Source organism: Trichomycterus rosablanca, chromosome 12 (genome assembly GCF_030014385.1).
Source record: "Trichomycterus rosablanca isolate fTriRos1 chromosome 12, fTriRos1.hap1, whole genome shotgun sequence".
Lineage (NCBI taxonomy): Eukaryota > Metazoa > Chordata > Actinopteri > Siluriformes > Trichomycteridae > Trichomycterus > Trichomycterus rosablanca.
Window position 1 is genome coordinate 3,549,947 of NC_085999.1, and position 115,101 is coordinate 3,665,047.

The 115,101-nt window shown below is 39.9% G+C and overlaps 4 protein-coding genes and 1 non-coding gene across 8 annotated transcripts; 2 read left to right on the plus strand and 3 right to left on the minus strand.

Moving 5' to 3' along the window:
* The first annotated feature begins 572 nt into the window (after positions 1–572).
* ptprna (protein tyrosine phosphatase receptor type Na) lies at positions 573–51,896 on the plus strand. 2 transcript variants are annotated; one of them, XM_063005359.1, is made up of 23 exons: positions 573–887; positions 9,826–9,876; positions 17,250–17,360; positions 18,140–18,233; positions 18,365–18,518; positions 20,499–20,814; positions 21,058–21,189; positions 21,296–21,327; positions 21,738–21,994; positions 24,316–24,402; positions 24,602–24,681; positions 25,822–25,886; positions 37,534–37,743; positions 40,993–41,205; positions 42,387–42,534; positions 43,002–43,075; positions 43,977–44,054; positions 44,203–44,322; positions 45,832–45,998; positions 46,607–46,660; positions 46,765–46,829; positions 48,929–49,002; positions 51,182–51,896. In XM_063005359.1, the coding sequence occupies exons 1-23, from the start codon at positions 812–814 to the stop codon at positions 51,251–51,253; spliced, it is 2,730 nt and encodes a 909-aa protein (XP_062861429.1). In that variant the 5' UTR covers positions 573–811; the 3' UTR covers positions 51,254–51,896. The 2 variants fall into 2 exon arrangements, with proteins under 2 accessions (XP_062861429.1, XP_062861430.1); XM_063005360.1 differs by lacking the exon at positions 573–887 and adding an exon at positions 3,174–3,249.
* Positions 51,897–52,821: 925 nt separating this feature from the next.
* dnajb2 (DnaJ heat shock protein family (Hsp40) member B2) lies at positions 52,822–69,962 on the minus strand. Of its 3 annotated transcripts, XM_063005363.1 has the most exons (11): positions 69,659–69,949; positions 66,718–66,820; positions 63,877–63,986; positions 63,727–63,780; positions 63,525–63,641; positions 63,283–63,396; positions 62,299–62,410; positions 61,992–62,062; positions 59,644–59,913; positions 54,320–54,387; positions 52,822–52,918 (listed from the first exon to the last, which is right to left on the minus strand). In XM_063005363.1, the coding sequence occupies exons 2-10, from the start codon at positions 66,780–66,782 to the stop codon at positions 54,359–54,361; spliced, it is 942 nt and encodes a 313-aa protein (XP_062861433.1). In that variant the 5' UTR covers positions 66,783–66,820; positions 69,659–69,949; the 3' UTR covers positions 52,822–52,918; positions 54,320–54,358. The 3 variants fall into 3 exon arrangements, with proteins under 3 accessions (XP_062861433.1, XP_062861432.1, XP_062861431.1); XM_063005362.1 differs by lacking the exons at positions 52,822–52,918; positions 54,320–54,387 and having other exon boundaries at positions 59,216–59,913; positions 66,718–66,817; positions 69,659–69,962; XM_063005361.1 differs by lacking the exons at positions 52,822–52,918; positions 54,320–54,387 and having other exon boundaries at positions 59,222–59,913; positions 69,659–69,962.
* trnay-gua (transfer RNA tyrosine (anticodon GUA)) lies at positions 55,952–56,038 on the minus strand. Its single transcript is given in 2 exon segments — positions 55,952–55,987; positions 56,002–56,038. It is a non-coding gene; the product is annotated as a tRNA-Tyr (tRNA).
* Positions 69,963–72,798: 2,836 nt separating the features above from the next.
* Positions 72,799–79,819, minus strand: LOC134323883 (tubulin alpha chain). Its single transcript, XM_063005442.1, has 4 exons — positions 79,758–79,819; positions 74,858–75,080; positions 74,586–74,734; positions 72,799–73,923 (listed from the first exon to the last, which is right to left on the minus strand). Exons 1-4 carry the CDS (start codon positions 79,758–79,760, stop codon positions 72,946–72,948), a joined length of 1,353 nt encoding a protein of 450 aa, XP_062861512.1. The 5' UTR covers positions 79,761–79,819; the 3' UTR covers positions 72,799–72,945.
* Positions 79,820–107,921: 28,102 nt separating this feature from the next.
* Positions 107,922–110,872, plus strand: mnx2a (motor neuron and pancreas homeobox 2a). The gene is made up of 3 exons (XM_063006526.1): positions 107,922–108,342; positions 110,112–110,272; positions 110,473–110,872. The coding sequence occupies exons 1-3, from the start codon at positions 107,922–107,924 to the stop codon at positions 110,818–110,820; spliced, it is 930 nt and encodes a 309-aa protein (XP_062862596.1). The 3' UTR covers positions 110,821–110,872.
* Positions 110,873–115,101: the final 4,229 nt, after the last annotated feature.

Below are 115,101 nucleotides of genomic sequence, written 5' to 3' on the forward strand. Positions count from 1 at the left end.
CATTTTGGGCCCCTAAGCAAGGCCCTAAGCAAGGCCCTGCCTCACTGTGTGGTATGCTGGCTGCACCATGACAGAGAAGGAGGCGCTGCAGAGAGTGGTAAAGTCTGCACCATCGGATGCAGCTTACCACCCATTAGTGACATTTACACAACCAGATGTAGGGTAAGAGCCACCTGCATCCTCCGTGACCCCACCCACCCTGCACATGGACTTTTTACCCCCCTTCCCTCTGGAAGGAGGCTGTGCTGCATCCAGGTAAAAACATCTAGACTGAAAAACAGCTTCTATCCGGATGGAGTCAGACTGCTGAACCGTTCCACCCCCCCATATACTGTCTATGCACCTTATATAAACATACATCCTAACAACCTACATATATATTAAACACTTTAACAACCATTTATAAACACATTCTATTCATAGAATTGGGGGGAATCTTTTCATGTAAACACAGATCATGTCAGACAGCCTCCTTGTGAGGTGTTGATGACGTCAGTGCGGGTTCCCGCCACAGCAGGAGGAGGAAGAAGGAGGACGAACGCGGGTGCGGCCGTGCGCTCCTGATCCTCCCGATCCTGATCCGCTCCATACATTCCAATTTTCCTCCATCATCTCCCTGTTCCTCTGCCCCTCTGTATGTGATCAACTGTAACCAAAATCCCGTTTGGTTTAGCTTTGACCTCCTCGCTTCTGAGCCGTGCTAAAAGCTTTGGCACCACCCGAACCGAACCGGTTCCACGATGCGGAGTTAAACGCGCCCTGATACGCGCCGCTCCCCGGATTTGACTCTCGGATCCTCGGATCGTTGGGTATGATGAGTCCGCGCTTATGGAGAGTCCTGCTCTGCACGACCGTTCTCCTCCAGCTGGTCACGGCTGGCAAATACGGTGAGTGGATGCAAGGTTGGAAAGGTGGCACAGAAAAGGTCTGTCTGCATGAAAATACCCGAATAAAAGATGTGCTTTATGGTTTTATTAATATTTTACGCATAAGTCTTTATGCGTCTATATGAGTGTTTTAGAGAGGGCAGTGATTAAGAGTGGCACAGCGTACAGTGGTAAATTCACGGTTAATAACATGGCAGGTCTTGTACAATAGAATTAGACTGTTAAATAGAATTATGTCGAATAGAAGTGTTTATGAAGGCGCGCCTGTATAGAAAGCGGTCCGACTTTTCTTAGACACGTACATACAAGGGTCAGTTTTTAGAAACAATCACAGATCATGGACATCATACTGGGAAACCAGAATTCATATTTTCCCTTCCAGATGATGGAGCAACTGGTAAAAAACATCTGCTTCCAGCACTTAGTACCACGGACAGCAGCCCATTATTACAGGCTCTTTATTATCCCCAGTAATTGAATAGAGGAGAGCGGGGTTGGTTGTGCGCTCCTCTCTCATCAGTCTTATCTTTAAAGCACGGTGTCAGACTTTGCATCACAAACTGTACTTTGCTGTAAGCCAAGGCATGAAAGAACAGCAGGACAGACTCATAAATAAGACGCCACGTTTAGAATGTGATCAGCATGCTGTAATAACAATGCTGTTAGAATGCATTGCTCAGGATTAGTTGGAACTCTTTTATTAAAAATGCAATATAATCGCCGCTTAGTTGGTGCAGCGGTAAAAACACACACTGGAACCAGAGCTGGGATCTCGAATACATCGTGTTGAATCTCGGGTCTGCCTGCCGGCTGGGCTGAGTGACCACGTGAACAATGATTGGCCTGTTGTTCAGATATGGGTGGGATTAAGCCGGATGGGGTCTCTCTCTCATGTCTGGTGCGGTTGTGACCTCTGCTGGCTGATTGATGGCGCCTGCGCAGAGATGAGAAAAGGATGCTCTCGGGGTGTGTCTCTCTGTACACAACGATGAGCTGCACTGCACTCGTCAAAGTGTAGGTGATAAGATGCATACGGCTGCTGCCCACGTGTCGGAGGGGGCATGGGTTAGCTTCGTACTCCTCAATCAGAGCGGGGATCGGCATTGGTGGAGAGGAAGCGTGACGCAATCGGGCAATTGGACGGGAGAAAAAGGGAGAAAAAGGGGAGAAAATGCACAAATAATATATATATATATATATATATATATATATATATATATATATATATATATATATATATATATATATATATATGCAATACAATCAAATATAACATACATTTATCACTCAGCCCAGCCATGTAATGCTAATAATCCCAATTTTCACTATTTTACAATTTCAGTTCCAAATGCATCCCATAATTATAAGAATGTTTTGCTATACATAACATTATTTACCGTCAACAAGCAATCAAGCTGCTAACAGACCAAGGGGATGTGTCAAATGTAAAAATGTCCTTTTTTTCTACTGCTATCCCTATCTTATCGGTGCAGGTTTACCTCAGCTCAGAAAATGTAACACGCTGATGATGATTCTGTCCATGGTGCCACAGATAACAGTGTACAGAATTACCAAGGCAGTTCTGTTCTTAATTTGATGCCCATGTGTACCAGGGCTTAAGCACAAGCATTTCCAATCTGTTTTCCCACTCTGTCTGCCGATAGTTTGTGTTACTGATGCCCACTAACCATTATTTGCATTTTCAGTCAGGATTTGTATCTGATGTGCATGATTTTGTTAATCTAGCTTCGAGATGCTGTCATATTGGTCATATTGGTCCCTGCCATCATAACACAATGATTCATCAAAAACATACAAAACTGTTAAGAAGATCATTTTTGTGATAATGTGTTGGTAAAGATGACACTATACTGTACAGCAGTCATGTCGGCCCGCATCTTCTGTCTTAAATTGCATTACTTGTGGCCCGCCAGCATAGTCAAACAGGGAAAAAAAACTATCCACTTATCTCCACTTTTAGCGCTTTTCACTTTCTTTTTTTTTTACATTTATTGATTGTGGGTATAAATAAATCTCTGTCTGTCCATAGCAGCTAATATCAAAATGACCAATGAAAAGATGAATTAAATCACGCGTTCTCTTTAACGAGTATTTCCATTGGCTGCTAGACCTGTCCATCAAACCGCTTATCTCCTCCTCCTTCCCCTTCGGTACTGTTTGAGAACATTTACATTTTCGGCATTTAGCAGACGCTCTTATCCAGAGCAACTTACAGAAGTGCTTCCATAGCAAACATTTCATTACTCTAGTTTAAGTAGAACAACAGTTCAAGAACACAAATCTGCTAAAACCCTGTTTTTTGTTTGTTTGTTTTTTTTCAAAGAAATGAAAAAGAGCGTTAGTAAGTAAATACAAGTCAGCTTAAGTGTTTAGTAAAAAGGTGGGTTTTTAATCGTTTTTTAGGTTTAAAGCTCGTTCCACCATTTGGGTGACAGAACAGAGAAGATCCTTGATGCTCATCTTCCACTAGTCCTGGGTGGAGGATCAAGTCGAGCGAGACTAGTGGCTCGGAGGTTGTGCGGTACAGAGCAGGGTTTGATTAGACCACGAAGGTAGATTGGGGCTGGTCCATGTTTGGCTTTGTAGGCGAGTATCAGTGTTTTAAACTGAATGCGTGCAGCAAGAAAGAAGTGAAACTCGTTTGCTGCGTGATGTTTTATCTCTACAGTTTATTCAGCTTATTCAATCACATGGTTGTAAACATGATTTATATTTGTGATGTTTGTGTCTGATATTTATATGGACTAAGCGTTTACATGGACTGTATTTATTAACACCACTGAACTTTTTTATAGCTACAGTAAATAACTTGATTACAAAGTAAAGCTATTGTCTGGATCCTTGACTGTTTCAGGTATTTATATGTATTTAAATGGTAATTTAGAACAGTATTTCCCAGTCATGTTTCTGCACAACACAGTATTAAAAGGTTTTCTTAATAGATCTATGAAATAATCGTATCTGTGTTTTGATGCTTTATTGATGCACAATATTACATCAAAATATTTTGAAAAGCATGATTTCTGAGCTAGCCAGATAACTTAAGCACAGTGTCAAGGATTGTTCAATATGAACGTCTTATGGTTATGTATGCCAGGAAATACTCCAAAGGTAGCCATACATTGTTATAGTTTAAACCCAAACCATGTTTGGCACCTGAATGCTTACATTTGGTTGTTGTTTGCTGTGTGAAAATAGAATGATTAAATAACAGCGTATTATATGCATATTTTATTGTTTAAAATAATCTCATCGGGGACTGTTGGCCCTCGGGCACTTTCACATTATCAAATCTGGCCCTCCTAGAAAAAAGTTTGGACACCACTGCTGTAAGCCTCTGCCATCTTTCAAGAATAAACAAAGCAGTGCAATGCAGTTTGTGAAATGTACAACCAGTTACAGTTTTGAATGGAATGTTTATTTAGCGAGTGACTAGCTGATCACAAATATGTTACTGTTTTTATTTCTTAGACAAAAACATCTTGATGTCAGTGATTGCATTTCCATGCACGGAATATAATCCGATTAAGCTCATGTTCTGGCAGTAATCTGATTACCCAAATAGTCATGTAGACATCATTTAAATGTTCGTTGTAATCTGATTAAGACATATTCTAATTAGCAGTGATCTGAATAAGATAGCTAGATTTCTGCCTGGCAGTGAGTCAGTGCAGCTCATGTAACTGCAGGTAACATAAATACTATCATTTTTTATGGAAGTTTGAAACACATCTGGCTCACATTCAGCTGCATTTGAGGTTGTATGATGTTTTAGTAGAGCAATAGAAGTATTGTTTATTAGAAGTTTATCTGTTTATTAGGATTTTAACGTAATGTTTTACACTCTTTGGTTACATTCATGACAGAAATGGTAGTTACTCATTACACAAGATTCATCAGTTCACAAGGTTAAATCGAAAAGTCATGGACAATTTTGTATCTTCAATTCACCTCACTTGCACGTCTTTGGACTGTGGGAGGAAACCGGAGCACCCGGAGGAAACCCACGCAGACACGAGGAGAACATGCAAACTCCACACAGAAAGGACCCGGACCGCCCCACCTGGGGATCGAATCCAGGACCTTCTTGCTGTGAGGAGACAGTGCTACCCACTTAGCCATCGTGCCGCCCACGTAGTGAAGTAGTCTGTTGTTCAGGATGCTGGTGATCTGTTTTGAAACAGGAAGTTATTGTGTGCTGTTTTTAGAAATGATGGTTTTCAAACAGCAGAGCAATCTGAGAATGGATTTGCTGCACACTATTAACCTGAAGATTATTGGGCTTATACCCAAACAGCATGAAATAAACATATTAAATTCTAGAATTAGAAAACACTGTGGTGTTTATCGGTGCACTACTGCGATTGTTATTAAATTATACCTTGTTAAATTAAAAGTAAACAGCTTCTCTATAGGCTGTTAGAATTAGAAATGAGTTTTCTGACAGACTCGTGTAAACTGAGAGGCTTCCCACAATGTGCAAACAAGGTGCATGTAAACCTAGTATTTAAATTACTGTCATGATCTGGTTTCTTGCAGTAATCTGATTGGTGTGTGCATGTAAACACACTCAGTGTGCATGCTAAGGCTGGATGACAGTTTTAGATTTTATTTATTTATTATTATTATTATTTATTTTTGTCTATCTATCTATCTATCTATCTATCTATCTATCTATCTATCTATCTATCTATCTATCTATCTATCTATCTATCTATCTATCTATCTATCTATCTATCTATCTATCTATCTATCTATCTATCTATCTATCTAATCTATCTATCTATCCCACCCGACAGACGTAGCCAGTTGTGTCTGTATAGGTGCCCTGTTGGTTGATTTCACCATTAGATTTGTTCTGTCTGTCTGCCTGTCTAGTATCTATATATATATCTGTCTGACTATCTATCTATCTATCTATCTGTCTGTCTGTCTGTCTGTCTGTCTGTCTGTCTGTCTGTCTGTCTGTCTGTCTGTCTATCTATCTATCTATCTATCTATCTATCTATCTATCTATCTATCTGACTGTCTATCTATCTATCTATCTATCTATCTATCTATCTATCTATCTATCTATCTATCTATCTATCTATCTATCTATCTATCTATCTCTATCTATCTATCTATCTATCTATCTGACTGTCTGTCTGTCTGTCTATCTGTCTATCTATCTATCTATCTATCTATCTATCTATCTATCTATCTATCTATCTATCTATCTATCTATCTGACTGTCTGTCTATCTATCTATCTATCTATCTATCTATCTATCTATCTATCTATCTATCTATCTATCTATCTATCTATCTATCTATCTATCTGACTGTCTGTCTATCTATCTATCTATCTATCTATCTATCTATCTATCTATCTATCTATCTATCTATCTATCTATCTATCTATCTATCTATCTTTCAGTCTGTCTGTCTGTCTGTCTGTCTATCTATATATTTGTCTGTCTATCTATCTATCCTTCCATCCCTCCATCTATCTATGTGTGCCAACACCATCACAGGCTCACTGGTGTTTGGAGATGTGTAGTTCAGATGAGCTCCTTGTTTTAAACACTGAGGTAGGAACTGTAGACGAAGGACTTGTGTAAGTTTAGCACACATACGTGCTTCTTATTTTGGATGTTTGTTATCTTCTCATGATGTGTTACATATCGTTGGGTCCTGTTTGACTGATGCATGACTGAAAACTGCCTGTCTGAAAACGATGTGTGTGAGTGTCGCTGGTGTGAGTAAAAAGCTGTCAGATCAGAGACCGTCTTTTATATCCAGCATTGAGATTCCGTCCTCCTTTCCTCTCCTGCACCCTCCATTTTCCCATGAATCACTCATGTTTTCACACAGCTTAGATCACCACCTGTTAGCGTTTGGAGGATACGAGATTGACAAGCACATCTCATCCTATTTATATTTCTCATTAATAATTCATGTGGATTGTGCTCATCGGGGTGGGCGAACGCACTGGCACATCTGTCTGATTCATGCTCATTAATAAGAAATCAGGATTTTTTTTGGGGTGAAAAATCAATATTTATTTTTCATTCATAAACATCCTGCTATCATTTATTGTTGAGCTTCATTTATTATATTCTTATGGAGTTTAAGTAATGTCATTTTAATTATTTAGTAGAAGAAAATCTGTGCTTGATTGCCAATCAAACAAAGATGCTACATAATCACATGGTTGTTATAATTAAATCTCAGTTACGTTGCTATTATTATTATTATTATTATTAGTATAATTATTCGTTTTTCTAGAACATCTTTTGTTTGGGTCTTCATGCTTTTCAATGGCTTGTTTTTTATTCCTCTGATTGTATACATCTATCTACTTACTGGCAATCCTCTTCCTCTTTTATCTTTAACTCACTCTCTCACTCACTCAATTTTTTAACCGCTTATCCAATTAGGGTCCTGGGGGGGGGGCTGTAGCCTATCACAGCTTTTCAATGGGCGCAAGGCACACAGTAAAACCCTGAACGGGGCGCCAGTCCATCGCAGGGCAGACACACATACACACACCCATTCACCTATAGGGCAATTCAGTGTCTCCAATTAACCTGACTGCATGTTTTTGGACTGTGGGAGGAAACCCACACAGACACGGGGAAAACATGCAAACTCCGCACAGAAAGAACCCAGACCGTCCAGCCTGGGGATCGAACCCAGGACCTTCTTGCTGTGAGACGACAGTGCTACCCACCGAGCCCTGTGCCGCCCTTTAGAATTGGTTCTTCTCATAATATGCCTGAGATAAGACAGTAAGACTATTGCTTGTCTTCATTGCCATCCAAAGTCTTTGCCAACACCAAAATGTAAAGGCATTTATATTCTTCATGTCCTGCATTTTAATTCTCTAGCTTTCACATTCATAAAGAACCATGGAGAAAATCATGGTCTGGATAGTTCTGTTCTTTTCCAGTTCATTTTTCATTCTTGTCTTGATAAATGTCAGATTGTGTCGTATTTCCTGACTGGTACTGTGGTGAATATCTGTGATTGTATGATTATTTGTGATTATCAGCATTAGTTTCCACAATCCGCTATTAAAGACGTTTTGCCAGCGACATCATTAAGCTGTGTATTTTTTCACCACTTCTGGTTGTACTTTACCCGTGGCTTTTTATCTCTGTTTGTTTCGCTGCACTCTTTTAACAGAATCTGATTCCCACACTCGCACAAACACATATTCGGATTGCCGAGTGGTCATTACCCGACTGGCTGCCCTGCTGCCTCTGTGTTTGATTAGTCGTGGCCAGTGCAGTAAATAAAGCTGCTTCGGCTCTGTGAAGCTCCACGCAGCGTCGGTGCTGCTGGGTGAAACGGGCCATCAGCCGCTGGTTCGGAGCTCTATGTAATGAAACGCTGCTGATTATTAGAGTTTAATGTGATTTTGTTGTTGCTGAGGGACCGTAGCTCGCTGCTGATCTTGCATATGAAGCAGACAGAAAGAGAGACAGGTGGAGACCATTTCATGTCTGTTTACCAGCTGCTCACTGATGCAGAGCTGAATATGGGTGTAGGGGAGAGGTCAGCACGAATCTGAGTCCCTGCCACCAATGCGTATATACAGGTGGTGGACAAAACAAAAACAGCACAAGGAACAGAGGATTTGTTTTATGTGAGTTTTTTTAGAGCAAGTGTAATATAACAGTGTGTATTTGATAGATAAATAGTTTTGCAACACTTTCATATGTGGGAAAGGATTAAAGGTCCACTGTGTGATTTGCATGGGTATACACTGATCAGCCATAACATTAAAACCACCTACTTGTTTCTACACTCACTGTCCATTTTATCAGCTCCACTTACCATATAGAAGCACTTTGTAGTTCTACAATTACTGACTGTAGTCCATCTGTTTCTCTACATGCCTTTTTCAGCCTGCTTTCACCCTGTTCTTCAATGGTCAGGACCCCCACAGCACCACTACAGAGCGGGTGTTATTTAGGTAGTGGATCATTCTCAGCACTGCAGTGACACTGACATGGTGGTGGTGTGTTAGTGTGTGTTGTGCTGGTATGAGTGGATCAGACACAGCAGCTCTGATGGAGTTTTTTTTTTCTGTCCACTCTATTAGACACTCCTACCTAGTTGGTCCACCTTGTAGATGTAAAGTCAGAGACGATCGCTCATCTATTGCTGCTGTTTGAGTCGGTCATCTTCTAGACCTTCATCAGTGGTCACAGGTTGCTGCCCACGGGGCGCTGTTGGCTGGATGTTTTTGGTTGGTGGACTATTCTCAGTCCATCAGTGACAGTGAGGTGTTTAAAAACTCCATCAGTGCTGCTGTGTCTTATCCACTCATACCAGCACAACACACACTAACACACCACCACCATGTCAGTGTCACAGCAGTGCTGAGAATGATCCACCACCTAAATAATACCTACTCTGTGGTGGTCCTGTGGGGGTCCTGACCATTGAAGAACAGGGTGAAAGGGGGCTAACAAAGCATGCAGAGATACAGATGGACTACAGTCAGTAATTGTAGAACTACAAAGTGCTTCTATATGGTAAGTGGAGCTGATAAAATGGACAGTGAGTGTAGAAACAAGGAGGTGGTTTTAATGTTATCTCTGGTCGATGTATAACGTCCAACGTTTACAGGACCAGGTGCACCCTGTGGTGCAAAGCGCTTTACATTCTCTTTCCAATCACTAGATTTAAATGCTGTCAAACATTTATGGGAGGTTCCAGTGTACAGGCTGTGGGTAAATCTCTACCACCTTTATCTGACCACAAGATTTCCTTCTTAAAATATTTGTCAATCTATATTGGTCAGTATTTTGACCAATTACTGCTTGTCTTCTTTTATCTTGAACAATATATTCTAACAAAGCCATTGTTTTTATAGAGGACTAATCCCTTATTAACTCTTTTTATTCTTGCTCTCTTTTTCTCAGGCTGTCTGTTTGAGAAGAGGCTTTGCTCCAGAGAGCAGTTCTGCTCTGACGGTGAGTGAATAAGAGTCAGAAATTAATCTCTGCTGTTTGACTGCTGCACAATAACGATTAAAAATGATCCAAGGTGATAATGGATATTAATAAAATATTAGTCAGTAGTTAATACACTGATGATTTGTTTAATACAGGGAATGTTTTTTTTTACTCTTTTGATTTATAGAGAAATACATTTTAAATGCATTTCCCCCCTTTTTTTATCCCAATGTAGTTGTATCCTATTGCCCAGTTTTGTATTTCTGCCTCTACTGCTGCAGACCTCCACTCCTAAAACTTAACACACCCCTTCTGAGACGTGTGCAGAAGTTGACCACTTATATTCACCAGCATGAGGCGTGTTCAGATGGAGATCTCTATTGTGCACAGGCACCAACAAACAGCCAACAGAGGTCCAGCAGTTATGAGGACATCCTATGGCCTCCCTCCCTCCCTCCTTTTGACTAGCCAATCATTGTCTGTGAAGGTGCCTGGCCTGCCGTTAGCAGAGCTGAGGTTTGAGATATCAGCACTGGTGTCAATAAAGTTATTCAGCAATCTTTTCATTTTCAGTTCCTCCTTGCCTGCTTTACTAGCCATGAATGGCAAGGTAGAAAGACATGATTCTGTAACCCTGCCCCGCTTCCTTGTGTCCACTTGGGTTTAGTTGTGGTACTCCACTTTTCTCGTCACCCTCTAAAACATGCCAGTTAGTAGATTGTTTTTTTTTGGGATTTTTTTATATCCCAAGATGTGAGAAAGAATATAAGACAGTGCACATGTGGTCTGTTGCTGTGCAGTGGTGATGAAGAAACATAATTTTTTGATAAACACAAAGAGCTCCTGGGTTTTTGTGGGTTAGCTCAGGTTAATCTGGTTTTCTTCTGCCTCAGAAAGTAAATTGGGTGGTTTAAACTGCAGATGTGTGAGTAAATAATTGAACGGATGAGTGTGGGAGGTTGGGTCCCAGTCCAGGGTGTGGTTCCGTCTTTGCACATGTAGTTTTTATGAGCCTAAGCTGATCACAAGCCTGAATAAGATGAAGAGGCTGTTCAAGATAAATGAATAAAAATAAGCTCTGATTTTGTGGTCAGTTATCAAGTCAGGAAGCTGAATTTATCGTGCAGCCCTTGTTTGCACTGGACTCTACGACAGCGTATTAGAGCCACTTTAAAGAAAAATATTTTTTGAAATTTCGATTTTGAGAATAAAGTCATATAAGTTTTGATTTCGAGATTAAAGTCATATAAATTTTTATTTCAAGATTAAAGTCAAAATATTACGAGATTAAAGTCGAAATAATTACGAGATTAAAGTCGAAATAATTACGAGATTAAAGTCAAAATAATTATGAGATTAAAATCAAAATAATTACGAGATTAAAGTCAAAATAATTACGAGATTAAAGTCGAAATGATTAGGAGATTAAAGTGAAAATATTATGGCCATAGCAACCTCCTTGTGTTAAAATGAGGGATGTTCATGATGTGTTATACTTTTATATCGGTTTCACAAATAAAGAAATCCCCAATCTCCTGCACATCAGCACCAGTTTGTTATTACTGTAAGGACGCTGACACGGCTTTGCAATTAACTGTGTTTATTTAGAACAACGTGCGCCACCAGTGCATCAAATCAAATCAAAACTTAAAAATATTTTTTACAGTGGCACTAATACGCCGTCGTAGGACTCCTTGCCTAACCTCTGATTTTTGTGGTTGCACTTCCTGCACATAATGAGTGAATGGAAAGCTTTATGATGCAGGTACACTATATCCAGCCTGTCTGTTCACAACAGCTTGACACACTTTAATGTATTCATAGACACGCGTCGTTGCAAACATGGCATGGTGCATATAGACTCTGTTGAATAATTTATACTGGCATTTCCACTTCACCTGATTCTGCTCAGCTTATTCATGATCTGTCTGTATGTGTAGGCAGGTATGTGGGATTGAGTCTGGAAATAGATCCAGCTGATTTGTGATTATATTTAGGATATGGGGATGGACGAAATGTCATATCACAATAACGTAATGCAAAAATTGGACGTCATATTTTGATTGATATGTGTCGCACATGTTAGGAACTAGACTAGTGAACAGAATGTTGCCAGTTCAAGCTCCACCACCAAGTTGGGTCCCTGCGGATGGCTTTTAACCTTCAATTGTTTAGACCATATATAATCATAATTGAATAAAAGCATCCGCTTAATGCTGTAATCATGAACATTTTAATGCATTGTTAATGATCATCAGTTTATTATTAATTTTCCAGGTTTAACTTAACATTTATGCTACGTTACATGATCATGCTTCATGTTTCTAGCCAGCAGCAAGTGAATAATGCAGGTAAAAAGAAGTGGTCAACTTCTGCACACGTCTCAGAAGGGGCATGTTAGTTTTAGGAGTGGAAACAGAAATACAAAGTGGGCAATTAGATACAACTAGATTGGGATAAAAATGGGAGGAAATGCATTTAAAAATATCGCATCAGTAATCAGAAGGTTGCCAGTCCAATCCCTACCACCATGTTGGGTCTTTGAGGAAGGCTATTAACCTTTAATTGTTTAAACTTGGAGAAAAGCGTTTGCTAATTGCTGTAAATCTGAAAATTTTAATTATTGCTGGGCGGTATGGGGGTACATTCGGTATACTGTCTTTGATTCCTCATACTGTATGGATTTTTTAAATACCACCATACCGTAGCATAGTTAATACAACAGCTGTAGGCTTCAGTAGGCAGCAAATCATATAATATTGTTCACCGCTAAAAGTGCTATGGAGAGTCGTGCAGATAAGATACGGCTCACCAGTTTGCCAGGTAGCGTTAGCATGACAGTGTTAACAGATGAGAGAGGCTTCCTCGATATGGTAAAAAAAATCAACAAAAACAGATGGAGGATAAAGAGTGGAAGGGGCGTAACTACCGGGGTGGCAGGTGCACTGGGGCCCATGGCTGGGGGGGGGGCCCTCCACGACATGAACTCAACCCCCCACCGCACTGCCCCTTCCCCCCATTGGCTGCATTCGCCAAGTCGTTATTATTATATTGTAGCGGCGATATGTGAGTGACATATCAATGTGCCAGTCAGAATGCAGCACCCGGTTTATACATGTGCGTTCGGACGTTCTGCAGTTAGTTCGTTTATGAGACTAGCCGGAAGAACCTGCCAAAGAAATAAGGCGAGTCAGCACTTTAGAAGAGACTACATACTGAACGGTTTGTTGAGCCACGGCTGTTGCAAACAGTGACATTAGGAACGCAGTAACAATCCACATGTGCAAGGACACGATTCCTCTATACACGGTCGAGAAAGAAGCTTTCAGAGCGATAATTAAAACACTGGATTCCAGGTTAAACCAACGTTATAAGCGAACTGGAATCAGAGATATTTAAAATCGTTCACTTTTCTACAACAGACCTGTGGTCAAGTCATACGGTGGAGTTTGCAAACGTCGTTTTTATTGTTTATTTATTAAAGAAATGATAAAAATTTTATTTATTGCAACTGTACTGATTCACGCGTACTGATTCCATCATATTTTGAGTCCTTTTGTGGGGCCAAGCAAAGCTTATAGTCCTCAAAACCTTCATTATATACATGCTGAAGTTAAAGCTTTTTATTTTCTATGTACTTATGACAGTAGAATCAGCCACTGACTTCAGAATCTTAAAAAATACCATGATACAAATTTTTGGTCATACCGCCCAGCCCTAATTTTAATGCATTGCCAAACATCATAAGTTTATCATTAATTCCCCCAGTTTTAACTTCACATTTGTGCTTTTGCATCTACGTTACATACTCATGCTGCATGTTTCCAGCCAGCAGCAAGTGAATCAGAGTCGAGGCGCTGGCTTTCACCTGCTTCTCTCTCTAATACCCCATTCTGTCATTTTATTCTCTATCTCTTGTTTTTCCTGCAACCTTTACCACCCCCCCTTTCTGCCCTCTGTCTCCATGGCAACCCTGACATCATCAAGCCCATTGCAACCCGGCGCCCGCCTCCATAATCAGTGATGAGTCAGAACTGTACGCTTACGCACAGACTCTGCGTTTCTGATGCACGCAGAGACTCTCTGACTGCCTCGCACGTAACCGATGTATTTAAAAGCGTTCTTGAAAAGAGAATAATGGCCGAGGTTCTCTGTTTCCTGTCTCATAAAACAGGATGAGGGCTGGGTAGAACAAGTCCTGTTTACCAGTCCACCATGATACATCTAGTTCAAATAATGAATGATAATACTGACTAGGCATAACATTATGACCACTGACAGGTGAAGTGATTATCACTGATTATCTCTTCATCACGGCACCTGTTAGTGGGTGGGATATATTAAACATTTGTGATGGCTAGACGACTGGGTCAGAGCATCTCCAAAACTGCAGCTCTTGTGTGGTGTTCCCGGTCTGCAGTGGTCAGTATCTATCAAAAGTGCAAAGTAGGAACAGTGGTAAACCGGTCATGGGCGGCCAAGGCTCATTGATGCACGTGGGGAGCGAAGGCTGGCCAGGATCCTTTTTGTCTGATTTGTCTCTCCAAACAGATCACAATTGTTCAGACTATGGTCTTCTCTGTGGTTCTTTATGGATGTGAAAGCCTGACAATAAAAAAAGAACAATTAATGATAAACTTATGATGACTGGCAATGCATTAAAATTAGGACAGGGCGGTATGACCAAAAATTTGTATCATGCCACTGGTGTGCTAGCGGAATATCCCAGTGACCTTTTTAATATTCTGATTGTGCTTACTGAAGTTTAAACATGATTTCACTCTACCACAAATTTGAAAAACCTAAACTATACATTAAATCAGAACCAGGTTTATTACATGTATAATAATAATAATAATAATAATTATTATTATTATAATAATTATATTTATATATATACACACACCTTTTATACAGCAGTAGTTTAAAGTGCTTTAGAGGACAAAAAAAGGCACAAATACAATAATCCAAATAAAATAATACAAAGACAAGAATCAAACGAAAAATAAAGCTTGATTACATTATTGTCTAGAGACGTAATGCTGTATGACTTAAACAGTCGTCTACTGTCTGTCTATAACATTATGGTTCATATTCCTGTATCTACCCCTCATAAAGTGCTTCACTCGCTTCCACCTGCCTTATAAATAGCAGTGAGTCATATCATCTTGGGACGGAGACACAGGCTCGACACAGGCTCGGGTTCTGGCTGATAGCTCTCCTGCTCTCAGGGAATTGCCCGTGGTGTGTTTTTTTAACATCACAATGTTTCAGTCAGGAATGACTCAGTGGTTTGTGCGCACTGAGTGGGAGTGTGTGCGCGTTCATGTGTATTTTAGTAATGGAAGGGTCCGGGTATGTCAAAGTAAAAACTGTTTAAAATGACTTTATCTGATAGTTGTACTATAGGGCTTCATTACAACGACTCTCAACAAAAAGCGTGCATTTGTATGTACTGCCTAATAAACTGGGCATACGGTCAGTGAGTGTGTTGTGGGGGTTGTAACTAAAAATGATAAAGAATTACAACATAGATGAGGATTTTATGTGCTAGTAGTTTTCAATAACCAAGATAAGTGAGTTAGCAAGTTCTTTCTTCCTAAAGTGATACATTTTAATGTTTTGTAGTGCATAAATGTGTGTGTGAGTGTACGTGTATAAATAATGCAGCAGCTCGATCACAGGCACAACTAAAATGGAATGTGCTGTTTCTTTGTGTAATGTGTTTTTAACCTATAGCGCTGTGTCAAATACACCGATCAGACATAACATGTCCTTGTTTCAACACTCACTGTCCATTTTATCAGCTCCACTTACCGTTTAGGAGCACTTTGTAGTTCTACAATTACTGATTGTAGTCCATCTGTTTCTCTGCATGCTTTGTTAGCCCCCTTTCATGTTGTTCTTCAATGGTCAGGACCCCCACAGGACCACCACAGAGCAGGTATTATTTAGGTGGTGGATCATTCTCAGCACTGCAGTGACACTGACATGGTGGTGGTGTGTTAGTGTGTGTTGTGCTGGTATGAGTGGATAAGACACAGCAGCGCCGCTGGAGTTTTTAAACACCTCACTGTCACTGCTGGACTGAGAATGGTCCACCAACCAAAAACATCCAGCCAACAGCACCCTGTGGGCAACGATCTGTGACCACTAATGGAGGTCTAGAAGATGACCGACTCAAACAGCAGCAATAGATGAGCGATCGTCTCTGACTTTACATCTACAAGGTGGACCAACTAGGTAGGAGTGCCTGATAGAGTGGACACGGTATTTAAAAACTCCAGCAGCGCTGCTGTGTCTAATCCACTCATACCAGCACAACACACACTTACACACCACCACCATGTCAGTGTCACTGCAGTGCTGAGAATGAGTATGTAGAGAAACAGATGGACTACAGTCAGTAATTGTAGAACTACAAAGTGCTTCTATATGGTAAGTGGAGCTGATAAAATGGACAGTGAGTTTAGAAACAAGGAGGTGGTTTTAATGTTATGGCTGATCAGTGTAAATTATAATGATTGCATGTGTGCACATGAATTTATCTTAATGATTTTTACACCCTGAACTTTCCTTCTAATGACAATAACTAATGATACAATTGCACATTAAACCAGTAGCTGTTTTTCATTATATTATTCACACATGCAGCAGTGGACCACATGACATTTACATTTAGTGACCCTGCTGGTGTTAAATGAATCATTTTGTACTGAGAGCTTCTTATATTTTACACAATTAATTAATTTCACAGACAGCACAATCGATTAAGAAAACTTGCTAAACAGACAGATGTGCTGCTTTGCTAAATACAAATACATTTTTCCTCCCGATTTAACGCAGTCAATTTGTCTTCCGCTGCTGAGAGATACCCGATTGCACCCGAGGAGAGCATGTCGCTGTACACGCCTCTTCCGACACGTGCACAGCCCTCCTCTTCTCGCCCCTGCATTCTGCAGAAGCATCTTTTCCGCCAATCAGGGTCCTTACACAGCGTATGAAGATCCCACCCATGCACACATAGTCCGGTCCCCATGCTGCAGATACAGTGGCCAATTAGTTCCTCATAACCTCTGCAGTTATGATCTCTGCTGGCTGATCGATGGCATCTACACATGTGATGGATGTGTGATTCTCCACGCGCAATATGGATCCCCATATGATCCTGCCTCGTGTCCGGAAAAAGAAGCAGTCGGCTACTGCACACATGTTGGAGGGGGCGTGTGTTAGTCACGGCCATTCTCCATCAGGAGTCAGCAGCAGTAGAGGAAGCTAAATGTGTTTGGGAGGGAAATTGGGGACAAATGCATAAAAGTAGACCAAGCCAAAGTACTTTAACTTGTGTGTGTATGTTTTGTGTAATCGTATGTGTATGAATTGTGTTCCAGACAAGCTGTTTGGCCAGTGTGTGAGATCCAGGCAGGATGAGGTTCAGTACCAGGCGTCTGTGGCCGTACTTCAGAGACTGCAGGAAGTACTCAAGCAGCTGATGATGCAAGGTGTTACACACAACTGCCTGAAACGCATGAATTCGTAACACATGCACACAGAGATTTCTGTCACAGCAAAAGAAACTTTATGGCTGGGAACTGATGCTAGTCAGGAAAGCCTCAGTTGATGTTCCAGTTCATTACGTAGCTGGTCAGCGGGGCTGAAGTTAGGGCTCTGTGCAGGACACTGGAGCTGCATTAAATCGACCATTTCTTTATGTCTTTATAGAGCTTACTTTGTGCACAGGGGCACCGTCATGTCTTAGGGCCTTCACTAAACTGTTGCTGCAAAGTTGGACGCTTATAATTTTCTTCATAGAATTGATTTGTTACACCTGTGAGCAATTGTTGTGGCTGAAACTCATGAATTAAAAAATTTGAAGGGGTGTCTCAATATTTTTGTCCATAAATTATAGGGGTTTTTTTGCGCATCCAATTTGTCTTCCGCTGCTGACAGACGCCTTCTTTACACGTGTACAGCCCTCCTCTTCTCGTCCGTGCTTCCTGCACGGGCGTCTCTTCTGCCAATCAGGGTCCTTACACAGCGTATGAAGACCCATCCACCCACGTGTAGTCTGGTCCCCACCCTGCAGATACGGTGGCCAATTAGTATCTGCTGCAGGCACTGCCAATTATGCCCGTCAGATGCGCCCAGCCGACCGGTGGCAACACCGAGCCTCGAACCTGGGAGTTCAGATTATAGAGGTTTAAACATTCGGTTTAAAAGCTTTATTATTTCTTTAACACTCTCTGATGTACCTCCTGTATCATTTTGTGTTTGTGGACAGGGTTCTCCTGGCAGGACGACATCACTCAGCGCATTATAGCGAAGGAGCTGAGTCGCATTCCTCACTCTCGTACCCAAAACCCTCAGCCGGCACAGTGAGTGGCAGCAGTCAGCATGAGAACCTGTCTATTGCTTTAATGCTTTAGACCTCTACTACCACCTGTACTATATCAGTTGTATATGAAGTGTGTTAGTGTAACTGTTTGTTTTTGTTTGTTTTCTTTAGGTCGTCCCACCCTGCTACTAAAAAGACCCACTCAAGCTCCAAGTCTGAACCCAGTGTTCCCCAGAATTATATGGACTATATGATCCTAGATCCTCGCCAGTCCTCTTCTGTTCGCATGCAAGCCTTACCGCTGGATTCATACACGTACCTACAGGTATTGATGTGGGATATAAAAAGTTCCCAGACCAAAAAAGGACAAGTTCATTATTCTTGATTAACCTTTCCTATCTTACTGCAAGCCCTGCTGACCGGGCCTGACTGGTCTGTGGGGGAACTCTCTACATATTTATCCATAGGTTATTGCTGCTAGCCTATACTGATCAATAATGGAAATGGCATCTATGGAAGTGTGTTATACCTGTAGGTATTTATATATTGAGATGTCTAGTGGGCGTAAGATTATATTGAATGGATAAAGGTTGAGTCCCTTCTGGCAGTAATTAGGCAGTACTTCTTTTAATTAAGTCAATTTTGGTGTATTTATTTTTGTACAACCCCAAATCAGAAAAAGTTGGGACAGCATGGAAAATGCAAATAATAAAATAAAAACACAGTGTTCTTTACATTTACTTTGACTTTTATTTGATGTCAGACAGGATGAACCTGAGATATTTCATGTTTTATCTGCTCAACTTCATTTCATTTGTTAATAAACATCCATTCCTGCATTTCAGGCCTGCAACACATAAAAAAAAAAGTTGGGACAGTAAAGCATTTACTACTTTGTAATGTTGCCGTTCCTTTTCACCACACTTAAAAGACGTTTTGGCACTGAGGAGACCAAGTGATTTAGTGTCTTAGCTTTTATTTTGTCTCGTTCTTCCTGCGAACACGTCTTAAGATGTGCAACAGTACGGGGTCGTCGTTGTAGCATTTTTCATTACAAAATTCTCCACACATTGTGTATTGGGGACAGGTCAGGACTGCAGGCAGGCCAGTCCAGTACCAGTACCCGTACCCTCTTCTTCCGCAGCCATGCCTTTGTAATGTGTGCAGCAGGTGGTTTTGCATCGTCTTGTTGAAAAAAACAAGGACATCTTTAGAAAAGACGACGTCTTGAAGGCAGCACATGTTGCTCAAAGCTCTCGATGTACTTTACTGCATTAATGCTGCATCACAGAGTGTAAATGACCTTTACCAAGGGCACTGACACGACCCCATACCATGACAGACCCTGGCTTTAGGACTTGTTGCTGATAACAGTCTGGATGGTCTTTTCGTCTTTGGTCCGGAGCACACGTCGACCATTTTTTCCAAAAAAGACCTGGAATGCTGATTCATCTGACCACAATACACGTTTCCACTGTGTGATGGTCCATCCTAGATGCCTTAGAGCCCAGAGAAGTTGATGCTACTTCTGGACATGGTTAACATAAAGTAAAGTTTTAAGTGACATTTGTGCAGTAACTCTGTATTGTAGAGCCTGATAAAGGTTTGCCAAAGTAATCCCTCACCCATGTGGTTATATCACCTCATTACTAGCCCTAAATTGCCCCCGTCCCAACTTTTTTTGGAATGTGTTGCAGGCCTGAAATGCAGGAATGGATGTTTATTAATAAATGAAATGAAGTTGAGCAGATAAAACATGAAATATCTCAGGTTCATCCTGTTTACAATCAAATAAAAGTCAAAGTAAATGGAACGTAAAAGGAACCCTGCATTTCTATTTTATTTGCATTTTCCATACTGTCCCAACTTTTTCTGATTTGGGGTTGTAATACAAGGTCTCGAAAAGGTTTTGGACACCTCTTTTTTGTTTTAAAACACCATTTTTGTCAGTGTGGATTGGGTCAATGTGCTTGAACTGTCGTTTTCAGTATTCTGGCACAATGGGAGCAGGTTTTTATGAAATGTCTCTCAGTCTGTGCACGATTTTTTATTCATTAATCCTGAGCCGGCTGCCCTGATGCTAAAAGCATGTCTTTAAAATAATGCCACTACTATATTTTACAGTGACCATATTTTCATTTTGTTCTATAAACCAAAATATATAAAAGCTGAATAGAATAAAAGAACCTCCTAACGAAACCACACAAAATACAGATAAGCTGGTTTGTGTGTCATCTATTTACAGTAAATTGTCTGTGTGTGTGTGTGTGTGTGTGTGTGTGTCTGTGTGTGTGTGTGTTACCAGGAGGACATGACACACTCTCTACACCCTCACGCCAGCGCAGGCTATCAGCGCCCCTCGTCTCGCTCCGGCTCACAGCAGCATCAGCGGGACCGAGACCGGCAGCTCCTGGAGGACGCCGTCTCGCTCTACCTCTCCTCCTCACAGCCCTCTTTTCACCATCGGGGGGCAGCAGGTCTCCCCGCTGCCCCTTATTATGAGGACTTGGACTTCCCATTGGATTATGGGGAGGACTACACCCTGCACGAGCGACCCAGCTCACGGCAGCGGACTAACAAAAAGCTTCTGCAGGACTACGGCTCTCTGTCTGGCCTGGACGGTGAGTACTGATTTGTACGGGACTAGTGGAATAGTACTATACATACTCTTGTATTACAGCTGGATCACCTTATATAAATATTAATCGATATTTATTTATTGATTTATATTATGAACTAAGCGGGAATTTCCTGATTAGGTTTGGTCAGTCATTTCTAATATATTTTAATATAATTCACTCATTTTTGACGTGATTCGAGCCTCCAGTTGATGTTTAAGCCGTCTGTGTGTGTTTGCATTGCAGATGACTCGGTGGTGCAGCTGGCCGGCGTGTTGAAGAGGTTAGGGGTCGATCCACAGGAGCTCAGCCCTCAGCAGTTGAGCAAATTCGCCCTCCTACTGCACCTTCTGCAGTCGTCCGAAAACACTAACACAGGTACAAAGGAAAACGTTCATACTCCCATACGCACCACCAGTTTATATGGATTTAATAAGCCATATTATTTATGCTTCGTTTTTATTTCTCATTTTCTCATTTTCAGATCAACAACCAGGAACAGTAATACTGAAGGAAGTACGTTTTACATACTGACTCAATTATATACATGACTAATAATATAATATATAAAATATCCATACATAAATGTACATGTTTTGTTAGATCAATTCTCTTAATGAACATGTTTTGAAGCCAAAATTTGAAGTGAGGTCCTTTTTATTTGTTCTCCAGTTTATTTAAGTTATTAATGCCTTTGAATGAAACCCACCAGACAGCTGATAATTAATAATTACTTTAATTATTAAGTGCGGTGTGCTTCCACAGCAACAAGTGAATGTTAAATAATAACTTTGAGGCTGAATCAGATAATACTTCATTACAGCGGTATTAGGTGACGCTTTGATGCCTGAACTGATGTCTGATAGATTTTCGTGCTAATTAATGAAGTAAAATAACTCCTTTCCTCCTTTGTTTTAATTTTACAGACACTTGTAGAGGGCAGTGACTCTTTGTCACAGAAAGCTGCCAAACCTGCATCTCCTATAGAGACGCGACCCACCGCCCCGGGTCACCAGCTGGCCCCTACGCCGTCCCCCTCCACATCAGCCCCAGTCACCGTGGTTCGAGGCCCTGAAGCCCCCACACTCGGACCAGCGAAGGAGACAGAGAAGACCCACACCAAATTGAAACCAGGGGCCAAGGATGGCACAGAGGAATACGGCTACATAGTCACAAACCAGAGGTACCTGATTTATTTAGTTTACACCAGCTTTTAGCGTAGATAAAGCTTTGTACTGATCAATGATGGATTTTAAATGGATCAGAATGGACAGTGTAGCACTGTAATGTAATACATACAGCAAAAGATGAAAACCACTTCTGAATATAAACCATTTATACTGTATCTACAAAAGAAAGGACACCTTACTGGTAGTTTAACATACAAAAATATTAGTTGAATTTGTTATTCAGGCAAAACAGTTTCTATCTCCATCTCCAATTTAGTGGTGTGAATTTATCTTGTGTGAATCACTAGTGTGACGTCCGGTAAGGAGTGAATTATAAGAACAATGTTGTGTTTTCCACAAAATTAACAAATCTAGACTTTTTTCTTCCTGTTTTTGAAGGAGCAGTGTTATTGTAACTACCTGATACAGCACCACTGTGTACTGCTTTAAAACATGTATGGCCATCAAATGCAGAATAGAATTAATACATTATTTCTGTGGACTTTCAATACTGGGGCATTATGGATAGAAACCTCAGTGTTATACTGAAAAAACACAGTTATAAGATAAGATCTGTAAATCTTTTGTATCACACTAATGCTTTATTTATTAATAACAACATAACAAATGAGAACTGATGTTTATCTGGAAAGCTGTTGATCTTGTTTTATCCTGTGGTTGATTGTTATATTTTCTGTGACCACTTTGATGCTTCTGGTCAGGCCGTTCATGTTAGAAATCTCTGGTACATGGGATATTAATGGGATAGTAATGTACTGAAGTTAGTTTATTGCTTCTATGGATACTGCAAGGCATCCTGGGAGAGTCGGTTTAGTACGAGCATGAAACAGATACCGTGATGTCGGCTTGTGTAAAAACACTGAATTCTCAAAACTCCACATCCTAGTACGCAATAACTTTCTTTGGAAAATGCTCTTCTTTGTAAAACGCACACCTGTATTTTTGTATCTGTTTGTGTATGTGTGTATTTGTAAATACGTGCGTGTATATACACTGATCAGCCATAACATTATGACCACTGACAGGTGAAGTGAATAACACTGATTATCTCTTCATCACGGCACCTGTTAGTGGGTGGGGTACATTAGGCAGCAGGTGAAAATTTTATCCTCAAAGTTGATGTTAGAAGCAGGAAAAATGGGCGAGCGTGAGGATCTGAGTGAGTTTGACGAGGGCCAAATTGTGACGGCTAGACGACTGGGTCAGAGCATCTCCAAAACTGCAGCTCTTGTGGGGTGTTCCCGGTCTGCAGTAGTCAGCTTCTATCAAAAGTGGTCCAAGGAAGGAACAGTGGTAAACCGGCGACAGGGTCATGGGCGGCCAAGGCTCACTGATGCACGTGGGAAGCGAAGGCTGGCCCGTGTGGTCCGATCCAACAGACGAGCTACTGTAGCTCAGATTGCTGAAGAAGTTCATGCTGGTTCTGATAGAAAGGTGTCAGAATACACAGAGCATCACAGTTTGTTGCGTATGGGGCAGCAAAAGGGGGACCAACACAATATTAGGAAGGTGGTCATAATGTTATGCCTGATCGGTGTATATGTGTGTGTACATACATGTACACTCAAGGAAACACTCAACAATGTCTATGTACACTGTGCAATGACAATGACGGCATTCTATTTTATTCTGTTCTATTCTGTACTTTTGGAATTGGTGCTGTTGATGAATAATTACAGCTTCCTTAAGGTTCACCTCAAGTTACTGTCAAGCTGCATTTTAATGAATGTCTATGCACAGTTGCTGAAGCAGAAAAATATATGGTATGGCTAAATGTCTTCAACAAATGACAAATCTCCAAGCGTTACATCCTATTTTACGAATTAGATTTAACAGGTTATGAAAAGTATAAAAATGCTGACCTAAAACTATCCTTATTATATGTGAAGTTTTGAGTCAACAGGTTTTCAGTGTAAGGAAATATGTCAAAATATTGTCCATGTAAAAAATGATTGTCCTGGTACAGAGAAAAAAAGCACATTTAAGCTTGAAAAATAAGATTTTTGTTAGACTGGGTATTTTTCTGTAAAGTTACAAAACTATGATTGTGATTTCCTTTTTACTGGACTTTTACATCATGTCAATTATATGAGGTTTCAATATCAGTCATTTGGGATTATTCAGAGTGTAAAACTTGAAAATATGAGGACCCCGGTCCCTTCTGACAGTAATTGAGTCAAATTACAGGTTCACACATTATTAGATTATTGTAATTAAAGAATGATTAATGATTCCTTGTTTGCATATAAAGCTCTTGTGTAGTTTCTAAAGCTCTGCAGTTGGCGATGACGCTGTGCGCTTGTGTGATCCGCAGCCCTCTGAGCCTGTATGACGGGGTAAAACTGCTGGAAACGCTGGCAAAACGGATCCACCTCACAACAAGCAGCTTTATTAACATCAGGTAAAGTCATTGGGATTTTGGGATGTGTGCTTTTGTGAATGGAAATTTATTATGTACAGAAGAACAGGAACAAGGAAGGTGACAAGGAAAGACATAGTGTGCTACATTTAGTGTAATCTCAGCGGCCCAGAGCACATCCATCAACGGCCTCGCATGTGTGTGTGTGTGTGTGTGTGTTTGTGTGTGTGTGTGTGTACAGCGTGGTGGGGCCTGCACTGACATTCAGGATCAGGCAGAACTCTCTGAATCTAAGTGCAGAGGATGTGGCCAATAAAGCTGGTGAGTGAAAGGCTCTCTCACTCTTAATTCTCTCTCCACATTCATTTCTTTCTCAATCTACCTGCAATTTAACACCCAGTCTGAGATCATCTCTAATGATTTTAAACGTTTGCTTACGCTGTCACGGACGTCACAAATACTTCAGGTTTAAAATATTTACTCTTAACCAGACTGGCTAAATGTCAAAGATGCATTATTAAATAATTTAAATGACTAGAATATCAAAATTTTATTGATGTTTAACCTCAAAACCTTGCTAGCGGGTCCAAAATTGATCAGATTTACACAGATGAGGCATAACATTATGACCACCTTCCTAATATTGGGTTGGTCCCCCTTTTGCTGCCAAAACAGCCCTGCAACCGTGATGCACTGTGTATTATCACACCTTTCTATCAGAACCAGCATTAACTTCTCCAACTTCGTCTGCCAGCCTTCGCTCCCCACGTGCATCAGTGAACCTTGGCCGCCCATGACCCTGTCACCGGTTTACCACTGTTCCTTCCTTGGACCACTTTTGATAGATACTGACCACTGCAGACCGGGAACACCCCACAAGAGCTGCAGTTTTGGAGATGCTCTGACCCAGACGTCTAGCCATCACAATTTGGCCCTCGTCAAACTCGCTCAAATCCTCACGCTCGCCCATTTTTCCTGCTACTAACATCGACTTTGAGGATAAAATGTTCACTTGCTGCCTAATATACCCCCCCCCCCCACTAACAGGTGCCGTGATTAAGAGATAATCAGTGTTATTCACTTCACCTGTCAGTGGTCATAATGTTATGTCTGGTCGGTGTATGTGACAGCATATGAAATCATTCACTTATGCTGGATATAAAATCCAGAGGTATTCATTTGACAGATTTCTATTAAGAACTCTAAACAATTCTTATTTATTTATGGATTTATTTTGAGGGGGGGGAGGTTCTTTCATAACATTTTATTATGAAATGACTTAAAACCCTTAAGATTTATGGATTCAGGTTCACGGGGAAATGTTAAATGCAAACGTTAATTTAAATATTACATGTATGATGAATAAAGAATGAATAATTGTTCATAAAATGTATTCTTTTTATTTATCTTTGCATTATTTTTTATTCAGAGTTTAATAAATTTTATGTCTTTCTTCTGCAGTGGTTGAGAAGAATTTCTTGGAGGGCGAGACGGGACTGAAGATCATTCAGACCGGAGTGGGAGAGGTGGGTGGATTTGCTTTTCTTTCTCTGCTGGGTTGATGAATCCTCACACATTCGTTCTTACTGACTAGTTTGTAGATTGGCTGTTCTGCTGTTCTGCTAAAGGGTTTGCTGCCTGTTGATTAGTTATACCGGAAGTGTTCGCCATACAACAATCAGGCGTCTTTATATGGCTGTTCATTTGTAGCTTTTTCTTAAGATAATATTTGTTATTTTATTGTATAGAGTGTGTCCAGCTTAAATGATTCCTTTCTTAAGATCTAAACAATGCATGTTAGCGGTGGGTCTTGGGTAGGACAAGTGTAGACGGGTAAAGCTCAAACTCGTACTGCAGCTTCCAGGGTACAGTTGTTAGTGGTGCCATCTAAAAAGTGGCCACCCAGTGTGATGTGGTAGAGAACATAAACCCTGTATTGTGTCCCTTGTTCCTGCAGCTAAACTGGATTTTCGATCTGTAAAGGTGGCATTAATTAGGATTCCGTCTTTAAAGGACACATTTTATTCATTGGGAGGTGGTTATTGAACACTCCGCAATATGAAATGTAGCCTCATGATGAATGGATTCAAGTGTGACTATGAGTGAAGTGTAATGATGTTTTTTTTAAGTTTATAAATGAAAATGAAAGCATAAAAACATTTTATTGGATTTTTTTTCATAACATTAGTTATAAAATTGCATTGTGTTGTTTTTAAGGCGACATAACAACAAATGATTATACCTCTATAATTGTACACCTGTTGTGATTGTAATGTATTCCAGCTATAATACAGTCATGACCATATATATTAAATATTGGTCTATTTTTCCTGGAGAGATTACATGGTTTGGCTTATTTTATCAGTAAAATAGTTTGTAATCAGCATCCCTGCCACATTTCTTCATTTTCCTTTTGCCATTTTGGTGTAACGTCCATGTACCTTGATGTAATTTTAGCTAATCTTAGACAGAAAATCAATAGAATCAGTTTTACTGCTCGTTCCCTCCTGTTCGTACTGTACGTTTCTCCCGCCTAAAATCCACCAGTTTTTTATCCCTGCTGCTCCTCGGTTCTCTCCTCATTCACTCTCTTTTTCTCTTTGCATCCCATGCCATTCTCCCCTCTGCCATTCTTTTTGGGTCCTTCTCTTTTTGTTACCTCTGGTGCCGACCCCTCCCTTGGGCTCCCCTCGTTCCCCCTCATTCTCTGGTGGCCTTTGTGCTCGGCGTGTATATTCAAGCTTGCTCGCGCTCGCTCTCCTTTCACTGTGTACAGCTGTTGTGGACCCTTGAATGCAGACGAAGGTCTTTTGTTGCATCCGGCTGCTCATATTTTTAATTATTCTGCATTGTGCGGTCGGGGGCTATGACACTCACTCTGCTTTCAGATGTGTAATGTATGAATGATTGTGTGTGTGTCCGTGTGTGTCCATGTGTGTGTGTCCATGTGTGTCCGTGTCCGTGTGTGTGTGTGTGTGTCTCTTTTGTGACCTATCTTTCAGTTTTTTTTCTTTTTCTTTTTCCCTCTGCTTCAGTAATGAGACCTGGTTGCACCTGCCTCTTTTTGTCTCTCCATTATTAGGGCTAAATCCTCTTCTGCACCTCCCCACCATCACCCACGCTCGCTCTGCGTCTCTCGGCTTCATTACCGAGTTCGAATTGAATTCATCTATATGGTTGGTTGTTCTGCCGAGCGAAAAAAAAACCTGCAAACCTCTCTGAGTTCAGCCAGCGATTTCGTTAATAGTGCCGGCTAATCAGACAATCGTAAAACCCGTACGGCGCAGTTTATGATTTGTAGAATTGCTCAGGGAAGTTCATTTAGATCTAATTTGACTTTGTAAATATTTAACAGGAGCTTGCTTGCACTCATTGCTGTTTAAATGTGACTCTTAATCAAGTTATTTCAGGGCTATTTTTGTGTCCCTGATGTTTGATGCTACAGTTTTGTCGTCAATCCCCCGCTGGATTGGTCCAGAAAGTCCAGTATTTCTGTCTTTTGGAATTGATATATATTATTTTAAAGGTATTAAAATGGCCTAAATTTAACAATCAACACACCACCAGGGATAATTTGTAGAATTGTTTGTTATATTACAGGATTATTATGATTAGATGAGCTGATGAAGTTAAAAAAACAGATTACCTGTTAGAAAAAAAATACTTTGGCTTTTTTAATGACACATAATAGCCAAAATCTCTTTATTTAAAATTGGGAATTTGGCACATTACTGCTAAAACACCATCTTTAGTGCATCTTTGCTAGTACTTAATGATACAGGTTGTTCCAGATGTGAATCTTAGCTTTTTATATCTAACAAGAAACCATCAGATTTTTTACATCTCTCAGTGGTTTTCTGCTCATCATGCTTGTAGCATTTTCCCCTCTCTTATTCGGGGGGTTTGTCTAATCCAGGGCATCACAGTGTGGGCCCCCCTTAGCCCCTGCCCCATCAATGACACGTGGAGCTGTCACCCTGGCAACGCTTTTTGATGTGACACAAGTGGTGCAGGCTAAATGGAGGTAGGAGGTTACGGGGCCTTCGTCTTCCTATGGGACGGACACAGTTCAGACAGGCACGTTTGCTTCCCTCCTTTTTCTTCGGCGTCCTCCTCGATTCCCCCTCACTCTTCCTCGCTCATTCTAACGTGCACCCTCATCTGCTAAAGATCACCAACACGGATGACTCTTTGGTACGACCCAAGCTTAAAACCGCTCCAGTTTACTGTATGTAATCCGACTTGGGGTGGGCTAGCGATTGAAGATCCAGATTTGTGCTCGGTATGGAGGAAACGCATCGGCCCTCGTTTTCATTTCCCAGTGCGCTTTTATTTTGACTCGCTGCATCGAGGCTTCAACACACATCATGGGTGTTGATCAGCGCATCTTCTCCTCCAGTACTGTGGATTCAGGCTGAGGTAGGCCCTAACTGACTGTTGTAGGATTAAGATATAGTTTTTAAGAAATTGTAATTGCATGCATATGATTTAATTACTTTTATGTTATTTTATGTCCATGTCATAATTTTACTATTTAATTTTCTAGTTCGCTTTCTCTATAAATAAACTTTGTTTACATCTTACAGCTAAATTACATTTAAATAATAGTAATTTTAGGCCTATATTTTTTTATTTATGCATTCGTTTCAAAAGAAAAATAAACAACATATATACATTTTAAAGTGCATTTTATTCCATCACAATTACATCAGTCAAATCCCAGCAATGTTTGTAAAAAAAATGAGTGCATCTAAGATGTGCCTGATGTGTCTTCACACACATACACAAAAAAACTTTGTAGATGCTTAAAGGCTTAAATTATTATGCTAGAAATTACCTAATGAAATAAATAGTCTATATTCTATATATAAGCTATTTTAATTAGCTTTAGTATGGAAACATTTAATCATAACGTTAGGCTTTGGGGTCTGGTTATTAATGTGTGAAATGATTTAGGGGCTTAAACAGTCTGCCCCCATTTGCACTGATTTATTACACCATTTAGTAGCCGAACCACACCCTGATGCATTGTTAATTACCAGGTTATCTGTATGTTACCTTACAGTCTATTAGTACAGTAAAACAAACAGGATCAGGATTCTGAGTATATGTATTTTATTCTATTTGTAAAGAACATTAACCTAATTTCACAAGACACAGGTATTACAAGGAAGCATATTTATATTATTTTAATATTACTGTTAACCAGTGTCTAACATTTTTAAATAATTTTTCCAGGTGTTATTTAGTTAATAAATATGTAATAATATGCGATAAAACATCTAGATAAATTTTTCAAAAATATATTTTGATTTAGTATGTTTACATTTTATTTCTATAGCACTTTATATAGTTCTATAATAGAGACAGATCATTTTTAGAGATTTAAAATTGCCAATAAGCAAACCTAAAAAGACAGTAGCAATAAAAACCTCCTCAGAAATAAACCTTAAGAGGACCAAAAGTCAAAAAGGAGTCTTAAATAATAAGTGGATTAGAAGCTTTTGTAAGATTACATTCCAGTTATTTAATCAAACTTACCATATGACAAACTAGATTTTTATTAAAGCTTATAAGGTAATGTAAACCCTAGTGATTTGTGTATATAACATAAACCACTAAACCAGGTAGTGTTTGTGCCAGACAGCTCTAGGGTCCTGGGTTTGATGCTCGGCTCTGGTTACTACCTGTCTGGATTCTGGACTCTGGGTTTAGAGTTAAAGATACCAACAATATCTTCAGATATTGTTTAGTCTTCCCACCTAAGACACGTGTGTTTTATATTATATAAAATATAGTTCATGTCTTGTATAGAGTTTTCCTGAGGACGAGAAGGTTAATAAAACTGAGGGTTTGATGAGTCACGCACTCAATGTTGCTCTGTAATAACGAGACAGCTTTACGCAGCTGGTAAAACAGACTTTCTCGGGTTCAATAGGGTTAAAGATAAAACACAGACTGCTTACCATTGGGATACGAGATTTGCTAAGCTCTGAAAGCTGGCTCACACTCAGCTTCTGCACCCCGACATCTATTGTGATGCAGATACTGAACCTCTGTGCAATCTTAACCCCTGCAATCACCCAAAACACATACACACCGTTTGCACCCTTCTGTGGCTGGGGTTAAAGGGTGCACTTGAGGTCAAAGGGCATCATGGGGGATGGTCCAGAGGTCCTGGGACCCTACTTATTATTCGTTGGATTTTTTTAAAGAACAGATGTTATCTTGGGCAGAGTTAATACAGCTGGGTGACAGGATAACCTACATAGGTGTATTAATATTATCATATGTTAATGTTACAATTAGGGATGTAACAATACACTCTACCCACGATGCGATGCGATGTGATTCACGATACTGGGTTCACGATATGATTTTTTGCTGATTTTTTAAACAAAATTCAATTGAAGACAGATTATGACAAAGTTTCCTTTTATTATTTCTATTAAAAAATAAAATAAAATACTGTATTTGTGCTTATCTTTTATTTATCTAAATAATGATTGCCCATTTATTTCTGAGGTAGGTACAAACTACGCAAAACAATGCTGCACATTTCCCTTTTGTGTAAAAAAAAAAATGAAATGAAATAAATCCCACATGAAATAAATAAATGAATAATACTAATAAAGAAAGTATCCTCACATAAATACATTTGGCTGGAAAATTCTGAACCTGGCAACCTTGTAGTGACGTCAACCAGGCGAGGTGAACAGCGCCGGCGCCCTCTGCTGTTTAAAGTGAATATCGATTCATTATACATGTAAACCGATTTGAATCGTTAAACATGGGAATCGATTTTTAACTGTCTTGTGGTGCATCATTACATCCCTGGTTACAATACATTTTTAGTACTGTGTGTGCCCTCAGGTGTCTGCTGACGTAAACAAATGAATGAAATTAATAAAAACAATATCTAAATTAATTTAATATTAAAATACACAGCGTAACTCAGCGTATTGGAAAAACCTTAGCAAAACAAAATGTGTTGTATGTGTCATGTGTTTTTAAATATATCAAACATCCTCATACGTTTCTGTCATCTAATCCACCCCAGCTTAGTACCTCTTCCAATAATTGCTTTCTTTTCTAAGCTAAGCATTATGGGTATTCTAAAATATACCATTTCATACACTCTTATAGGATCAATGTCAGATTTACTGATGTTTCAGTTTCAATGCTCAGTTAATTTCATCCATTTATATTCTTTTGTTCTTTTACATTTGTGCACATACAGAAACACCACTGAGGGAAATGAGCTCGTCTCAGGCTGAATCTAAAATATTACAATACTAAAGCATTTTGTTGTGTCAAATTGTATATCACCAATTGTTGTTGCTTTGTTGCCAAAAGGAAAGACCGTTTGCTGTCCTCCTAATATGTTGAAAGGTGCTGATGTTGGTGGGTTGAAAAAACAATGCAAAACAATGCAACAATGCAAAAACATCTGTATTCATGAATTGTCTGATATGGAGTTTATTTTACATATTTAAACATTCGAAAATGTAGCTGGGCTTAGACATAATTTCATTTAGGAGCTGACTGAAGCAAATCTATTACAAGTTTAGTATGGTAGTGCTCGGTTTAGGACACAGCCTCAGTCATGGGTGGTGTCAGCCTGCAAGGATACTCAAAAAGAAATATTTAGAAGTAAAGCAACTCGAGGATGGACGACTGAAAAGCCCAAGTCAAGAGTCACTTGAGTGTTACAAACCTCGAGTGCTTTAAACCAAATGACAAAAAAAAATATGGATTAAATAAATTAAGTCTATATAACTAAGATACATTGGGAGGCATCCTTTCAGTGCACACTCAGTGCTGGTCCCAAGCCTGGATAGAAATAAAAGGATTGTGCCAGGATGGACATCCGGTGCGTAAAACTGAGCCAAGTCTGATGAGGGACCAGATTTGCTCTGACGACCCCTATATATTAGGAAAAAAAGAAAAAAAATCACATAGAGGATTCATTGTGAATTCTTTCTAGAAATCAGATTCTTTTGTACATCTAAGCTTATTTACTAAATAGAAGTTGCCAATAATTTAATATCATCCCACAAAACTAAAACACACTTTGTTGACATTGTTTTAGCAAAGTGTCTGCGAAATTAATTATAATGACTATTTTGTAACATGGAAATTGAAGTACGACTGATATAATCCATCAAGAAAACATCTGGAAGTATCAGTGATTTATATTATCTATCATAAAATATCCTCACTGATTTTATCTTCACAAAGTATGATTAATATTTAACATTGAACAAAAAAAACTCTGCACTACTGATTCATTCATTTATTATAAATTAAAGAACACATTAATACACATTAGTATTGTTTTCTATTTTCTGTGAGTTGATGGAGTGTGTATGGAGGGAAATATGTAATAAATAAAAGTCTGTATGCTCCTCATGCAGAGACACATTCACACGTATCATGTTTTATCACCCGCTCACTGCCCTTTTACCCTCGTCCACATCCTTTTTTGACTCATTTCACCTCTCTGTGCCGTTGCTCTCTACTTTCCCTCGTTCCCTCGCTCCGCTGTTCCTGAGCGTGGCTCTCTTGGACCCTGGGAGGCCTTTGTGCTCCTGTCCCGAACCAGCTCATTTTTCCTTACTGCATTCTGAAAGCCTGTCAGTCTTTCTTTCGGGGGCCTCTCTGGAGTAGCAGGTGAGGCACCCCACACCCCATTCTCTTCTCCCTTCCCCCTTTTCCATTGTTACTCCATCCAGTTGCGTGCTGCCCACCCCAAGCTACCCCCTATTCTACACTTCATACCCACTCTCCGGAACATTCTTCTGGCCTTTCAGGGTAGAAAGGGCTGAACTCAGGGAGGGATGAAGGGGGACAGAGGCGCAGGATGGGAAACCTGAGGTTCGAGAGAAGAAAAAAAAAAAGAGGGTGTGAAGAGGACTGAAGAAAAGAAAAGAATAGGGCATGAATTCGGTTGGTGAATTTGGAGAAAAAGAAATGCTGGAAAGCGGGGACGCTCGGGGTGCCTCTGTGTTTTTGTGGTGAGGCAGAAGGATGTATTCACACTCGCCTCTCATTGCTAAATCGGTTCACTCCCAAGCTCGCTGTGTGACGCCCCGCTGTCGGATGGATGTGAGCTCTGTGAGGTCGCTAAAACAGCTGCTTTACCCCATGCATGTTCAGTTAAAGCTTTATTTAATTCACTCTTCTCTACTGTGTAATGACGGGTTCACATCAAATCCATTAGTTTTACAGATTTGTAAATAAATACATTGTTTATTTTAAATGTGCTATGATTTCTGCTAAAATAAATCCCTAAATAAAAGCTTCCAGTACAGAATCACGTTAGGTCCTGTTCTGTTCAGCATTAAACGTTATCAGTTCATCTGTGCCAGTCGTACCCAGTGTGAGTCTGGGCTTTTAGCTCAGGTCTGAATAACCGGCTGGTCTGTTTAACAGCTGGAAATTTATTATTTCATTTTAATCGTTTCACACTTTCATCAGCTTGAATAATTTTTCTGATGGCATCACAGATGTGATGTGTTCTTTTTATGTTGTTTTTAAAGAAGTGATTTAATTTACTGTTTTTTGATCATGGACACAGTGGGTCCAGAGCTGCTCTGGACAGGTTACTGGTCATTGTACGGTAGCACATAGCCCCACTCACGGGCACTCACTGTTTTTGTGCAGTGAGAGGAAACAGGTGAAAATGCAAAACACTGGACAGAGAGTAACCAAGGGTTTAGATTCAACCAGGGTCTCCGGATCTGTGCAGCACAAACACTATCTGATAATGGTCTTCTAAACAATAAACATTAATAGCATTTAAATAATAATGATATTATTAATAATAATAGTAATATTTAAGCCATTAATTTCTGTTTTACCATCTCTAAGTCTGATTGACTGGGTGAAAGCAGGAAACACCCCGGGCACATCGCCAGTCCGTCACAGGGCACACACACACACACACACACACATACACACACACACTCTCTTAGAACAATTTCTAGTAGCTCCAATTAACCTGACTGCACGTCTTTGGACATGTGGGAGGAAACCGGAGCACCTGGAGGAAACCCATACAGACACTGGGAGAACATGCAAACCTCACACAGAAAGGACTTTGGTCGCCTGGCCTGGGAATCAGCACTTCTTGCTGTGAGGCGACACCACGTGCAGCTGCAATAATAATAATAATAACAATAATATTACATAAAGAAAACTACTTTTAAATTACTTTAAATATATTGGCTGTTTGAACCCCAAATTTCAGTGTCTCCCATGAACCTGAATGCACGTTTTTGGACTGTGGGAGGAAACCGGAGCACCCGGAAGAAACCCATGCAGACACGGGGAGAACATGCAAACCTCACACAGAAAGGACCCTGGCCACCAAGCCAGGGAATTGATCCCAGGCCTTTCTTTCTGTGAGGCAACACAATGTTTAGCTGCAATAATAATAATAGTAATATGAATAATACATAAGGAATAAACTACTTTTAAATCATTTTGAATATATTGAACGTTTGAACCCCAAATTTCAGTGTCTCCAATTAACCTGACTGCACGTTTTTGGACTTGTGGGAGGAAACCGGAGCACCCGGAAAAAACCCATGCAGGCCCAGGGAGAACATGCAAACCTCACACAGCAAGGACCTTGGCCGCCAAGCCGGGGAATTGATCCCAGGCCTCTCTTTCTGTGAGGCGACACCATGTGCAGCTGCAATAATAATAATAATAATGATAATAAAAATACATAAAGAATAAACTATTTATAAATAGTTTTAAATATATTGGATGTTTGAACCCCAAATTTCAGTATTTTCAATTAACCTGACTGCACATTTTTGGACTTGTGGGAGGAAACCGAAGCACCCGGATGAAACCCACGCAGACACACGAAGAACATGCAAACCTCACACAGAAAGGACCCTGGTCGCCTGGCCAGGGAATCAGCACTTCTTGCTGTGAGGCGACACCATGTGCAGCTGCAATAATAATATAAATAATACATAAAGAAAAAACACTAATTCACAATATCAGTCATTTAATACATTTTAGATTGAGCTGCCCATACAAACACAATCTCTCTGTTATTTTGTCCATCGTACAGCAGGTACATTTCTAATTTGGAAATAAATTCTGTTTGATACATCATTGATCTTTATCCCCTCGTTCTTTCCCGCTCTCTCGTGTTCGTTCTGTATTTCAGTTTCTCTCTCACTTTGGTCCTCGACCACGGTCGTCGATTACTCTGAGCTTTCTCTTGTTGCCATGGCAGCAGCGGGACCGGTCCTCCCCTGCCGAGGCTCCCAGATGCCATGGCAACATCAACAGGCGAGTTTGGAGGCTCAAGGCCCGAATGCCTGATACTCCCTCTCCTTTTGTGCCCATTCTTCTGTCCTCGTAAAATGAGCCGAGAGTCACGGATACACAGACTGCGCTGGCAGAGTGAGAGTGAGAGTAAATGACTGGGAGTGAACGAGCGAGAGGACGATCGCTGCTAATTACCCCTGCTTTTAAGAAGGGAGGGGTTTCCCTAATTGTTTACTTGTTAATTAAGAAAAGAGTGGGCAGGTAATTATGTGAGGGCCGGCACGTGGCAGCGTGTGTGTGGGTTGCCCGAGTAATTAGTCGTTGATGATGGCGGTGACATCCAGCTTGTTTAAGCAAACAAAAACAGAGACGAAAGAGCCACAGAGCGAGAGTGTGTGTGTGTGTGGGGGGGTTTCGCTTTGCTAAAAGTGCCAACGAGACCACCCGAAAGCACCCGCTTGTGTGCCCTCTCCTCCTCTGCACTGCTGTAACAGACATGCTCGATTAGGCCTCTGACTTCCCCACGCAGTGGTGAATAATCACTTCATTTCTAATGGCGGTTCTGAGAGCAAATGACTGTTCGTTTTATTTTGTGAGCTCCCGTTCGACATCAAAGTCTTTCTCCAAACGTGCTGAACGACACTCTGTGCGCCGATGCAGCTAAACAGATTAATTGTAGAAGCCTAATTAAAATATTTTAGTACATTACAGGAGGCGCAGTGATGAAGCTGCTAAAGCGGGTGCTGCAAAGCAAAATGAGTCCTGCAGACCTGGGTTTCACGCGTATTGTTCTCCCAATGTCTGCATGGGTTTTCTCTGGGCATTCAGGTTTCCTACCACCACCCATAACATGCAAAAGGTGGATTGGCTGCTCTAAATCACCCCTGTGTGTGAGAAAATGGGTCCAAAATGCCCCCAGTTTCTGCCACCCACCCAGTGTTTTCAGGCTACACCAGAGCAGGATGAAACAGTTTATAGGGTGGCATGATCAACCAGCAGTAGTGTGGGTGCAACACACCAATATTGCGCCTAGAGGCCTGGGTTTCATCACTGTCTGCGATGGGTTTTGTATGGGGTTTGGTCCAGACTCTCTAGTCTCCTCCTACTTCTAGCTGTAAGCAAATAAATGGTTAAATGTTTAAAAGGGATAAAGTTGTTACTGAAAATAAATAAATGAGTCGAATAATGGGCGCCCAGGTGGTGCAGCAGGATGTTCCGCTAGCACACCAGCGCAGAGATTCTGAACTCCTTCGTTTGAAACTAGGCATTGCCACCTGTCAGCTGGGCACCATCTGGCAGGCATAATTGGCAGTGCCTGCAGCAGATACTAATTGGCCACCGTATCTGCTAGGGCGGGATGACCGGACTATGTGTTGGTGGATTTTCATATGCTGTGTAAGGACCCTGATTGGCGGAAGAGACACCTGTGCAGAAGAGGAGGGCTGTACACGTGTCGGAAGAGGCGTGGGCAGCGGCATGCTCTTCTAGGATGCAATCGGGTATCCCTCAGCAGCGGAAGACAAATTGACTGCGCTAAATTGGGAGGTAAATGGGAAGAAAGTGCATAAAAAAGAAAAATATTGCTTATTCTAATAGAATTGCAGCCAGATGTGTTTTCTTCAGCAAGCATAGTATCTTAAGGTCTAAGCTATTTACCCAGGGAGTCATGCCATGTTTTCATTTGGAAGTGTAATGTGGCTGGCAGGATAAATGTAAACAAGCCGGGTTTTCTCAGGCATACAATGCACTTGTTTTTGTGTATTCTGCGTCAACAAACGTTTGTTCTGTTCTCCAGATTCTTCCACCTATTTTATTAGTAAAAGCAATAAAATTATAAATATATAATTCTTCCTTCCGTTCTTCTCTCTGTGTTTCTAGAGAAGCGACGGGAGAGGGCTTCCCCAGGCTACACGGATCAACGATGGCTCACGTGGTGTCATCCTCACCCTGGTGGCCATGGCGTGTGTGGGCGTGGTGGTGCTGGTCGCCTTAACCATCGCTTGTCTACGTCACCATGCTCGTCAGCTAGCGTCTGGCAAGTTAGGGCTCGGTCCTGAGGCGGGCACCGAGACCCACTTCGATTACCAGGTGAGTGAGCCAATAAACAGTCAGTAATACTATAGACATCATTATGATAATACATTATGGTCGTGTTTCTTAAACATTATAGATAAAGCACTGCTTATGATCAAATCGAAACCTCCAGTTATCACCTCTAAGTCCTGCAGGAACATGCATGCTACTCACACTTATACACATACAGTTACACCGATCAGCCATAACATTAAAACCACCTCCTTGTTTCTAAACTCACTGTCCATTTTATCAGCTCCACTTACCATATAGAAGCACTTTGTAGTTCCACAATTACTGACTGTAGTCCATCTGTTTCTCTGCATGCTTTTTTAGCCCTCTTTCACCCTGTTCTTCAATGGTCAGGGCCCCCACAGGACCACCACAGAGCAGGTATTATTTGGGTGGTGGATCATTCTCAGCACTGCAGTGACACTGACATGGTGGTGGTGTGTTAGTGTGTGTTGTGCTGGTATGAGTGGATCAGAGTTTTTATACACCTCACTGTCACTGCTGGACTGAGAATTGTACACCAACCAAAAATATCCAGCCAACAGCGCCCCGTGGGCAGCGTCCTGTGACCACTGATGAAGGTCTAGAGGATGACCAACTCAAACAGCAGCAATAGATGAGCGATCGTCTCTGACTTTACATCTACAAGGTGGACTGACTAGGTAGGAGTGTCTAATAGAGTGGACAGTGAGTGGACACGGTATTTAAGCGCTGCTGTGTTTGATCCACTCATAGCAGCACAACACACACTAACACACCACCACCATGTCAGTGTCACTGCCGTGCTGAGAATCATCCACCACCTAAATAATACCTGCTCTGTGGTGGTCATATGGGGGTCCTGACCAGTGCATCTATATGGTAAGTGGAGCTGGTAAAATTGTGAGCCTTTTTTGGATCAGAATCTTGGTTTTTCTTCTATCCCAGTATTAATGACAATATTTTAGCCATTCTTGATGACTTAATCCAGCTGTGTTCTTTGTATAGACATTATTATCACATGTTGCTTGTCCATCCATTCTTCACATTCTTAAGCGGTGTAGGTCATCCTGGTAACTAGTTCTTTATAGCCAATATAAAATCTTGCTCCCACTTTCCCAAAAAATGCAAGCAGAAGATTGATTGGATGCTTTATTGTCATTATGTGTCGAGGGAATAAATGTGTGTAAGTTAGTGTTTTTTTTTAAATGAGTTAGTGCCCTGTCTAGGGTGTATTTCTGTCTCGCTCCCACTGTTTCCCTGGAGGACCTTTAAGCTATGCGGTGCAGACACTGTTAAAAATAGTCGTAGCATGGGTCCAAGAAATTTACTTAGGAGTGAAAAGACCAAGGACAGCATGTTGCCGCAGCTGGGAAAGTGGGTGCCGCATAGCAACGTGGGTCCTATAGACCTGGGTTTGATATTTAGCTCCAGTCACAGGCTGTTTTTTTTCCCTGTCTAATAACATGCAGGGAATGAACTGGCAGCTCAAATTGGACACTGAGTGTGTCCAGTTACGGGGCAGTTGTAGCCTAGCGGTTAAGGTACTAGACTAGTGAGCAGAAGGTTGCTGGTTCAAATGCCGCCACTTCCAGGTTGCCACTGTTGGGCCCTTGAGCAAGGCCCTTAACCCTCAGTTTCTTAGACTGTATAATGTAATTCGCTTTGGATCTTTGGTCTGCTAAATGCTGACAATGTAAATGTGTGTGTGTGTGTGTGTATGTGTGTGTGTGTGTGTGTGTGTGTGTATTAGATTGCACAGGGACAAAAATGAATGAATAATATAAAACCATTTTATATTGTTTATAAGGAAGTGGTGGCTCAGCAGTTAAGTTCCTGTACTAGTAATTCAAAATGTTGCCTGTTCAAGCCCCACTGGTGTCAAGTTGCCACAGTTGGGCCTCTGAAGACCTTTAATCCTCATTGTATTCAGTCATAACTGTAAATCGCTTTGGATAAAAGCGTCTGCTAAATGCCACTAATGTAAATGTTGATCCAGTGTACCAGTCTCGTTTTAAACCAAATATGAAGCAAAATGGATTTGAACAGAACAGCAGAACATTAACCAGAGATAAACGGCGACCCCCATTGTGCATAAGCGCCAGCCGATTGTTCACATGTAATACATATTTAGGCCTGGACTACAGGAACACATTTTATCTAACACATATTCATAATTAAAGGATTATTAGTGTATTAGCATGTGGAGGTGGTTGTCACAGAATCAAGATTAAGACCTATGAACTGTCAAGGACTATTTTATCAAATAAATAAACAGAGAACATTGTAAAAGCTTTGTAATTCCACTTGATCTAACTTTAAGACATTAAAGTGAAATCTAAAAAGAAAACTATTGATTATTGATTGTGTATAATTTGAAGTTATGTTGTGTGGAGTTGATGCACGCTCACGCTTATTTAACTGCCCTTATTATGCGCAACCTTTTGCCCCTGCTGTATCCTGGCCAGGGTTACGCTGGGTCAATTTTCCCCGAAATCACTGGGCGCAATGCGGTGACACAACCTAGACAGGACGCCAATCCTTCATGGGTCCTTGACCACCCCCATCCCCCTGTATGTAGATGCCCGAACAGCCAAAAGCACTGCTGGTGACTTGAACCTTGGATCCTAGCTGCATTGGTTTATTTAGGGCAGCTGTAGCCTAGTAGTTAGGGTACTAGACCAGTAATAAGAAGGTTGCCGGTTCAAGCCCCACCACTGCCAGGTTGCCACTGTTGGGCCCTTAACTCTCTATTTCTTAGACTGTATACAGTCACAGTACTGTAAGTCACTTTGGATAAAAGCGTCTGCTAAATGGCCAAAATGTAAATGTAGCGTGATTTACCACTCTGCTTCCCAAGCGTCTACCTTAGAAGATGTATGTCCTATTTCGATATCATCTAATAGACAAATGTGTTTTAGATTAATCATTCCTAACGTCCCCAACAACTGCCTCCAGTCTTGCATTGTTGGTAAGCGTGAAATAAACAGAATTTATAAACGTGGATTCTTGTCTGTGGTAACAACACATAGGATAAAGATGTGGTAGATAAAAATCAGCTTGGATCAGTACTGGATTATTCCTTAAATGTGTGTATTAGTGCACAAAATATAAACACACCCACTATATATCTTACCCTTAAATACTGTAATGAACCTGTCGAGACCAAATTACAACAGATTCCTTCAATGACTCAGCAAATAATCATGGAAGGAACAATGTGTATAAGCAGGGTGGACCGACCTATTAAATATTGTCATTCCTGTTCGTTAGGAGCTGTGTCGCCAGCACATGGCAGCAAAGTCATCGTTCAGTCGTCCAGAGCCGGGTGGACGGAGGGGGACGGACACATCTCGAGTGAGCAGTGTATCGTCTCAGTTTAGCGACGGACCACAGCACAGTCCCAGCTCTCACAGCAGCACGCCATCGTGGAGCGAAGAGCCTGCCCAGTCCAACATGGACATCTCCACTGGACACATGATACTGGTACTGAAACCTCCCATTTTACTTATAGAAGCTGAGAAACTGCCACTTTCAGTTTTACAACCCGAAATCAGAAAATGTTGGGACAGTATGGAAAATGCAAATAAAAAAGTAGTGTTTCTTAATTTACCTTGACCTATTTCAGTGCGGACAGCACGAACCCAAGATGTTCATGTTTTGTCTGGTCAGATTCATTTTATTTGTTGATATACATCCACCCATCCATTTCAGGCCTGCAACACATTCCAAAAAAGTTGGGACAGTATTAAAAATGCAAATAAAAAATAGTGTTGCTTAAATTTACTTTGACTTATTTCAGTGCAGACAGTACGAACCCAAAATATTTTATGTTTTGTCTGGTCAACTTCATTTTATTTGTTGATATACATCCATCCCTGCATTTCAGGCCTGTAACACATTCCAGAAAAGTTGGGACGGGGGTAATTTAGGGCGAATAATACATTACATTACATAACAAGGGTTAAGGGCCTTGCTCAAGGCAGTGATAGCTCATTGGTTAAGGTACTGGACTAGTAAACAGAAGGTTGCCGGTTCAAGCCCCACCACAAGTTGCCACTGTTGGGTCCCTGAGCAAGGCCCTTAACCCTCAATTGCTCATCATGTTCAGCTCATGTAAGTTGCTTTGGATAAAAGCGTCTGCTAAATGCTGAAAATGTAAGGATCCAACAGCAGCAATCTGGCAGTGGTGGGGCTTGAACCAGCGATCTTCTGGTTACTAGTTCAGTACCGTAACCACTAGGCTACGGCTTGCCCCGAGTAATAAGTACAAATGTAATTTTAAACAGGTGATTGTAATCATGATTTGGTACAAAAGCAGTATCCATGAAAGGCTGAGTGATCCATGAGTCTTTGAGGAGCAAAAATGAACAGATGATCTCCAGTTTGTTAACCAGTACAAGAGAGAAGTAATGAAATGCTTAAAAACAATTCTCCTTAAAGAAATATTGGAATGGATTTGCATATTTGTCCCTCTAAATAAACGCTTGTGCTTGACGTTGTGTAAACAAATTGTATAATAATAACATGCAGTATGTTTCTTCGTTAAGGTTGAGCCTCATAAACCTAACCTCATCGGTCCTAACCTCATCAGCAGTTAAAATACGACTATCTCTAAAAGAATATTGAATTAAAATGTAATACATTCTATTACCTTGTCTGTCCAGGCATACATGGAGGACCATCTGAAGAACAAGGATCGTTTGCTGAAGGAGTGGGAGGCTTTGTGCTCGTATCAGGCTGAACCCAGTTCTGTTTCTGTTGCCCAGAGTGAAGCTAACCTTGAGAAGAATCGGTACCCTGACTTTGTGCCCTGTAAGACACACTTATGACTTTTCAATTGTAAAAAGATTATAAGTCTACAATATTATTATATGTGGCTTAGTGGGTAGCACTATCGCCTTACAGCAAGAAGGTCCTGGGTTCGATCCCCAGGCGGGGCGGTCCGGGGTCTGAGTGTCAATGTGTGTCTGGCGACCTCTCTGGGGTATTTCCTGCCTTTCGCCTAACAAAATCAGACCCACAGCAACCCTGACCAGGATTAAGCAGTGGTAAAACAGACATTTAGGCCACTTTTAGTAAAACTCCTCCTATATTTAACATGGGGAACCTTTAATGCACCTGTAAACTCAAGCAGTTAAAAAAACTGCGCAAGTGTTTGAACATGAATTCCATTAGTTTCATGCTATGTGGTGTTTGTTTGACCTCACATTAATGAAAATCCTTCACATTACACTGGTTTTAATTGTAAACATTACTTTTCTCTGTGTGTTACGTTAAAGATGATCATTCCCGAGTAAAGCTGAAGCCTGAGACGAACCCCAGTAAAGAGGACTACATCAACGCCAGCATTATTGTAAGATGAACTTAAGCTTAGAGACGATTCTTAAATAATGTTATTGAGGTGCTACCACTGATGATCTGGGTTCAAATCTCAGCAGTGCTATCGACCAGCTGGGGGTCTATTGTATAGTAGTAATACATACTGCATTATTAACCTTAAAGTCCATAATACACTTATTAATATTATTATGTCTGGCTGGCTTTTTCCAGCATGACTGAGACACCATACTTGTTTAGAGTCTCAGTCAGCTAGTAGTGCTTGGGTGGCACAGCGATCTAATGCTCTAACCCACCACCATTGAGAACCATTTGAATATTTGCTGACCACCTGGGTGCCCAAACAGGTAGACGATTGGCTGTATCTAACAGGGAGGGAATTGTTGGGCAGGGATGCCTCATCAGTTCTGCAATTACAGTCTCTGCGGGCCAGTTGAGGCTCCTGCACAAGGGAAGGTTGATTGTGGATGGCAGTGTGTGGCGCTCCGTGAGCAATACTGTGCTCTGTGGGACCTGCCTCTGGCTGGTGAAAAGAAGTGGTCATGGTGGCACACGTGTCGTAGGGTGCGCTTGATGATCTGGGGTAGGAGGCGGCAACAGCAAACATTACTGGGTGAAAAAGTAAAAAATATAAAAAAGAAAGAATATATAACAAAAAAAACCCCCATTATTATTTACTGTAACTATACACCCTCTCGTGGACTCTCTCCTTTAGCTCACCCCAGCCATTTCAGTGGGGTTTAGGTCAGGTAACTGGAATTGGGACACCAACTTCTGGCAGTTTGGTTATATTCACCTTAGACAGCCACTTGATTTATAGCACAGAGATAAAGAACTCATACAGTGGTAGAAACTTTACTATTTTCTTCAGTTAATTCATCAGCCCTGTTAAAAACCATAACTCTTTCGCTCCCCAGATTGACCATGACCCTCGCATGCCTGCTTACATTGCTACCCAAGGCCCCCTGCCGCACACCATCGCTGACTTCTGGCAGGTCAGTAACAGTTCAGTGGTTAATAAATAACTCCCTATATGGCTCTCTTCAGTAACCATTTACTCACTAATAACGGATGAGTTGTAGGACCAGTTTTAGTGTGCAGCCTTTATCTCACTGTGTTTGTGTGTGTGTGTGTGTGTTGTAGATGGTATGGGAGAATGGCTGTACAGTGATTGTGATGATGACAGCTCTGGTGGAAGATGGAGAACCGCAGTGCGAGCGCTACTGGCCTGATGAAGGATCGTCTCTGTACAACATCTATGAGGTAAACATACTGCACATACTCATTTCAGGTGCAGCTCTGCTATCTTTAGTTCATATCAGTGAGAACACTGACTGGCTAATGGCATCATGTGGTACAATAAAATAAAACTGCTTATTAATGTGGTACACAGTGTAAAACAATGACTGGTGCAATAATTGCTGTAATTAAACAAATACAAACTCAAATACAAACAGAAAATGCTCCTGAATGTAAATGCATACCTATTTTTTGCCCACATAATGTAGTTCACACCAATCATCAGAGCTAGTTTGGCTTCCTAAAACAGCCAAATGATGTGCACTTGGCAATACAATGCACTAAACTACATCAAATAATAAAAACTAAAAAACATTTCAATTAAAAAAAGGTTTATTAGTTCAAAAATATTTAAAAATGCATTTTCCTCCCAAGTCGTGTCTCATTACCTGATACTGCTGTAGAAGGAAAGCCGTAAACGTCACAAATTATTAGGACTGGCACCGATCCGGTATCGGTCCGATATTGGCCCAAATCACTGGATTGGATATCGGAAGGAAAAAAAAACGTGTAATCCGATCCAATACTGTTGCTTAATGTAAATAACACTTAATGTAAATAAAGCCAAGGCTATTTATTATTACTGCTTAGTTGTTTGAGAGGAGAAATGACGGTATCGGATTGGTATCGATATGGGCAGATACTCAATTTGCAGTATTGGTATCGGACATAAAAAAGTGGTATCGAGCCAGCCCTACAAATTATATATACTTATGTACTTGGGATGTATTTTAATATTTAGGTTTGCTAACAATCAGGCATTTTTACTAAATGCCTACAATAACAATCACAATCAGCAGCGCCCTGTCCAGTGTGTTCCTGCCTTTCGTCCAGTGTTTTTCTGTGAAATTAGACCCGCCGCGACCCTGACAAGAACAAAGTAGTTAATGAAAATGAAAAGAAACAACAATTATTTGTGGTGTTTGATTATGCATACGCATACATTCCCTTTTGTTTTTGCTAATGTCTGAGGTGGAGGATGGCTGGGGTGGCCGAAACAGCCTAGTCATAATGAGGTGCACTAGTCTCAAGCCTGAATAAAAATAGTAAGGTTCAGAAAGGGCATCTGGCTTTAAAACTGTTTTAAAGTGTTTAAGTCTGGTATGAGGACCCCTACATATACAGTTTATTAGGATTTTGACGTCATGTTTTACACACTTTGGCTACATTCATGAAGTTACTGGTTACACAAGATTTGTCAGTCATGGACAATTTAGTATCACCAATTTGTACTGTGGGAGGAAACCGGAGCTTCCGGGGGAAACCCACACAGACACGGGGAGAACATGCAAACTCCACACAGAAAGGACCCGGACTGCTCCAAACCCAGGACCTTCTTGCTGTGCCTAAATATGCAGGAGCATCCGGAAAAGGAAAATTTTTAGCAACAACGAAGTGGTTGAATGCTCGTTTCTTATTTGACTGTACTATGTAGACGTCACAGCTCTAACTGGACTCCCTTGTGGCCTCTAGGTGAACCTGGTGTCAGAGCACATCTGGTGTAAGGACTTCCTGGTGCGTAGCTTCTACCTGAAAAATGTGCAGACGCAGGAGACCCGCACACTGACCCAGTTCCACCTGCTCAGCTGGCCTGCAAACGGCATCCCCACCTCCACACGCCCCCTGCTGGACTTCCGCAGGTACTGCTGCAGCTCAAATCCTGTTATGGATTCAAATATTTAAAAGCTCAATCCTTGCTATTTCTCTTTCTTCGTATGACGGTCCTGTTTTGGTGTTGCTCAAGCCCTGTTAAACCCTGGACGATGTGTTCATTCTTCTTTATTCCCCTTGTGCTTAGGGTTATTCCTGGTTGACGCTCAATCCTCTAGTCTCCTCGACCCTTTCCTACTCGCTCTCTTGACTCTATCCCACTTTTTTCTCTGCCTGGTGGAGGTCGGTGGGCTCCTGAATGTTACACACCTCCCAGTGTCATTTTTGTGGTTTGCAGCTAGTAATCTGGGTCCAGTTGCATAGTCACAAAAATGATCATTGGTAGGTGTGAGTGCAGCAGGAACAAGGCTGAAAGGATGCTCCATCGCCTCCCCCTATTCCTCCTCTTTTTTCCTTTACCTCTCTCCTCTTAACCTGGAAGCTGTTCCGCCTGCACTCTTTCTCTTTTTATAATGATGAATGCCACTTTATTCTGACAAAATGAAGACATATCTCATTATAAAAGCATGTATCTGCTGAAATGCCACCTTCTCAAACCATGTTAATCCTGCTCTTTACCTGATCGTCTTTCTTTCAGAAAGGTGAACAAGTGCTACCGAGGCCGGTCCTGCCCCATCATCGTGCACTGCAGGTAAACAACTGCAACATCACATTAATTCTTGATAGAAACAAACACAACTGTCTTAATTATTAAATTTCATTTGTGACCATCATTTGTGTTGTGGTTTCTTGTAGTAATGGCACTGGAAGAACTGGAACTTACATCCTCATTGACATGGTCCTAAACCGCATGGCCAAAGGTTTGTTCTACAGACAATCCAAACATCAGTTATTATCACACAGGTTCCTGTTCCACTGACATTATACCAGGGCTAGCTATAATCAATAGGGTAAAAACAAAAACAGTTGTGTGAGGTAAATTTTACCTTGGGCTTTTGTCTGGCTTTAAGAAAGGAGATGGGAACAACTAAAACTCATTTTGCTAAACATTTACAGAGCTAATATTTTTCTTTATTCACTTGATTAAACAAGTCTTATTGTTAAATGAAGTGAATGAAATTGCCCTGGTAAATTCAGATAAATAAATTGCCCATTTTAACCTACACATGATAAATGCTCTTTTACGTGCCTTCCTTGTATTATTACGTATCGTATTTGTGACCGTCTAATGAGCTGGTGTGGCGTAATAGTAAGAGCCACACTGCTGAGAACAGCAAGGTTCAAATCCCAGGCTGGGCTCACAAATACAGAAGGCGCATGGTGTTACATGAACTTCGCCATTTCGGGGGACATCTATCCACCCTTAGTGCTGGTCCCAAGACAGGATGTGGATGTGGATGAATGATTAGCTGTGGCGAAAGTAATCATTGTAAGTTGTGGGTGTGGGGTGCAAAGTTTTTGTGTTAAATAATGTAAAGTGAGACAGTGTTTTACATGACTTAGTGGGTCACACAGTTTACATTTCATTTTTAAATTTTATATGAATTATGTGCAGGTTATTGAAACTAATATATAGCGCTGTAGCGTTTATCTGTTCTTATTTGTTTATTGGTTAACAAAGCTGACAGGACACACTGTGACTTACAGTAGTGTTACTTTAAAGAATTAACAGTCCTTACAGTTTATTTAGCAGTTTTATATCACCGCTTATCCAATTAGGGGTGGGGGGGGGGGGGGGGACTGGGGGCACCAGTCCATCACAGGGCAAACACACACATTCACCTATAGGGCAATTCAGTGTGTCCAATTATCCTGACTGCATGCTTTTGGACTTGTGGGAGGAAACCAGAGCTCCCGGAGGAAACCCACGCAGACACGGGGAGAACATGCAAATTCCGCACAGAAAGGACTCCGCCTGGGGATCGATCCCAGGACCTTCTTGCTGTGAGGCAACAGTGCTACCCACCGAGCCACCATGCCGCCCGAGTTTTATATTAATTAGTGTAAAATAGTGTCTCCTCAGTTTTGAGAAACAGGAAAGAAAACCAAGTTTGCAGCTCCATTTATTTGTTTATTGGCCTAAATGAAACAAAACTAATAAAGTTCAGCTTTTAAGTTCACCTTCACCTATAGTTGCAATTAGAAATATTTAACCCCACGAAGAAAATGAGTTATAACTCTAAAACTTTTATGCAGATTGAGATTTTGCTTTGAATCAAGTCACTTTTAGTTCATTGATGCATCAAATAAATAATAAAAGTAAATCATGTAGTATTTTAAGAGTAGAAGGATATATTGGCTAGACTGCCATGTCACAATTATTCAACCTGTACATACTATTACTAATCTTTAAATGTATATTGAACTTGAAATTTAATTTGCCCAGTAGTTATAATTTAACTAAAACCATTTCTAAGAAAAAGGGCTCAATAATTTCACACTTATCCAAACATACAGACACCTACAGTTTCAGGGTTGAGTTCTCACTCCTCTCTGCCATGCTGCCTGATTTTTCTCACATGTAAAATGTATCAAGCACTCCTGTACAGTCCATTTGCATTAAGCAGCACTGCGGTTTTATGGCACAGCTATACTGATAAATCTGTACCGCTGTAGAAATGTTACAGCCAAATCTTTGTCAACACACACATTTCAATTATCAATATATCAGTTACTTCAGAGTTGAGTTTTCATTGTCAGTGCTGAGATTTACACATAATCGGGTATTTTAGTTTTATTCACTATTCATAGATACCTTTGGAAAGAGAATAAATAAAGGACACTGGAGAAAAGAGCAAAGATGTAGGTGCTTGGACGTCAGCAGTGGGCTGTTTATATGCATGAACCTGTTAAGCTGCCCCCATGAGCGCTGGCATCTTGTTTGTGGAAAAGGAGTAGCGAGTGACACCTCACTGAGATTCACTGTGTTTGCAATGCTAATGTGCTGATGTGTTTTTAGGTGTTAAGGAGATCGATATTGCTGCAACACTGGAGCACATCCGTGATCAGAGGCCGAGTATGGTGCGCACCAAGGTACAATCAGTGTAGTATTTTTGTATGTGTAGGCTAAATATAATAAATACAGCTGTATGCAAACGCTTAGGCAACCTTTGCCACATAACATATATTGTTGATTGTTTTTATGTGAATGAAAAGAGGTAAACACGACCACAAATCATACGTTTGAACCCCACGTTTGACAACCAATCAACAGTCCACAGAACTTGTTTTGGAAATGCCGCCGACTTTTCTAGATGTTGTTTTGCGTAATTCAGACATCTTTTTGAAAAGGTTGATCTGGGAAGGTTTCATTTTGATGACTTTTCTATGCAGATTATATTTGTATAAGTAGCTCACCTGGACTGTAGGATGATCTGAAAGTTTTAAAGATCAATCTGGGAGTTTAATTGGTCTTTCGGATCCTGTCTTGACCATTTCAGATGTTCTTCACTGCTATTTTCTAATGACCTTCTGGACATTTGGAAATTGAAAGCTGGAAATGCTGTATATGTTTTTATATTTGATATTTTTATAACTTACCTCTGCTTTGAAGGCATCAATAAGTTCATTAGTCAAACAGCTGCATAAACAAGCTTATGGTTGTTGAACAATGGCACAAGGTTTAAACAGTCAAGAGAATAAATTACGCTCTAATTAAATGTGCTCTAGAACTGCTGACAGTGACACTTCTTGAGTTGTTAAAGCTCTTAGGAGTCAGTTACAGACTAGAAACGTGTTGTAACTTTCTCACAATATCACAGTTTGAAAAGAGACGTTTTAAGTTGTTAGCAGTATGTTCCTGTGTTGTGAGAGTGTGGGAGAATGTATCTCTGTATATGTAAGTGTACTGTATATACACCGATCAGCCATAACATTATGACCACCTCCTTGTTTCTACACTCACTGTCCATTTTATCAGCTCCACTTACCATATAGAAGCACTTTGTAATTCTACAATTACTAACTGTAGTCCATCTGTTTCTCTACATGCTTTTTAACACGCTTTCACCCTGTTGTTCAATGGTCAGGACCCCCACAGGACCACCACAGAGCAGGTATTATTTGGGTGGTGGATCATTCTTAGCACTGACACCGACATGGTGGTGGTGTGTTAGTGTGTGTTGTGCTGGTATGAGTGGATAAGACACAGCAGCGCTGATGGAGTTTTTAAACACCTCACTGTCACTGCTGGACTGAGAATAGTCCACCAACCAAAAACATCCTGCCAACAGCACCCCGTGGGCAGCGTCCTGTGACCACTGATGAAGGTCTAGAAGATGACCGACTGAAACAGCAGCAATAGATGAGCGATCGTCTCTGACTTTACATCTATAAGGTGGACCAACTAGGTAGAAGTGTCTAATAGAGTGGACAGTGAGTGGACACGGTATTTAAAAACTCCACTCATACCAGCACAACACACACTAACACACCACCACCATGTCAGTGTCACTGCAGTGCTGAGAATGATCCACCACCTAAATAATACCTGCTCTGTGGTGGTCCTGTGGGGGTCCTGACCATTGAAGAACAGCGTGAAAGGGGGTAACAAAGCATGCAGAGAAACAGATGGACTACAGTCAGTAACTGTAGAACTACAAAGTGCTTCTATATGGTAAGTGAAGCTGATAAAATGGACAGTGAGTGTAGAAACACGGAGGTGGTTTTAATGTTATAGCTGATCGGTGTATATATGTATAAGAAAAACTATATAATCCAATATAAAAGTATGTGGACACATGACCATGAGCCTGTTAAACACCCCACTCCAAAACTTTTGGCATTTATTTGGAGCAGCTCCCCACTTGTGGCTTTAATGATTTTTTTAACTGTTTGGCAGATTTTTGAGCCTATTTAGTTAAAGTAAATTCATAAGGTCAGACCCTAATGTTGAATGATTTGGATGATGAATTGGATTGCAGTCAGCATTCCAATTAACCTCAAAGGTTTATAATTGTGGTTGATGTTGGGGCTTTTTGCAAGCCTTTGGAGTTCCTTCACACTAAACTCACCCAACAATGTCTGCACACCTGCTTTCCCCCCCCCATGGTGTTGATGTGTGTGTTTGAGAGAGACATATACATCTTAATTTAAATATCAATCACTAGCTGATGGTGGAAAAAGTGTGAGATGAGACAGTGAGATCCGGCTTCATTAAATGGCAATAATATAAGAGGTATATGACACATGCTTCTCTTTGCCCTCTTCACAGGACCAGTTTGAGTTTGCCCTCACAGCTGTGGCAGAGGAAGTGAATGCCATCCTGAAAGCCCTTCCACAGTGAGCCATTCTACTGCGTGGCACTACGTCAGTATGCATCCTGCCCTCCCTCACTCACACCAAGCATTTACATGGACAATACCATGCTAACGATTTCCTCTAATGCATAACCACGGCCTTACACACTACAGATACATGAACATGAAATACATGAAATTTACTAGGCAGCACTGTGTGTGTGTGTGTGATATACTGTGGATGAAGCTGGAAGGATGACATTGTAAAATACTACATGAGCTTCAGGTACTGATACACACGGAGCCTTTTAGCATATCTGTTTTTTTCTGGAAATTGATGTTGCCAATACAGACAATTTATCATGAAAACACATCTAGTCCTATTTAGGAAAACGTGATTATATGTCCACACAGAGAGGAAACTGGAACATGTGATGACTCTTTTTAGAGAGATGTATTGCCCATCGTTCATCCAGTGCAAGGTGTCGAACGCATCACTCAACGTGCTTGCTTTTGTTCTCGTGTTCTCGATGATTGTGGAAACATTCCGTTGTGTGATACTTGTAAATAATCCATTAAGTCTATTTGTTTATTCCTGTAGCAAATGTGTGGAAAATTATACAAAAAGAGAAATATATATATGCCTATAAATCTGACTTTATTTTGAATTAAATGTGATGTGGTACAGCAGCGTGCTGTTTCTGTGTTCTCGTCTTTTGTGGCATCATGGTCGTCAACAGTTATGGTCATTTTACCTCTACCAAAGCATTTTTAATGCATTTTCTCCCGAATTTTTGCGCGTCCAATTTTTACCCAATTGCATTATGCTTCCTCTCTACCGGTGCTGACCCCCGCCCCGGATTGAGGAGAGCGAACTGACACACGTCCCCTCCGACACGTGTGCAGTAGCCGACTGCATCTTTTCACCTGCTTGAGGCGAGTTCACATGCGAATCAGCACTGTGCACGGAGAGACACACCCTGATCAGCATTATTCCTCTACTCTGTGTAGACGTCATCAATCAGCCAGCAGAGGTCGTGATTGCATCAGTTATGAGGTCCCTATCCGGCATTTCCCTCCCTGGATGAACAACAGCCAAACGTTGTTCATATAGCCGCCCAGCCCAGCCGGATGGATGTATTCGAAACCCCAGCTCTAGTGTGCTAGCGTATTTTACCACTGCACCACCTGAGCGGCACATTTTTTAAATTAAAAACGTCACCGTAGTTCACAGTGCACTAGACAATCGATTCCTGACTAAAAGTTGAAACATTTATTTATCACTCCATACCACAGTGGATCGCGGTCACAGCAGCTCTCACAGTGGCTCAGATCAGTGTGAACATCTCTGTGTACTGGTGATACGTAATAAAAAACCCACTGAACACGTTTCAACTGTACGTTTCATGGTTTAAAATTCAGAATTTTGCATATATTAATTTGTAACAATAAGACAACTTACAAATGCTATCAATTCATACCAGCGACTGCAAAACTCTTATCTACAAAGCTACAAAATTCGTATCAGCATCAGCAGTTCCAGTCGTTCCTCTAAAGCTTTAAACACTCGAACGCCCAAAACCTCAAACTCACACATTCTGAGAAACCACGTAGACCAGTTTTCCATGTTGTGTATTTCCAAATAAAACTTTGAAAAGAGTCTAAGAAGCACAAGAGCTGAAGGGTCGAGCAGAGGTTGTGGAACTCTTCCCCTGTTTGGACACATGAGGGGATGAAGTGTTAGTGCCGTCATGGACTTTTCTAACTCTACTGCTGTTGAAAACACCACACGACATGCTAGCAAACAGGAGAAAGGGTAAGTACCAATAAACAAGCAAATAGTATTTGAGGTCACTGTAAAAATATATTTCTTACCACCTTTCCTATCCCCCAAATTTTTCATGTCAGTCTGACCAATTTTTTTTATTACCAAGTGCTGACACTAGAAAGCCTTTTTGTGATGCATGGTCTGAATAATAAAATCTTATGAATTCATAAATGTAATTATGTAAATACAAAAATTAAAAAATACATTCTTTAGTAAGTGTAATTAGAGCAGAACACAACAATTGTGTTATCATGCAGTACATAGACCTACTAAGCTTTCCAAAAAAAGATGTGTGTAGATTAGTGTATTTGTTGCTCTGTACATTTTGTCACAATCCTGCCGTATTTAACAATTAAAAAGAACCCCAAATAACCAGATGATGTTTGGGAAATGACATGGTAGACTGTGATGTCTTGCCATCTAGATATAAAAACCATCACATGAGTAAATGTAATGTTACTGTATTAATATACACTGACGAGGCATAACAGGTGAAGTGAATAACACTGATTATCTCTTCATCACGTCACCTGTTAGTGGGTGGGATATATTAGGCAGCAAGTGAACATTTCATCCTCAAAGTTGATGTTAGAAGCAGGAAAAATGGGCGTGAGAGGATTTGAGTGAGTTTGACAAGGGCCAAATTGTGATGGCTAGACGACAGGGTCAGAGCATCTCCAAAACTGCAGCTCATGTGGGGTGTTCCTGGTCTGCAGTGGTCAGTATCTATCAAAAGTGGTCCAAGGAAGGAACAATGGTAAACCGGTGACAAAGTCATGGGCAGCCAAGGCTCATTGATGCATGTGGGGAGCGAAGGCTGGCCCATGTAGTCCGATCCAACAGATGAGCTACTGTAGGTCAAATTGCTAAAGAAGTTAATGCTGGTTCTGATAGAAAGGTGTGAGAATACACAGTGCATCTACAGGTCCGGGCTGTTTTGGCAAAAGGGGGACCAACACAATATTAGGAAAGTGGTCATAATGTTATGCCTGATCGGTGTATACTGCAGGGGTTGGCAGCTACTCGGCCTTGTATAGCAAATTGACATCTAGGATTTGCTTTAAGTTCAAATTTCTCATGCTCATTGAAATTTTATTGATATGTGTAAACATAATCTTATACAAATACAACCTAAAGTCTGAGCTTTGATGTCTTGTTGATTCAGAAAACTCTGAATGAGGGCAGTTTACCCCTTTAAAGATGGGAGGTTTGGGGTTAAAAGAAATCCACCACACACAGAATGCAAACTCACCAGGTTTGGATTTTATACTAGACTAAGTTTTACCTTCGAGAGAAAGGTGTACTGATGGGGTATGATGATCGCTCAGCCTGTGAAGGCCTGGAAATCAGACTCTGTAACAGCAGGGAGAAGAAGACAGGTAAACACACCAGGGAACAGAAATCACAAATATATGCAGATGTAGACAGGATATATTAATGACATGTGGGTAAAGAAGACAGATAAAAGCTTAACAGCACAACACACACAAATGTATCATATACAAGATGGATCTTCTTCTTCCTTTGTCCCGTTCGGTTGCGGGGTCGGCTCTCGGCGGATCATGATCCGCATTGATTTGGCACAATTTTTACACCGGATGCCCTTCCTGACACAACCCTCCCTATTTTATGGGCCGGGCTTGGGACTGGCATTACAATGCACTGGTTTGTGCATCTAGTGGCTTGGTATCTATAGGACAATTCAGTGTTTCCAATTAGCCTGGCTGCATGTTTTTGGACTGTGGGAAAAAAACAGAGCACCCGGAGGAAACGGGGAAAACATGCAAACTCCGCACAGAAAGGACCCGGACCGCCCCACCTAGGGATCGAACCCAGGACTTTCTTGCTGTGAGGCGACAGTGCTACCCACTAAGCCACCGTGCCACCGTGATCATATACAAGATAGATAATCTGTTTATAGTGGAAATAGAAATAAAAGAAATGTTTTAACTACTAAACATTTCATATACTACTTAAATGTATACAGACTTTATTATGTCCACTGCTTTATAATAAAAAGCTTGTGTGTGTGGTTGACTTTAAGGAGACAAATGAAAAGACTACATCAAGAACAAATGTGTTTGTTTGCTTTTATTATTCGTTTTACATTTAGAATTAATTGAAATTCTCAACATTGCGACGTTCCTGTAAAAACATACTCAGCCCTTCACAAGAACCTTAACAGAAATCCAGCTCTTAGAATTCATCTCCCTACTGAGGAATATTGAATAGTACCATGAAATAAAAGGTCAATGAAAATTAGTATAATTTCAAAACAAAATGTGCTTTTAATATTTTAATGTAATTGTTATTATTATTTTGTCTATTGCACATATCCTAAATGTGATCAATACAAAACTTTGTGTCCTTGCAAACACTTGTTAAATGCTCAGCATTTGTGTAGTCAGGAAAGGACCAGCAGGCGAGAACAGGACATGGTTTAACTGCTTTGGCAATGCTAACAATTGGCACATCAAGTGTAACAGACGCCCACTACAATTCATCTCGGTCCTCACACAGAACAGGCACTTCAGAATAATTTCCATTCCAAACCACGACTACAAAAAAACAGGATCAAATTTTCAACTCTTTTCACAAATATATATTATTGACAGTGTGTGTCATATTTAATTCCTTTTTTTTTTTTATTGTTATTTGATTGTATCACATCATTATGATACCTGACTGAACATTCCTTTACAAACATCATCATACATATTGTGCTTTTGATTCAGCTGATGTGTAAAACTTGTAACCTTAAATTCACACCGGACACAGCTTGTGCAGTAAAGTTTCTACAACGCCAAATCAGAAAAAGTGTGAGAAAATGATTGAAATGTTTAAAAACAATGCAACTCAAAGAAAGATTGAATCAGAATCCTTTATTGATCCCAGAGGGAAATTGCAGAAAGCAAATTCCTTCGAGCCGGATTCGAACCAGCGACCTAAGGATGCCAGAACAATCCACTACAGTCCTCCGCTCTACCAACTGAGCTATCGAAGGGCATGGAGGGGATTTGCATATTTCTCGCTCTACAGTGCATAATATCATTAAACGATTCAAGGAATTAGGAGGAATTTTAGTGCATAAGGGTCAAGGGTGCAAGCTTAAGCTGAACGCCCGTGATCTTCCATCCCTCAGATGGCAGTGCATCAAGAATTGCCACTCAACAATAGCTGATATAACCACATGGGTGAGGGATTACTTTGGCAAACCTTTGTCAAGCTCTACAATACAGAGTTACTGCAAAAATGATACTTAAAACTTTACTGTGCAAAAAAGAAGCCTTATGTTAACCATGTCCAGAAGCGGTGTCGACTTATCTGGGCTCGGAGGCATCTAGGATGCACCATCACACAGTTGAAACGTGTATTGTGGTCAGAAGCATATGCTGCCTTCAAGGCGTCAACTTTTCCAGGAACGTCCAGCATTTTAATGGCATAACTGTGGAAGAAGAGGGTACGGGTACTGGACTGGCCTGCCTGCAGTCCTGACCTGTCCCCAATAGAGAATGTGTGTAGAATTTTGAAATGAAAAATGCCCCCGTACTGTTGCTTTTTCTGATTTGGGGTTGTAATAATAAACATCAATCCACACTGAAACAAACTCCAACAGCATTAACAGTCCTCGAGTGACGTAGCAATAAAAAACGTTAGCTGAACCACATCTCAAACTCCCTATATAGACAAAGATTGGCCCTTATGTCAGGTAGGGATTTGCCAGAGGTGATTCCTCATAACTGTTGCACTAACGACCTCCGCTGACAGGGGATAATGGAGATTGGTGGATGACTCTCCATACACAATGAACCTGCCTTGTGCAGGTAAAAAGAAGCGGTCTGTACTGCACACGCATTTTATAATCCAATTACTTATAAACTAGTTTCTATGAAGTTTGCTTCAGTGCTTTAGCCATGCATGCGAAAACAAAAAAGAAATGAGGATAAAACAAGTGCAACACATGCTTTGGAAATACATCCGGTGTGAATTAGCTGTTCAAAACATTAATTAGTCATTAATGAGGTTCCCACACACAGATAGGTTGTGCTTGTACAGAAGCACAGAAGTATTTATTAAAATATACGTACATAAAACATACCACACACCACCCTGGTCAGTTATACTGCCATCATTTATTAACACAAAACTTAATTTTTGTGCCTCTTCTATTCATAAAAAAGAGCTCTGTTTATGGGAGGAGACAAATAATGAAGAAGAGTAAGTAAAAAGTGAGCTTGAGGTGTTTGGATAGAACATGACTTAAAATTGCTTCAGTCATTTTAATAATATTCGTGTCCGTATCTGTTCTAAGCATTGTTTGGGTGAATATACTACAATATACACTGATCAGCCACAACATTAAAACCACCTCCTTGTTTCTACACTCACTGTCCATTTTATGAGCTCCACTTACCATATAGAAGCACTTTGTAGTTCTACAATTACTGACTGTAGTCCATCTGTTTCTATGCATGCTTTGCTAGCCTCCATTCACTCTGTTCTTTAATGGTCAGGACCCCCACAGGACCACCACAGAGTAGGTATAAAATATTTAGCCAACAGCGCCCCGTGGGCAGCGTCCTGTGACCACTGATGAAGGTCTAGATGACCAACTCAAACAGCAGCATTAGATGAGCGATCGTCTCTGACTTTACATCTACAAGGTGGACCAACTAGGTAGGAGTGTCTTATAGAGTGGACAGTGAGTGAACACGGTATTTAAAAACTCCAGCAGCGCTGCTGTGTCTGATCCAGTCATACCAGCACAACACACACTAACACACCACCACCATGTCAGTGTCACTGCAGTGCTGAGAATGATCCACCACCTAAATAATACCTGCTCTGTGGTGGTCCTGTGGGGGTCCTGACCATTGAAGAACAGCATTAAAGGGGGCTAACAAAGCATGCAGAGAAACAGATGGACTACAGTCAGTAATTGTAGAACTACAAAGTGCTTCTATTTGGTAAGTGGAGCTGATAAAATGGACAGTGAGTGTAAAAACAAGGAGGTGGTTTTAATGTTACGGCTGATCGGTGTATACTGAACTCTAGATGGGATTAAACAAACGTGCAGTTTGTATTTGTTTTATTGCATATGCTGTTTTTGCTGTTTGTTTCTGGTATTTAATTCTAATATTTAATTAAACCAGTTATACAGTATAGTATCTAGGTGCAGGGTAAATCACAGCATGGTGGATCAGTTGGTAGCACTGCTGCCTCACAGCTTAAAGAGCCTGGGTTCGATTCCCAGGGTCCTTTCTGTGTGGAGTTTGCATGTTCTCTCCATGCATTTGAGGCCTCGCAAAGGATTGGCGTCCTGTCCGGGTTGTGTTATTGCATGTCGCCCAGTGATTCCAGGGAAGCCGCACTCATGGTGACCTTGACCATTTGACCATCCTTCCTGGACTTTAATTTCCTTTGGGATCAATAAAGTATCTATCTATCTATTCATCCATCCATCTATCTATTGGTCATCCAATAGCAGAATCTTTGTTCACTAAACCTGCTGAACATACAGTATTGGGCAAAAGTTTGGACGCCACTGGTCAAATTCAATGTTTAAACTGTTAACACACGCTTAACAGAGAACAAACTTAAACATGCCATTTTTACTACTATTTCTTGGATTGAACACATTAGGAAAATAGTAGTTAGAATGTTAACAGTTGTTAACTTATTTTCACTATTGCATAATACTTTAAAACTTCATAGCCCTGATGACGGTGCACTTTAGGATCTGATGTTAATCAAAATCCTACATATTAACCATATACAACAGTGGTCCCCAACCACCGGGCCATGGACCAGTACCATCTGCACAGAAAGAAAAAATAATTATGGATCACTACAAAAGCAATGAAAACACGGCTTCCATTTCCAATGGGTGTTATTGTCTCCTATCACCCCTTGGTGGGAGCGTCTCGTTGCAGCAAAAAAAGCTCAGAGTTCCCACTGATTTTCCATCATTTGAGAGTAGTATTGTTATTCTATTTTAATTCGCCCCTGCCGGTCTGTGAAATTATATCTTATAAGAAACCGGTCCATGGCGCCAAAAAGGTTGGGGATCACTAATATACAATATAGATTAGCGTTTTAACACAACCCCTATTATAGATACTTAATAAAGGATCATTTGGCACTTGGGTTTACTGCTTGTGCCATTTCTGTGCAATAATATTTGTAAGCAAATCCTTAAAACCTTAGGTGAACTTAATTCTGTATTAAAAATCAGACAAACCATCCTAAAGTAAACAAAGAAGTAGTTGTAGTACGACTAGTTCGTTCTCTGAAACACCACACCACACCACACAAAACTTAGAAATAGATTAAGGATCAGAATAGCAGCTGTAGAAAAGATTAACACTGGGAACATCATGCAGCTCACTTAACACACCACACACCGACACTTTCTTTTGTTTTTCAGCACAGCGCTGCCATTAGCAACAGGTTTTCCTCCCTCCCTACTCTGTTCAGATTTCCCTGTTTCTCTCTGATCTTGTGATGTATGAGTGATGTGTGCTAATTCCTCTGTTCTGTTCCTCCCTGATTCTGGCTCATGACTGGATTCTTTCCCTTTCTGCTTTTTGCCCCGCCCTTCCCTGGCACCTGAGATTTCATCCTGGGCGGAGGTAGCCGGACAGGTCTCTAACTCGGACAGGCTGTAGGCTAGTGCCATCTGCAGGTCTTCGTCCACCTCGTCTTCACTGCTTTCCGGGCAGTGAAGGAACGGGGCAGAGCTGAAGGAGCGCTGGGGGTTGGTTGGGGTGCGGTGGTTGGTGAGATCGGAGTGGACAGAACTGAACGGGAGCTGTTGTGTCTGGCTGGACTGCTCTCTGCGGCTGAGCTCCAGAGCCAGAGCCATCTCATCTTCTACACCTGAGAACACACACGGGGCTCGGGTTAAGACTTTTAATGCTGTGCTACTGCTGAAGTAATAGAGGGATGCTGGGTCCAGCCAGGTCATTTTCCTATGGTATACATTTCTGACATCCCTAGTATTCCCTAGTATTTATATTTAATGATTAAGTCAGATTCAATCAACCCACATTATGTCCATGATTTTTTGGTGCAACTCAGGCAACACAAACAATGCATCTCACTCTGTTTGCTCTGTAATCTGGTCCAACTGTGCTTTACAAGATGTAACATAAAGCTTCCACAAGGGGGAGTTTGCATACAATTTGTTTATTTAATTATTATTATTATTTTTCTCTGCGACCTACTTTTTCGGCTTTGACCCAGGGTTTTATGTTACATCCTGTACACCACAGTTGGACCAGACTACAGAGCAGAGCAGAGATGGTAAGATGCATTGTTTGTGTTGCCTTGGTCACGTAAAAGAATCATGGACAACGTGGGTCGACCAACCAGGCATAACATTATGACCACTGACAGGTGAAGTGAATAACACTGATTATCTCTTCATCACGGCACCTGTTAGTGGGGGGGGGATATATCAGGCAGCAAGTGAACATTTCATCCTCAAAGTTGATGTTAGAAGCAGGAAAAATGGGCGAGCGTGAGGATCTGAGCGAGTTTGACAAGAGCCAGATTGTGATGGCTAGACGACTGGGTCAGAGCATCTCCAAAACTCTTGTGGGGCATTCCCGGTCAGCAGTGGTCAGTATCTATCAAAAGTGGTCCAAGAAAGGAACAGTTGTAAACCGATGACAGGGTCATGGGCGGCCAAGGCTCACTGATGCCAACAGACGAGCTACTGTAGCTCAGATTGCTGAAGACGTTCATGCTGGTTCTGATAGAAAGGCGTCAGAATACACAGAGCAGCACAGTTTGTTGCGTATGGGGTAGCAAAAGGGAGACCAACACAATATTAGGAAGATGGTCATAAAGTTATGCCTAGTCGGTGTACATTTGTAAAGAGATCTATCAGGTTTTACCAAATTCATCAGACCATATGCATATCAAAGAGCATTTATACCAAACCTCAGAGCCATCACTCCCACCTCCTAAATTACTTAATAATAAATGTAAATGCAAACAAGATTTATAAACTATGTGTAAAACCAAAATACCGTCTGCAACAGAGTGCATGTAATCTAAGCATAAAAACGAGGCCAGCAAAAAGCTCTAGTTTCCAGAACAGCATATTAGGGCTGTATTGAGTTTTAATTTGAAAAAGAGATAAAGAAAAATGATTTTAAGAATGAAGTCATATTTGTTTCAGTTCTCAGAATAAAGTCAAGATGATTTAGAGAATAACGTCAAAATATTATGAAGATAACCTCCTACTTTTAAACACGTTATGGATTTGGTAAAGTTCTACTTTCGTATTAGTTTTACAAATAAAGAAGTACTCTATCCCTGGCACATCAACAACATTTTGTTATAATAACGCTGAAACGGCTTTGCAAGAAGGTGCGTTTATTAAGAAGAAAGAATCAGACGGACTTGAAGAAATAGTCTCTTTTGTTGAAGCAGAACTTGCAGGTAGTGGCTGTTTAAGCTAAGATGCTGCCTTTGGTCAGAGCTTCTCTGAACTGGTAAGCTTACACTGGCCGTCCTATTACAGAAAATAATTCAGACTTTATTCTCAAAATTAAAATGGCAAAAATTTACTTTTAAGTTTAAGTTTCTGCCCAACATTTTAAATTAATTGTATGACTTCTGCGTTGTTGTTTGATGGTGACCTGCCATCTTAAGCAACCTACACAATAAGAATCCATCCCTCAAATTTACATTTACAGCATTTAGCAGATCCTTTAATCAAAGCGTCTTACCGTTGTTACTGAATACAGTGCAAGCAACTGAGGGTTAATTGCCTTGCTCAGGGGTCCAACAGTGGCAAAAATGGAAGTGGTGGGGATTGAACCAGCAACTTTCCGGTCACTACTTCAGTGCATTAACCTCTGAGCTTCCACTGCACTCCCTGCACCTCCCACTGTCATAAATATTTGCTTATATGTAGTGAATAATAGACTGAGTATTGAAAGTACCATTAATGAGGACAGTCTTCAGGACCCCGTCCTCCTCGATCTCGGTTCTCTCCTGCCCGTTTTCTTTGATCCTGTAAAGACGAGTCGTTAAAAGCCCCTCATTTATGCGCTCGTTTATGAAGAGTGCATTAAAAGATTAGCACTTGCTTACTCTGGCTGCTGTTAAAAACCTTTATCAGCATAACCAATATGAGTAAATAAGATTAGCTTGAAAGGAAAATAACACTTAGCTCTGCAGCACTGCTAGCACTTACAGTAATACGGAGATTGAATGTTATATTAGATAGAAGTAACGAAGTGAACTGACTTTTTCGTTGTGGTGCGTTTTCCATTGACGAGCCGTGTGGAAGTGGAGACGGACTTAAAATTTCCTCCTCCGCTGCCTCCCATTGAGGAAGAGGAGAAAGAGGTGAAGTCAACTGAAAATGAAGCAGAAAGATAAATAATTAGGGGACTGAAATCAGACAGTGAATTACATGATTTACATTAGGTCAGGTTTTAGGCTTAAAGTAATATTTTTAAATCTATTCCATTTGCATCAACGATTAAACCTAAAACAGTTCAACTCTAAAGTTGTGTAATTCTACTTTTTTACAAAATATCCAGGTTTTAATTTTCTTGTTTTTTCCTATGTACAGATTTTACCTTTTTTCGCCCTTTTCTTTTATCTGCTCCTGAGCCCTACCTTGACCCAAAAAGGGCTGTACCTAGAATTTGCCCCTTTCTGACAAGTGTGTAGTAACCAACTGCTTATTTTAACCTAGTGGCCTACAACACATATGCGGTTAAGGCCTGTCTGCTCCAGGGGCGTCATACGATGGCTGACCCTGCGCTCTGACCCCAGCTTCCAAACAAGCTGGGATATGCGAAGAAAGAATTTCATTGTACTGTACACCACCTGTACATGTATATATGACAAATCAAGTATATCTTCTTCTAAAGAATCACTTTGGCCCTCCCACCCTTAGACACAGCCAATCAGATCTGTGTAGGCGATAACAGACCGGCCAATAGCAGAGCAGTGGTGGGCTAGCACATTGTTCTAGCATTTAAAAGCCTAATGCAAAACTATCTGTTAGTGCTATAGTTGTTTTTCGAGAGCTCTCCATGTTTGAGATGGAAGAACAGTCCATGTTTTTCTTAATGAGGACAATTACAGTCTACTGTGATCACACATAATCTACAAAGACATCTTGTTATAATTTACATTAAGTAAAAATGTACAACATTTTGTACAAATTCAAGGTAAATCCTGATAATCTTCTCTACAATGAGCATATGAGATGCTAACCATTTGCTGAGGGGAAGGAGAAGAACCTGCTGGGCCCGAGTCTTGAGAAGCCATGGTGACCAAACTCATGGTGGTTGTGCATCCCGCTGTGCAAACCTCCGAATGGGAAATCATCTAAAAGGGAATAAACGTGGAAGCAACAATCATTAAAACACACAAACCCAACACTGGCAACAACAGAGGAAGAATGTGTCAAGCTCATGGCAGCAAGTGTAGTGCAGTCAATCATAGCGTGCACTAACCAAAAAAGTCAGCAAATGGATCCTGGCCTCCGAAGAATTCCCGAAACACCTCCTCTGGGCTGCGGAATGTGAAGGTGAATCCTGGAAAGTCGTCGGAAAAGGAACCACCGCCTGAGCCTTAAGGGGGAAAATATATCGACAAGAACTTAAGATCATTCCAGAACACAAATGATCAAAAGAAAGAAATAAAAGATTTTCTTACCAGAGTTAGGAATTCTACTTTTTCCATAAGTGTCATAAGCTTCTCGTTTGCTTCCTTGGAAATATAAAGGTATAACAGTGCTTTAGTAACAAAGAAATAAAAGAAAAAAATAACATAATACCTTAGAAGCCAAAGTGTATACAAACTTACTGTCTGATAAAACTTCATAGGCTTCTGCGATCTCCTTAAATTTTCTCTCGGCCTCCTCCTTGTTGTCTGGATTCTTGTCTGGGTGCCACTGCAAGGCCAGTTTCCTGTAACTGAATCCACATGTACACCAGTGAGCCAACAGACAATTCCACACATATACACCGATCAGCCATAACATTAAAACCACCTTCTTGTTTCTACACTCACTGTCCATTTTATCAGCTCCACTTACCATATAGAAGCACTTTGTAGTTCTACAATTACTGACTGTAGTCCATCTCTTTCTCTGCATGCTTTGTTAGCCCCTTTCATGCTGTTCTTCAATGGTCAGGACCCCCACAGGACCATCACAGAGCAGGTATTATTTAGGTGGTGGATCATTCTCAGCACTGCAGTGACACTGACATGGTGGTGGTGTGTTAGTGTGTGTTGTGCTGGTATGAGTGAATCAGACACAGCAGCGCTGATGGAGTTTTTAAACACCTCACTGTCACTGCTGGACTGAGAATAGTCCACCAACCTAAAATATATCCAACCAACAGCACCCCGTGGGCAGCATCCTTTGACCACTGATGAAGGTCTAGAAGATGACCGACTCTAACAGCAGCAATAGACGAGCGATCGTCTCTGACTTTACATCTACAAGGTGGACCGGCTAGGTAGGAGTGTCTAATAGAGTGGACAGTGAGTGGACACGGTATTTAAAAACTCCATCAGCGCTGCTGTGTCTGATCCACTCATACCAGCACAACACACACTAACACACCACCACCATGTCAGTGTCACTGCAGGGCTGAGAATCACCCACCACCTAAATAATGCCTGCTCTGTGGTGGTCCTGACCATTGAATAACAAAGTAACAGCAGGCTAAAACAGTATGTAGAGAAACAGATGGACTACAGTCAGTAATTGTAGAACTACAAAGTGTTTCTATATGGTAAGTGGAGCTGATAAAATGGACAGTGAGTGTAGAAAAGTATAAAGTGTTTTAGTCTTGGAGTTTGGTCTTCCTCTCTTCACTCTCCATCTGTTTTTGTTTATTTTTTTTCACCATATCGAGGAAGCCTCACATTGTCATGCTAACGCTAACTGGCTAACTCTTGAGCTGTATCTAACCTGCACAGTGCTCCATATCACTTTTAGCAGTGAACAATATTACATGTATTGCTGCCCACTGAAGACTACAGCTGTTGTATTAACTATGTTATGGTATGGCGGTATTTGTAAAATCCATACAGTATGAGGAATGAGGAAGACGGTATACTGAATGTACCAACATACTGCTCAGCACTAATTTAAACTGCTTTATTTCTGTGTTATAACTGATTACCATTTCTGTTCCATTATTTAACAATTAATCACCCAACCATTGAGGCAAAGCAGGCAGAGAAACCTGATGCTTGTCCAGTAGAGAGTTACTCCACTGTATCTAAATAGTGCCGAATCATACTGACTGTACTGGTGCCTGGAAACAGCAGCTATCAATATTCTAAACCTATTACAGTTCTCTATGATCAAGGATGACCAAACAAAGTTATATCCAGGCATATTGAGTAACGCTCGAGAGCATTCAGTTTTGCAAGTGTCTGTGAATTTCCCCCGACTAGGCTATTTCTAGTCTCAGTAGTCTGGTGTGGGCAAAGCAAACAGATGGGCAGGAAGCCTCTCCATTCCGCAAGTAGAGATGTAAAAACACTGTATTATTGATGGGGTCGGTGTGGCTGTGTACAACTGTACTGCTCAGATCCTGTGTCCTATAATCAGCTTGTTCTGCCAAAAAATCTAATTCAAATCAAACGAGTGGGTGATTTTAAAGTCATATATATATATATATATATATATATATATATATATACACACACACACACACACCCACACCCACACCCACACATATTCATATATATACTGCTCACAAAACATGCACATACACATGTTTGGTGAAGGTGAACAGAAGCATGTCAAACTGGACGAGAGTGCCACACATTGACTTTTCAGTAGGGTGTATGGTCACCCAAGACTGCCAAAACACATTGACAGCGATGGGGCATGGTCAGGATCAGATTGTCCAGCAGTTCTCGATCCTCTGCCACTCTTGCTCCAGGGCAACTTCCAGCTCAAGAAGTGTTGTGGGAGGCATTGGACGGTTTGCCAGACGTCTTCCCAGTGCATCCCAAGCATGTTCAATGGGATTCAGGTCTGGAGAACGTGAAGGCCAGTCCTTTTTTTTTTTTTAATCGCTTCATATTCATTTTGAAACATCCCCTAATTTTTGTGAGCAGCAATTGTCAAGAGACAATTCTAACAGTCCTACAGTGCTCAAATATATAATCTGAAAGGTCATCTGGACACCCAAAGCTCTGTAGACTGGCAACATTCAATTAATCAAGGCAAAGAAGAGTCACTAGCTATCTGTCCATTAGGGTGCATGTTCATTCAGCTTTGCTTGGCCCCACAAAATGACACAATATATGATGGAATCAGTATGCAGTTGCAATTAATACAATTTTTATTGTTTATTTAATATTTATTGTACTGTACGGTAACCTTAGCTCTAACTTCAACAAATAAAATGACATTTGCAAACTCCACTGTACAACCTGACCACAGGTCTGTTGTAAAAGAGTGGACGACTTTAAATATCTCCGCTGCCAGTTCGCTTATAACGTTGGTGTCTAGCTGTCTGTCCATCGGGGTGCATGTTAATTTAGAAAGCCCCTTTTCTTGCACTAGAATTAAACTGTTTTAAGCTGTATTTGTTTAAAATTTTATTTTTAATCAACAGATTTACAGTTTGTTTTGACAAGACAATGTCCAGTCTATAGAAATAAATGAATGCTTACGCTTTTTTTATTTCATCTTGAGAGGCACCGCGTGGCACTCCCAGAACATCATAATAATCCACCATGTCTTCTCGTCCTCCTCGTCCTCACTGTGTCCTGCCTTCTGGTGACAAAGAGAAAGTAAAAAAATCACTTAAAAAAGACTTATTAATTACATTTGTCTCACAATATGTGTTGTGACATGTCAATGACACTAAGGTTACATAATGCCGTGACAACATTTAACAACTTTTCACATTTTTCTCTTTTAAGCGACATGACCAAGCTCTCATTTTCTGGACTAAAATAGGCTGGTTTTCAGTCTACTGATATATGTACACTGTATAGCCAAATATATATGAACACGCCCTTCTAATTATCAACTTCAGGTGTTTCAGCAACAACAATTAATAAATAGGATATAAAAAACCTAGATAAAATAAATTGTCACCAATGTTGCGGCAACAGTTTGGGACAGAAACTTTATTTCATGTTGCTTGAACTGTCAATTTAAGGTCCTCACACAGAATTTCACTGGGTTTCATTTTGACTAGGTGACTTCAGACCCTTACTTTGCGTTATTTTGAAGTCATACTTATAGATAATAATTGTCTAGTCGCATAAACCAATTTTGCTTAGGTTTTAGATCACAAACTGATGATCAGATAATCTCCCTTATAATCAGATAATTATGGCAAGTCACCCAATCACAGCTTATTGTGCTGTTTGTTTGCCTTTTTGACATCAGTTTATGTGATATATAGATTTAACAGGGCTGAGAGCAATCAAGCCAATCGAGAGTGTGTTTTGCCTAATTTAACCCAATTATTAAAATCAATTTAAAGAGATGTTAATTGAGTGACTAGGGGGCAAATGACCTGGTGTGGGTTATCTTTTTCCTTCAATAAATGACAATTTTATTTATATGCAGTGCACGAGTTTGAGTTTGACAGAAGCAGGGGGCATTTCCCCTGAATGTCCCCTAATACACTGATGTAAAAATTATAAATAAACATACTCCGCTCACTAGCTTTGCTAATGTTAGGATTCGTCAGTGTTCCCATCAGTTGTTGACATGGCTGGAATGTTTTAGAACGGCTGGGAACCCCCCCCCCACCCCCTCCCCCTCAACCTGGCAGAATTGGTCACCCCCAGTGTTCAATTCATGGCTACGGCCTTGCCTCAGAGAACTTCTCAAACAATAGTAAGCTAACTTTGTGATTATCATCACATTAGTTTAATATTAAACAGTTAAACCATTAGTATGTTTTCAAGCTGCTAAAAAAAAGGTCTGGGGTCCTCAACAAATAAAAAGTACCTAGTTTCTACCCAAATATTTTGCAATTTAGTAATAAAATTCTGGAAGGAGCCCCTTACTTCACTGTACCTAATTGGTTGAATATTAAACAGTTAAACTAGTAGTATGTTTTGAAGCTGCTGAAGAGGGTCTGGGGTCTAACCTAACTTTTACCCAGTGTCTTGCAATTTAGTCCTAAAATTCTGGAAGAAAGAAATAGAGCCCCTTACTTTACACATAAATGTTTTGTCACGATACCTAACTGGTTGAATATTAAACAGTTAAACCAGTAGTATGATTTTAAGCTGCTAAAAAAAATCTGGGGTCCCTAACAAACAAAAAGTACCTCATCTTCACCTAAATGTCTTGCAATTTAGTCATAAAATTCTGGAAGGAGCCCCTTAATTTACACATAAATGTTTTGTCACTGTACCTAACTGGTTGAATATTAAACAGTTAAACCAGTAGTATGTTTCTAAGCCGCTGAAGAGGGTCTGGGGTCCCTAACAAATAAAAAGTACCTCATTTCTACCCAAATGTCTTGCAATTAAGTCATAAAATTCTTACTTTACACATGAATGTTTTGTCACTGTACCTAACTGGTTGAATATTAAACAGTTAAACCAGTAGTATGTTTTCAAGCTGCTGAAGAGGGTCTGGGGTCCCTAACAAACAAAAAGTACCAAATTTTTACCCGAATGACTTGCAACTTAGTCATAAAATTCTGGAAGAAAGAAATAGAGCCCCTTACTTTACACATAAATGTTTTGTCACGCTACCTAACTGGTTGAATATTAAACAGTTATACCAGTAGTATGTTTTAAAGCTGCTGAAGAGGGTCTAGTACCTAATTTCTACCCAAATGTCTAGCAATGAAGTCATAAAGTTCTTACTTTATACATGAATGTTTTGTCACTGTACCTAATTGGTTAGATGGATGGATGGATAGATAGATACTTTATTTATCGAATATTAAGCAGTTAAACCAGTAGTATGTTTTAGAGCTGCTAAAGAAAGTCTGGGGTACTTAACAAACAAAAAGTACCTAATCTTTACCTAAATTCCTTGCAATTATTTACTAAATTCTAGATTTACACACAAATTGTTTGTTACTATATATTTTCAAGACATATATTTAATTACATTTTATTGTTAATTTGGAGAAATAATATGGTTCTAATGTTTCTTAAAATACGGGGTTTTTTTTAAATGTGGGATAATTTAGAATAATAATTCAAGAATTATAATTTAAAGTGGCTCTGTTCTAAAAATGTAAACAGAATTTTAAGTGTAAACAACTTTAACTGTAATATGGATGTTTTCTTGCCATCAGTTTGACATCCAGCAGAACAATTGAATCCGAATTGTTTTCATTTAAACTCCACAGACAAAAAGATCTCAATCAAGTGGGTCTAAATGAAAGCAGAATGTTGTTATAATAAAGATCTTGGTCTGGTGTGAAGCTTTAATGAAACCACATGCTGCACCATGTGTTGCTTCTGTCAGACCCCCAAACTTTGCCGTGTGTTTGGGCCATAAAGGCCGCTGACAGCTGCACTGTTTTAAACACACCCACTGTGAAACTGCCAGCAATCCAACACACACACCAACACACACACCTGCAGTCTAAGTCATTCCCAAAACTAAACAAGAGAGTAAATTTACCTTTTTTAGAAGTGTCCAGCAGGGAGGACTGGCGGCTCTGTCCGTGTCAGTGACTGTAAATAGGACAGAATAACACCGATGGAATGCGCTGGGTGACGGAGGGGCGGACCTGCTGACATTAACCGACGATTACACACGAATGAGCTCGGTTTCACAGGTTCTTCGTCGTTATTAAGTGACCGTGTGTGTTCTTAGGTCTGTTATTATAACTGTGTGTGAGTGTGTTCTCCTCCTACAGACACTGTGCGTCACCATCAGCTGTGTTGCAGCTCACACACACCAGATTATCCAGAACATGCCAGTGTTTTCTATCGCCATTCACTCCGCCCAGAGCAGCTTCAGACCCTCATTCTGAGCCCTGATTGGCTCCTTGTGAAGACTGCGAGCGACCAATCAGCAGTCTGCACTGCTTTGGTCTACTTGGACCCTAGTCAAGAACGGGGACTTTTCCTCTTGACGGTAAACTATGGCAGGGTTTTTCAAGCGACTCACATTTTACCGCGACCCAGGCGACACAAACAATGCATCAAAACTAAACATAATTTATAGACATGGTGGCAATAGGAAGTCATTTCTGCCCACAGCTGTGGCAACCTATAATAACTCTCACTGGTGCAAGAGAAGGACGCAGAACCTATAATACCCGCAAAAGACAATAAAACTACTACTTGACTGGTACTACCTGATTCACAATTTGCACATGGTACTGTTTTATTTGCACAGCTTTAAATTACACAATGTCTGTAACTGCACCTTTAGGTTCCCCCCTTTTTAGTTTTTGTTTTTATCCTGTTAGATGTTTTATATTCTTATTTTTTATATTATTATATTTTATTTTATTTTTAATATATATATTAGATTTTATATCTTACATGTATTACATTACTGTCTTAAATTTTGTATTCTTTCCTGTACCTCATTGTAATGTCGTTGTGTGAAGTGTGTAATAATTGTAATTGCTGCTGCGACACCGCAATTTCCCTTCGGGGATCAATAAAGTAATCAATCAATCAATCAATCAAAGTGACACTCGTGGACAAATTCATTTCGTCTTTGTGTGGTTCTTAAAGTTCGTTTATTTAGTCATTATTATTTTTCTTTGTGGCCAGTTTTGGCTTTGAAAAACACTGACCTGTGGTACAGTATGTTTAAAATTCATGGTCATAGTAAACAGTATGGGCGGTGCCGTGGCTCGGTGGGTACCACTGTCGCCTCTGTCACAGCAAGAAGGTCCTGGGTTCGATCCCCAAGCGGGACGGTCCGGGTCCTTTCTGTGCGGAGTTTGCATGTTCTCCCCGTGTCTGCATCGGTTTCCTCCCACATTCCAAAAACATGCTGTCAGGTTAATTGGAGACACTGAATTACCCTATAGGTAAATGGGTATGTGTGTGTATGTGTGTGTGTGCGTCTGCCCTGCGATGGACTGGCACCCCGTCCAGGGTGTTACTGTGTGCCTTGCGCCCATTGAAAAGGCTCCAGCAACCCCCCCCCAACAACCCTAATTGGCTAAGCGGCTAAGAAAGTGAGTGAGTGAGTGAGTGAGTAAACAGTAGGCTATGTCTAAATAATGCATCATGTTTTATATTCAGAATATTATGAATTTAGGATGTGTTGGTTTGTGTTAGATGTTAGTTACGCTTATGTCCATATACTTATGGTATTAGGCCTTGTACTGTATCGCTCCACTTCTCACAGCTTACGAGCTGAGCATGCAGTTCTGAACATCGTTTTGGCTTGTTTTGTTCTTGTTTACCAAAACTCTTCTTCTCTCTGAAACTTTCTCAAGTAGTTTAGCCATGACACACACACACACACTTTTCTTGTGTTTATAAAAGAAATGTTTTCTTACTTGGTGACTTGTCTGGGTGCTTTCCTCGTGCATGAGATTCAACGAATGATTCTTCTCCTGGTTAAGCTCATTCCTTTAGCTCTAGGGACGGGACTTCGAGTGACCGAGTAAAAACCAGTTTGTATTATAGATAGACTTTATCCTAGATAAGACTGTGACTGAAAGTGTCATAAACTGCTAAGACTGAATAACAATTTCTGTGACCTCTGGCTTTCAACTAGGGAGTCGCAGCCCACTAACGGCTCTTGATAAGCTCAATAATAATAGGGACACCAGTTCTTCACAATCTATTTAGTTTTTTCCTTATAGGTGGTGGAAAGCAGTATATGATTTGGTGCTTGCAAAAGCTCTGGCATAGAATTCACAGAATGTTTATATTCACAATAATGTTTATAATTCATTCAGCAAACAATGTGCCCTGTAAATTGAAGAATTGACAGCCTTTAGTGACCACACTTAAGAGATGGAAATCAAAATAACAATTTGTATTGATTTAAAGTGACCCATATGGGGCAAGGCTGATCCAAATCATGATTTACACCTTACTGGGAATATCTGTGCACCAGTGGCAAGTTGCGCACCAAAAAATAAACTTAGCAAAAGGTGAAAAATACATTCAAGTGTCTGGTTACGTACCTTGTAGATTTGTATAGGTTCTTCCTTTATGGTTTCTGAATCTCCCCAAAAATTCCAATGAATATATTGCCCCAAGGTTAGTTAATAAATTAATAAGTGGGTTTGAGATACCTTGTAATAAACTGTCACCATTTACAACCATAGGTTCCAGGATAAGCATGAATAATACTTTCATCCATTCATTTTCTTAACCGTTTATCCAATTATGGTCGGGGGGGGGGGGTGCTGGAGCCTCTCCCAGCTTTTCAATGGGTGCAAGGGGATCGAACCCAGGACCTCCTTGCTGTGAGGCGACAGTGCTACCCACTAAGCCACCGTGCCGCCCTTGAATAATACTTAAGATGAATAAAGAAATGTATGTATTGTAATGGTAGTTGTGCTGGTTTAATTCCAGACATTTTCTAGGTCTATTTACACATTGCTTCTGGGTGAAAGACAGGAACACACTTCATACAGGACACCCAAACATCACAGAAGCAAGGATTCCTCAGATTCCCAGGACCCATGATACTGTAAAACATCTATTCTACCAGCTGTGCTACCATGCTGTCTTGTTTACGAATTTGAATATATGGAAATAAATGTAAATGTCTGTTCCAAATGGAATGTTTCTTTGTTGTATATATGAGTTGTGTTAGCAATAAACCCCATAGCATAAATTTCCTCACAATTTATTTTTAAAAACCACAGCAAATTCTGCGTTTACAAAAACATCATGCTGTTTTAAGAAAAGACAACGTCTAATTTGGCAAGCCCAGATGAGTGCAGATATTTCTATGTAATTTGGAGGATCGTTTGCAATTTAGTATTCTTCTCCTTCTTCTTCCTCATCTCCAACGCTGTCAGTGCCCACTTCTTCATAATCTTTCTCCAGAGCTGCCATGTCCTCTCTGGCCTCTGAGAATTCTCCCTCCTCCATGCCCTCGCCCACATACCAGTGCACAAAAGCTCTCTTGGCATACATCAGGTCAAACTTGTGGTCTAGGCGGGCCCAGGCCTCAGCGATGGCTGTGGTATTACTCAGCATGCACACAGCTCTCTGAACTTTGGCCAGATCCCCTCCTGGAACCACGGTAGGTGGCTGGTAGTTGATACCCACCTTGAAACCAGTAGGACACCAGTCCACAAACTGGATGGTTCTCTTGGTCTTTATTGCGGCGATTGCAGAGTTGACGTCTTTGGGCACCACATCTCCACGATAAAGCAGGCAGCAGGCCATGTATTTACCATGACGTGGGTCACACTTCACCATCTGATTAGATGGCTCAAAGCAGGCATTGGTGATGTCAGCCACAGACAGTTGTTCATGGTAGGCCTTCTCAGCAGAGATCACAGGAGCATAGGTGGCCAGAGGGAAGTGGATGCGAGGGTAGGGGACCAGATTGGTTTGAAACTCGGTCAGATCCACATTCAGAGCTCCATCAAATCTGAGAGAGGCAGTAATGGAGGAGACAATTTGGCCAATGAGCCTGTTAAGGTTGGTGTAAGAGGGACGCTCAATGTCCAGATTTTTACGGCAGATATCATAGATGGCTTCGTTGTCCACCATGAAGGCGCAGTCGGAGTGCTCCAGGGTGGTGTGGGTGGTCAGGATGGAGTTGTAGGGCTCTACAACTGCTGTGGAAACCTGAGGTGCTGGGTAGATGGCAAATTCAAGCTTTGATTTCTTCCCGTAGTCAACAGAGAGGCGCTCCATCAACAGCGAGGTAAAGCCTGAACCAGTACCTCCACCAAAGCTGTGAAAAATGAGGAATCCCTGAAGGCCAGTGCACTGGTCAGCCTAGAGACAAGAATGTTTAAAGGTTATTGTGTACATTCCATTTTACAGAAATAATATTCAATAGTATTATAAAGAGGTTTTCTCCTTGATCACACTTTTTATTCATGACTGTATCCCTTTCATACACAGTTTGTTTTTTGAAGCAGATTACAACGTCTTTAGATAAATAGTACTTTAATTACTGACCATATAGAAAGGCTAGCCGAAATGTTTGCATTTTAAGCAGTACAGATGGGGGTGGAGTAAAGTGCTTCTGAATTTTGCATGTGACATACAGAAAGATGTAAACTAGCCAGAACGGGCGTGTTTTAGATGTTGTTTTCTCTGGCATGCAGTACACTTGCTTGGATCACTCTCCTTTAACAATTTAGGTTCACTGTGTTCAACTGATATTTACATTTGTAATATTAACAACAATAAAATTTGGACCAGTGCACCTTGACTGCACAATTAGTTTAAGAAATTGACAGGGTACCGTACCATTGTAAAATCAAGATGATTTTTGAAAGCAACTAATGGTCCACAGAAGTCAGTAATGCCATTTCATTAGCCCCTACGTTTGTATTTCACCACTTAAGCCCTATAGGAATCTTGGGAATGCCATTATTAATTATAAAAATGATTCATAAATAGTGATTAATAAAAAATTTAAAAAAACTAACCAGTTTACGGGTCCTGTCCAACACGAGGTCGATGATCTCCTTTCCAATAGTATAGTGTCCACGAGCATAGTTATTGGCAGCATCCTCTTTGCCAGTGATGAGTTGCTCGGGATGGAAGAGCTGGCGATATGTGCCTGTACGCACCTCATCTGTTTAGAAAATAACCTCTTTAGACATTCTGGACCAAGTTTAGCCTCAACAATATTATACATTCAAAACTGCAGATTATTAAGTCAAGAGGGCTCTTCATAGTCAAAGCAGCGTTGTCTTACCAATCACAGTGGGTTCCAGGTCCACGAAGATGGCACGCGGGACGTGTTTGCCTGCCCCTGTCTCGCTGAAGAACGTGTTAAAGGAATCGTCTCCTCCTCCAAAGGTCTTGTCACTGGGCATCTGTCCGTCCGGTTGGATCCCGTGTTCCAGACAGTAAAGCTCCCAACATGCATTACCCATCTGGCAGCCAGCTTGGCCGACATGCATAGAGATACACTCACGCTAGGAGAATAGATAATAGATTTTTTATTCAGGATGAAATGCATGTAGATATGAGGTAAATACTAAACAGTGTGGTGTAGTCTTACTTTATAAGAATACAGTTTGGTCTAGTATCAGACACTGCAGCTTTTGTTAAGTTTTTACTAACATATGCAAGTGTTTGTTAAACGTGGGCTTCAGTATTTTTCATCTCAAATTAGGGCCTGATTCTGATAATGGCAGGAAAGTTTTAGAATGGCAGGAAACCCCTCGCCCACCTTCCCTCATAGATTTAGCCCCCCTCGCAATGTTCGATTCATGGCTTCGGCCTTGCTTGTGCAAATTCATACTTCTTTTCATGTCTCATTTATTGTTCAGTCCATAGTGAGATTATTATACTGTAGTTAATAAAATAAACCACAAAAGACAAATAACGGTAAAGTAAAGGGAAAAAATAGATGCGCACTTAAAAAAGTAGAATTAAACAAAAGCTACACCCAAAAACAGCATTTAAGCATTGCATTCCAGAATTAAATCATATCAGATAGTGTACCTGCCCAAACATGATGTTAATTCTGAATGTTACAAAATACTGTACCTATAAAAAGGTTGGGCTGTTTTGTAATTGTTATGTAATTAAACCACTAAAAAATTAATTAATTCATTTTCTTACATACTTATCCAATTAGGGTCGCGGGATGGAGGGCGGGGTAGCGCAAGGCACGCAGTAACACCCTGGATGGGACGCCAGTCCATTGCAGGGCAGACACACACACACACACACACACTTATAGGGCAATTCAGTGTCTCCAGTTAACCTGACTGGATGTTTTTGGACTGTGGGAGGAAACCGGAGCTCCCGGAGGAAACCCACGCGGACACGGGGAGAACATGCAAACTTCACAAAGAAAGGACCTGGACCGCCCCGCCTGTGGATCAAACCCAGGACCTTCTTGCTGTGAGGCAACAGTGCCGCCACCACTAAAATATTATAAATGGTAAACAGTAAAATATTATTTGAGATGTAATCATGTGTATTCTCATTCATAAGTTTTTAACACATTTAAAAATTACTGCACAATTATTGTTTTATTCATTTTATTTATTTATTTATTTTATTAAGTTATGTTAATATTAGCTTAGGTTAATTTTCCTTTATGATTTATCAGTCCCTCTCAGCCAGCGAGGGGGTTGTGCATGAGTCACGAGCACCAGAGCACATGGAAATACAGACGACAATGCAAAAGAGGTGGGGGGGAGTGAAGTTGGGCTGGTTGTATTTACATTTTACATTTTTGGCATTTAGCAGACGCCTTTTATCCAAAGCGACTTACATTACAGTTACAGTATACAGTCTGAGCAATTGAGGGTTAAGGGCCTTGCTCAAGGGCCCAACAGTGGCAACCTGGCAGTGGTGAGGCTTGAACCAACGACCTTCTAATTACTGGTCCAGTACCTTAACCACTAGGCTACGACTTGCCCTACATTTGAATTTGTTTTTGAACTTTTGTGACATTGGGGGGGTGAGCACCTAATATGTATATGTATACAGTGTATCACAAAAGTGAGTACACCCCTCACATTTCTGCAAATATTTCATTATATCTTTTCATGGGACAACACTATAGACATGAAACTTGGATATAACTTAGAGTAGTCAGTGTACAGCTTGTATAGCAGTGTAGATTTACTGTCTTCTGAAAATAACTCAACACACAGCCATTAATGTCTAAATAGCTGGCAACATAAGTGAGTACACCCCACAGTGAACATGTCCAAATTGTGCCCAAATGTGTCGTTGTCCCTCCCTGGTGTCATGTGTCAAGGTCCCAGGTGTAAATGGGGAGCAGGGCTGTTAAATTTGGTGTTTTGGGTACAATTCTCTCATACTGGCCACTGGATATTCAACATGGCACCTCATGGCAAAGAACTCTCTGAGGATGTGAGAAATAGAATTGTTGCTCTCCACAAAGATGGCCTGGGCTATAAGAAGATTGCTAACACCCTGAAACTGAGCTACAGCATGGTGGCCAAGGTCATACAGCGGTTTTCCAGGACAGGTTCCACTTGGAACAGGCTTCGCCAGAGTCGACCAAAGAAGTTGAGTCCACGTGTTCGGCGTCATATCCAGAGGTTGGCTTTAAAAAATAGACACATGAGTGCTGCCAGCATTGCTGCAGAGGTTGAAGACGTGGGAGGTCAGCCTGTCAGTGCTCAGACCATACGCCGCACACTGCATCAACTCGGTCTGCATGGTCGTCATCCCAGAAGGAAGCTGACGCACAAGAAAGCCCGCAAACAGTTTGCTGAAGACAAGCAGTCCAAGAACATGTATTACTGGAATGCCCTGTGGTCTGACGAGACCAAGATAAACTTGTTTGGCTCAGATGGTGTCCAGCATGTGTGGCGGCGCCCTGATGAGAAGTACCAAGACAACTGTATCTTGCCTACAGTCAAGCATGGTGGTGGTAGCATCATGGTCTTGGGCTGCATGAGTGTTGCTGGCACTGGGGAGCTGCAGTTCATTGAGGGAAACATGATTTCCAACATGTACTGTGACATTCTGAAACAGAGCATGATCCCCTCCCTTCGAAAACTGGGCCTCATGGCAGTTTTCCAACAGGATAACGACCCCAAACACAACCTCCAAGATGACAACTGCCTTGCTGAGGAAGCTGAAGGTAAAGGTGATGGACTAAACCCAATTGAGCACCTGTGGCGCATCCTCAAGTGGAAGGTGGAGGAGTTCAAGGTGTCTAACATCCACCAGCTCCGTGATGTCATCATGGAGGAGTGGAAGAGGATTCCAGTAGCAACCTGTGCAGCTCTGGTGAATTCCATGCCCAGGACGGTTAAGGCAGTGCTGGATAATAATGGTGGTCACACAAAATATTGACACTTTGGGCACAATTTGGACATATTCACTGTGGGGTGTACTCACTTATGTTGCCAGCTATTTAGACATTAATGGCTGTGTGTTGAGTTATTTTCAGAAGACAGTAAATCTACACTGCTATACAAGTTGTACACTGACTACTCTAAGTTATATCCAAGTTTCATTTCTATAGTGTTGTCCCATGAAAAGATATAATAAAATATTTGCAGAAATGTGAGGGGTGTACTCACTTTTGTGATACACTGTATATATATGTATGGCCAGTGATAGCTCAGTGGTTAAGGTACTGGACTAGTAAACAGAAGGTTGCCGGTTCAAGCCCCGCCACCACCAAGTTGCCACTGTTGGGTCCTTGAGCAAGGCCCTTAACCCTCGATTGCTCATCGTGTTCTGCTCATTGTGTAAGTCGCTTTGGATAAAAGTGTCTGCTAAATGTATATTTTCCAGTGTTTAAAATTAGGGGAACATAACTGTGTTTATATTGTAGAACAGATATTAAGCTTTAGACTGTTAGACACAGGGTTCCCGATTGTGCATAAGTATCTTAATTGTCACATAAGTTTTATTGCAAACACAGGGGAAAACCTATATGAAAAATGACTGGGCTCGTCCGAGGGTGGGAGGGCTGTGGAGGTTTTCCTTATAATTGCTTTAATTACGACCTCTGCTGGCTGATAGATGGTGCCTGCACAGAGACGGGGGATAATGGAGATCCGTGTGTGACTCTCCGTGCGCAATACGGATCTCCATATGTGCAGGTGAAAGGAAACACTCAGTGTCAGAGGGGGTGTGTGTTAGTCACAGCCCTCCTCGATCAGGGCAGCAGCATTAGAGGAAGCGGAATATGACTCGATTGGGAGGCAAACTGGGAAAATGCATAAAACAGAAGTCTTATGGCAAACACTGGGTTCAATGTTAATGACTTTTACTTATGATAGAATACAATTCTTGTGATAAGGAAATCACATTCAAATAGAAAAATGAACAGTACCATATTACTACTCTATTGTGATACACTTTATGTATATATCTGTATATTTTGGCTTGTATGTGTTAGTTTAGTTGTGTTAGACTGAACTGTAAGCACTGTGTTAGACAGGAAATTTGCAGCTTTGAGGCCAGTTCTCTTTCCATCCCTTCCTTAGTCCCACTCAGCTGCATTCAGCTGCCCTTTCCTTATGTACCAATCAGAGATATCCTCACCAAAACACTTAAATCCATTATTTTACCCTGGTTTAGTCTCTCCAGTCTCTATCAATCATGACCTCATGTACTGCTGATTGACTATCTGTATGTCATAAAGATGAATGCAGTCATTCTCTGAAGAATAAAGTCAGACTGAGCAGACAAACAAAGTTCTCTTTGTTGATGGATTAGTATGAAGAATAAAAATACTTTTCATGTGCTTTGAGAATGCAGAAGCACATGAATATGAGTTGCTCATACAGAACCGTGGCTTCTGTGTAAAATCTGCCTCAGTGTCTGGAATTTGGATTTGAAGGCCTAAGCCACATCCTCTTTTTTAAGGGAATGCTTGCAAGCTTCACCGTGACTCTAACACCGTCCAAATTCCTTCAGTAACTAAGCACTATACAGACATATTTTAGCTGGTAATGCTGTATAATTATTAAACATCTAACTGTACATACAAAACTAAATAAATTCTCAAACTTGACTATCACTAAAACTACAAAAAGTTACAGGAAATGTCAAAGGCATGCAGTAGAAATGTAGAGCTCACAAAGTATTCCATAGATTCATTTTTAAAATGCACATTAAAAGTGTTCTACGTCAGCACTCACCATCTTGACAGATTTTCCTTCAGGCCGACTTGAGGGTTCGGAAAAAGAAGGCAGTTGTGGAGGAAGAAAAGTGAGGTGAGGTTTTTATAGTCAGGGAGGAGGGAAGAAGGCAGGAAGCCTATCGCTGCTGCACAGACGTTCTTGCAAAAAAGGCTGTCCTCCGTACAGAGAGAGAGTTCGGCTTTCTTTGGACAGTACAGCACAGGCTAAATCGTTTTTACAGAGTGTGCTCCAGAGTGTGCTTGGTTACCATTTAGAAAGCAGTTTTCAAGTAAATAGTTAGAACGTTTCATTGAATGTGAGGGTGAGGTTTGATGGAAAATGTGGATTTTACACATGAAAAGCAAAAGAATTTTCTTTTTGAAGAGCTTTGGTTAAATCTACTAAAGCTCTCATTCTTATTCTCATCCTGGTCAGGGTTGTGGTGGGTCTGATTTAATGAACGAAGGGCAGGAAACACTGCAAACAGGTCGCAGTCCATCACAGGGCAGACACACACATTCACACACAAACACTCACACTTAGGACAACTTTAGTAGCTCTAGTTGGCCTGACTGCATGTTTTTGGACTTGTAGGAGGAAACCAGAGAACATGCAAACTCCACACAGGAAGGACCTTGGCTGTAAGACGACAGTGCTACCCACTGCACCGTTAAATGGTTGACTAGCTAATTTTGAGATGCCAACACAGAGTCTGAGTATAGTGTCAGACATAATAAGAGGGTTAGTAAGTACATGTTACTAGTAAGCTTAAGTGCTTAGTAATGAGGTGAAGAAGGTTTTTAATTGTGTTTTGGTGACAGTGAGAGACTCAGATGTTCATACAGACAGGGAAAGTTTGTTCCACCACTTGGGCGCTGGTACAGAGAAGAGCCTTGATGCGTGTCTTCCTCGAGTTCTGGGTGGAGGATCAAGGTGAGCGAGACTAGTGGCTCGGAGGTTGTGTGGTACCCAGCGGTGTGTAATGAGTTCTCTATTTAAACTGCTGGTCAAAAATGTATTGAATGTGCATTCCATGCATAACATGCATATAAGAGCAGGGTCCATTCCAGAAAAGGGACATTACACCATCTCTGAGACAATCCGCTCTCTTAGGGTGGTCTCATTGTGACGCCCAGAATGCTGCAACACTGGGATGAGGTCTCAAAAAGCGAAAGAATGCTGGCATTGCATGCTCGTGGAAGTCTGAACAAGACTGAGTGGCCTAGTATAACAGCTGTAGAGAAAAACAAATGTGCTGGCGAGTCTGAGAAGAAGAATCCATGAACTTCTAGTTTTCTAGCACAATGTGTCTAGAAAACTGATCTCTGCTTCAGTCATAGCTGATGTATTTAATATCATGCTTTTTTAATCATGTGTTTATGATCATCACAATCATAATGAACAAACAAGAAATACATTCATGTTTCAGTTCCAGTCGAGCCATTTATATACTGGTCTATTTGTGCAGCAGATAGCTCACCACAGTGCTGTGTTTATAATAAATGAAGACACTGCTGTCTTTTGTTTAAAAAGTGCAGAATCACACAGGCTCTTTTCATCAGTCCAAGTTTTGTGGCAGAGAGTGGATGACACAAACAGGATTTGTTTATGACATCCGTAAATCTCTTCAGGCAGCTGGAGAATAGGGGAGAGCCACAGCAGGAAGCAATTTTCATGCACAAATCGATATGCATGTGTGAAAATGGTGAAGAAGTGTGTTGAATAAGAAGACACGGTTGTGAACCCTGTGTCTTACAGTCTAATGCTTAATATCTGTTCTACAGTATCAACACAGATACATACCCCTTATATTATACAAACATTAAAAGTATGCATATTAATTCCCATGGCACACTGCAAACATGCAGTGCTCTAAGTATTCCTCCTCAATTATTCTACATAAATGATTGTTACAGCCTAGGTTTTTTATAGTTATGAATGTCTAGTAAAGTGAAAAGCATATCAGCATTTACAAGAACATTCATACCTAAAATGACAGTAAGGGTGCTGAAGCCTATCCCAGCTTTTCAATGGGCACAAGGCACACACAGTAACACTGGGGCGCCAGTCCATCGCAGGGCAGACACACATACACACACACACACACACTCGCCCATTCACCTATGGGGCAATTCAGTGTCTCCAATTAACCTGACTGCATGTTTTTGGACTGTGGGAGGAAACCGGAGCTCCTGGAGGAAACCCAAGCAAACACAGGGAGAACATGCAAACACCGCACAGAAAGGTGACAGTGCTACCCACCGAGCCACCATGCCGCCTTAAAGTAAAGCAATGGATAATAAATCCTTCATTTTAATAAATCATTCATTTTACGGGCATAAATATTGCCTACCTGAGTATTTCATAATTGTGCAGGAAGTGTCAGATGTGACATATTTAATATGAATCCAGACAACATTCCCTAATAAACCAATCCAGTTACTTAGGTTTGAACTTTTCTCTAGAAAGGTTCAGTAATTAAGTTTCTATATTGGTGTAAAGGACACCAATAAAAAGGACATTAAATAAAATAAGATAAAAGATGAAGATAAGATAAAACAATGCTCAAGTCTGGCAGACATCATTTCTTTAGCATTGTAGAAGCCAGAGCAGCTGGTATATATGATCACCAGACTCTGGTGTCCATTACTGAATGTTTCTCATGCTGTGAGGTCAGAGTTTATGTTTATGTTATTGTAAGCTCAAATTCCCTAGAAACACAAAAGTGTAAAGTGTTGTTCTCATCATGATAAATACATGAAAGCCTGCTGCCTTCTCTACAGTGCAGATTTAACACTCAAAAAAATTAAATATGAAAAAGACAGCACCCTGCTGTGATTGCTGGAGGAGAGCTGGCAAAAGTGCAGCGTGCCATGTGTGCATTTCTGAACCCAGAGCCTGTCTAGACAATTTTGGGTGTTGTGTGCCAGGAAAACTTTCGTGCACTGGTATGTTCTACAGGGTTTTAAAATGCAAGAGTGCTCTGGACACAAATTAGTATCACTTTTAGATAGCCATTGTGCATTATGGAGATCTTCATGCATCAAACCTACTTTAAATGTTTAAATGTTTAGTATACCTAAAATAAAAGTCTGTATTAATTTGATTAATTATTAATCCGCCCAATCCGTTATTAATTAACGCCCAACCCAGATCACAGTTGTGGTGGACATGGAGCCCTTCCTTCAAACACCGTGCAGAGCAGGAGTGCACTGCAACGTTTAAACGTTTACACACAAAACGCATATTAACCTTGTGATAATATTTGCACCATTGCCCCTAGGTTATTTAGTTTATCAGTTTAGCAGTTAGTCAGTTAAGAGTTACACAGTAAGCTTGGAGTTTTACAGAGGTCCAGAAAGACCATGTGCTATTTCTTTTTTATATTGTGATCTCAAGATAATGAAAGTTGTTTTCTTGCTATAACACATGTGTACACTCCACTAAACCTGGCAACTTTCATTAAATGGCAAACACTTTGTCTATCACTGATAAACATTCAGTTATTTCCTTCTGTGTCCCTGATAAAAATAAAAAGGAATGTGTGGATCCATTATATAATGTACAGAACAGAGACAGCCTGTGCATTTGATCACCAGAAAGTCGTAATCACAATAAAACAACTTTTATCTTGAGACAACGAGAAAAATAAGTTGTGATCACAAGAAAACAGTTTTATGAGATAAAAAATAAATAACACACCTCTTTGGACTTCTGTATAGTTTTCATGGGAACACTAAGCCTTGACTTCTGAACTGTATCAGTCTAAAGAGGGTTACAAGGAGTTACAAAAGGGGTCTCGATTTTACTTATTGGTGTCACCCAACTATGGTTTGAATAATAATGTTTTTGCTAAATGTTAAAGTCATGTACTTCCACTAGATGGCAGTGTAATCCCAAAATATATTTTATCTAATACTGCTGGAGTGTTTTGGATTCTACCTTCTACCTCTACCTTCTCGGTTTTACTTACTGGGGCCACCAAATTATGGTTTGAATATCAATGGTTTTTACTCAATAACAAATAAAAACACGTCCAAACTGAAAAGTGTTTAGTACAGTGAAAACATATCAATACTTACTCGAATGGTCATGTACTTCCGCTAGAGGGCAGTGCAATCCCAAAATATATACAGTATTTTATCTAATCCAGTTAGTGTTTTGGATTTTACCTTCTACCTTTACCTTCTATAAGTAATAGTTAGTTCTTTATAAAGGTCCTCTAGCTGTAACACACTGGATATAGTTAATCCATGATCCATCTTTTGTCCCATCCACTGACTTGTTCAGCTTAAAGTGACTGATGCTATCACAGTAGTTATTCTAATAAATGCAATATTTGTAGGTTGACTAAGGTTAAAGATGCAGATCTACCAAAGCTAGGTGACAGTGTTTTAATAAATCCTCTACTTACTTGTAACAGAGATCTAAGTTTTGTTCATTGTCTTCTTCAGATCTTTGCCTCTCTATGATTAGATATTAGACTATAGTCACCACTATATTTATCAATCTGATTCAATTGGACTATTTATATTGAAATAATGAAATAATTCATTGACACTCGCAATGGATTTGTGTCTTTAGGGTGTGTTTACTGCATTGCACCCAGGTAACCAGATCCACTCATGTAAAACATGAAAATGTAATTAATTTTATTTACACACTTTTACACAAGTGTTTACTATAAAAAATTTAGTTATATTCACAAGCTATTATTTCATAAGAGATTAAAGCTTTTTTTACAGTTAGTAGGGGAAGAAACCTTTGAAATCTCACTTTTTATTCATATATTATTAAAACACTTTAGTTCCAACAGTTCCTCAGATATTAATGGTCTGTAATAGTTTGTGTTTTTTTTTAATTGCATTAATGCGAGACAGTGAGTTTTACATTTGAGCAAAGCTTTTTACTCTCAGCTGCCAGGATTTATACTTGGATTGTATACACTTCCAAAACACTAGGACCCCCTTCCCCTCAAAAATGTGCATAGTAATGCTTATATTGTAATAACTGTGTCTTTAACTCTCAGAGAAATATTAAATATTGGGCTGATTTGTACACATGTTGAATGCAGCAGTTATGTGCAATTGTAAAGACCTAATAGGGCTAAATTGTCCAAAACAGCAAGGGATGTTCACGGCCAGGCATTGTCAGTACCAGATGTCAGTGGTTCAAGGGGAGACAAGCTACAAACCTGGCAACAGGTGGTTGTCTGGCCAAGATTTATTAATGCCAGAGGACTTTAAGGCTATGGCATCTGGTTGGAACCAACTGTGGCTCAGATTGTAGATTAACACACTATTAAACCCTTCTGTAGATGTTAAAATGTTAAAATGTCGATGCTAACACCTGTCCACCAAAGCATGTTCAGTGGGCACATAGGCATCAGAGCAATGAAAGAAGGTCAGTTGGTCTGACATATCCAGTTTTTTACAGGATCATGTGGATGATCTTTGCATTGTTGACCTGTGGAAGACATGGAACCAAAATGCACCAAACAATATACAGAATTTTAATTACCTGCTGATGACATTCTGTTACCAGATACCACAGGACTCATTCCACTGTCATGTAGGGTCCATGTCTCAAATTGACAGCAAATTTGGTGAGTTTGTTTGGTTATTAGGATTTTAACGTCATGTTTTACACTTTGGTTACGGTAGTTAGTTAATTACACAAGGTTCATCAGTTCACAAGTTTTAACGTCAAACACAGTCATGGACAATTTTGTATCTCCAGTTCACCTCACTTGCATGTTTTTGGTTTGTGGGAGGAAACCGGATCTCTTGGAGATCTCCTGGAAACCCACACAAACACAGGAAGAACATGCAAACTACACACAGAAAGGACACAGAAAGGACCCAGACCGCCCCACCTAGGGATCGAACCCAGGACCTTCTTGCTGTGAGGCGGCAGTGCTACCCACCGAGCCACCATGCCGCCCAATTTGGTGCGTGGTCCTAATGCTTTGGTTCACTAGTGTAAATACTGACTTGCAAATGACATCCTAATTTATTTAAAAGGTGTTCAGTGGTGTTAAAATTAGGCTTTGTGCAGGCCATTGGATTTCCCAAACACCATATTCATCAAACTTGCTTTTTATGGACGTTGTTTAAATAACACAGGCACAAAGTCGTAAGCACAGAATTTATTTTATGTAATTGACTTCGTTCACCTGCTAGCAATGGGTGTGGCGGAAACACCCAAACTCAATAATTAGGAGGTTTCCTTTCATTATTCATTTCATTTTATATCAAACTTATTCAATATCTAATATTTTCACATTTAATAATGAGTCAGCAGGTAAACACAAACACACCGTGTACCATTCCCTTAATCAGGTTAAGTTGGTTGGTTGTGCTTAAATGATATTATTGATTTTAAAGCCATTAAACTTCCCTAATTAGACCTAGGCCTCACCCTGCCAGTAGCCTGTATACTGGGAGCAATCACTCAAAACTGGGTTGAGCTGCAGATTTAAAGCTGCTAAGGTCAACAGGATCAAAGTGATGTCGTCTCTCACTCTTGGTCCTAATCAATTGTACTAGCGACCTCAAATCTACACACATGAAGAGGCCGTAAACTCTACTGTAGACACACACACACACACACACACACACACACAAAATGCTCTTTGATTAAGATTTTCACCAGTCGCGCCCTTTCCAGCAGCAGTACTGTACCCTTATGTGCACACCATCTATCATCTTTTATTATGGTTTATTTAATGTGGTTAATATCCATGATTCCAGACCCTCCGTCATTTGTCCCTGCACTATAAAAACTAAATATCACTCAATTTCTTTCATAAACTCATAATAACATTGAATAAATGAAAAAGGCAGTGAATGAAAACCCACACACGTACATAAAGCCGCACAGAGTCGCTCTGTTAGTTTATTGTTTTTCCTTTAGTGCGATGAATCGAATGGAGTCCATAAACCATCCCTGCAGCATATTGATCCGGTGATGAATCAATTAGTGAGTTATTTAATTAGCCAGGCATTATGGGTCAGTGTTGAGTGCCTTTGATTGCCTCGAGTTGCCAGGTCCTCCTAAATCACCCATTTGTGTTTGGCATAAGGAAAGAAATCCTTTTCGGCCAACAGTAACGGTGATGAATATTGAAATGGATGAATATTGAAATCTCATCTTGCAAACCGTTAGACGAGGCTGTCACGGCTTGGAAAATGGAGACGTGGGTTTAAATCACCGGGTCCGTGTAACCTTGAAATGACAGGTAGGTATATTGCTAGTTACTGGACGTTGGCTTAGGAGCGTTAGATGATTGTGGATGCTAATCCAGTTGATGGAAAGCCTGACACTGATACTAAACACAGTATGCACATCTGGGTTTTGTTGTGTTCAGACAAACACAGCCCATTTTAGATCCTCAAGCTTTATAGTATAATTCTAAACTGTAATGCATATTTTGACTCCCTCACGGCGGTGCTGAAATGTGCCAGGTGCACTATAGTTATTATGTAATCTAATTAAGCACATTCCTCATACTGCTTTCAGATGGAGCCCGGGGGAATAACTAAGGCACAAAGACTGTGACACAGCCACCAGATTGGCAATGGTGTTCAGCTGTTAGCTGATTACATTGATCTCATTGATTTGTTACAGCTTTCCAGTCATTCCATACCCAAAGGTGAGCACTTTATCTTTATATAAACACGTCGGGTGGAGAGCACTCTATATATTTCACTCTCTAATTAGGTAAAAGTGTTCTAAGCATAAACACAAGTATTTTCTGGATAATCAATATGCATTCTTCTAATGAATTATCACAAAGCCTTTTGTAGAGCTATGAACTGTAATATTTCCTCAGAGGGGATTTTATTAAAAAGGTAAAATGCTTGTGCATAAACTGAAGCCGTCTGGCACAATTATTGTTTATTTTTTGTGATCTTCTGTATTTGAAATGGCAAATAATAGAATACTAATCAGGAAAAAGCACTCTCAGGAGAAGTACAGGGCGGCACGGTGGCTCAGTGGGTAGCACTGTCACCTCACAGCAAGAAGGTCCTGGGTTCGATCCCCAGGTGGGGATCCCCAGGTCCTTTCTGTGTGGAGTTTGCATGTTCTCCCTGTGTCTGTGTGGGTTTCCTCCGGGAGCTCCGGTTTCCTCCCACAGTCCAAAAACATGCAATCAGATTAATTTTAGACACTGAATTGCCCTAGGTGAATGGGTGTGTGTGTGTATGTGTGTCTGCCCTGCGATGGACTGGCACCCCCTCCAGGGTGTTACTGTGTGCCTTGCGCCCATTGAAAAGCTGGGATAGGCTCCAGCGCACGACCCTCCCCCCGTGGCCCTAATTGGATACGCGGTTAAGAAAGTGAGTGCGGTATAACTACACAAGTAATTTTATTTTAACCTTGATCAGACATGTTAAAGGCTGAAACCAGAAAGTTCTTGCACACAAACACTGGAGGGTCCAGAACAGACACACTTACACAAGTACAAACTTATTCATTAATGTAGTGTTTTACATCCACCCATAATATTTATTCTAGCATTTTATTAGAACATTACTCATTAGAAAACTACACAAAACTTATAAGAAAGAATGGATACTTTAAGAAACTATGATTGCCAGAGTTATGTTAAAATACTTTTGCTATTGATGATAAATATTTTTCTAAACCACAGTTATTTAATAGAACATGAACACATTTTATATGAATAATAATAACAATAATCAGTTGAGTTTAAATGAGTGCAGTATATTGTCTAATTGTCTCTTTGGGCTATATTAATGGGTTTGGGTTACTGGTGTTACTGTTAGTTCTAAAGACCAGTCATGACTGTGACCAGAATTAAAGGTTGTAAGTAAATACAAAAGAATTGCAACTGTTAAACCACAATACAACATAAAGTCAATAATTTCCTAGCACATATTTCTCAAAGTTGTAATTCCAAACAACAGCAATAACTGTATAAAATGTAGTTCAGTTTAATTCAGTGGTCACATATAACTAATCATCCATGACCTCCCTAATCGCCACATTAAACCATCATTTAATTTAGTGCTCCAATTGCTTATCAGGTGCTTCATATGCATTTATTCATATTCATATATTTTCATAGTTTGCTTATGCTTAGATAAACATCATTCCTGTAAAATGATACAGCAAATGTTTAGAATCTGAATTTGTACAAGTAAATAATGTGTTTAAATGTCTTCAGATAGGGTGGCACAGCAATGCAACAGGTACTGCCCAACACCAATGTGTGATTCCTGCCCCCAGTTACTGTACATGTACAGTATGTGTAGAGTTTGGTTTGGTATCAATGTGTCTGCATGGTTTTCCTCCAGGTACTTAAGGTTTCTTCCACCTCCCAAAACATGCCAGGCAAAAATGCCTCTACAAGATTATAGTATCATGGTATAAAATGAAACTTTTGTTTATTAACATTTTCTAATAGTGAAATGGTGAAAATAAGTCTGTAATTAGTAAAACATTTTAGTGACTAGTGAACCTTTGTGCTGATGAAAACTATGTTGGTTTCTCATGATGCATATTTCTTACTGATTGTCCTGAGGTAACTGGTTGTAATAAGTCACTCCACTTTAAATCTACATTAGAAAACAGCACTCAAAGTTGCCCTGTTATATGCCAACCAATTTTTTATACAATTAATTGAATTAGATTATAAAACTTCATAAGAGTTAAGATAAGATAAGATAAGATAAGATAAGATAAGATAAGATAAGATAAGATAAGATAAGATAAGATAAGATAAGATAAGATAATCCTTTATTAGTCCCACAGTGGGGAAATTCACATTGTTGCAGCAGTGAAGCCTGGCTTGAATCAGACTCTGCACATGCATGAATGTTATAACTCAATAGAAATGAGAGAATAGAGGTTACAGAATTATATTTATATTTAGAATATATATATTTATATTTAATGGAAATGAAGAATGGCCATATTTATATTTCAGTTATTACTTGTATTCCTTTTGCATTGCCGTTCAAATAATTGCAGAAATAACTGCAGAAATCCGCTAATGATTGGATCAGTGTGCATGTAAACAACATCACTATAAATATTTATAAATTTTTTACCCAAATGACACGTTAATTAATTGAATCTAAAGAGCCGAGCTTGCCAAGCTTTAAAATTTGCATACGGACGTATGAGTCTACCAAGTTACTAAAGCTGCAGTAAGCAGACACTGTAGGGAAGAGAGGATATTTATGTCCTGTGAGTGGATAAGTACTTTGATAGGGTCTAATTGGTGGATCAAGACTTCATTAAAGCTGATTAGGAGCAAGAGCTGATGCAATTACATGGCATTGCAGAGAGACAGAGAGCGATGGCACTGGCAAAGGGATTTAGCTGATGAAGGCAGTCAGTGCGCTAGCGGTGGACGGAGGAGGAGCAGGCCGGTGATTAATGAGCGCTTGTGGGTGGTGAAGTGTTTGTGTATTGTGTCACGTAGTTGTCAGAGAGTGAGTGAAATGTCTTCATCAATTTGTACCCATTATCATGTCAATAGACGAAGAGGAGGGGGGTTAGGAGGGCTTGTGCAGGGCCCATCTGCATCCCTGCATCGCTTCTCAAATTCTCAGCCAGAGATTCTCTCTCTCTCTCTCTCTCGTTCTCGCTCGCTCTCTCCCTCCCATCAGTCATCATTCACAGTGTGACATATGCAGAGTCCTCTTACCGTAAACCTCTTTAATTTTGTTAAAATAGTGTGCTGACAAGGCCCTCATGTTGATTAAATGCGAGTGCAGGGGGTGTCAGAACACCAGGACATCGGTGTGCTGCTTGTTTTATTCATTAGGACGGACTGGTGGAACGGTCTCGCTGTGAGACGTGTCACGAAGAGCCGCCATAGTGTTGAATAAGATTGCTACCTGCACCGCATGACGCAATGATAGATGCTCGATGGGATCTGCTAACCGAGGATACGACCTCCTAAGAGTATAATGCAGTCACACACTTTTAACTTTTAATTACAAACCTTTTAATCTGGATTATCTCTTCATCATGGCACCTGTTAGGGGGGGATATATTAGGCAGTAAGTGAACATTTGATCCTCAATGTTGATGTTAGAAGCAGGACAAATGGGCGAGCGTGAGGATCTGAGCGAGTTTGACGAGGGCCAAATTGTGATGGTCAGATCATCTCTTTTGGGGTGTTCCCGGTCTGCAGTGGTCAGTATTTATCAAAAGTGGTCCAAGGAAGGAACAGTGGTAAATTGGTGACAGGGTCATGGGCGGCCAAGGCTCATTGTTGCATGTGGGGAGCGAAGGCTGGCCTGTGTGGTCCGAGTCAATAGACGAGCTACTGTAGCTCAAATTGCTGAAGAAATTCATGCTGGTTCTGATAGAAAGTTGTCAGAATACACAGTGCGTCCCAGTTACAGGGTAGTTTTGGCATCAAAAGGGGGACCAACACAATATTAGGAAGGTGGTCATAATGTTGCACCTGATCGAAGTGAACCATTCAAAAACTGAATGTCCAACCTGGGTGATAAAATAAAACATTATTAAGTAAGTAAGTAACATTTTGTTTATTATACATAATATAATATAATTAACCATGTAACAAAGTACCTGCATGATAGTTAAGTATTACTACTATAATAAAAACTAATTAAATGATGTTGTAAATGGTGCGTTTAAACTACCACATCCCTGCGTCCAGGCAAACCTTCAGCAGATTGTTGATCATTTGTTATCTGCTGTCAGTTCCAGCAGTTCAAGGGCAGGCTGAGCTTGACTGATGTGTGTGTGGCCGAGTGCTGTGGGGTGCTGGAGAGGTATTTCCAGCTGAATGTTAGGCTGTGGGAAACGTTGATAGCTACAGTGCTTGCGTCCTCGTTACTGGCCCATTTTGAGGGTTGGTGAACAGGTGTCTTATCAGCACACGGCGGTGCAGAGCAGCTTTTATCTGAAAGCAGAGGTCAGATAAAGTTTGCCACATGGATGTTTCGAACACATTTCTACGGTATTACTGGCAGGGGTGGGCAGGAACCAAATCTAAGTGTGTACAATGTATTGGAACAAGTATTTGTATTTAATACAAGCTACATTAAACAAGGCAGGTAATCTAAGGTAATTAAATTTCCTTCCACCACACATAATTATGATAAGGTGGATTAAATGCTCTAAATTGAGAATGTACATGAGCTACAACAGAGGTCCCCAACCACCAGGCCGTAGACCGGTACCGGTCTGTGGGTCATTTATTACCGGCCCGCACAGAAAGAATAAATAATTAGAGATCGCTACATCAGCCATGAAAACACTGCTTTTATTTCCAACACATGGGTGTTTATCACCCTGGTGGAAGCAGCGTCTCGTTGCAGCAAAAAAAGCTAATTCGTAAAAAGTAAAGTTATTCTATTTTAAGTCCCTCCGTCCCACCGGTCCGTGGAATTATATTTTATATGAAACCGGTCCGTGGTGCAAAAAAAGGTTGGTAAGCGCTGTGCTACAATACACAGCGTATCCAACCTTTACGGTTAAATGTTCACTGTGAAGGACTGTTGTAGCCTAACAGTAAAGATACTGAACTAGTTATTGAAAGATCGCTGGTTCAAGCCCCACCACTGTCAGATTACCACTGTTAAGCAAAGCCCTTAACCCTCAATGGCTTAGACCAGTGGTCCCCAACCACCGGGCCGCGGACCGGTCATTTATTACCAGGCAGCACAGAAGAATGAATAATTAGAGATTGCTAGAAAAGTGGTTTTCACTGCTTCTACTTCTGGTGTTATTGTCTTATTGTCACCCCTAGGTGGGAGAAGCATCTCGTTGCAGCGAAAAAGCTAATTTTACACCGTTTGTGAGCAATATTATTAAATCCTCCCTTCCCCGCCGGTCTGTGAAATGATATCTTATATGAAACCGGTCCGTGGTGCAAAAAAGGTTGGGAAATGCTGGCTTAGACAGTATACTGACAAGTCGGTTTAGATAAAAGCTTCTGCTAAATGCCAAAAATGTTAATATAACGTAAACCTAAAACTTCCAGTTCAAGGCTCCATCTCAAATTCTCGCCTGTGTTTTGACACACACCCACCCCCCTGTTCACAGAATTGGTTGGTTACCTGAGTCATGTTTTTAGGACATTTTGACTAACCGATTGCTAACTGAATTGCTGTAGGATTGCTAGGACGCTTAATAGTGCAAATTAACCAGTAAACCTAAAGCACTTGAATGCTACGTGAATGAAAATTGTTAAATCTCTAAATACAAACCACATTTCTAAAGTATTAGTGGCAGGGCTGGGCAGAAACCAAATCCAAATATTTTAAATGTGTGTTTTTACAAGTATTTGTATTTAATACAAGCTACATTAAAATAAGCTGGCAGGTAGTGTGGTCCTGAGGACCGGCGTTCAAATCTTGCCTCCAGTCAATGTCCATGTGTGGTGTGGGTTTAATCCGGATACTTAAATTTCCTCCCACCTTACATAATTAAATTGATTAAAAAATGAACTGGATTAAATGATCTAAACTGTAAATGTAAATAAACGAGTGAGTGTGTGTCACAACAAATTAGTGCCTGGTGGGACTGGACCCATGTTTCCCTGACCAGGATAAGGTGGATAAGAAAAATGAATGGTTGATGTAATGTATGCAATTTATTCAATAATTTATTTATGTTAACACGTGGCACTCATTTCATGATGAGTTAATATATTTTTTTATATAACTTTTTGTTAATATGTTTAGATTTTTTGATGCATGCATCATGTAATAATGCAATATGTAGATAGAAATGAGATCAGGATTTGATTAATGTGTTCAGGTTATGATCGTGTATGTTTCAGGAATTTTACAGACTGTGTGAATGTGAATTCTGGTAAGCTCTGGTTCTTCTCTTGTTTGCATCCTGAGCAGGGCGTGTTCCTGCCATGTGTTTAGTGCTTCCTGAAAAAGCTCAAGGTCCACTTTGCCAATACCAGGATAAAATGGTTATTAAAGGGGTTTCTAAATAAATGAATAACAGAATTGCACATACATATACACACATCAGAACAGACTGATTTGCAGTGTTATGAAGTGTTTTAAACCAAAAGAACATTTTAGAGAAGCCAGTTCATTTAAAATAAACATTGATTTTAAAGTATTTAAAGTGATATTTGTTATCTTACAAAATAATACCATTTATTATAGTATTTTAGTTTTCTGTGTATGTATCTGTGTATTCTGTTTATATGTCTTTGATTAAGCATTAGTGTATAAACAGTGATATACTGTAGACAAAAAAAAAGCAATCAGGCATATGATGCTCCTAATTTAATCTGAGCAACATTTCACCACGAATACAAAACCCAGTGTTATTTATGAGCCTTAAAAACAGCAGTTTACAATGCTTATAAAGTGTATTGCTCACACTAATATCTAGGCCTAGAATAGGGATGATGATTTACCTCATCTCCATGTCTATTTCATTTTTTTTGTGTTTACTTTATCACTTCTTTAAATATAAGCACAACTGCAGTATTATACAATATTAACAAATATTATGTTGTTAGAAACAGTTGCAAGAGTTCTTCAAAAGGTTTCTGCACTTTTTTTTGGCTCTATTTATTATGATTTTCAAAAACAAATTACATCACTTTTTTATATCGTCACCTTCCGATGCATTTTTCCAGCGTCGTACTAACTTTTTAATGCCATCAGCAAAAAATGTTTTTGGTTGAGCGTGTAGCCACTGATGCACCACTGCTTTCACATCATCAACACATGAAAATCCTCTTCCCCTTAAAGCTTCTTTAAGCGTCCAAAAAGGGGGAAATCAGATGGAGCTAAATCCGGACTATAACCGTCCCTCAGTCTCACAGACACAACCGATTACTACTCCTCTCACGTCTCCAACGAAAATATAAAAGTGCTCAGCAACAATACTGTATTGTGAAATAAAACATTGACTACTACATTGTTTAATTTTTGGGAACCTAATGTGTGCAAAAAGCATTTTACCCTTTTACACCAGGTAGTCTGAATCTAAAAAGACACGCAAGCCCTATAATGCCTATAATAATCTCTGCTGTAAAATGTAGTGGAAGCAAAGTGATATGGGTGCTTTTTGGCATCAAAGACTGGCAGTCTGTTCAGGATTGATGAGAAGATAAACTGTGCAAAGTACATAAACAATGATGGATAAAACCTGATCCTGTTCAGAAACCATACACTTGGAGAAAAGCATTTACAAACTCACAGGGACCATTTAGAGGCGGCACGATTTTGAGAGCTATAGGAATCCGGGTACCCAGAAGAAATCTATATGGACACAGTCAGAGTGATCGGACGTGAGGTTTGAACCCATGTCCCAAGGCTACTATACTATCATACCTTGCCAGACCTTTTATTCCATGCCTAATTAATACAAATCCAGGGATGTAATAGTAATCAAAAGATAAACTGAGAGTAAACACTATAGCATTCCTACTAACTCTAGCTATAATCACGTTTTGGTGTTTTTATCTAGTAGTTTTTATATAGTAAAAAGAGCAAACATTACTATAAGTGACTAGTTGTATAAACGTTTCATTTATCTTAGGCTCACGCCATGTTGCCCGGCAGGACCAGCAGATTTTCAATCAACAAGCCACCAGATGTGCTCCCTAATAGTGCTGTAAGATTTTAATTAGCCCAATTGCACTTGCCCTTTCCTCAGCTAAAAGCATTCAGGGGTTAAGCACCCTAACAAATGGCTGTTTTCCATTGAATGCAGGGTGTTTGGCTGGTGGTTGGGTGCTTGTGTTCTCCACACACATAAACCGCCCGGTCTCCTCCTCCTCTTCTGTGTCTTCCCCAGGTCAGCTCGCCTGGAGATAATTGAGAGATGTCCAAACAGTAATCGCTTATCTGCCTGATTGATCTAAAGCCCTATTCAGTAAAAAGCAACCAAGTGACATCTGTTAACTTAACTTGAAAAGGAAATTGCAAGCTACATTTGTTTAAGCGGTTACACCCGGTTAGTTATTGCTCTGTTGCTGAGCCTCTTCAAATCAAGAGCTTTCTGTGAGCATCTCATCTCATATTTAGTAAGATTTTTTTATCTATAGCAACAAACTTACTCAGGATAAAAACACAAATTCTATTAATGTTAATTCTCTTTAACTGGTTCCAAATATGTCTCTGTTATAAAAATCAAAACAACAATTACAAGCTTTGCAGGGGGAATGTTTGCCCATTCTAGTTTAATACAAGACTTTAGCTGCTCAAACTTCGGCAAACAAGCTGAAACGTGGGTTTTTAAAATGCATTTTCTCCCTTTTTTCTTCAGATTTTTTTAGCATGTCCAATTTTTACCCAATTGCGTTGTGCTTCCTCTCCACTGGTGCTGACCCCCACCCCGATTGAGGAGAGCGAACTGACACACGCGCCCTCCGACATGTGAGCAATGGCTAACTGCATCTTTTCACCTGCATGAGACTTGTTTATATGCCGACCAGTCTTGTGCACGGAGAGCCACACCCTGATCAACATTATTCCATCAATCAGCCAGCAGAGGTAGTAATTGCATCAGTTATGAGCTCCCTATCCGGCTCCCTACCCTTGATGAACAACAGCCAACAGTTGTTCATATTGCTGCCCAGACCAGCCGGATGGCAGAGATGCCAGTGTGCTAGCGTATTTTACCGCTGCACCACCTGAGCGACAAAACATGGATTTCTGACTGGAGCACACGCTTCCACTGCCATTTGTTCCATCTAAGATGAGCTTTGGCCCTGAAACATCAGCACCATTTTCGGGTAGAATTCATGCACCACTTTCTCTTTGCTTATTATAGTTTTTAGGTGGCATTTCTTGTTACAGCGGTGGACTGTGTTAAATGACTATGACTTCCTGAAGTAGCATTTGTTTATTTGTTTATTAGGATTTTAACGTCATGTTTTACACTTTGGTTACATTCATGACAGGAACGGTAGTTACTCATTACACAGATTCATCAGTTCACAAGTTTTAACGTCAAACACAGTCATGGACAATTTTGTATCTCCAGTTCACATCACTTGCACGTCATTGGACTGTGGGAGGAAACCAGAGCGCACGGAGGAAACCCACGCAGACACGGGGAGAACATGCAAACTCCACACAGAAAGGACCCGGACCGCCCCACCTAGGGATTGAACCCAGGACCTTCTTGCTGTGAGGCGACAGTGCTACCCACCGTGCCGCCCACCTGAAGTAACGCTGAGCCTATGTGGCTATATTTATCACAGTACGGCTTGAAGGTCACACATTTCACACATTTTTGGCCTTGCATGCCCTGTCCGGAATGTGTAGTAAATAGTGAAGGACTTCTTACTTTTTTTATTGAATATTACATTGAGAAATGTTCTTTTTGAACTTGATAGTTCTTTCAAAAGGTTTGGCAAACAATGGTGATAACAACCCATATTTGTTGACAAAGACTAAGCTTTTGATTAATCCCCCTTTTACACTCAATCATGATACCCTGAACTGTTACCTATTTGCCTGCTTTTTTACAATCAATGTAATGCACTAGCCCACCAGTTCTGAGTTTGACTCTGAGCCATGCTATTGACTGCCCAGGTGCCTACACAGACACGATTGACTGTGTGTCTGTAGTAAGAAGGGAATTTATTACCTCTGTAAAAAAAAAGCCTTAATTTTTAAGGATTTAGTTTTGATTATTTCAGGGCGGCATGGTGGCTAAGTGGGTAGCACTGTCGCCTCACAGCAAGAAGGCCCTGGGTTCGATTCCCAGGTGGGGCGGTCCGGGTCCTTTCTGTGCGGAATTTGCATGTTTTCCACGTGTCTGCGTGGGTTTCCTCCGGGTGCTCCGGTTTCCCCCCACAGTCCAAAAACATGCAGCCAGGCTAATTGGAGACACTGAATTGTCCTATTGGTACCTAGCCGCTAGATGCACAAACCAGTGCATTGTAGTGCCGGTCCCATGCCCGGATAAATAGGGAGGGTCGTGTCAGGAAGGGCATCCGGCATAAAAACTGCACCGGTGACCCCTAACAGGAGCAGCCAAGGAAATAGAGTTTTGATTATTTTACACTGCAGCCCTGATCATGCATTTTGTGCTCCCTAAATCTTATGTGTTATATTGAAATGAATACATTATAATGTTGTACCGATCGATATGTACTGATTAAATATGTGTTGAGAAAGTGTATTATTTAAAAAGTAGTTTGGCTATTGAAGGACGTTCATACTGACTTGTGTGCTGCACTGTTTATAGAGGTTCAGTCAGTAACTTCACACTTGATTGTAAAGTAGTGATTCCTAAAGATGTTGGCTGCAATGAGAGTGCATCATAAACATTTTACACAAATTGGATATAGCATTCCTTTTCGGAAACTGCATTTGCAACACAGCAGAATGCCAATATGCCCCTATAACAGTGTCAATATGATACTGCTGTCGTACAGTGAGTATTCAGTCATTCAGCCTCTGTAATAGCAGGTAGGATAAAGTTAATAGTTCATTCATTCATTCATTCATGTCTGTTTAACCACAACTTTATCCTGGTCAGGGTCGTGGTGGGTCTGATTCATTGGGTGAAAGGCAGGAAACACCTTGGACAAGTTGCCAGTCCATCACAAAGCACACACACACACACACACACACACACACTTAACCTAACTGCACGTCTTTGGACTTGTGGGAGGAAACCAGAGTACCTGGATGAAACCCACACGGTCACAGGGAGAACAAGCCCCACTACTGCCTCACTACTGCCAGGTTGCTGCTGTTGGGCCCTTGAGCAAGGCCCTTAACCTTCAATTGCTCAGACTGTATACTGTAACTGTAATGTAAGTCGCTTTGGATAAAGGCGTCTCCTAAATGCCGAAAATGTAAATGTAAAATCTGTAATAAACAGCAAGAGCTAAAAACGGTAGCAATCAGTCCACTCTCATCTATACTATAAAATTACTTTAAATATCAGTCATATACAAATTTACTGTTTGTTGCAGGTAATTTAAAAAATAGACTTTTGAAATACTGCTTAAATTTGGAAGCCATGATTCAGGACATTTCAGAAGAATGAGGGGTTTCAGTAATATATGGCTAATTTGTTTCCTGTGCCAGTCCTGGCTATGATGGCTCATTTGTTAAATAAGCCTCTGTTTTAGCAGGTGGCAGCGAGCCACTTCTCAAAAAGCTATTTCAAGTTCTCTAATAAATGACTTTCGCGACATGTTTAGCATTCAGTCGCGTCCTGTTTGTTATGTAGAGCGGAGAATCTAATTTTGGACCGTGCAGTGTCACCTAAAGTAATTGTTTTGCAATGTTGTCTGCACTTTAATGCATGCTATAAGTCTGATGGACAAATGCTCAAACTGGGAATCTGACTTTGAGAAATATAAGGTCACAGGCATGAATAATATTGTAAATTAGCCCGCAGAGGTTTCTTTTTGGATGGCTGTCGGACGGCTTGGCTCGGAGACCTTTATTCTCCCCTTGCCCTTGACATCAGGGCCATAGATCAACATCGGCCTGATCATTTAAATACACCTGACAGCACCATTTAGACTGAGAGGCACTCGGAAAATTGCCGGAGGTCTTTTTGAAGCAAATATTGCCTTTTTAACGACAACTTTAGGATAGAGACGCACAGATTCCAAAAAGTGCATAACATTAGCTTGCTGAATATGTTAATAAATTCCTGATGGAAGGGGAGGTGGTGTAATTTATGAATGGCATTTTTATGGTGTAAAAGCAAACACATAATGAGAACAGCTAGATATACGGTACATGCAAATTGCATTTGTTTAATAACTGCGTTTATTATCATCTGTAAATATAGTTGGGAGGACTTGAGTGCATGTAATAGGCAATATGAGCTTTGTTGTATAGGCTACAGTTTAAAAACGTTTTTCAGTATTTAAATAATATCTTTATATTATATTTTTCTCTTTGTTATTGTTCCACATGCTAAAACAGTTCACTTCTATCGTTGTGAGCTACGGTTATGAATTACTGCTGTTTATTCCCTTTCATTTCAGCTGGTGTGGAGACCCTCTTGATTAAAAACCACAAACTCTTATTGGTGGGTGGAGCGGTCCATCACCAAGCAGGATCAGGTGCCATGGAAAGAACAGGCATGGCTAATGAACTGTCATACACACATATATAAAACCTTGAGGAATTCTTCAAGCGTCCGTGATATTCTCAGTATGGAAGAGCACCTTGATTATATATCTGGGTAGTAATCTCATGCCCTGCTGCCCTCAACATCCCCCCCTTCCCAGTACATACACATTGTGACACAGAGGACATGGCAAATACATGTTTATTGTAGCTGCTGTTTGAATTCTTGCAACCACAGTAAATTTTCATTTTCAAATTTCATAATGGGGCGGCACGGTGGCTCGGTGGGTAGCACTGTCACCTCACAGCAAGAAGGTCCTGTGTTCGATCCCCAGGTGGGGCGGTCCAGGTCCTTTCTGTGCGGAGTTTGTATGTTCTCCCCGTGTCTGTGTGGGTTTCCTCCGGGAGCTCCGGTTTCCTCCCAGAGTCCAAAAACATGCAGTCAGGTTAATTGGAGACACTGAATTGCCCTATAGGTGAATAGGTGTGTGTATGTGTGTCTGCCCTGTGATGGACTGGTGCCCTGTCCAGGGTGTTACTGTGTGCCTTGCGCCCATTGAAAAGCTGGGATAGGCTCACAGTGGCAACCTGGCAGTAATTAGGCTTGAACCAGTACCTTAACCACTAGGCTACAACTGCCCCAATGTTCCTTAAAAAGATTTGAATAATTTTAACTTTAAAATATGATGGAGGGAGCATCATGCATCAGAACCAGGGCAGTGAATCATTGAATTCAGAATTGTATCAACAGCTAGCATTAACAGAAGTTATTCTAAAGTTAAATGACTAAATAAAGCACTGGGAACAGGTTAATAGACATACATGTTTTGAAAGCCTCAGTTTAAAGTCCAGCCGTGAACTAGCTAAGATTTTTCTTGCCATTGTATTTGAATAAAATAATAATAATCATAAATAATTTTTGCACCATGCAGGTCATATTCTTCCCATAGGTATTCTCTTTGTTAAGCACAAAATTCAGAATCTTTTCATTTCTATCTGCATATAGATTGAGCCATACCACCCACAATGCTCCACCAACTCATCTGACCTGCCTGTGAATTTCCTTAGAGCAACAGATGCGAGCGACAGCTCTCGCTGCCTAATTATCCACTCCGGTCCTGCTTTTTTTGTACTGCATGTGCACGTGTGTCTGTTCAACTTTTGGCTTGACTTTAACTTGGTGACAGGAGGATTTGCCACTAATTATCCAGTAACACACCCCTCCAGCCTCTGCCATTGTCTTGCCGTCTCTATGCGCCGGCTATCATTAATCAAGCCATTGAAGAGCACGCTGAACTCGCTAACCTGCACCACCCAGCACTGGTTACGGAGGAAGTTTTTAATTTCCCTGGTCAATCCAAAAGACCTGGGAAAGAGGCCTGACAGGATCTGTATGACAATTAAAATTAGATTTCTTAATGGAAGTCTAAGTAGAACAGAGCAGGTCATTGCAACGAAACCTGTTATAGTGGCTGGATAGAGGATGGAGATTTTAGGCTACACAGTGGGATGAAATTCCTACAAAGTTTATCTTTGTTGTTAAACAGAGAAATAGGTTTAGATGTGAACGCAGCTCAACTCAACTCAGGCAAATGGTGACATCCAGAGGTCAGACAGTCACGGAGGGGGCAGCCTGGGACTCTGTGCTCCATTTGTGTATGAATAGTGGTCGACTGAATGCCACTTCTGCAGCTTCTTCTGTTCAGATGTTCTCGTCTCTTTCTGTAGAGTCGGTTCAAAAGCTAAATGTATTTGTACAGCTCTCGAGTACTTCCACTCACTTTAATTGTGTGTTTACTTATATCATGATCTATTTTCTCTACACGTGGTCTCACAGGACTTTTGCCTCTTTTAACATTTTCATGGACTGTATTCTTTATGTTTGTGACTTTATATCTGCAAATGGCAAATGTAAAGGTTCTGTAAGAAGCAACATACTGTATGTTTATCAACTCATACAAAAATATTCACCAAAACTGTAAACACAAGTTACAAGCAGTTGCCACCACAAGCCAAAACAGCCTTGAGACACATTGTAATGGAATCTACAAATCAATAGAAATATGGTATAGAACATTTTTTAAAGCAATATTCTCTCAATTACTGCTTTAATGATGGTAGTGGATAATGGATATATTTCATACTCATCAAACCATACAGTGACTCTTTCTGCTTTGGGGATAAGGCATTGTTATCCTGGAAAAGATCATTAATCAGGATAAAAATATTTATTCATGTTTATCATTTAATCAACCAAAATAACTTTGTATTGATTTGCTGTCAAGTAGGTCATGTAATACAATTCTATGTACAATACAACACCACACTGGTTGCTCATGATTAATCTGATCACATCTTATTTTTCCCAACATTGCTGTAGATCAATGTAGATTATATGGACACATTGGCACACCTCTTGTAATTATTGAATTCATATCTAGGGAAGGCACTCTCCTGTTCCAACATGACTGTCCTCCTGTGCACAAAGCGAGCTCTATAAAGACATAAAGAAAAGCTCAATTTAAAGAAACTCCAGTGTCCAGCACAGAGCCCTGATCTCAGTCCTACTCAACTGGAATAATAGTTGAGGCTTTCTTGAGCAACAGCAGTGCACAGCAGTACAAAAGCTCTCTTGACTGAATGGGCACAAATTCCCACAGACATACTTCAAAGTATTGTGAGAAGTTCAGAAGATTGGCTGTTGTTATTGAAGAAGGAGTTATTGTTGTTTTTAAAATGATATGTTGGCGGCACGGTGGCTAAGTGGGTAGCACTGTCGCCTCACAGCAAGAAGGTCCTGGGTTCAATCCCCAGGCGGGGCGGTCCGGGTCCTTTCTGTGTGGAGTTTGCATGTTCTCCCCGTGTCTGCGTGGATTTACTCCGGGAGCTTCGGTTTCCTCCCATAGTCCAAAGACATGCAAGTGAGGTGAATTGGAGATACAAAATTGTCCATGACTGTGTTCGATATAAACTTGTGTAATGAGTAACTACTGTTCCTGTCATGAATGTAACCAAAGTGTAAAACATGACGTTACATCCTACTAAACAAACAAACAAAAAATGATATGTCCAACAAGCTCATGGTCAGGTGTTTAAATACTTTTGGGGTGGCACGGTGGCTAAGTGGGTAGTGAGTATCACAGCAAGAAGGTCCTGGGTTCGATCCCCAGGTGGGGCGGTCCGGGTCCTTTCTGTGTGGAGTTTGCATGTTCTCCCCGTGTTTGCGTGGGTTTACTCCGGATGCTCCGGTTTTCTTCCCACAGTCCAAAACATGCAAGTGAGGTGAATTGGAGGCACTAAATTGTCCATGACTGTGTTTAATTTAAACTTGTGAACTGATGAATCTTGTGTAATGAGTAACTACCGTTCCTGTCATGAATGTAACCAAAGTGTAAAACATGACGTTACAATCCTAATAAACAAACAAACAATTACTTTTGGCCATACAGTGTATAATACATAGCACAAAACATAATTTTTCACCTATCTCTATCAAATGACTGGTAATGATCCTAAAGGGTTTCCCTTTCATTTTAAGAACTAGCATATCTATCTTATCAGTAAGGCTGTTGAATAGATGGACACAACACATACTGACTCTCTGATTATTTTTAAGCATAAATTATTCTGTAACAATCAGAAAGGATATAACAAAATTGTATGTAATATATGGATAAGTTTAAATTTAGCTTCTGCTCAGCTTTTAAGAGTTTCCTGGACAAAAACGGACGACAAATGTAGTTTAGACGCGACTCTTCTTCACTTCCCTTGATGTGTGTACACAGTAGGGGAAGCGGATCAGATGACCTGGTGAAAGTAATGATGTGTCTCTGAGTGTAAGATAAGCTGTTTATTGCATCTGATATCAATGCAGCTGCACACAATTGCTTTGTTTTCAGTGTCTGACGTTGAGTCGTTGAGTCGTTAGCTGTAAACCATCTTTTGCCGGTAATAAAGCTCTCTGTAGTTCAGGTGCCTTTGTTAACTTTATAATGAACTAACCAGATAAATATCACTTTCAAGGGGCTTTGAAGGAACCTTTCAGATAAACACTTTAATTACGGTGCTGTGTTATTACAGTAATGATTACCAGGGTACATGCAATAGCTTACGTATTTAATGTTAATTGCATTTTAAACAAGACGTCAATGTTTTCGAATGATTTAATTTGGTGCAAAATAAGTTTTTTTTTCTTTACTGCAGGCTCCTGTACTTAACATTTAATTATGTTGTAGATAAAATAGCCTGTAGTCTGCATTTTGTCTGCATTTACGTGATCAGATAGATAGATAGATAGATAGATAGATAGATAGATAGATAGATAGATAGATAGATAGATAGATAGATAGATAGATAGATAGATAGATAGATAGATAGATAGATAGATAGATAGATAATAACAATAAGCATACAAATAAAAATTTATATTATAATAATAAGAGTAATAATAATAAAAGATTAGTTAGGTATACATTATAATAATAATAATAAAAGATGTGTAAATAATAACTAACTGTAACTATAACTGTAAGGATGGTGAAAAATAACTATAACATATATATGTTGATATATATGTATATATGTTGATATATATGTAATATAAATGTAACTGCTACACTGTTAAATCGATGTCTGCGATAATTTTTGGTTACAAAAACTTCAACATTTAACAAGCCATTTCATTAATTAGTAGCCTGTATTAACGGCATCCTTTTCCTCCTGTCCATGAAATGTACATCTGTTTAATTTAGCTAATCTGTCTTTGTGTAAACATCACACTGGTTAATGACTGACAGGAACAAGTCTAATAAATTACCTTTATCTTCTTAATGAACGGAGATTAATTATGGTCCCAAGGTCTGGCCTGGGAAAGAACCCATTCTTTCTTTCTTTCTTTCTTTCTTTCTTTCTTTCTTTCTTTCTTTCTTTCTTTCTTTCTTTCTTTCTTTCTTTCTTTCTTTCTGTAATAAGTCTTTTAAAATACAGTGTACAGTATTTATAGAATTTTTTGTCGCATGATATTGTTCATGTCTATGATGAGTATTTTGATGCCCATGGCGCTTTACTATTTTGTTTCCCTGCAGTGACATTGAAGATGTGTTAACAACAACTAAAGTTTGTTTATTTATTTATTAGGATTTTAACGTCATGTTTTACACTTTGGTTACATTCATGACAGGAACGGTAGTTACTGGTTACACAAGATACATCACTTCACAAGGTTAATCCGAACACAGTCATGGACAATTTTGTATCTCCAGTTCACCTCACTAGCACGTCTTTGAACTGTGGGACGAAAATCGGAGCACCCGGAGGAAACCCACGCAGACACGGGGAGAACATGCAAACTCCACACCTGGGGATTGAACCCAGGACCTTCTTGCTGGCGATAGTGCTACCCACTTAGGCATCGTGCCGCCCAACGACTAAAGCAATTTAATAATTATATTGCGTCACTAAACACAAATGTTTTAAATAAGCGATAAAGTAGGCTATGCAAACTAAACTTGTTTTCTCTTTACATATATAGAAAGCCTTGGAAAAATCACCTCTAGTGTGTAATAGTGATTAGTGAAAAAAGAAAAACCAACCACCAGATTGTCAGTGCTTAATGCATAAAACTATTAATAAAGGAGAAAAAATAACACAAAGCCCCACGTCCCTTATACATTTGACAATTGCAGTGACCTGTAAGCTACATTTAAAATGCCTCTGTGCATTGAATCGTTGCTTTGGAACTTTGACCTGACGTGTCCTCCTCATTAGTGTAACACCTGGTGCAGGAAGGCATGTTTACAGGTGACAAGGGAAAACTGGGTGGCCGTGTCCTCACTAAGCTGCTTTCTGTGGGAAATGGTCAAACGTATTACACCTGGACTCAATGAGGGTTGGAAAAGGTCAACTTGTCCATCATTCCTTCTCATCAAGGCCAAAAAGAAAAATACAAAACCAGAAAATGCACTGAAAATACACTGCTTACCACGTTTCTAAGTGCGTTTTCATTTTTAATGGTATTAAATGGATCAGTCCCTGATTATTGTTGTATTTCATTTTTTACATTCACTCATCCCCCCCCCCCCCAATATACACCGTTTAACATACCATAAAGCGTTCTTTCCCATTTATTTAGCCATATATTTGTGAATGAATGGTTGTGTTTGAACGTTTATTTGTGCATGAATGGATGTTAAACTAAGGACTGACAGCTGAACCACAATTGTAACAAAACATTACAATATGCATTTTATTTTATTAATAAAATTATCTTATTTTACGTTTAAAATATTTAAGCGAATCTGTTGTAAAATAAGTGTTAGATATCAGAAAAAACATTGATTATTAAATATCTATTAAAGCTATTAAATATCCCAGCTTTTTTTATTATAAATGATAAAGAACAACATGTATAATGCACCTTGTTTTGTTTTCGGATAGTTTTATCGTTTTTTTTTTTTTTTGTTAGTGATGTTATGGGGTGGTGTTATTTATCTGGTATATTTTATTATTTGTTTAGAATAATAATAATAATAATAATAATAATAATAATAACAGTTATAATGATAGTAGTAGTAGTAGTCGTTTTTATTATTATTTATTGTTGTTATTGTTATTGCAAATGCAGGAGTAGTTTTTATTATTATTTATTGTTGTTATTGTTTATACAAATGCAGGACTATACAACAGGTGACAGATAATTTATAATAATAATCACAATAATAATAATAATAATAATAATAATAATAATAATAATAATGAGTATATATATTTGCACATGTGTATGTATATGAGTATATATGTGTATGTATATCTATATATATATGTTATATTGGCCTCATTGTGCAATATTGACTTTACTATTTAATAATTTAATTACTATTCAATCTTTACATTGTAACTATACGTCATGCATCATTACAGTTACCAGTTATTCATTTTATGTAAATTACAGGAAATACTCAGTTCTAGTTTTTCTGTTTGCTTTTGTTTTTGCTTTTGCTACTGCATGGGGCTTTAATTTTCTTCGGGATCAATAAAGTATCTATCTATCTATCTATCTATCTATCTATCTATCTATCTATCTATCTATCTATCTATCTATCTATCTATCTATCTATCTAATAATAACAACAACAATAATAATTGCAATTTTATTATTATTATTATTATTATTGCTAATATTATTATTAGTAGTAGTGGTGGTGGTGGTAGTAGTAGTAGTAGTAGTAGTAGTTGTTGTTGTTGTTGTTGTTGTTGTTGTAGAAATACATGTCCATTATTTTAGCTATAGTATCGTTGCTGTTTGTGTAGATTTTTTTTTAATAATAAAAGCTGAATTTAGTTCTTATTGTAAACTATTGGCTTTTTCTGTTTTGCTTTTTTTCTAACATTTTGATTCCATATATTCTGATTACACTTCGATATATTGTACATTTTGTTGCCTTTAATAAATTAAACCATTTTGATTTTTAAATGTGATTTTTGTGGAAACTACCTTGCAATTACAATTTAAATGTGTACATTAATTAAAAACGCACAGTTGTTGCTAATAAAAGCCTCAATTGATTTGATGTTATCTTTTAGTTATCTTTCTATTTACATAATTAGTAAATATAATGTTTCTAAAATACAGTATATTGTTTTTATGTTCATTGCAGTTTCCACAGGTTTTTATATCTTTTAAATAAGATGCGTAATATTTCCCTGTAGTCTAATCCTGGGCATTATTAATGAAGTCGTGTGTGTGAGGGGTGTGTGTGGATGTTGGTGAGGAATAAATGTGCGGGTAATTAGTTAATTAGAAAGCGCAGAGGGAGGAACTGGAAGCGCACGGGTCAGCTCGATCAGCCAATCAGAGCGCGTTTAGAAGCGCAAGTGCGTCAAAAAGTCGGAAACCGCACCTGCTTTTGGCACTAAAGGAGCGCAGAGCCGAGTAGATCGTTCATACACTGACCAATTAAGAAGGACATCACAGGTAAACGGAGTGGAAACGTGTTAGACTTGAGTTATCCGAACTTCGATATGATCAGATAAGCGCTTCGTTTACAGTTAAGCTAGAAAGAAAATAAAAGCAAACTTGAAGTTAAGTTTAAACAGAATTGTAAGTTGCGCATTTGTGAACAGCTTCAGGATCTTCATGGATAAATCAAAGAACTTTCGGATCGACGCTCTGCTGGCAGGAGAGTCTCAGAGGAGGAGAAGTCGGGATGCTGATGGAGTGGATGTTGAACGCGTCCAGTGTAAAAGACCCGACAGTTCTCCGATCCGAACCATCCCCGGTGTGCTCCAGCAGCCTGCAGGAATCGTTCCTAAACCTGGCCTGCTGAGCATCCCTCACCCGGGACTGAGCGCTTTATCTCACGGTTCGATCGCAGGGATGTACCCGGGTCCGGTGTGCTCTCTGAGTGCGCTGGGAGCGCAGCATGCCGCGTTCCCGTATTCAGCCTTTACCCCGCCGTATCCCGAGCAGCTCAAAGCCGCCGCAGTGGCCGGACATTTTCCCTTCGAGCAGTGGATCCGTGCTGGCATCATGCTGCCTCGTCTCACCGACTTTAACAGTACGTGTTAAAATAGTTAATCATTTATAAAAACTAAAAGTAAACTAAAACTAAGTAAGCAACATCTAAAACCATTTCGTTATTAGCGCAACTTGGAAAGAAAAAACTTATAAACTCAGTACAGAAATGTCTTATATAACATTAAGGTGCGCATAATGTTTTTAAATACATATTTAATTATTACAACTCAGTTTGCTAATTGTTGTTTTTATTATTAGTAATAGTGTCTGCTTCTTTATTATTATTATTAGTTGTAGTAGTAGTTGTATTTGTATTATTATTATTAGTAGTAGTAATAATAGTGTCTGTTTCTTTATTGTTGATATTATTATTACTATTATTATTATTATTATTAGTAGTAGTAGTAGTAGTAGTAGTCCTGTTATTATTATTATTATTATTATTATTAGTAGTAGTAGTAGTCCTGTTATTACTATTATTAGTAGTATTTGTATTATTATCAGTAGTAGTGTCTGCTTCTTTATTGTTGATATTATTATTATTATTATTATTATTATTATTATTATTAGAAGTAATAGTAGTAGTAGTAGTAGTAGTATTGTTGTTGTAGATGTGATGAATATATTCACATTGGGGATTTTACACCAGTTGCGCTGTTGTTAGATCTTTTTTTTCATTATAGATAAACAAAATATCAATTATTTATAAAATATTGTTATTGTCATTTATTATTACTATTATTATTATTATTATTATTATTATTACTACTATTATTTACAACTCATTGTGGTATTACATGAAAACTAAAATTACTGTGAACATGTATAACAATAATTTAATTTTAGACATAAATTACTAACAAAGTCATACATTTATTGTAAAAGTCAAAAAAACTAACATTTACTGTATAGTTATTGTTGTATTTGTCTTATTTTTATTTATTTATACAATTTATTATTTATTATGCGTTTTAAAAACGCATGGGGCCAGTGATAGCTCAGTGGTTAAGGTACTGGACTAGTAAACAGAAGGTTGCCGGTTCAAGCCCCACCACCACCAAGTTGCCACTGTTGGGTCCCTGAGCAAGGCCCTTAACCCTCAATTGCTCATCGTGTTCAGCTCATTGTGTAAGTCGCTTTGGATAAAAGCGTCTGCTAAATGCTGAAAATGTAAATGTAAAAAATCTCAAAATGTAGTAAAATTGTAAATACCCAATTGTCTAAATGTCCTCTAATAAGAGCTCAATAAATTACTTGATTGTGCCTTGCCGTTTGTCTTCATAAAACGTTACAATATAAAATAATAATAATAACCAAAAATCTTCCTTCTTATACTCTTATGAAGAGGTATTGATTTTCTGTTTGCTATGTCAACTAAAATGAAAGACAGTGACCCTCTGGAGCTGTAAATATCATCTACCATAATTGAATCAGTGTTTACTGCTAACTGAACTTTAATGTAAGCTTTTTATATTAGTCTTAATATTTTGTCATAAAGGACAGTACTATTAAAAGTGTCTTTGTCTGCCGGAGAACTATAAAGAAACACTTCATCCGCTCTGGACTTTATCAATAAACTTTTCTGCTAGCATTTATTGAGTTTTCATTAAGTTAATGGCACTCGCTGGTGTTTTATTGTCTCAATAAAGCAATATTTCTAGACCCTCTCATCAACAATAAACTAAAGCTGTAATGGTTAGTGATAGAGAGATAAAGGCCAGTCACTGTTTTTCCTCTTTTGTGTCTCCCCTCCTTCTTGTTTATCTCCTGCATTTTGACCCTCTTTGTTCTTGATGTCCTTACTCGCAGGTTCACCTCAGTCAGGCCTGATGGGAAAGTGCCGTCGACCTCGCACAGCCTTCACCAGTCAGCAGCTGCTGGAGCTGGAAAACCAGTTCAAACTAAACAAATACCTGTCTCGACCTAAACGCTTCGAGGTGGCCACCTCACTCATGCTTACTGAAACACAGGTGAAAAGATTGTAAACTTCTCAGCTACATAGTTTTACAGTTTATCCTTGTATAACTAATCTTTTGCAATGCATAATAAATAATGTAGATTAAAGATCACAAATTTTGCTGGAACGTTTTGAGACACTGTTACGTGTAACTGCACCATACATAAATGAGACTTCAGAATTAACATAATTGTCATGTTGAATCCTGCTCAGGTGAAGATCTGGTTCCAGAACCGGCGGATGAAATGGAAACGCAGCCGCAAAGCCAAAGAACAGGCGGCGCAGCTGGAGGCCGATGGCGGCCAGCAGGCCAAACGAACCAGCAAAGTCGGAGACCCTCGTCGCTGCAGCACACAGGACGATGAAGATGAGCTGGAGGCAGAGGATGAAGAGGAGGAGGATGAAGGTTTTGGAGGTGCTTTAAACGGTGGTGTGGGTTTGACTCACTCCTCAGACTTTCTCCAGCACAGCTCCGAGCTGAGCTACAGCTCTCACAGCTCTTACTCAGATGATGACTTGGAGGAGATTGGAGCAGACAGGAAGATTGGAGTAGGGCTATGAAGGTATGGGTGCAGCTACAGTGTAAATCTGAATTATTTACTTGTCGTGTAGTCCAACAGCTTGCTGCACCTACAGCCTTCATGAGAGACTTTGTTCCTGCAAAGACTGAAGCCATACAGCAAAATCTCTAGCAATTTCTGTGGCAGCCGTTAACTTATAAACTGTCCCAATTGCGTTTCCTTTCTGTAAAAATTAATTCTTTTGTCCAAATGTTCAAACGAGCATCCTGGAACCCCTTTAACCTGTGTGAATAGTAGAATCAAATTTCTACAAAGAGCCAAATGCTTGCTTTTGTAATGTACATGAACAAAACAGCATATGTAGCTATGAACTACACTGTACCTATAAGAAAAGAGGGTTACTGTGTGATGCACAGTTTATTTTCCCTCAGAATCCATTGACTAAATAACACAGCGGATCTTGTAAATCCTCAATGTCGAGTAACGAAATATATCATGAAGTGTGTTATTTAGTCATTAGTCTATGTCATGTTTGGTATTGTTGTTGTCCTTCATTGTATTTAAGTATTATAGATTATATCTAATTTATTCACAGTGAAATGTACACATTAAAATGTCTCTGTTAAATTAAAAGCAAAAAATAAAGGGATAAAATGACACTTTTGAAAATAAACACCCCATTGTTTAATGCATACCTGCATGCATAAATGTGTTTTTGGCACAGAGAGACGTGCTCTGATGATTCAGTGTTGTAAATGAGTATGACTGTAAAAAAAAAAAAAGCAAGCTGTTCCTCTTTCCACGCCAGGCCCTCCCTTTTCTCCTGTTTAACCTCCACCTGACAAAGATGGTGATTAAAGCGCCCAAGTATCTGCACTGCATTATGAGCAATCTGCTGGTTATTTACGACCACGGCTCTCAAATATGAGTTACTCCGGCAGGTTTACTGATGGACAAATAATTAAGTTAATGAAGGGGAAGGAAAATAATCAGCTTCTTGTGCTGAAGTCACAATGCTGATGTCAGAGCCCCATTTAATTTAAGGGGAAAATGCTATTGAGAACAAAAGAAAAAAACTTCTTAGGGTGTGGTATCTGAGTGCATGCAAAAGTATGTGGACACCTAACCATGATGCATCTATAACAGCCTCCTTTCTTCTAGTAAGGTTTCCCAAATAATTGCAAAGTGACTAGAAAATTGTGCCTATTCAAAAGGATAACTAGTGTTTACTGGGGGTGTGGTATGAATTCTGGGCTGACTTTGGATTTCTTTTGCATCACGTCTTTACAGACTGTGTTTTGAAAACAGGGCATATTTATTCTGGAAAAGGAAAGAGCAAATCAGAAGCGTACAGTTTTTTTAGTAAGATTAATTGTATACACCTCTTAGCTATGGATGTGGCTTAAACACTTTAAGTGAATTATTAGTAAGGGTGTCCAAATACTTTTGGTCATATAGTGTATGTGCTTTTACCTTGGACAAAAATGTAAATGTTATATTGTACATAAAAAAACAAAACAAAAGGCTTTTCAAAGACATACCTAGAATGTGTAATGTTAATAAAAGACAATAAATAAAACAAAAAATATACAATGGTTTATATTACAAACTGAAAAACAGCTGAAAAACAGCTCAGCCAGTATGTTTGTATGTTTATAGGAGCCCCACCTGATGGCCTGAAGTCATGGGCTGTCAATTAATCTGCCTTCAAAATGGGTCCATTTAAATTTGTCCATCAGCTCCATATGGGCAACTATTTTGTGTGGTCAACGTGGTTTTATTTTTGTAAACAAAATATTCGAGCGCTTCCTCGAGACACACATAATCGTGCAAGTGCGGCTGCCTGGGTGGTGGACAGCACAGCTAAGATTCTAACTTGTGCATTAAAGTGCATCCCCAGCTAAAAAATTACGTTCTGAGAACGTTCCCTGAACGTTCCATTTTGGTTGTGGGAACGTTGCATTGGAATGTTCCCTCAACGTTATTTTGTCCAGTTTTCTTGATGTTCTCAGAACGTTTTTTCTAAAGTTATGAAAACGTTCATAGAACGTTACCTAAACCTCATTTGCAACCACAATTTAACGTTCTGGGAACGTTGTCTTGGAATGTTCTAAGAACATTTTAAATAAGGTCCTCTGAACGTTCCCTTAACGTTCCATTTTGGTTTTCTTAATATTCTCAAGACATTTAATACAAGTTAAAGAACATACCCAAAAACGTTTTTAAATGTTTTAAATGTTACTTTAACATACTTTTAACATAACTACAGATAATGTTAATCCAAGACACTGTTAATTTTTCTGTCTGTGATATATTGGATGAAGGAGATTGCAGGCAGAGAGAGAATCCGTTTATGCACATTTATTCTCAACACACACACACACACATTCATGCTTCCTACCCGTTACATGTGCATTCACTTAGTAATTCTACCGTCATTATCTTATATAGTCATTAAGTATTTACTGCCACCTTCTAACCGTTACCTAACTTACAGTTATATATATATATATATATATATATATATATATATATATATATATATATATATATTCCATTTTTTTCCATTTTTCATTGATTAATTTCAATTTATTGCTGTTCCTGCTTACTCTTCTTTTGAATCAACTATTGATTCCCCCTCCACCTAAAGACTCACTTATTCAAACTATAGCCATTCAATTAATTCACTTGATTGTTCAATGTATATATATATATATAAATTGTAATGTAAATGAATAAATGGAAAATGGGGAAAAAAACAAATAAAGTTAGGTAGTAATACAGGGCATCTCTGCATTCTCCACCTGCAAAGTAAACAAAGAGGTATTTTAAGTATTTCTGCATATTTATCAGTACATGTACAACATTTTACACTGTGTTCAGCTCATTGTGTAAGTCGCTTTGGATAAAAGCGTCTGCTAAATGCTGAAAATGTAAATGTAAATGTACACTGTAACCAAGTCATTCTGGGCAGCTAAAATACGAAGCTTCCTGGAAGTTATGTTGCAGTCTTTACTTTAATTTAAGTCTTCAAAGTGCAAGAGGTGTCTGTGGCTCTTTTTTAATGGTTGAATTACTCGTATGTGTGATTTTACAGTGAAAATCAGGAAATAGCATTATTTCATGAGGTACATGGCAATACTTATTATGCCATAAAATAATTAAACTGCCAGCTTGATTAAACAAAATTAAGAAGGGAAATCATACTAGTGTTATGGATGTTTTAAAATTTATTTAAATATTGTTTGATTTTTGTAAATATTGTTTATGTTTTTGTATTTTAAATAATCCAACTAAGTAATTAATCAAAAACATAATCACCAGATTGATTAGGAAAATAATCGTTAGTTGCAACCCTACATGTGAAGTGAAGAATTTTTGTTTTGTGCATACACGTGAGTTTAGGATTATAAACTGTTCAGACAAATGCAGGATATATGTCACATTAAAAAGCTACAGGGAAAAAAAAGACTAATTTAGTGTTAATCTTTTTATCTAATTAATCTTCTTTTTACTGAAAATAGTCCACCGAGTAAAAGTGTCAGTATAAGAGTTGTAGTATGTAATGTGGGTTACACTTGATAAAATACAACTTGTTTTGGAGCAATTTGATGAATATTTTAGATGCTATTGAAGTTATGAATAAAAATCTGTTTTTTATTTTGAAATAAAGGGTAAAAGTGTCAGTATAAGAGTTGTAGTATGTAATGTGGGTTACACTTGATAAAATACAACTTGTTTTGGACAAGGACGGATTAAGGATAGTCTGGGCCCCTGGGCAAAAGCATGGCTAGGGCCCCCAAGAGGCCCTGGGGTCAAAGTCCCTAATAGTCAGAGGAGCCTTAAAATGGAGGGCCCTCGGAAATAAAAATATATTGTATCATAAATGTTGATAGGCATCGCAAAATGTTTTGGGCCAGGGCCCCCTGACCTCAAGGGCCCCTGGGCGCTGGCCCCACTGGCCCGGTCAGTAATCCAGCCATGGTTTTGGAGCAATTTGATGAATATTTTAAAAGCTTTTGAAGTTGTAATATGCTGATACCTGGTTGTTTTCGACTTTTTACAATGACCACTTATTTTTAATAACATTTCAGAGATAATATAGTTTTTCATGTTTATTATTATTATAAACTGTTTAAGTTTAGCAGGGCTTGATGAACGTCTTGTTTTCATTTCTCACTGTAAGTTGACGACAACAGTTTAGCCGTCGGTGAGATCTTGTCAGATTCTTTTGACCTTCAGTAAGCACGGACTCAATAACACATATGGCAGGAATTTCATCTTCAAAGAAGTACACAAGCACGTACTTTGGGTTCGATCC

Excerpts from the sequence above, each read along its gene's own strand:
- LOC134323883 (XM_063005442.1), bottom strand. Across the intron at positions 74,735-74,857 it reads CCTGGAACCCACTGTGATTG|ATGAGGTGCGTACAGGCACA; the intron begins GTAAGACAACGC and ends TTTTCTAAACAG. Across the intron at positions 73,924-74,585 it reads TGGACAGGACCCGTAAACTG|GCTGACCAGTGCACTGGCCT; the intron begins GTTAGTTTTTTT and ends TCTTGTCTCTAG.
- dnajb2 (XM_063005362.1), bottom strand. The coding sequence starts at position 66,782 with ATGGTGGATTATTATGATGTTCTGGGAGTGCCACGCGGTGCCTCTCAA. Across the intron at positions 63,642-63,726 it reads AAGTAGAATTCCTAACTCTG|GCTCAGGCGGTGGTTCCTTT; the intron begins GTAAGAAAATCT and ends TTCCCCCTTAAG. Across the intron at positions 62,063-62,298 it reads AAACGCACCACAACGAAAAA|GATCAAAGAAAACGGGCAGG; the intron begins GTCAGTTCACTT and ends TCGTCTTTACAG.
- mnx2a (XM_063006526.1), top strand. The coding sequence starts at position 107,922 with ATGGATAAATCAAAGAACTTTCGGATCGACGCTCTGCTGGCAGGAGAG. Across the intron at positions 108,343-110,111 it reads TCGTCTCACCGACTTTAACA|GTTCACCTCAGTCAGGCCTG; the intron begins GTACGTGTTAAA and ends CCTTACTCGCAG. Across the intron at positions 110,273-110,472 it reads TCATGCTTACTGAAACACAG|GTGAAGATCTGGTTCCAGAA; the intron begins GTGAAAAGATTG and ends AATCCTGCTCAG.
- ptprna (XM_063005359.1), top strand. The coding sequence starts at position 812 with ATGATGAGTCCGCGCTTATGGAGAGTCCTGCTCTGCACGACCGTTCTC. Across the intron at positions 21,995-24,315 it reads TACATAGTCACAAACCAGAG|CCCTCTGAGCCTGTATGACG; the intron begins GTACCTGATTTA and ends TGTGATCCGCAG. Across the intron at positions 45,999-46,606 it reads CCCCTGCTGGACTTCCGCAG|AAAGGTGAACAAGTGCTACC; the intron begins GTACTGCTGCAG and ends TCTTTCTTTCAG.